We start from the raw sequence: 103,464 nt of genomic DNA, 5'->3' as shown, positions 1-103,464 counted from the left end.
TTCAGAGCCCTGCTTGTCCTCAGTGCACAGAGCCCTGCTTTTCCTCAGTGTACAAAGCCCTGATTGTCCTCACTGCACAGAACCCTGCTTGTCCTCAGTGCACAGAGCCCTGCTTGTCCTCAGTGCACAGAGCCCTGCATGTCCTCACTGCACAGAGCCCTGCTTGTTCTCAGTGTACAGAGCCCTGCATGTCCTCACTGCACACAGCCCTGCTTGTCCTCAGTGTACAGAACCCTGCTTGTCCTCAGTGCACAGAGTCCTACTTGTCCTTGCTGAACAGAGCCCTGCTTGTCCTCCGTGCAGAGCCCTGTTTGTCCTCAGTGCCCAGAGCCTTGCTTGTCCTCACTGCACAGAGCCCTGCTTGTCCTCAGTGTTAAAGAAATCAATGAATTTCTACCATCTTTCCTGAGTTTAATGTCAAGTTGACTCTTAAAAGACAATGAAACAATTACGCTTTGCTTTGTCATGAGGATTTTAGTTTTTTCTTACAAAATGTACTCCTTCTAAGTTTTGCTTATGAGTGTCTTGTGACATCATTGGCAATAAGAGTCTGAAGAGCACTCCAGTTGATTTGCGGTCAGGGGGTATTAATGAGGAACTGGAGGATGACTGTGAGGACACCAATGAGTGGTGTCATTTGGAGGATGAGGTTACTGATGAGGACATTGATGGTCCATCTGTATCCCAGTCAAGACCTCTTTACTCTCAGGTTGTGAAGGGCACACAGAGGTAATGCGAAGCATATTACACATGTCATTCACCTGAATGCAGGCTGTCACTAAACTGGATGTGGATCCTCTACCTGTGTGGCTGATGACTCGGACCGTATCGGGGAGCAGAGTCTATGGTGCTGCTGGTCTTCACCAGAGGGCGACACAAAGCAGGATGGATTTGCTGCAGCACGCGACACCCAGGTCGCTTCACCCGAAACGGCTAGACCACACAGTTAACTGGGAAAGGTGGGGTACCGGAGGATGAGGCATAGCAAACGTAGCAAAAGGTCTAGGCAGGCGGCAAAGGTTCGGAGTCAAAAAACGTAGCAGGAAGGTCAGTCCTACAGCCCCTCTTCCCACATATCCCAGGCCATATTAATTACACCAAGCATCTATTGGATATGATGCATGGTGTCACTTGGGTTGAGTCCCATTGCTGCAGATGTAACATCCTTATATTCTGTCATTCTCCATGATAGGGCCCTTGTTGCCCTAGCATGGTTTCTGAGAATTTAATCATGTTACCCCTAGGAATTACATGAATATATTATATTAGTGGTGGAATATTTACTAAGCCACAATTACTTTATGTTCAATAATTCCTTTTTCCTCCAGGTCACGGGGGGCATCGATGGGGGTGAAATTCTTCCCCTCTCTCACCAACATATACATGTGTTGGTGGGAGTGGGAGACTCTTTTCACCCCCTGTAACCCCTATAGCGAACATCTGCTATGGTATGGCCGCTACATCGATGATCTATTTATTTGGGGGTCCGATGTAGCGGCCATACAGGGGTTTATGGAGTTTCCTAACTCCAACTATCTAAATCTCAGATTTACGGGCAGTCATCACCAGTAAGAATGTGATTTTCTCAACCTACATTTGTGGGGTAACAAAGGCAGTGGCAAAGTCATATCTACCACATTTAGGAAGAAAACATCGGTGAATTCCATTCTTCATGCCACCTCATGTCACCCCACTCATGTGTTTCAGAATTTACCAGTGGGTGAGATGGTTCAGGCATGCCGCAACTGCTCCCGTGAGGTTGATTTTTCAAGGGAAGCGGTTGCCGTAGGCAACCGCTTACAGCAGCGCGGATACCCCGACTGGACTATCTTGAGGGCGACTAAAATTGCTAAAGAAAAAAATCGGAAAGATTTGATTAAGACTGACAATTCCAAACCCAAACCTGGTGAAGTAAATAAACTTATCATCTTCCCGACCCAACACAGCACGGAATTTAAATCGGTTAGAAAAATAATTGACAAACACATGCCTATTTTGTACACTGACCCAGGGGTTAGAGAAGCCCTGGATTCGGGATACATGTGTGTTTCACGCAGGGCTCCTACCCTGGGCCAGATGTTATCACCGAGTCTCTTTTCTGATCGTCCCGAGGGAAAACCGACCTGGCTGAATTACGCGGGATCCTACAAGTGTGGGGCCACCAGGTGCGTGTGCTGTAGCTACATGCATAACTCCAATAATTTCCTTTCATGTAGCAACAAAGGTGAATTTAATATCAAGCAGTATATTTACTGCAGAGTCATCTATCTATTCACATGCCGTGACTGTAACCTTCAATATGTGGGATGTACCATTAACCCCCTAAAGGTTAGGATACGTAAGCATTTATCCGACATAGGTTATTTTCAATCACGGCATGTGTCTATGGTCTCGAAACATATTGCTAAGGTTCATGGGGGTAATGCATCCTCCTTACAGCTGCAGGGCATTGAAAGGGTGAGATTGTCCTCGAGAGGGGGCAATCTCAAACAAAAAAATTTGGACCGTGAGGTCTTCTGGATTCTTAAATTGAATACCAGATTTCCTCATGGTCTTAACAGAAGACTTGATACCATTCTTCATTATTAGGCATTTTTAATATATAATTTTTCATCCTAATTTTTTTTATTTTTTATTTCTATATTCCTATTTTAGGATGCCTAGTGATGAGGAATGTTTCTTCTCTTTGCTAATGTTTTATGCACACCTTGCGGCCATATCCCTCTCCTTTGCCTCTCTTCTCCCCTTCTTTTTATCTTACTTTTATTTTAAGTTTGTAATTTTCCACCGTACCTAAATAATATAAAGAATGTGTCATGATTCTTGAATACATACCCTTTCTGATGATATGTGTATATAGTGGATAATTATGTATTTTAACCTGTGATTTTTTTTGCAACAAAGACGTTTTTCACAGTGGAGAAATCCATTGCGGTTTTTTCCTTGGGAGTTTGTGTCTGAATATGTGTCTAAATTTGGATCGTTGTATGTATAGCCATCATTGGCTCACTCACCTGTGTACTTTTCTTGTAATCATATGTGGTTCGGTTCAGGTGTCGCGGCCCCTGGGGGCGTGCCTCACCTGACGAACCTACATATAAATAGCAACCTTTGAAACAATTTCATTGTATGACTAAGGCTCAGTGACTCGAGCCGAAACGCGTCACAAGTTTTCGTGTTCCTGTTTGTTCTCCATGGCTTTCTAATAAAGTATCTGTTCCCTAAGTCAAGCGCTGGATGATCCTTTCTTCATTTGCTATTTGTCGGGGCGGAGTTCACGCCTGGTCCGCGTGCCTACTACGAGGCTGAGCTATTACGAACTTTGCTCAATATAAAGGACAATTGCATCGGGTGTCAGGAGTGACACCCGGGGCGATCTGTCTATAAGTACAGGTACTACAGCTCCCAGCATGGAACAGTCTGTTCCATGCCGGGAGTAGTAGTAGTACCTAAATAATAAATAAAATAAAGAGAATAAAAGTAAAAAAATATATTATTTTTACAATTCAATGGCCCCTTTATCCATTTATCCACCTGTACAGTGGTCCCTCAACATATGATGGTAATTCGTTCCAAATGACCCATCGTTTGTCGAATCCATCGTATGTTGAGGGATTCGTGCAATGTAAAGTATAGGAAGTTATACTCACCTATCCCCGCCGCTCCGGAACGCGTCCTCAACGCTCCAGATGCTGTCCCGCTGCTCCAGCGTCTTCTTCGGGATCCTCCGGCTTCTTCCACATCTTCTCCGTTGTCTGGGCCTCGCTTTATGGTGACGTTATGACGTTGCGGCGCCGGGACGGCGTGTGCAGCGACGTAATAACGACGCCGGAAAGCGAGGCCCGGACCCCGGAGAAGATGCAGAAAACGCCGGAGGATCGCAAAGTGGACCCGGAGCAGCGGGGATAGGTAAGTGAACCTGTCTGGGATGCTTAACCCCTTAAGGACCGGGGTTTTTTCCGTTTTTGCATTTTCGTTTTTTGCTCCTTGCCTTTAAAAAATCATAACTCTTTCAATTTTGCACCTAAAAATCCATATGATGTCTTATTTTTTGCGCCACCAATTCTACTTTGTAATGACATCAGTCATTTTGCACAAAAATCTACGGTGAAACAGAAAAAAAAATCATTGTGCGACAAAATTGAAAAAAAACGCAGTTTTGTAAATTTTGGGGGCTTCCGTTTCTACGTAGTAAATTTTTCGGTAAAAATGACACCTTATCTTTATTCTGTAGGTCCATATGATTAAAATGATACCCTACTTATATAGGTTTGATTTTGTCGGACTTCTGGAAAAAATCATAACTACATGCAGGAAAATTAATACATTTAAAATTGTCATCTTCTGACCCCTATAACTTTTTTATTTTTCCGTGTATGGGGCAGTATGAGGGCTCATTTTTTGTGCCGTGATCTGAAGTTTTTAACGATACCATTGATAGGACTTATTGATCGCTTTTTATTCATTTTTAAATGATATAAAAAGTGACCAAAAATGCACTATTTTGGACTTTGTAATTTTTTTGCGCGCACGCCATTGACCGAGCGGTTTAATTAATGATATATTTTTATAATTCGGACATTTCCGCACGCAGTAATACCATATATGTTTATTTTTATTTACACTGTTTTTTTTTATTGGAAAAGTGGGGTGATTCAAACTTTTAATAGGGGAGGGGTTAAATGATCTTTATTCACTTTTTTTTTTCCACTTTTTTTTTGCAGTGTTATAGGTCCCATAGGGACCTATAGCACTGCACACACTGATCTTCATCATTGATCACTGGTTTCTCATAAGAAACCAGTGATCAACGATTCTGCCGCATGACTGCTCATGCCTGGATCTCAGGCACTGAGCAGTCATTCGTCGATCGGACAGCGAGGAGGCAGGTAGGGGCCCTCCCGCTGTCCTGTCAGCTGTTCGGGATGTCGCGATTAGCCGCGGCTATCCCGAACAGCCCGACTGAGCTAGCCGGCAACTTTCACTTTCACTTTTAGCCGCGGCTAAAGGGTTAATAGCGCGCGGAGCCGTGATCGGCGCTGCACGTTATTAGAGGCGGGTCCTGGCTTCACTATGACGCCGGGCCCGCCGTGATACACAGTAACCCCGCGTTATATCAGGAGAGCAGGACCAAGGACGTACCGGTACGTCCTTGGTCCTTAAGGGGTTAAACTGCTATCCGACAGCAGCTTAAGCATTTTGCGCTGCCGGATAGCAGTTAATGCGATGGCCCCGACATATAAAAGCATCGTATGTCGATGCTGACATCGACATGCGATGGCCTCTGAGAGGCCATCGTATGTCGATTTGATCATATGTAGGGGCCATCGCATGTTACTGTACATTGAACATCTCCAGACACTGTTCTTTGTATGGAAGAGGCTTCTAAGCATGCTTTATGACCAGTGCAGAGGTCATTCTACAGAAAAGGCTAAGCTCTTATTGTCTCCTCTATCTACAGGTGTCACCTTTCACTGTAATGCTGTACAGATCACTTCCCATCAACCTCCTCCTTCTCATCACAGACAGGAATAGGAAGTTTCATCTTAGTTTATAACCTTGTGGCCAAACTGGAAACTGTAAGATTTCAGGATTATGCTATAATATAGTTAATAAAATGGAAAATTACAAAAAACATCTCCAAAGATACTTTAAACTTGATTTACACAATTAAGTACTTTTATGATGACATATTCCCTTGAAGCTAAGAGGTGTGTTTTTTCTTCTTCTCTTTTTTTGCTATGGGCAAATCGCTCATCCAATTTTTGTTTTGGACAGATTGATATTTTTCTAGACAATTAACCTATCAGTATGTTTTTCAATGTCAGAAGGAAACCCTAAACTGTAATATAATTCCAATGTAAGCCAGTACAGACGAGGCATTTGAAAAGTGTTCAGACCCTTTCACTTTTTTCACACTTTCTTATATTGCAGCCTTGTGGAAAAAAAAATCTATTCAACCCCCCCCCCCCCCCCATCATTTGGAAATATAATTTACATTATTTTTTTTGCTAATAAAAAAATTTAAATCTCACATGGACATAAGTATTCACGCCCTTTGCTGTGACACTTGAAATGTAGCTCTGGCTCCTCTTATTTCTCGTGATCATTTCTGAAACGTTCTACACCTTGATTAGAGTCACCTGTGGTAAATTCAGGTTATTGGACAAGATTTGGATATATGGTTTTACAGCCTAGCCGACTGCAGACTGAAATGGTAGAGGGATCTTGGCAAATCATTTTCTGGATAGAAATAAACCATGGCATACTCACTCAACTTAACTCAAGAGTCTCACACTGTATATCCCACCAAGAAGCTTCAAGGAAACTATTAAATACTGGAGGTGGGATATGACTCCCTATAAATCTTCTAAGATGTACCACTTCAATTCGGTTCAGTGTTGGTGCTGTGGTTCCAAACTTGGCACAAAAAACATATTTGGCGGGACTGTAGTCTATTTAGACATTTTTGTCATTCAGTTTAAGCTTTACTATTATTTAGGCTAGGATTTAAAATCCCCTGTAGCGCAGAGCAATTTTGCATTTATTATTGAATTACATATCCCTAGCTGATATGACTATTATTATTTACAACTGCAGAGATAAAAATTGTCTCTAGGTGAAAGAGCCATGACATCCCTTCAATAATAGAGATTATGAACCAAAGTATAGCTTTTCATTTGGTATACATATAGCAGAGGGATCTGGCACTACTTCCCTGATAACTTCAGTAGCTAGTGTTATTTGAGGTGTGCCTAGAACTACAGGAGACTGTGCACTTACCTCTTCCTGTGGATGTGCTCTGTACAAATTGAGCATTTGGACTATATGAAAAGCAATGAAAGATGGCCACTCACCGCTCCATGAAGACAGGTATTTGGTTTATTCACAGCGTGAAAACAACCTCTCGGCGGGGAGGGGAAGTTACAGATGCACAAATAGAATGTGACACCTCAACTGGAGATTTGCCACCTCTTTATTTCCCCCCCCCCCCCCTGCTTTTATTTTTCTTTCTTTTTTCTTATGTAATGTTTGTATGATATTTAATCATGTATACTTAATCATATTGGGGGAGATTTATCAAAAACTGTGCAGAGTTAGAGTGGTGCAGTTGCCCATGGGAACCAATCAGATCGCTTCTTTCAGTGTTAAAAAGACCTGTGAAAAAAAAGAAGCAATCTGATTGGTTGCTATGGGCAACTTTTCCCCTGGACAGGTTTTAATAAATCTCTACCCATTGTATCAGTATATAAAAAATATAATATAATACAATATAAAAAAAAAATCTCACAGCCGACAATGTATATCAGAGCATAAACCAAGCCATAATGGGAAAAGAACTGCCTTGTAGAGTGCAGAGTCCAGGATTGTGTAAAGCCACAGTCTACAAAATAATGTCTTCTCTTAGGAACTTTTTGTGTACAGTGACCTCCATTATTCTTAAATGGAATTAGATTGGAACAACCAGGGCTCTTAATAGACCAAGCCATTATTGAAAGAGCTTTATTGATCGTTCAGTAATTACAAGTCATATAATAAACTAGACCTGGCCGCACCACTGAATTAAGTAATATGAGGAGAAGGGCCTTGGTAAGAGAGGTGACCAAGAACCCAATGGTCCCTCTGGCTGAGCAACAAAGATCCTTGGGGAGATTTTTTTTTTTTTTTTAAACCTGTGCAGCATAAAAGTAGGGCACACTTCATTTTTACCATAAACAATGTCTAAAAAAAATTGAAGAATTAGATTTTTCCATTTCATCCCACAAATTATTTTTTGTTAAGTATGGGTGCTATTAAACATAATCTAGTGAAATGTCAACACTCTAGATTGTGGGAAAATCTCGAGTTCTTTAAAACGTACCTGTCATGATCCCAGTTCACTGCATTCATCATGATAAACTACCCCCTGCCTTTATCATTATTATAATTTTTTTTAGTTTTCTACCTTGATATTCTGCTGTAGTTTTTGCTCCACATACTGGGAAGGGGACGTTACCCAGCAGGCATGACATCAGCTACAGCCCGGCAGGGGAGAACTTCTTCACTCCCTCTGCTACACACAGCCGAGAGCAGTTCAGTGAGAAATGGGCTGTAATTGGCTGAGACCGCACCCCCCCCCCCCCCAGCTCTCTGAACTCTACTGTACACTCTATACACTGTGCTGAGGTCCCACCTGCATTTTCCGACTGTGTCTACTGTAGCAGCCTAGCAGAGACTGTAGGCAGGACGAGAAGGATGACCCCTGGTGGCCATTTTATTAAGATGTATATTAGAAAGGTAAATCAAATAGGCTTAAGGGCATTCTGGATTGTTGGTGATGGTCTGCACTCCATAAGTATCATATCTGCACCTATTGGCGGAATAGATTTTTGCCTGCATGTACAAGGAGATGTGGGTCTCTCTTTAAAATATACTTTATATCAGGGGTCTTCAAACTACGGCCCGCAGGCCACATGCGGCCCGCCAAGGAAATTTATCTGGCCCGCCGTTGCCTGGGACATCCCTGTGTCCCAAAAGATGTTTTTGGGACACAGGGATGCGCTTTAGGAGACCACGCGTTTACTTTAAAACCGCAGGGGCCGCCGGGAAAGTGGCGCACGCAGGGACATCACTGACGCCGTGCGTGCGCCCATAGCAACGGAGCGTGGAGGAGCGGGGCAGCGATGAGGATGTGCGCTGGCCAGCTAGGTAAGTGTTACCAGCGGCACGTCAGCTTCGGTGCTCCGACCACCCCGCTCCTTCGGTCCCGGGACTTACTGCTATGTCCGGACCAGAGGAGCGGTGGTTGGAGCACTGAAGTGGGGCAGAACACAGGCATACAGCCTCCAGCCATACACTAGCTGGAGGCTGTATGTCTGTGGGGGAACATACTGCACCTAATGTGGGGGAAAATACTGCAACTTATTTGGGGGATCTATACTGCACCTAATGTGGGGGAACATGCTGCACCTAATGTGGGGGATCTGTACTGCCAACCTAATGTGGGGAGAACTGTGCTGTGTACTTAAAGTGGAAGTCCACTAATAAGATATATAAGTGTGCATAGGAATTTGTTCATGTTTTGTTATCTATAGTCCGGCCCTCCAACGTTCTGAGGGACCGTGAACTGGCCCCCCTTTAAAAAGTTTGAGGACCCGTGCTTTATATAGTATCAACTTGTTAAGAACCCAGGGGTACGCCCTTGCTCCATGGTACTTAAGGACCAAGGGTGTACCTGTAAGCCCTTGGTGTCTCAGGACTGACCGACCAATGGCAGGAGGGAGCGGGGTCAAAAGTCATAATTCCCCTGCTCTGCCCACCCCTGGAAGTCCGGGCAGAGCAGGGTTACCTTGGTGATGGCTGCGGGGTGGCAGTGGCAGCAAGCGTGACCAGTGAGAGTGGCGGATATGACCGGCGGCGGGGACGGCCAGTCTGAAGACGAGGTGTGACCTTCAACTGTGGCCCCCTTGAAGTTTCAAAACTTTGGCTGTCTGGGCATGCTGGGAGTTGTAGTTTTGCAACATCTGGAGGGCTACAAACTGTGACCCACCAGATGTTGCAAAACTACAACTTCCAGTATGCCTAGACTGTCTGGGCATGATGGGAGTTGTAGTTTTGCAACATCTGAAGGGCCACAGTTTGGAGACCACTATACAGTGGTCTCCAAACTGTGGCCCTCCGGATACTGCAAAATTACAATTCTCAGCATGCCCAGACTGTCCAGGGACTGTAGTTCTGCAACATCTGGAACTTCAGATGTTGCCGAAGTAGAACTCCCAGGATGCCTGGACAGTCTGGGCATGCTGGGATTTGTAGTTTTGAAACATCTGTAGGGCCACAGTTGGAGACCACTGTATAGTGGTCTCCAAACTGTGCCCCTCCAGCTGTTGCATAACTACAACTTCCAGCATGCCCTTCAGCTGTCAGTACATGCTGGGAGTTGTAGTTTTGCAACATCTGGAGGTACATTGGTGCAGAAATTCTGAGTTAGGTAACAGACCCTAACTAGGTGTTTCTGCACCAGTGTGCCTCCAGCTGTTGAAAAACTACTGTCGGTGGATGTTTACCCCCATGTGAATGTACAGGGTACATTCACAATGGCAGGGGTTTACAGTGAGTTTCCAGCTGCAAGTTTAAGCTGTGGCAAAATTTCCTGCCGCAGCTCACACTCCCAGCGGAAAACTCGCTGTAAAACCCCATTCGTGTGAAAACACTACACTACCACCAAATAAAGAGTAAAACACTACATGTAGACACACCCTTAAACAGTTATCCCCAATCCCCCTCACCAATGAAAATGAAAAACGTCTCGTACGGCACTGTTTCCTAAATGGAGCCTCCAGATGTTTCAAAACACCTAAAAGGGTTAACAAACTTTCTGAATTTCATTTTGAATACATTGAGGGGTGCAGTTTTTATAATGGGGTCAATTATGGGGTATATCTAACATAAAGAACCCTCAAATTCACTTCAAAACTGAACTGGTCCCTGAAAAATAAAGATTTTGAAACTCATGAAAAATTTGAAAATTGCTGCTTTACTTTGAAGTCCTCTAATGTCTTCAAAAAAGGAAAAACATGTCAACTGTATGCAAACAAAGTAGACATATTGTAAATGTGAATCAATATATAATTTATTTGGCATGTCCATTTTCCTTACAAGCAGAGAGCTTCAAATTTAGAAAAATGCTAAATTTTAAAATTTTTCATGAAATTTTGGAAATTTTTCACCAAGAAATGATGCAAGTATCAACGAAAATTTACCACTAACAAAACATAGAATATGTCACGAAAAAACATAAGTAAAAGCACCCCAGAGTTATTAATGCATAAAGTGATAGTGGCCATAATGGGCTTGGTCCTTAAGGGGTTAAAGTGCTGTAAATTATATTCATGTCAGTTGGACTTTTCCTGATTTTGCACCGAGAGCGCTTTGTTTTTCCATAGGTCCCAAGATATCAAAAACGGGTTTTCCTACAGTGTGCAAATTGGCACATAATGGCACAGCTACCTTGCACATAGCTGACCAACTTTAAAGTGGTCAGTTTTCAGGGATTTAATGCATTTTGTGCCAAGCACTGCATGGAGTAGAAGGAAAAATAGAAAATTGTCTGTACTTCCCTCTCCCTGCCTGACTTACTACTGCAACACTATCTTTATAATGCATAAGTGAGTCAAGCAGGGAGAAAGTTCAGAGCGTTTCTCCCAGCTACACTGTGCTCCCTCCCCCAGGGGAGCTACCACAGCCACTAGAGTCCAGGAGCATCTCTGCTCTTCTGACACAGAGAAGAGAAGAGGGGATGGCAAATCACTTTGTGGGATGAAGATAAGTATGTATTTTTATCCACTGTAAAACTAAAACTCCCATCATGACTTTGGCTCCCCGGGGATGATGGGAGTACAAGTTTTGCAACAACCTGCAGAATACTGTGTCTCCAACCTGTGGCTCTGCAGCTGCTGCAAAACTGCAACTCCCATCATGCCCCTGGATGTCCACCAAGACTAACATTTGGCTGAGCAATAGTGGTGACAGAAATAGAGGCAGAAGAAGAAATTGAGGTTTTGTTCAACAACATTTTCCTCGAGAAGATAAACCACAGTAATCTTTAAATTCTCAACTGGATAGAAAATCCTAATGAATTAATGACGTCTTGTATGCAAATTGGCGCAAATTAGGCACATCAATAACCAACCAAATACACTTACCAAGGAGTAGTCATTAGTAGATCTGACAAAATATAAAGGTAAAACCCAACAATATTAGTAAATCTGGGCCATTTTGCCAGTCACTGGTGGAAAAAAACCATATGGTATTATAATGCTTTTGGGTAGTCACACAGAAATAAAAAAGGAAAATATTAGAGAAGGTAATTTATTCGTATTGTGTGCCTAAATGTGTATGTTACAGTATTAATATTGGGTGGAATACATTGAGCTGGTAAATGATGCATAAAATAATCTTACATTCTTCCAATACACTGGTGCCGTGATCTTTTCACTTATATCCGAGTTTATTGTAGAGTCCTTGGTTGTACATGGGGATGGGTGCATGCCATATTGTGGCAATAATCTGATTGATTTTGTGGATTAATTTTGATAATTCCATATAAAACTAGCGATAACACCCACAAACCACAAACATGGAAGGTTAAAAAAAAAAAAGTAAATAAGAAGTGCCAGGGAAATGAATAAAGCAAGATACACAAGAGGATTAAAAGGAAGAAAAATGTACATTGATGTCTGTAATTGTGTATTTACAACACATGTCTTTTCTTCTAATTACCAGATTAAGTTGGAAAAGATTTCCAAAGGCATTTTACAGTTTGCATACTTGTATATATGTCATAGCAGATACATACGTACACAATGGACACATTTTATATACAGTAACTGAAGGCTGGATTTCAGAGATATGACTCCTCTGACTTTGTTACAAAAGATCACTATAATGTGGAACATCAAAACAACATTATTTTGTCTTAATGCATCTTAGTTCACACTATGTAAAAACTCCTGATGTATTATACGTGCGTAATTTTCTTAACGATTGGCAAGTCGGGAAGTTTTATGCAGCGCGAATTTAGTCTTATGTTGGTAAAATGTAAATAATTTATTTCTGTGCTCATTAAAAACATGTACTTGACTGTACAGGGAACCTGCCACCAGTACAGGTTCCCTTTAGCTTAGCTCATCTGAACTGCTATTAAAGGGGTTACCCGGGGGACCTAAAAAAATAAATAAATAAAAAAGGACTCCACACGGTGTGGAATGTACTTACAGTCCCCCTGGCTTGTTTCTGGCACCATTCACTGCTCCCCAATGCACCTTCCTCCTCTGCCTACTGCTCCGTTTTCTCTCTGCTCCTTTCTCCTGCACACCCTAGTAAAACTACATTCCCCGCAGTCCTCACTTCTGAAACTGTTGAGAGGGGTGATTTTGTTGGACGATGTCAGAAAGGGGGCGTGGCTTGTCAGTATGACAACCGAGGATGCTGAAAGCCAGTACAAAGTGTCACATGATCTCTGTCTCTAGAGGGGGGAAGGAGACAAAGTGGACAGAGGATGGCAGGTCTATCTTCATTTATGTCTTCCCCAGTATATTCCAACAGGGAAAACAGCCCAATACAGATAGTAAGTGTATATTACAATACAGTTGCTGTGGCCATGAAAAGACAAATGATATGAATAATTTTTGCTATCCGGAGTACCCCTTTAAAGCTGAACTACTACGCAACTACAAAGTGGACAAAGTGGCAAAAATGTCAAATAAAAATCTTTTCACACAGGCATTTATAGACCAGATTTTACGGTGTGTAAAGGTCCCAGTGATCAGCCAATGAATGTGCAATTGCATGTATATCGACTGACTGCTGGAATTCTGTGGCCCTAAAAATCATCGCTAGTCAGTTGCACAACTCCCTTTAAACAGGGGATGTGCAGCCGCCAGAGATGTATGTAAAGGGCCAAACAAATTCCAGTGATTAGACATGTGGCCCTGGTCGCACAATCATCAAGCAGAGTAAAAGGCTTAGCAGTGCTGATCTGCTAGATCAGTGCTTGTGCAGGCATGGGTCTGCCCATCTTAAAAAAAAACTATCCCACCTACCCTGTTTCTTAGGAGTCTGATGTGCGGTAAAGTGAATCATATAGTGGGAAGGGTGTATGTGCCAAGCTATTACAAAGCCCTATGCTTAGCACTGTGGAAGGCTGTTTAGGAGGTACAATTGCACTTCAAATTTACACTTATAATTACTATAGCAGTAATGCAATTTAGAATGTTCCATATCAACAGCGCTCATGTGCATTTGCAGAGTGCTGCTGCAACCTTTACTTTTGTATGTCTGAGCAACATGTTAAAAGTTTTTCTTTAATGATACTAAGCATTTAATGCTTACTTCAGGAGATGTTCTTTAAATGTGAACGTCTACCTCTGTCATCAAATTTTTTTTTTTTGGACCAATCCTTTAAAGAGTTCTACATTGAAAGAGCACTCTGCCTCCAGACCACTCATTGCCCCTAATTTTCAAACAAAACGTTTTTAATAATTACCTTGTTAGAGATCTAGTGCAGATACATGTATGGTCACTGTGTACAAGCCTACTAGGTCATTTTCCCTCTTGTTAGTACACTTCTGTGGTTCAGGCCTAATTAAATCAGTGCTGAGGCTGCTGTAATCACAGACCTTTATTAGCCAACAACGTCTCCCTACAGACTCAAACAGCTTGTAAGTTCCTGTTTTGGTAAGATATTTTAGCCATACTGCTAATAACTCCTGCATATGGGCACTCTATTTCTTCCCTAAATGACATCAGCAGAAAGGAAGCAAAGGTTGCAGTTATTCAAGTCCCCTCTTACTTTGCCCCATACTGAAATTAGTATTGTGTTCAGCCTGTAAATGAAGGGATCACACGAGGTACACTTTAAGAATACCCTAATATGATTCCCCTGAATCATGAGTGTATCTTAGTCAAAGTGAATGTAAAAAATGTATTCATTAGGGGTTCTGGCCCTATTCAGCCATCTTAGAAAACACAATTAAGCAGCTTTTTCACACACTGACAGCTGACTGTCCCACAATATGGCCATCTGTTAATGTAACAGTCAAAGCCCTCACTTAACAAGTCTTCAAACACCACTAACAGAGACTCATTTAGAGAAAGACAGGACCTTCAAACTGCGATTTCCTGAACAAAGCACATCCACTATCAAAGACTATACTTGATTCTCACATAAAATAAGTGACAAATGTTCTTAAAAGAAGTTTTCCTGACCAGACACATTTTCACATGCCCATAAACCTGGATGTCTATATTCTATGGATGGTTGAAAAGTGGTTAAGAGCCTTGGAATCAATAATTAGAAATACATAAATGTGTTACCAAATCATTATACTGATGTCATATCTAAGAAACATCTCATATGTGCTGGAATTTTATCCCAGACGAAAATGCTTTTCCTAGACCTTCAGCACAATTTGGTCCAATATAAAATTATTCCTTCAACCACTCTGCTATGCACCAAGTCAATCAAATTCAATATTTATGGGTAATTTCAATAATGGTTGCCTGCAAAAGTAGTACTGTATATGAATCAGATTTGTTTTCCAATTTGAATATTACCAAGGGGACTGAAACACAGAGCAGAATCAATCATGTCAGCAATCTGAGCCTATCTACAACAAATTAAAATTGAGACAGTCCTTTTAAAATTACATTTGTTCTACAGAACACTGCATCCCACCCATAAAGAACAGAGGTGGGTGTAAGTGGAAGTAAAAAATCAAGTCATTGAATATGCCTATGGTAAATTGCACAGGTTGCATCCATGGTAATAACAGGCAACCTACAAGTATGGCATATTTTCTGTTTGCCTAGTCACTATTTACTCAGTCTCTTGTGAAATCATTTGCAGCAGATGCTAACATCGGATCTGAGCAGCATAGTCAGGCACCAAGGACATTGCAAGCTTCAGAGCAGCAGGCAAATAATCCCATAAAGGTCAGTTTGCTTCTGCTTTTGATGAACAGCAACCATGATGTTACTAAATTAAATAAGACATAACTAGCATTCCACTCAGGTCAGAGTAAACTTTTCATTCTATCATCATAATGTGTTATGTTATTGGGGAATGCTGGTTAGGCTGCTGGATGAGCCGCTCATTCCGTTTTCAGTCTTCTGCAGTGTTCTGACAGCGCTTGGAACTTGTAGTCCTGTGTATACTGTGATACCACCACACCATGCCTGTAAATAAAGAGTTACATAAAGTTAATGTCTGCTTTCCTTAGGATTCTGTTTGATTGGTGTTTTATGGACATATTCTGATCACTTATATTGCATCAATATATTTTGCAGTCCTATACAAAAATTAACACCAGTAGAGTTCACAACTGTGTTTATGTGAAGAAACCAAAGCACTGGAGGAATGCTGGCAAAACCAATGATAACATACAGTCTACATGCAGATCCGGCACCAGACCTAGAAGGGCTGCAAGGAACCAGACTAGAAGCCTGCACACCAAGAACATATAACTTCATTTATAAACAGTTAAAGGGAACCTTTTATCTTCATTATGCTGTACTTACTGTGCACAGTATAAAGTAGTGACAGACTTGCTGTTTTCAGCGGTCTGTCCCTTATACGCTAGTGTAAAGTAGTTTAGAAGAACTTCAGTTGTTGCACCACATCACACTGTCAGAGATAAGTCACATTTATAAGCTGCAGCTTCCTGCCTACCCCTCAAATGTTTGACCGATTTCTACTATTGGGCAGACATTAGTTGAAGTCTGTCATTCAGCATCACGTTAGGGGACGCTTTACTAGTAATCATCAATCCAGAGATAACTCATAGTAAATAAACAGTAGGTAGGAGGGGGAGCTTTATTACATAGTTACATAGTTAGTATGGTTGAAAAAAGACATACGTCCATCAAGTCCAACCAGGGAATTGAAGTGAAGGGTGTAAGGGGATAAGGGGAAGGGATGTAGTTTTATAATTCTGCATAAGCATTAATGTTATTTTGTTCCAGGAATGTATCTAACCCTGTTTTAAAGCTATAAATTATTCCTGCTGTGACCAGTTCCTGAGGTAGACTGTTCTATAAATTTACAGTTCTTATGGCAAAGAAGGCGTGTCGCCCCTTTAGACTAAATCGTTTCTTCTCCAGAAGGAGGGAGTGCCCCCTCGTCCTTTGGGGGGGTTTAACCTGGAACAGTTTTTCTCCATATTTTTTGTATGGGCCATTAATATACTTATATACGTTTATCATATCCCCCCTTAAACGTCTCTTTTCAAGACTAAACAATTGAAACTCCTTTAATCGCTCCTCATAGCTAAGATGTTCCATGCCCCATATTAGTTTAGTCGCGCGTCTCTGTACCCTTTCCAACTCCGCAGTGTCCCTTTTATGAACAGGCGACCAAAACTGAACAGCATATTCCAGGTGAGGCCGTACCAATGCTTTATAAAGGGGGAGTATTATGTCCCTGTCCCTTGAGTCCATGCCTCTTTTTATACATGACAATATTCTGCTGGCTTTGGAAGCAGCAGCCTGACATTGCATGCTATTCTGTAGTCTGTGATCTACTAACCATAAATCCAGGGAGAACTGGTTGTGTAAACTTTGTTTTAAAGCTATACAGTAACTGCTTTGTATCTGCGTTGTAAAATGAGAGTTGACCTGCAAAATACAAAAATCTAAAGTAAATATATGCATGTATAATGTTTCTATAGTATGATCAGTTTTGCAAACATAACAATAGAAAAGAACAAATTTTGTTTTCTTAAACTGCATTTTTACGCCTTTTTGAAAATCAGGTATAACACATGCCAGACAAAGGCAGTTATGTATTCCTTATCCATTAAATGCTTTACTATTTTTACTATTGTATATTCAAACATACAGCTGTGCTCAAAAGATTGCATATCCATGAAGAATTGCTCTAGAATGGATCACCAAGACACCTTTCCCATTGGGAAATGGGTCAACTTCCGTCTATTGTTGCCTATGTCAAAGGACTTGTACAGCTGCCCCTATAATAATGTACAAAATGAAATAAAAAATCAGTAACAGATTTAAAAAAAAAAAAAAAAAAAAAAAAAACATGTTTCAGTATCTGACTCTAATCTGGAAAAAAAAAAATCTAGGTGATACATTTTAATTTTTGCATAAGCAATTACGTTTTCAAAATCAAAGCCAAAAGTTCACCATTTCTTCCAGGGTATGTAAACTTTTGAGCACAATTTTTATTAATAAAAAAAAAATAAAAAAATAACATAATGAAGTCAGTTCAATGAAAAGACTACCTCCATCAAAGTCACAGTATACACCTATCCGATCTGGTACTGCCACTTCCAAGGCTTTAGCTTTGTTGTTATGCTTTGCAGCAAATGTTGTTTGTAGCCAGTTGTTCACATGTAAGCACCAGCTTGTGTTCGTCTTTCCTAGCTGGTCAAACTTGCCAATTGTTCTATATGAGAGACCCACACTGTATGATTTGCAGTCCTTTTGAGCTTTCACTTCCCAATAATGTTGCCCACTTTCAATTGCTGTGTCACCTGTGTGATAACGTTTAATAGTCATTAAAAGACAATTTTTCGGAATTATTTATTCATTCAATGGCCAAAATTGACACTATGCCCCTGATTTATCAAAATATATAAGAGAAAAACCTGGAGAGACTTTGCCCATTACAACCAATCACAGCTCAGCTTCTCTGGCTGTAATCATGTCCCCTTGCCGTGATTGACAACCCACATCAATGATCTGCTCCCTAAGAAGACAGAGCAGAGCGATGATGCTGGCTGTGGCCCGGCTGTCAATGAGGGGGCATAATTACAGACAGAGAAGATGGGACTAGGTGAGTATAGCTCACTTACAGGGCCAGCAGAGGAGACTTTTTAACATCATATTTTCATCATCCCTGCAGGCAGGAATGTTTTCAGAGGATGGTGAGGAATATTTTACCATATATAAAGCATTGCCATGCGTTATACAGTGTAAAATCTCATGACAGGTTCCCTTTAATTTTAAGGCTGTCTCATCAGATCTCCCTTGCTCAGGACCCAACTCTCTCTGACCCTGAGAGGAAACCCCTAACTAGTAGTGGCTCTTGCTCCATTGATTGAGGCCTGACTGGCCACTATGTAATAATACATGAAGTGATTTAGTGACGGCAACTTTCCCTAGAAGAGTCTCACTGCTACAGCTCCAATATTAGAGGTGGTTTCTGATGAGTTGTAGGTTGGGGACTTTGATTTGCTACATCAAATAAACTCCAGCTGTGGTGAAATGTTTAGAAGATTTGTCACAAAATTTACTAAACAACTAAAAGGGCATCTAACAGTTGGTTCGACCGCACTGAAGCCAATAAACAGGGTGAAAGTGCGGGTGAACCTGAACAAAATAGGTATTAGGGATTATTCACTCCAATCCGTGGTCTCGTTGTAGACTTAGAGCCTCCATTGCTAATATACAAATATGCTCATCTGCTGCAATATGTCTACCCACCTCTGAATATGAATAACCTTTCAGTAGGCATCATTAGGACGTGACCGCTCTGAAAAGGTTATGCATAGTTAGAGGTGGACGGGCATATGGCATATGACATGTTTGCTTAGCCAAGCCTCTTCGAGGGTGATGTTCCTTACTGTAAAAGGTGACAAGCTTTCTTGTTGCTGTCTTCAAGGTAACCCTCAACCAGGTTCTAAGGAACCCTGGTTGAGAAACGCTGCTTTAGTTATTGGTGGCAGACACAAATAAGCCACTGCAAGAAGAGTGACACTAAGTCTAATACCACAATAACGTTACTTTAGCAACAGATCTCTAAACATCAGCAAATGTAAGGAAATCATATTAAGGAGCGGTTATATACTGCATTTATCAGGGATATAAATGGCAGTACTTACCCAACACTGTATAAGATTCTCCTGTGAACCGATCTCTGCTGCCTCGTCCCATTGATGGCCTAGAAGTGACTGATGTTCTCTTCGGTGATGGAGTTGCACTTCTAGAATCAGAAAGAATGTCATTTATGAAGAAATATATCATAATCTGTTTTGGTCACCAGGTCTAGCTATCTATATTGGTCTCAGTGGCAGGTCATGGGATCTCAGACTGGATAATGACCCAAAACACACAGCAAAATCCTATTCTTCGTGGCCTTCTAGGAGCCCTATTGAACATCTGTGGAAGGAGTTAAAACATGCAGTCTAGAGAAGACACCTTCACCCCTGAGACAGCTGGAGCAGTATCTTATAAAAAGTGGGCCAAAATACCTGGAGACAAGTGCAGAAATCTCTTGAGTTACAGAAATCACGTCCTCAAAAGGTTGCGCAAAAAATTATAACTTTTGTCAGTTTCAAGTTATTTCAGGGTGCTTTGTGGGTTTTTCTGTCTTTATCAGAAGGGTACCGATGAAGACACATCTGTATATACCGTTTATGTTTTGGGAGAGGAAAAGAAACAATAACGCTCTCGTCCTCATATCCAGCTTTTCGCATTAAAATGTGCTTTTATGTCCTATGTCCTCTACGGTTGGTTTCACAAAGCAAAGTTGGTAAAATCAGATGTGTACCACATACATTTCTGTAGAGTAATTCTTCCTCATGGATAGGATTATGTCCTGGTTTTATCTCTGAACTGTGACCTTACTGTTACAAGCAAGGGGGGCGGTGGGAAAATGTGTGTTCTGTGGCATGGCATATGTAGTGACTAAATAAGCCAATACTTCCTGGACAGACCAGGAGATTGCAGCTGAACGGAGCATTTGTCACCACCTTAGTGGGTCGTAACCAAGGGCAACAGTTTATCAAAACAAAGCAGGCACATAGGGGAAAAGTAAGTATGTATCTCACAAATACATTTTCAGAAATACCTGTACTGTCATGGCAGTAAATGTTTGCACCCCTGAAATATTTCTAGAAAATTAAGTATTTTTTACAGAAAAGGATTGCAGTAACACATGTTTTGCTATACACATTTTTATTCCCTTTGTGTGTATTAGAACTAAACCAAAGAAGGAAGGAAAAAAAGCAAATTGTAGATAATGTCACACCAAACTCCAAAAATGGGCTGGACAAAATTATTGGCACCCTTAACTTAATATTTGGTTGCACACCCTTTGGAAAAAATAACAAATCAGTCACTTCCTATAACCATCAATAAGCTTCTTACACCTCTCAGCCGGTATGTTGGACCACTCTTCCTTTGCCAACTGCTCCAGGTCTCTCTTATTGGAAGGCGCCTTTTCCCAACAGCAATTTTAAAGGGGTTCTCCGGTGCTTACACATCTTATCCCCTATCCAAAGAATAGGGGATAAGATGCCTGATCGCGGGAGTCCTGCCGCTGGGGACCCCCGGGATCTTGCACGCGGCACCCGTTTGTAATCAGTCCCCGGAGTGTGTTCGCTCCAGGTCTGATTACGGACCACCACCGGGCCGATGGCGTGTGACGTCATGCCCCAGTGTGATGGCACGCTCCGCCCCTCAATGCAAGCCTAAGGGAGGGGGCGTGAAAGCTGTCACGCTCCCTCCCATAGACTTGCATTGAGGGGCGGAGCGTGATGTCACACGCCGCCGTCCCGGTGGTCGTCTGTAATCAGACCCGGGGCGAACACGCTCCGGGGACTGATTACAAACGGGGTGCCGCGTGCAAGATCCCGGGGGTTCCCAGCGGCGGGACTCCCGCGATCAGGCATCTTATCCCCTATCCTTTGGATAGGGGATAAGATGTGTCAGCACCGGAGAACCCCTTTAAGATCTCTCTACAGGTGTTTAATGGGATTTAGATCTGGACACATTGCTGGCCACTTCAGAACTCACCAGCGCTTTGTTGCCATCCATTTCTGGGTGCTTTTTGATGTATGTTTGGGGTCATTGTCCTGCTGGAAGACCCAAGATCTCAGACGCAAACTCAGCTTTCTGACACTGAGCTGTACAATGCGACTCAAAATCCGTTGGTAATCCTCAGATTTCATGATGCCTTGCACACATTCAAGGCCCAGAGGCAGCAAAACAAACCCAAAACGTAATTAAACCTCCAACCATATTTCACTGTAGGTACTGTGTTCTTTTATTTATAGGACTCATTCCGTTTTCAGTAAACAGTAAAATGATGTGCTTTACCAAAAAAGCTCTATCTTGGTCTCCTCTGTCCACAAGATGTTTTCCCAAAAGGATTTTGCCTTACTCAAGTTCATTTTGGGCAAAATGTAGCCTTGCTTTTTTATGTGTGTGTCAGCAGTGAGGTCCTCCTTGGTCTCCTGTCATAGCGTTTCATTTCATTTAAATGTCGACGGATAGTTCGCGCTGACACTGATGCTCCCTGAGCCTGCAGGACAGCTTGAATATCTTTGGAACTTGTTTTGGGATGCTTATCTACCATCCGGACTATCTTGCGTTGACACCTTTCATCAATTTTTCTCTTCCGTCCATACCCAGGGAGATTAGCTACAGTGCCATGGGTTGCAAACTTTTTGATAATGTTGCGCACTGTGGACAAAGGCAAATCTAGATCTCTGGAGATGGACTTTTAACCTGGAGATTGTTGATATTTTTCCACAATTTTGGTTCTCAAGTCCTCAGACAGTTTTCTTCTCCCCTTTCTGTTGTCCACGCTTAGTGTGACACACACAGAAACACAATGCAAAGACTAAGTGAACTTCTCTCCTTTTTATCTGCTTTCAGGTGCAATTTTTATATTGCCCACACCTGTTACTTGCCCCAGGTGAGTTTAAAGGTGCATCATATGCTTGAAACAATCTTATTTTTCCACAATTTTGAAAGGGTGCCAATAACTTTGTCCAGCCCATTTTTGGAGTTTGGTGCGACATTATGTCCAATTTGCTTTTTTTCCTCCCTTTTCTGGTTTAGTTCCAATACAAACAGAGGGAATAAACATGTGTATAGCAAAACATGTGTTACTGCAATCCTTTTCTGTGAGAAATACTTCATTTCCTAGAAAATTTTCAGGGGTGCCAATATTTACGGCCATGACTGTATGTTTGAAATATGTTTCATTTCACATGATGCATCATTTTAGACCAGGGGTCTCAAACTCCCGGCCCGTGGAACGAAATCTTGCAGCCCGGGTGCCGGGTAAGTGATTTCTTCAGGCTTTTAGCCCTGCTTCGGCAAGCAGCGCTAAATGCCGGAAGACTTCACACACGTCGGCACACACTACTACTGTACCTATATCTCCCTGCTGCAGCCTATAACGAGCATTCCTGGAGGGATGTGCGCAATTGGTGATCATCAGGTAGGGCTCCCCAGTAGGTAGACAGACCCCCAGATAGATATTACCCCCATCAGTGACCTGGGGCCTGTGTACCTACTTGGGAGCCCTACCAGATGGCGGTCATATCTATATATATTATATGTGAAGGGCGCATGATGGTGGCATTATATGTGAGGGGCGCATGATGGGGGCATTATATGTGTGAGGGGCGCATGATGGGGCATTATATGTGAGGGGCGCGTGATGGGGCATTATATGTGAGGGGCGCATGATGGGGCATTATATGTGAGGGGCGCGTGATGGGGCATTATATGTGAGGGGCGCATGATGGGGCATTATATGTGAGGGGCGCGTGATGGGGCATTATATGTGAGGGGCGCATGATGGGGCATTATATGTGAGGGGCGCGTGATGGGGCATTATATGTGAGGGGCGCATGATGGGGCATTATATGTGAGGGGCGCATGATGGGGCATTATATGTGAGGGGCGCATGTGGCCCAGCCTCGCCCGGCCTCTATCTCCAGTGGCCCCCAGATCATTTGAGTTTGAGGCCCCTGATTTAGACCTACTTTGCTTTGTGAGACAACCCCTTTAAGTGGCAGTTTTGATCTGATGTGTTGCTATTAGTCACTTTTTGAACATAGAACAACTTGTAATCACACGATTTAGATTATTAATGAAACCACGTTAATAGTCAGGTAATGTCCTTTCAACTTACTAAGCTGCAAATAGGTAGCCAACAGATTTCATAAGAACACAGAGCTACATTATTCTTTAAGAGGAATAAATTTAGTCTGTACTGAACATATTTCCATTTTTACCTCATTTACTACTGATATGGTATTATACAATTTTAATGTTGTATATGTTACTTATAGTCAGCAACATTCTTCAAAGGGCAAAAGCAACATTTAAAGTTCAGCAACAGGCAAATTGCAAAATAATAAAAAGCCATTCAACAAGCCAACTTAGGTTGTTACTTCCCAAATGCAAACAAAAGCTTAAAAAGCAGACTAGAACACAAAAGTTTAGGTAGGATTTACTTACCAAATGAAAAGGTTGCATACGAAAGCATGAAAAAGAAATAAAGATACAAGCCAGGCTAAGAAACTAAACTTAACACAAACGGTTTGGAATACTTTTTTATGAAGCACCCTCTTCAAGGGAGTCTTGATTCACTGGAAACACTAGAAAGTGAAGGCAAAGACTCCAGGGGATTTACCTAGTATAGGAAATTACCATTTATGGGCAATCTGTTTACTGTACATTGTTAACAATTATGACCTGAGATAGAGAAATCTTTTTCATTTTAACTTAGTATTTGCCTTTAACTAAAGTATTTGCCCATGAATGATAAATGGATAAAAGGAAAAAAAAATGTTAACTTTCCAGCAACAAAAATCCAGCAGCCTATCAAAGATAAAAGAAAGCATTTATTTCTTTAATTTGCAAAGTAAGGTGCAAGGCTTATGTACTTAATAAAAAGCTGCAAGTAAGCTTGTAAATAAGACCAGGCTTTAAGACCGTAAATATCTGCAGCCTTCTGGATTTGTCAAATGACATAATTGGAATCTAACTTTTGACATTTGTGACTTGTTTCACATGTCCCCAAAGATACAAATGTTTTAGAAATATATACAATACAAAAATGAAGACATAACATCACTCTCCCCTATAACACTTAGGACTTGCTCACACAGGGGTAATAACACTGTTCGGCTTATAGTACTGGATAGTCATAAGAAAAACATAAAAAGATGTAACAAAAACAGGTGTCCAGGAGAGATCACATCTAGTCGCAACCAGGATGGAGAATACCTGCATAGGTGCAGCTCTCTCAATTCAAGCCTATATTGCCCCTTCTATATTCAGTTTGTGTCTTCTGCTGCTGCCTTATGCCTTCTGCATTTGCTTGGATGTAGTAGTCCCAGGTCCATGTTGAGAAGGACCAAGAAATAGAGACTGTCAGAGGACATGAAAGAGCTTACGTTTGTGATGTAGAGGATGCAGAAAGCAATAAAACAGCAGCAGTGGGGGGTCAGTAAGGTGAATATGACTCATTATTTTACAACATTTTGAGCTATCTTAAAAACCTTAAAGGGGTACTCCACTGGAAAACATTTTTTTATTTTATTTTTTTAAATCAACTGGTGCCAGAAAGTTAAACAGATTTGTAAATTACTTCTATTAAAAAATCTTAATCCTTCCACTACTTATCAGCTGCTGTATGATCCACAGGAAGTTCTTTTATTTTTGAATTTCCTTTCTGCCTAACCACAGTGCTCTTTGCTGACACCTCTATCCATGTCAGGAACTGTCCAGAGTAGGAGCAAATCTCCATAGAAAACCTATTCTGCTCAGGACAGTTTCTGACATGGACAGAGGTGTCAGCAGAGAGCACTGTGGTCAGACAGAAAGGAAATTCAAAAAGAAAAAAAAAAAAGAGAGTTTACTGTTGATCACACAGCAGCTGATAAGTACTGGAAGGATTAAGATTATTTAATAGAAGTAATTTACAAATCTGTTTAACTTTCTGGCACCAGTATATTTAAAAAAAATGTTTCCCAGTGGAGTACCCCTTTAAAGGAGTTAAACGACCTTAGTTTATTGTTAGTAAATAGAAACATTTACCGTTTACACATTCAAAGGCTTAACATGTGCTGCAGCCTATACAAAATCATTATTTGGTTGATAAAACAAAGGAAAATGCTTTCTGTGATCTAAGGAAAAGCTGGCTAGATTGTTTGCATGGAGTATTAAAAAGGAAACTATTGTTAAAACAGTTTTATGCTAGAAATTCCAGGCAAGCCAGAAGAAAGTTCCTAGTGCTATTCATATCTACATTATCTTCACCTGGGATTGTTCTTCAAGGTAACATGGCCACTGTCAGACAACAGAAACAAGCACAATGGTGAGTGATTTGGTTTGCAGAGTACATAAGATTGATGACATGAATGGAAGTATGTCAGTCTGCATCACAGCAAAATTATATAGCCATGTTTTTTGTTTTTTTGGCTTTTTTTAAATTAAATGTTGCAAGAACTCTAAGTGAATTGTAATAATAAAAAAAAAATTATTTGAAGACATGAGGAAGTGAAAATGTATCTTGAAACCTTGACAGCCAACAAGTACCTTCATGACTTTTTGAGGGTGCTGTAAAGTAGTACTTTTACTATGAATATCGAGCCCTGATTGTGTTGATTATTTTATTAAAACTATCTTTATAACAGTGTTGGAGCTTTCCCTGCATAGACAGAGAGTTAAAGTGTGCATTTTTATTTCAGATGAATTTTTAGATTAAAAGGGTATTCCAGGGGAAAGAAATTGATCTGTTGAGTGATCAGTAATCAGAGGTTGGTTGGAGAAAGAGAACCTGGTAAATGAAGAAAATGTTTTTTGTTTTGATTTAATTTTTTTAAGCATACTTGTCACTGGTCATAGGTGACCTTTCAGGATAAAGCTGTCCTGTCTGTATAAAAATGAAGCAGCACTATTTCTGGCCATTATATAACTTGTATGTGGCATTTTTCAGCAGATTTCTGCTCTGCAGGCTTCATCTATCATTTGCAGTTCTCCCAGAGCTGGTGAGCGGAGTTTCCTCCTCCCCCCTCCATAGATTTGTATTGCTTGTCTTGCAGACACAAGACAAAGTTTGGTAACAGGAAAAAGGAGCATTTTTGTCTATTTTTGTCTAATAAGATATATTAGAAAGTGTATACTCACTTGCACTATTTATCAATTTAAAGTTTGTTGAAATGACTAATTACACAATTTTTTATGTTTACTTTGTGGAAATATGTTTACAATACTTGCTCTTTAATACATAAAATAAAGTGTCCCAGTAGTAAAAAAAAAAAAAAAAGTTTGACATAGAAAGACAAAAGTTTTGATTGGTCGAGGTCTCGATGCTGAGACCCCACTGATAATTAGAACTAGTGGGAAGATTCGCACAGTTATGCATATCACTCCTCTGCTCGCTGTGACCAGTTTAACTTGACAGGCTCCATAGATGTTTAATAGAGCCCATCTAGTGCAACTAGGAGGTTGCAGCAAACTCTAGAGGTGGTTGTAGGAAGCCAAAAATGGAGTTATGACCACTACAAGAATATATGTGCAAATTAATCTGCACAGAATGTTGAATCTGAAAATGACATAGTATTAAAAGGTGGATAGTTAGTCTAATGATTTGCGGGTAACTATATGTCACTGAATTATGAGTACAGATTATTTTAAAAAGAAAACTATATAGATGAATGCAACTGAAACATGAAATTATACTTAATATCAAGGCAAAATTCATTACACTAAACTTAAAACATCCACAGACATGTGACTATAAAATAAACCATACTAAGTGTGCTCATAACCTCACAGCAACATTTACACTAATAAGTATGTCTGGGCTCAGCTTTGGCCTCTCCACCAAAACACCCTTAAATAAATTAAATATATAGGTGCAACATTGTACTCTTGATTTTTTACTAGCATTCATAAAATGCCATACACGTTTAGCTTACACAGGCTTTGACTAGATATAGCATTGCAAGCACAGATGGGCAAACTGACATATTCCCCTAAACACAGAGAATGTATGTGATGACCCATCCAAACCCATTTCTGCTTACCTGCCTTTGTTTTCTTTTCCTTTCACTTTACTTTCTTGACTCTTCCCAGCCATTGGATCCCATTCTACATATGAGTCTTCCACCTTCAAGTTAAGATGAGATGATGTGTTGTCCAGGCCAAAGGTCAGTGCTGAAGTACAAGAAACGTGCACAATGTATGGATAGCTTTTGCTTCACATAGGGGTAATTTGGGCATTACAGAAACAAGAAAATAACACCATTAGCCTCTGCATTGCATTTTTTGACTGCAGGACCAGTGTTGACTGTGGTATTCATGTAAACAATACTGGCAACTTATTTTTGACTGGCAAATTATTTTTCTTCATCACATGATTGGGTACCCAAAAAAAATTTGCATAGAGAGGGTAGGCTAATACACAGCGCATGTGCAGCGTATTTTATGCTGTGAGAAATAAGTCAGGAAATTTGCTGCGCATTTTGCTATGAGCAGACACACAGGGATTCCCCACTGCAGCTGTGTGTGTGCAGTAAGGTTCGATGGCGGGCCAAGCGCACAGACATAAATGTGTTGCATAAGCCTGCCTCCAAACCTTACTGCACACACAGGGCTGTGAAAGTCCTGTGTGTCTGCTCATAGCAAAACGTGCAGCGTATTTCCTGCTGCCAACAGTATATGCTTTGTGTGACCCTACCCTCAGGGTGTATTCACACGTACAGTATCCTGCCCATATTTGATGCGCAGAACATTGAACTCTGAAGCTTCAAATCCTGTGCATTAAATAAATGTGGGGAAATTATCAAGGGTGGTGTAGGTAAACTATTTTTCTACACCTTTTATTTGTATGGGTCCTCCTCTGCGCCTTTATCTGTAAATTGTTGCCTCGTTGCGTCAAGATGTGCAACTTTTTACAAATGCTGCCCACAGCCAATATTGTAAGCCAGGTTGGGGCTGGTGTAGATTTGTAACAAATTGAGAGCTTTGCGACAAATTATGCAAGAAGTCACACGTGACAAATTCATGACCACTTCAAAAACTAAACTAGACTATGGCATAAATATACAATTTTAGTAAAAGCATAGAAAGAAAAAGTTGCAACTGCGACAAATCAACACCACAAAAATAGGGTAAAACCAATGATAAATTTCCCCCAATGTCTGAAATGGAAAAACAGAAAAACAACTCATGTCTTTTCTCTAAGACTTTCTAGCGTTCCCCAGCAGTAAATTCTAGTGAAGGCCTAGCTCCTGCTAATATGAAGTGACTTTCTGGCATGAAAACCTGAGAACAAGTTGACATGTCTACAGCTATTTCAGTTCCCTCTTTATCTAAGCCTTATTACTGTAGTTTAGAAAAAAAAATCCTCAGGGTGAATTAGTTTCTACCAGAAAAAATACAGAAGGGCTGGCTTGACTCATTTTATTAATGTTACCACTACTAGGGTTTCATTAAGAAATACATTCTATTATAAAGATGCTTTTTAACTTCCTAAATTATCCTGGAGTCATGAAAAAGAACAAAATGATTATGAAGCTTCATCACAAACTACAACATGCGGGTATCTTCTGGATAAGTCCAGTTAAAAAGACTTTCTGAGATGTCATAGATAAGCGTAAGAGGATCACATTAATGACATTTGTGAACTGGGAACATCTCTCAAACATTGTGTCACTGGGCAGGTGTTCCAAGAACTGTTATGCTAATAGCTTTGACTGCAAAACAAATACAATATACACACATAATATTTATGCTATATATATATATATATACATATATATATATAACATTAATTAATAAAAACAACTTCCCTCAATGTGATTATTAACATATTTTTAAATATACTTTTACCAAAAATCACTCACTCACTCTAAAGCCATGGCCACTAGTGGTCTTTCTTATGTGAAAACTGTTGTCTACTGGCTGTTGTCAGGGGAAGTCTGTCTCTAGTAACAGCTAGATCAAGATAAAATTACAAGAAGTGGGAGCAAGGTTTACATGTGCTATGAGCAGGAAAGGGAGTGCTTAAAAGGGTACTCTGGTGGAAAACTTTTTTTTCAATCAACTGGTGCCAGAAAGTTAAACAGATTTGTAAATTACTTCTATAAAAAAATCTTAATCCTTCCAGTACTTATTAGCTGCTGAATACTACAGAGGAGATTACTGTTTTTTTGGAACACAGAGCTCTGTGTTGACATCATGACCACAGTGCTCTCTACAGTGAGAGCACTAAAATCACCTTGTCTCTGAAGAGTTACCCTAAAACACATGCTGGTTTATAAAAATCAACAGGTACAGTTTAAAAGGTCACCCTGGGACGATCAAGCACCCCTCCAAGGATCTCAGGCTCAGAAAGCTTATTTACACACAGTAAGGTCAGTGAGAATGATGTAAGCTGGTTTAGTGGATAGTGAGCCATTGAGCAAACAATTTAGGCTGCACAATTTATTACCTTTGGTTTCCAGTGTGACTGGATCTGAGTATTCCCCTGCTACAGCTTTGTTACATGCTCGTACTCTGAAGTTCATAAATTTGGAGTCAAACTTCAAGCCTGTTAGTAAGAACAAAAAGAATGAATCACATAAGGTGCAATCTGAAATAGAAGTAGCAGTTCTATTGATGCTAGGAAATGACAAGCCTAAAGTGAAGGTGTCAGAGATATATGATTCACTCCCAACAGCTGTGCCATTTCAGGGAAAGCATGGTTGTATTTTTGACTAAAAATGGAGCTCAAATCAGTGTGGTCCACCAGCAGGTGAGATGCTGGGCCCCATACAAGAAATCACAAGGGGGTCGCAGCCGTCTGACCCCTGCGATCGGACACTTATGCCCTGGACAAGTTGACTTTCCCCAAGTACACTTTTAACTATAAGTAATGTCTAAGTATACTTCTATTATAACAAGTTCTATACAGAATAACCAAACGGACCAAATAATACCAGATAATACTTTACTTCCTAAAAGCTGATCTGATGCAACAAAATATGGGGGAGATTTATCAAAACCTGTCCAGAGGAAAAGTTGCTACCGCCACAGCAAGACCATCCCACTTTGCGGCGGGCTCTGGCGAATACCAGTAGCAACTTAGAACCGGCCCACCGGTACGGTCCACGTCTATCCCTCACTGAAACAGAGGATCCACCACCAGCCTGCCGAATCCTGACAGCTTGACTTTCTGAGGAGAGCCAGGCAGAAACAAAGAGCACACCACTCAGCTAAGAGTCACTGCTCCTTTTATTTTAGCAATTGGTGAGGTTTTCCGCACCTGGTCCTTTACCTATCAAAACTTCTGACATGAGTCAGGAGCTTGTACAAACAAAAGGTACTCTTTAAATGGCAGCTGACCTTTACCAAGAAATTTCCCAAGGTGAGGTATTTTTTAAACTTACCAGAAAGTGTGTGCTCTGTTCCCTTTATATTATCAACCATCTCCCAACACCTCTCATCTTTAACTCTTGGCAATCCATCATAATTTGTTTTCCTATATTCCAGAACATAATGGTCGATTTTGTTGTCTTCTTCAGGCATTCTCCATACTACTGTCACACAATTATCAGCTACTATACACTCTGCTTGATCTATCTCTGGTGCTTTAGGCACTGGAGAAGAAAAAAAAAAAGAAGAAAACTCATTAATTTCATAAAAAGCTACTTGTCCCCAAGTACAGTGAAATAAAAATGATCCCCAGCAATCTCTGGAACGGGACTCCAGCTCTATGAGAGAAATACATGCTGCAGACTGCATACACTCCATTCATTTCTATGGGAGCGCCGAATATGCCCAAGGGCTATACTCTCCCATAGAAATGAATTAATTATGCGCATGAGTTTCTCTCATAGAGCTGGAGTCCCATTCTGGAGATCACAAGGGATCTCATCTGTTAAACCCCCTGTGATCAGACACTAGGGATATCCCAATACAGATACCAGCCAGCGAACTCCCACCGGCAGGTATCACGGAGGTGCGGTAAGCTGTCTTTACTCTCCGCACGGATCAACTCCTAAAGGACGCAGGGCATAAATGTATGTCGTGTCCACTCCTAAGCTATGCAGCACGCTCAGCAGCCGAGCACATGTCATAGCCGGGACCCACATTAATCTTTTAGACGAGGCGATCAAAGTTGATCATGGCATCTAAAAGTCCAGAGACTAATTGCCGGTTAGCTCAGGGATGCTGATCGGGATCACCACGGTGAAATCGCGGTGTCCTGATCAGCTGAGAGGAAGGCCGGAGGTTCCTTTCCATGCTCTGTGCCCTGTGCCGTCTGATCATTGCTCCTTTACTGCAGCCATCCATGGCAGGCAGTAGTAAAGGAGTGCCGATAACACTTATCAACGCTATGCTATGGGGACTAAAACATAGTGAAAAAAATGTGTAATAAATAACAAACATGTGAATTAACCCTTTCCCTAATAAAAATTTGAAACAACCCACTTTTCAAAAGGTTTAAATAAAATACATAAATATATATATTTTTTATATATATAAAAAAAGCCCTTTCTCTAATGAAAACTAAATAAAAACACCCCTTTTTTCCCATTAAAGAAAAAAAAAACTGTCACGTGACATTGAAAAAAGTATCGGTATTTGATATCGGCGAGTACTTAAAAAAATTATCGGTACTCATACTTGGTCTTTAAAAAAAAAAAAAAAAAAAAAAAAAATGGCATCGGGACATCCCTATCAGACACTTATCTTCTATCCTGTGGATAGGGGATAAGTTGTCATTCACTGGACAACCCTTAAAAGCCACTCCACAGCAGAATGCTATTTCTAGTACAATCACAAAAATGCAGTGTAAAAATATTAAATTACAGCTACAAAGATCTGCTGAATGACTAATGCAAAATATATAACCTTGTCCCAATAACAACACTGTATTTCATCTTGGAAAGACTATGCTTTTATTAGGTTTCTGATGATTTAATCTGTGATGGACGTGAAAGGTCAGAGAGGGATGGAGCCAGTATACATGTAACAGAATTAGCATAGTTCAAAGGAAGAACAAGAGCAATGAGATCATCAGATCGGAGTAGAACAACAACATAATGAATTATTTAACAGGAGGCATGCTGCTTTAATGTATAGTAGGGAAACGCTTATTCTAATAAAGTGATGCACTAAATAACAGGTAAGACATACTAGATTTATTTTTTATCTACACCTGAAAACCGGTATGACACATTACATGGTGATATGTTGTAATTTAGACAGACAAACAAGAAAAACATGTATTTTATTTAAAAAAAATATAAAAAAGGAATTCTGAGTATACCACAGTGCACTGCAGCTAGCCTATTCACCTTAATGGCCTCAACATGTTCATGCCACTTCCCGAATGTATACTCCTATAAAGCTGGACTCAGAAAGTGGCCAGAACATAGTCACTTGCGGACATATACCTGGATGCAGAAAGTGGCCTGAACATAGTCACTTGCTGACATACATAGGACACACTGCATTAACTCATTAGCAATGAAGTTTAGAACCATTAAAGGGGTACTCCGGCGCTAAGACATCTTATCCCCTATCCAAAGGATAGGGGATAAGGTGCCTGATCGCGGTGGTCCCGCCGCTGGGGACCCCCGTGATCTTCCACGCCGCACCCCGTTAGAATCAGCCCCCAGAGCGTGTTTGCTTCGGGTCTGATTACTGGCGATCACGGGGACGGAGCATAGTGATGACATGGCTCCGCCCCGTGTCACGTCACGCTCCGCCTCCTCAATGCAAGCCTATGGGAGGGGGCGTAACAGCTGTTACGCCCCCTCCATAGGCTTGCATTGAGGGGGCGGAGCGTGACGTCACATGGGGCGAAGCCGTGATGGGGCGGAGCCGTTGATTCTAACGGGGTGCGGCGTGGAAGATCACGGGGGTCCCCAGCAGCGGGACCCCTGCTATCAGGCATCTTATCTCCTATCCTTTGGATAGGGGATAAGATGTCTTAGCGCCGGAGTACCCCTTTAACAACTATTTTAGAACCATGCTGATTTGTGGTGAAAGTCAGGGCCGGTGCTACCTTAGGGCACCGAGCCTGTAGGGGCGGAAAAAAAATTAATCCTCAACCACTCACTGGCAGGAGAATTGGATGCTTTACTTCAGGTGGGCATTGGGGGAACAAGAATGAATTAGACTATGGGGGTTGTGGACTGTTGGCAGGGCTACGCTTTATGGCTGTATTGCCAGAGTGGGTAGGGGAGAGGCAGGTGACTGCGATGGGGTCTGGTGGGGAAACCAAAATGCTTCTTTGCCTGCCCTGGTGAAAGTGTATGGTGGCACAATGTATGGCCACTTTTGGCCACTTGGAGTGTGTTATGTGTGGTCTAACCCACTGACAGGAACAGTGAATAACTCTGATTACATTGTTACAATGGTACCTGTCATGGGGTGGGATATATTAGACAGCAAGTGAAGTTGAGGTATAAAAAGCAGGAAAAGTGGGCAAACATGAGAATTCAAGCAATTTTGACCAAACTGTGATGGGTAAACAATTGTGTGAAAACATTTCTGAAAAGGTAAGTGTTGTGGATTGTTTCCAGTACTTCTTGGTTAGGATCTACCAAAAGATGTCCAAGGAAGAACAACTAGTGATCTGGTGGGGTGGTTGTGGGCACTGAAAGCTCCAATCTATGAATGAGTCTGATAGGGAGAATAAAGGTCTATTAGTATAGCTTTCTTTCATTTAAACACTACAAAGTAACATTGAGTTCTGAGTATACAATATGTTCACCTAGGGTGATATTACTAATATTGATGGTTCTCAATCTGGTCTTAAGTAAAATCCCTCTGTCATTAGATTCCCCAGATTTATTAAGAGGGGCACACAGTGCATGTCAGATTGGAATTTCAGCTAAAGCTTACACCTGTTCACAGGTGTAAATTTTTGTAAATCCAGTGGGTGCAAGAGACCATTCCATTCAGCCCTCTACTTTTTTTAAATTGACACTTAAATTTGCTATCTGCTTTAATGAATGAAAACGGGTGTGAAGGTAGGATAAATTCTCCCCTATATATTCACCTTTATTTACAAAAACTTAAACATTACATTAGTCACACAACCTTTAAAAAATAAAAAAGTGAAAGTACTCCATTCTAATTCCCATTACCTGGCAAGAATTTTAAGGACTGGAGCATTTGCCTTTCTTGGGAAAAATCCACCATCAAATGTGTCATATTGTCACTGAGCTTTGGTTTTAGTGAAAGACGGAAAGCGGCAGCCATTGTGACTCTATGGTAAATAAGCAAAGGACAAAAACGCGTTACTCTGAGAATGGTAGTTGTAGTTCAGCCATACCAAAAATTTCCCACTGTCAGAATAGCCAGTTAACTGTTATAGACCAGTAAATGGAACATAAGCCTACTGGCACTCATTGTAAGCAGTGTACTACCAACCAAATTGCCAACTGTAGTAAACTACTTATTGATGAGCTAATAAGAGAAAATGTAGATCTCAATCAACTTCAATGGCCTTTTAAAGGAGTCATCTCAAAATTTAACTGTATTAACTATCAACAGGATCACTGGGACCCCCACAGATCATGAGAATAAGGAGCCCATTGTCCCCCCAAGTGAATAAAGCAGCAGTGGCCATGCTCGGCACTGCTCCAGTCACTCCCTATGGAAGTTCCAAAGTTAGCAAAGTACAAGTCCTGGCTATCTTCAAAAGCCCTAAAGTGACTGAACAGAGCAGCGGTCTAGCATGTACACTACCACTTTATTCACTTAGAAGATAGGGGACAGCTATAAAATACAAACCCCTTTAGCACTGCTCTTACTGAAAATCATACTAGATATTACAAAAATAAGGCTACAATTGCAATATACAATACATAAACATGAAAGATTAAAAAGTAGAAAAAAAGAGGATAATGGTACAGTACCTATCTTTGATCTGTCTGGCAGCCTTGGTGCAAGAAGGAGAGAGAAAGCAAAGTTAGTGTATCCATGCGAGTGAAGGGGGGCAGCAAACTCCATGCAAGATTTTAGGGTAAAATAAAAGATCCCTCATAAGCACTTCCTGTGCACAAGTAAGTGGTCATTATGTAAGCCAGCTCTTTAGAAGGACAAGAAACAGCCATGTTAAACAAGTTGTTAGAAGGGGTTAATCATCAGGGATCAAAGAGAACATTGCATCCACATCTGTTGTGTTTGATTGTTTGGACTTGAGAAAAATAGAATTGAAGAATAAAGTTGAATGTACACACAGATGAAATCTCTGCTGATGGCAGCCCCCCTCAACATTATCTCACTGTCTTCATGTACATAATATCCCTTAGTGAATACTTTACTAAAAATGGTTTTACCAATATTATAAGTGGTGGCATATCATTACGATATGCCATCACTTTCTGATCCATGGGATGTAACTTCCAGGAGGGGTAGTGCACTCTTCAAGTCCAGCCCAATTGTCGGACGATCAGAGAGTATCATGTATAGATCCTTTTATAATTAAAGGGGCATTCCTATCTCAAAAAGTTATCCCCAACCCATAGTACAGGAAATAAGCTGATCAGAGAGCGTCTGGGATCCCCCCCCCCCCTGAATAAAAGAAGTGCACAGCACATGTATGGACAGCACTCCATTCATTCTTCATAGGGCTATTGAGTATTACAATGTTTGCAAGTCCCATAGACAGTGAATTAAGCGGTGGCTGAGCATGCACTGCAGTTCCATTCACATGGGGGACAACAGACTTCAGTTCTAGAGAACGGTGGGGGTGCCAGTGGACACCCACTAATAAGCTTGTAGATAAGGGATAACTTTTGGAGATGGGAATACCCCTTAATGTGGCTGTATACCATACTATCTGTGCGTCAGACAGCTGCTGCGGCATCTCAAAAAGGAAAGTATGCATGCACAAACACATTTTATCCAATCCATACGAACTTATAATAAGGGCAAGGGAATCTAAGCAAAATTTTCCAACTTTACAGACATTGGGGAAGAGTTATCAAAACCTGTGCAGAGGAAAAGCTAACCAGTTGCTCATAGCAGGGTAGGAGGACGGGGGTCAGGGAGGCTAGTCCTGATCTGGCACACCTCAACTTTTCCTGTATAGCAGATAGTTCAGCGTTAGCATTGCTGCAGCAAGACACTGCCTCTGACAGCCAGGGAAGTATTTACTCCAGTAAGGAAGGGAGGAGTGCAGGGCAGGCCAGACAGGTGCTGGTAGTGAGACTCAATTATCGGGGACAGACAGGGTAATTGTCACAAAGACTGGGATCGTCATTCCTGGTGCTCGAGTCTGGCACATTATGGATTGAGTTGACAGAATACTAGGAAGGGCAGGTGAAGACCCAGCAGTCATGGGACACATTGGCATCAAAGACAAAGTTAGGGGTAGGTGGAGTGCCCTTAGAAATTATTTCAGACAGTAAGCTTAAGGCAAGGACCTCTAAGGAAATATTTTCTAAAATTTTACCTGTACCACGTGCCACACTAAAGAAGCAGCGGGAGATTAAGGATCTAAACAAGTGGCTCAGAAACTGGTATATGAAGGACAAGTTTGGGTTCATGGAGAACTGGCCTAACTTTTCTGTTGGATAAAGGCTCCACGATATGGACAAACTGCACCTTAAAAGGGGTACTCTGGTTGAAGACAACTTTTTTCTAATCAACTGGTGGCAGAAAGTTATACAGATTTGTTAATTACTTCTATTTAAAAATCTTAATCCTTCCAGTTCTTATCAGCTGCTGTATGCTCCAGATGAAGTGCTTTTCTTTTTTACTTTGATACTATACAGAGGGGCGGGTAACAGTGTAGCTAGAGAGTTTGGGGATATGTAAGAAAACTGGGGGTGGTGAGACGGGAGGGGTTAGATCAGATACAACTGATAAGAGGAAGGAAAATATGAATAAAAACATCAGGTTTATGTATACTAATGCCAAAAGCATCAATAATAAGATGAAGGATTTGGAAGAAGAAGACTATGACATAGTGGGGATAAGTGAAACATGGCTAGATGTGAGCTAGGACTTGGCAGTTATTATACAGGGTTACAGTCTGTTTAGAAATGACCATATAAATAGGAAAGGGAAGGGGTTTGCTTATACATAAAATCCTGACTTAGGCCCCTTCTGTGCAAAGAGACATATTATTTGATATAAGATATGAGATTTGTTATAAGTCACCAAGTATAATGGAAGCAGCAGAAAGCCTTCTAATAAGACAAATAGATGGGCAAGCAAAGAAGGGTGAAGTCATTATCATGGGGACTTTAACTACTCAAATATAGACTGGGAAGCTAGAACCTTCAGGTCCAAACAGGTTTTTCTCAGTAATAAAGTACAGTTACCTTTCCAAACTACTGCAGGACCCAACAAAATGGGTCGCTTCTGGTCAACGGGCCAGGCATAGTACCTGAAATAGAGGTCATCTTGGTAATAGTGACCACAACATAATAGATTTTCATTTATCCTATAAGATGTCTACTAGTGGGGCTGCGAAAACATTTAGCTTCATGAAGGCCAATTTTCCCCAAATAAGAGAGGACCTTACTGACGTAGAAATCATTCAGACTACTGAAACAAGATGGTAGTGGGGAGACATTTAAAAAAATATATATAAATATAAGGAAAGTAATAAATTCTGCAAGAAACAAATAAGATTAGCAAAAATCGAAACAGAATGATTGCCATATAAAGTAAAAAGAACCCAAAAATATTCTTCACCTACATAAATAAGAAACTTCAAACCGAAAATGTATGTCCCTTAGAAAAAATATGGGTGTAATAGTGGAGGAGGATGACAAAAAGCCTTCTACTAAATGCCTTCTTTACTGTATTTACACAGGAAAATCCAATGTCAGATGACGTGAGAAGGGATAATGTAAATTCTCCAGCAAATCTCACCTGTTTAACCCAACAGGTAGTGTGGTGCTGGGCTCCGTTTGCATTTATTCCAGAATTTTGCAGGAATTAAGTACTGTGCTAAAAATCATTATTTCTTATTTTTAAAGATTCTATAAAGACAGGGATTGGTGCTTAGCAAATTGTGTGCTAATATTCAAAAATGAGTCAAAAAGGGGTCCAAAGGGGATTCTGAGAACTATAGACCTGTAACATCTGTTATGGGTAAGATTTTTGAGTGTTTTCTGAGAGATGCTATTCTGGAATATCTTAATGAAAATAACCATCTAACACAGTACTAACCAGGGCAGACTAATCTGATCAGATTTCATGAGGAGGTCAATTATATATTGGAAGGGGGTGAAGCTGTGGATGTTGTATATCTGGACTTTTCTAAAACATCTGATACCATGCCGCACAAAAGTTAGTACATAAAATGAGGATGCTGGAACTAGGGGATGCTATATGTGAATGGATTAGCAACAGGCACAGTGATAGGGTGGGTATCAATGGAACTTACTCTGGTTGGGTGACAGTTACTAGTGGGGTACCACAAGGGTCAGTACTGGGTCCACTTCTTTTCAATATGTTTATTAATGACCTTTTAGAGGGATTACAAAGTAGAATTTCTATATTTGCAGATGAAACCAAACTGGATAAGGTGACCATCACAGAGAAGGACATTATAATATTACAGAGGGATCTGAGAAGCTGGAGGCTTGGCACAGACATGGCAAATTAAATTTAATATGGATAAATGTAAGGCTATACACTTCGGACATAAAAAAAAGATAAAAAATTATTTAACAATTATGTGTTAAATAGTAAAACATTTGGTAAAACTACTATCGAAAAAGGACTTTGGGTTACTGATGGAAGTCAGTGCAACTTTAGTAACCAGTACCAGGCAGTGGCTGCCAAGGCTAAAAAAGTAATCAAGAGAGACATAGAGGCTTGTGTCAAGAACATGTTTTTCCTATGTATAAATTACTAGTCAGATCACACATGAATTATTGGGTCCAATTTTGGGCACCTTCATATAAAAGAACATGGCTGTACTGGAGCAGGTGCAGAGGAGGGCGACCAAGGTAATTAATAGTATGGGCGGATTACAGTCTGTTATGGGCTATTGGCATTAGCCTCATGCCTGTTGGGGGTTGCCTTTCTCTGGATCAACACAATAGGGTCACAATAGGGTATTATGTTGAAATTGATGGACTCCTGATTCTGGTTGCTATGGGCTACTGGTCAGTTTTTCCTCTGCACAGGTTTTAATAAATCTCCCCCATTTTAAATTAAGTTAAAACTGTCTAGATATTTTTCAAAATATCAATAAAGAATGAAGTGATGTATCGGGACATTATGACAAAACGTGTTTCTTTATATTTGCCTACTTTCAATGACTGAGTAAATGTGACAAGAACAATTCTTCTCACGTCTCTAGTGCTTGTGTTTGATCAGTGATGTCATCCGTACGCTCCAATGCTTCCCAATGCCACCTACTAAGCTATTCATTGTGCACTTAACTGTTTATCTGTAGGATTTTTAACAGCCAGCATGGTTTCAGATCAAAATTATATTGTGCCTCTAAATAAAGTTTCTAATACAAACTATGAAAAAGTGTTTTCCACTATAATACAACATATTTGTCACATGTCAACGTTTTCAATTTTTACAGAGAAAGCCAGGCGGGAAATAACCTATTGTTTAAATCAAGTTTATATGTTAAACATATTGTTTAGGAATTTTTTGTGTTTTTTTTTTCTTCTAATTTTCCATTTTTTTCATGACAAGAAAAAATATTGGTCTAGAAATGCACTTGAGAAGATGCTGAGCAAGACAAATGCTGCTTCTACAGATTGCACAGTTAATATATAAGGTACTGTAAGTTTTATCTCCTAGCACCTAGGTGCCAGGGTCTGCAGCTCTGTACCTAGATTCCCCCTTAAATTTTTATAAAAAGATGGAACAGAAAAGAAATAAAAATTTTAAAACAGCACAGTGAGCGTAAGAAAAGGCTATTCTGTCAATCTCAAAAGTTATGCGGCATATGACAATGAATGAAAAGTTTACTGGTCTAAACAATTAGGTATTTCAGAAATATTTCTACAGAGGTAGTACAGTCATGGCAGTAAATATTGGCACCCCTGAAATTTTTCTGAAGTATTTCTCACAGAAAAGGATTGCAGTAACATGTTTTGCTATACACGTTTATTACCTTAGTGTGTATTAGAACTAAACCAAAGAAGGGAGGAAAAAAAGCAAATTGGACATAATGTCACACCAAACTCCAAAAATGGGCTGGACAAAATTATTGGCACCCTTTCAAAATTGTGGAAAAATAAGATTGTTTCAAGCATGTGATGCTTCTTTAAACTCACCTGGGGCAAGTAACAGGTGTGGGCAATATAAAAATCACGTCTGAAAACATAAAAAGGATAAAAAGGAGAGAAGTTCACTTAGTCTTTGCGTTGTGTGTCTGTGTGTGCCACACTAAGTATGGACAACAAAAAGAGGAGAAGAGAACTGTCTGAGGACTTGAGAACCAGAATTGTGGAAAAATATCAACAATCTAAAGGTTACAAGTCCATCTCCGAGATCTAGATTTGCCTTTGTCCATAATGCGCAACTATCAAGAAGTTTGCAACCCATGGCAATGTAGCTAATCTCCCTGGGAGTGGATGGAAGAAAAAAATTGATGAAGGGTGTAAACGAAGGATAGTCCGGATGGTGGATAAGCAGCCCCAGACAAGTTCCAAAGATATTCAAGCTGTCCTGCAGGCTCAGGGAGGATCAGTGTCAGTGCGAACTATCCATCGACATTTAAATGAAATGAAACGCTATGACAGGAGACCCAGGAGGACCCCACTTCTGACACAGAGACATAAAAAGCAAGACTACATTTTGCCAAAATGAACTTGAGTAAGCCTAAATCCTTTAGGGAAAACCTTCTTGTGGAGAGATGAGACCAAGATAGAGGTTTTTGGTAAAGCCCATCATTCTGTTTACCAAAAATGGAATGAGGCCTACAAAGAAAAGAACACAGTGCCTACAGTGAAATATGATGGAGGTTCAATGATGTTTTAGGGTTGTTCTGCTGCCTCTGGCACTGGGTGTCGTGAATGTGTTAAAGGCATCATGAAATCTGAAGATTACCAATGGATTTTGGGTAGCACTGTACAGCCCAGTGTCAGAAAGCTGGGTTTGCATTCCGAGATCTTGGGTCTTCCAGCAGGAAGAAATGGATGAAAATAAGGCACTGAAGAGTTCTGAAGTGGCCAGGAATGAGTCCCGATCTAAATCCCATTGAACACCTGTGGAGAGTTCTTAAAATTGCTGTTTGAAAAAGGCAACGTTCCAATAAGAGAGACCTGGAGCAGTTTGCAAAGGAAGAGTGGTCCAACATTCCGGCTGAGAGGTGTAAGAAGCTTATTGATGTTTATAGGAAGTGACTGATTTCAGTTCTTTTTTCCAAAGGGTGTGCAACCAAATATTAAGTTAAGGGTGGCAATAATTTTGTCCAGCTCATTTTTGGAGTTTGGAGTGACATTATGTCTAATTTGCTTTTTTCCCTCCTTTTTTGGCTTAGTTCCTATACACACAAAGGGAATAAACATGTGTATAGCAAAACACGTGTTACTGCAATACTTTTCTGTGAGATATACTTCATTTTCTTGAAAAATTTCAGGGGTACCAATAATTACGGCCATGACTGTATATCACTGTATCAAGGTGACATTGTGCATTAGCCAAACCTAAAGGAAACCAGTTGCCAGGACATCTGCAATATGCCCTTATAGTGTTGGAAGCAAGGACACTTACTGCCAGTAGGCTGAAAAACAGCTTAACGTATAAGAGTGAATTAGCTTACACATGGAAACATCTAAATATCCACATCAGCAGTAAAGTAATTTCATTAGATATAGTGCATCTACATGAAGTACTGGTATATGAGGCTGTTCATGCTCCTCTGAGTAGCATCATCTAAGTGTATGAGTAAAGAGTGTATGAAGAAAGATGTCTTTAAGGTTTCTCTTCAAAGTCACATTTCTGTACCTTGGAAAACTCCTCAGGCTCCTTTATGTCCATACTCCGTGAAGCAAATTCTAATAGCTCTTCTGAGCTTTCCAGGGCATTTGTACATTGGGACAGCTGATTCTAGAACAGAATGGAGTTATAAGAGGGCAATGGAAGTGTGAGCTTTGAACGACATTACATGATTGAAAAGACCAGACGCTAACACTTATATCTGCTACATTACTTATTAAATGCTCAGACACTGTCTCCCTCCAATGTCTGTACAAACAGAATTTGTCTTTTTTCACATAGCATCAACATATTGCACCCTGCTGTATGATCATTCACACAAGTTCCTGTCTACATAGTGCACATATTCTAAACATCATTTCACACAAAAACCAGATCCATTTTACAGTGAAATAAAAAGTGGGGCATGCATGTTTTCAAAGGTAACTTTTAATCCAAATAGCAAAAATAATCCCCCAAATACGAAATGAAATTGCCCAGTAGAGCCAAAAAGAGACCAAGTTCCCCCAAACAGATGAGAATGAAACCAATGGACAAATCAAATTAAGACCTCTCACCTCACATCCATTGGTCATGAAGTGGTCCAGATATCCTATCAGAGAGAAGTCCAAAAGAAAAATGATCCAGCAAACTGAGAATGATGTAAGGATGAGGGAAAAATCCCCCTAATGAGCCCTATGTGAGTAGTGTAGGCTAGCCCTCCGCAAACAGGGAACCAATTGGGGGAACCCACACTAAGAATGACAACTCCTGCTGGGAAACACTCCAAACTAAGTGTGTCCATACATGTTTCTCAGGGGAAAAGATAAGAAAATGGGGTTAGAATAGTAGCAGAAAAATGTGAAACTGAATATTACAAGTAGTTGTAAATTAATAGTCAAATGACTAATAGTCAAACTAAACCTCATACATATAGCATATGGCTATTACTGCCACTGTATTTAGATCTCTCAGTTTTGCCCATTGTGACTTAAAGTGGTATTCCACAAAAACAAAAAAAAATATTTTTTAATTTTTAAACAGATTAAACAGATTTGTAAATTAGAAAAAAGTAGAAAAAGGCCAGCACGGCTGAATGAAATATTCAAAACTTTATTCACGAATCCTTGTTAAAAACCTTCATGGTGGCAGAAAGACACGGACATATACAAAAGTAGAAAAATTGCACATGGAAAAACAGTCCCAAACAAGGCTGACGCGTTTCAGGTTGCTATACCCTTACTTATAGCTATGAGTAAGGGTATAGCAACCTGAAACGCATCAGCCTTGTTTGGGACTGTTTTTCCATGTGCAATTTTTCTACTTTTGTATATGTCCGTGTCTTTCTGCCACCATGAAGGTTTTTAACGAGGATTCGTGAATAAAGTTTTGAATATTTCATTCAGCCGTGCTGGCCTTTTTCTACTTTTTTCTGCTTTGGTTGGAGGTAGCCGTGCACGCCCCAGGTGAGCTGAGACTCTTTTCCTCTTTTGTTGTTAAGATTTGTAAATTACTTCTATTTAAAAAATCGTAATCCTTCCAGTAGTTTTCAGCTGCTGAAGTTGAGTTCTTTTCTTTCTGACAACAGTGCTCTCTGCTGACACCTCAGCTTGTCTCAGGAACTGTCCGACGCATTAGAGGTTTGCTATAGGGATTTGCTCCTACTCTAGACAGTTCCTGAGACAACCAGAGCTGTCAGCAGAGAACACTGTTCTCAGACAGAAAATAACAACTCAACTTCAGCAGCTGATAATTACTGGAAGAATTAAGATTTGTTAATAGAAGTAATTTACAAATCTGTTTAACTTTCTGGAGCCAATTGATATAAAAAAATAAAAAAAAGTTTTTTCCTTCCTGGAATACCCCTTTAAATGTTCAGCATACCTGATCTCCTCCTGCCACTGCAGCATGATCTATCTTTCTATACTACTATTGCATTTATCCCTTGCAGCTTATGTTTTCTTTAATATAATAAGTGTTGGAGGTTTGGTTAGCATTTGACTATTAGTTTATTCATACATATTCAGTTTAACATTTATCTGCTACCTATTCTTACCCTATTTTTATACCGATTTCCCGATGATTCTGCCTATGCAGGGTTTGTACAAAGGATTGCCCTTCTTAGGCAGGTACCCCGCTTGTTCTCTGTGCGAGTAGGAGTAGCTTACACTACTCAAATATAGGGTTCATCAGGGTTATTTTCCCTCATTCTATCCCCATCCTCAGTTTGGTGGATCCATTTCATATTGGACTTTTCACAGCAGTTCTCTCCCAACTACCTCCTAGGACATTAGGACTGCTTTATGACCTATAGATTTGAAGCGAGAGGTCTCTTCTTTTGATGTGTGCACTGGTTTTATTCTTACCTGTTTGAAGGTTGCTTCTCTTTTGGATGTTTCACATAAAGCCCTGGCTGGGGGGACTTGTGAATCAATTAATCTTACCAGCAATCCTCTCGGTCAGTATTACTAGGAAATTGTGAATAGGACAGCGGTTACAAGAAGCATCTTGTGCTTCAGAGGACCTGTCCTGTAATACATGACTTGAATGGATGCTGTGTAATAATACTTCATTTCTCTTGTGGTGGTGCTGCTGCAGGGAAATTGAATACATACTGCTGGGTTTCCCCACAGTGAGGGTCATACAGTTGGAGTAGCTAGCCGAGTAGCAGCGGCACGCCTCCTCCCCGCCTCCTTCAGGCACGTTGCTGATACTCGACTGGCCCCTCCAACTGTTCCAGCATTATACAAAAAAAGCTGTGACTGCACCTCCATAAAAAATTTAACCATTCTGCCTATGTGTTAGCCGAAGGCTCTGATCACATTTCCTGTTATCTCAGGTATACATTGGAAGTATTTCCTGACAAACACCACTGATAAAAAAGGCTTAAAGGGAACCAATCATCAGATTTTACCCTATATAACGCTTGGCAAAGCGTTATATAGGGTAAACTCTTTATTTTCACCATTCCCGGGGGATGCTACTGCCCCCAGGGATGGTGAAGATATGAAGTTATAAACTAGTCACCGCCGCCGCCTTAAGTAGTCACCTGGGCGGGGAGCTCTTCTCACCAACTCCCGTTCTTTGGCCGGCAGCGACGCCCCCTCTGCTTGATTGATGGGCCGCGTCATCGCTCTGCTCCGTCTGTTCAGTGAGTGGAAAGATGACGCGGCCCATCAATCAAGCGGAGGGGGCGTCGCTCCTGGCCGAAGAACGGGAGTAGATGAGAAGAGCTCCCCGCCCAGGTGACTACTTACGGCGGCGGCGGTGACTAGTTTATAACTTCATATCTTCACCATCCCTGGGGGCAGGAGCGTCCCCCGGGGATGGTGAGGACAACAATTTTACCCTATATAATGCTTTGCCAAGCATTAAATAGGGTAAAATCTGATGATTGGTTCCCTTTAAACAGTATATTTTACCCTTTGGCTCCCATTGTAAAACATACTTCTTAGTATAAGTTTATTTAATGTATTCCTCTGAATCAAACAGAATAGTCTGCTATGGTACTCTATGAAGCACAAAAATTTGAACAATAATGCATACTGGCCTGGCATATGCCAAATACCTTGGTGCATGAGGCCCTATGGATATGTTCAATAAAAAAACTTTCCTAAAGCATATAAAAATGTGAACAAAATGTGAACAAAGCCGAACAGTTAGTAAATAAGCTTTCACCCAATGTGCACACTTACCTGTAACTCCTGGGTTTTGTGGGCCTGTTCTTGCTTTATACTGTTTGTCATGCTCTCCTTCATCTCATCTAGCATGGAGTAAAGGCTATCAAACTCTTCATCCAAGTCTGACAGCACTTTGGTAGAGTTAGTCTTAAAAGAAAACAAAGATCACTAATTGCTTTTTTACAAATTACTTTTACTAAGGCCTTTAAGACTAAAAAGATATAATTTGGGGTCCAGTACATATTGCACATAGCATAGCATTGTGGTAGCACACTCTCCTTTCCTATTTTAAACTATATATTATATGTGTATTAACACACACACATTTATATTGTTTTTCAATGATTATATTAACCAATTAGCCACCACCATACAAATGACTGCCGGATGCCTTTTGCCTGTTTATTTCCAATATGGCTCCTACAAATTAATGTGGGATGTACAAAAAGTAATCTGGCAGGGAAATATAAAAAAAAATTTCAATATGCAAGAGGGAGAATTTGGCACTGCTCTAGCTACTGGAACCTAGAACCTGCAAATCACCAGAAATAGGCGTAAATAGACTTCACGTTACACTGACTAGACTAAAGGAGAAAATGTCTCAAAACCTAGGCAGAGGAAAAGTGGAGAGGTTCCCCATCGCAACCAATCAGATAGCTTTTTTCATTTATTAAAAGGCCTCTGAAAAATAATTAAAAGGTAACTAAACTACTTTTATTCTGGCTGCTGTTTGCACTAGTTATAACTTGTAAAAAATAGCCACTGATATTGTTAAAGTTTGGGATGCTTTACAAGCCCTGCTCACCACTGGCTCATTCCCAGTCAGCATCTATAAATACAAGGTGATTCAACAAGGATGGTGCAGAATAAAGGACTGTAGTTAAAGGGTTACTCCAAGGAAGTATATATATATATATATATATATATATATATATATATATATATATATATATACACATACACACACTGTATGTTCTAAAGCCACCACACTACCTGGATATGTTCCCTGTAAATCATTCTGCCTGCTATGCGTGGCTCCTGTGGCCTCTCTGTTGTCTTCTCTGGCTGCTTGATATTCTTTGTCATCCTTCTCTCACCTTGCCTACATCTCCCAGCAATCATTGCAGCTCTGCTTTGTGAGCCCCCACCCTCGTGCTCAAACGGGCAGAGAGAGATTCAGTGTCTGATTAGCTGAGGCTGCACACACCTCCCAGTTCTCAGCACTAAAGAGAGCATGACTCATTAGTGCTGGGCAGAAACCACGTGGCCTGTGTCTCTCAGGAGGGTGGGGCTGCTTTCAGAGAGGGATTTAGACAGAGAGAATAGATGGCTGGATTATGTAATTCCCTCACTTCATGCACGTAAGTGACAAGCAAAGAAGGGAAACTGCTCTATATAGCTAATGAATGACAATTTATTTATTTATTTAGACAATTTATTAGGTTGATGAGAGGAAAAGGATGGGCTATGAGTTAAGATCAACAAAGTACCCCTTTAAAAAACATCAGTGGTAAATGGCTAGTGACTGAAAATCAAAGCAAAACTGGCTTAGTTGTCCATCACAGCACAGGTTTATTTTCAAGAACCAAATCTGAAATGTGCTTCCATAGAGTGACGTAAGATGGTGACATCAAACCACTGGTACATAGTAGTACCTGCAGTAAGAGACAGATCGCAGCAGGTGTCAAACCCGACACCCGTTGAAATCATCCTTTATATTCATGAAATGCAGAGCGGCTCTCTGCAGCGCTCAGCATCTCTGATCTGTACTCCGGCCAGTGATGTAAATAGAAATTCACAGCACTGATTCATATTTGCCGCTCAGAGCGGTGATTGGCTGGCACCATCTGGCCAATCACTACTCTGAGCGGCAAATATGAATCAGTGGTGTGAATTTCAATTCACATCACTGGCTGGCCCGGTGTTCATAGCTGAGATGCGGAGAGCTACAGAGTGCCGCTCCACATCTCAGGAGTGACACCCAGGGCAATCTGTCCTTAGTGCAGGTACTTCAGCTCCTAGCATGGAACAGTTTGTTCCATGCTGGGAGGAGTAGAAGCACCTAAATAGAGAGTATCTAATAGAGAGAATAAAGTAGTAAAAATAAAACAAACTTTATAACACACATTATTAAAATACATTATTAATACATTTTACAAAATAATAAAAAAAAATATATATTTTTGCAATTAAATGGCCCCTTTATCCATTTTTAATATTGTCACTTATAGTTTTATGTCCCTGCCCGCTCACATAAATTCTTTCCTGACTGAAAATGAATAAAAATTTAGTTCTAAATTTCATTCCCTACAATTTTTTTCATACCAACTGCATTATATATATTTTTTTCGTACCCCAAAAAAAAATAAATAAAAAAAATGCCTGCAGGGAAACTGCCAAAGGGGCCAAAAATACAATTTCCACACAAAAGGTAAAAACGCCTGAAAAAAAACGCCAAAATGCAGGGAAAATTTTTTTCATGCGTTTTTTCTGCCATTTTTTTTTATACCCTATAAAAAACGCAATACAAAAACCTCAGTGGAATCCTAGCCTTAAAGAGTACATATTGGACTCAAACAAAATAAATGCATTCTGTGCAATGAGCAAGTGCAAGGTCCCTTTGTTTTACCAAATACACTGTCAATAGCCACTCCTACTTGGACATGTTAAAGATCTGGTTAATGCCACAAACAGACTATGTTTGGCAGATCTTCCTCTATTAGCAAAATGGTGCACCTCTACATTTCCATTTGACTGTTTACCAATAACTAAATAAAACTCTAACAATGTTGCACTTGCTTCAATGATCACCAGATCAAACACCCTGCAACTTTTTTTTGTAGGGTTACATCTAGGATTCAGTGCCCCCAGCCATATCTGAACGTGCCCATATCTGAGTATATGCTGGCAGGCATCTAAACAGTGACTACCACCTAGACATCTGCGGTGTCACCAGTGTCAAACTTTTTAAACATTTGTAGTCTATAGATAAAACTTGGATAGATAATATGTATTTTCAGTTTAATAAATTAGTGTCATGTTCTCTCGGTTATAACTACCTAGGCTATATTTTTGCACCATCCTTTTTGAATGATCCTAGGTATCCTACAGGTAGGGCTGGGCGGTATACCGGTTCATACCGAATACCGAATTTTTTTGGCTGCACGATATGAATTTTCCCCCATACCGCAATACTGGTTTGGCCCCTCGGGAATGTATTATCAGCCCAGCGCAGCGCTGTCCCCACATCGGGGAACTAATTCTATGTTACCCGCCAGCACTGTTCTGCCCCCCCCCCCCCCCCAATTAATGATCAGCCCAGCGGGGTACTACTCACAGATGTCAAGCACTGCCCTCCTCCTCTTTGTTGGGGGCCACCGGGCGCTGGAACTCTATACTGTACGCCAGTGGTCTCCAACCTGCAGACCTCCAGATGTTGCAAAACTACAACTCCCAGCATGCTGGGAGTTTTAGTTTTGCCACAGCTGGAGGTCCTCAAGTTTGAGACCACTGCTGTACGCTGTATCCCTATGCCCGGGCTGCAAAAGATACAGAAAATAATCTGTCACTCACCTATGTCGGCCACACGATGGGGACAGGAACGTCGGACCTATCACCGACCGGAGCGATGTCCCGCCCTGGCCAGTGATAGGCTGAGCCCACTGTCATGTAAGGAGCTCTGGCTGGCTTCTTACATGACAGTGCGCTCAGCCCATCACTGGCCAGGGCGGGACATCGCTGCGGCCGGTGATAGGCTGACGGCTGTTCAACGTTCCAGTCCCAAGGAACAGCGTGTGGCCGACGTAGGTAAGTTAAAGTTTATTTCTGTATCTTTTGCAGCCCGGGCATAGTGATACAGCATACAGCAGTGGTCTCCAACCTGCAGACCTCCAGCCGTTGCAAAACTACAACTCCCAGTGTGCCCGGACAGCCATTGGGTGTCCGGGCATGCTGGGAGTTTTAGTTTTGCAACAACTGGAGGGCCGCAGGTTGGAGACCACTGGCGTACAGTGAGTTCCAGCGCCAGCGGCCCCCAACAAAGAGGAGGAGGGCAGTGCTTGAAGGTGACATCTGTGAGTAGTACCCCACAGGGCTGATCATTAATTGGGGGGAGCAGAACAGCGCTGGCAGGTAACATGATTGGGGGGGGGGGATCACCGAACACCGCGCGTGGGTCACATGAGGGGGGGGTGAAAATACCGTTATATACCGTGGAACCGCCGTAAGTTAAAAAAATACCGTGATACACATATTTGGTCATACCGCCCAGCCCTACCTACAGGGATAATAAAAAATGCCTAATGACCAAAAGAATGTTGTTCTAAATGCACCAGCCTGCTTTCCAATTCATTTAGATGGTGGACACTCTCCGCAGTATAATTAGAACACAACCACCAATGGGCATGGATTCATTCTCTCTCTTTATGTAGCATGCTCTAAACCCCATTCCAACAAACTGTAAATTGGGTGCTCTTAGTAAACATTTGGTTAACTTTTTTTCGGACTGCTTAATGTGAACCTCTCTCATGGTAGGTGTGCTTTAAAGCCACATCATGGATCTGCGTAAGTGTATATTACTGGAGTTCTTTGATTTGACACTTACCTGTACACCTTTCAGTACAAGATTCACTGTGTCAATAAAATTCTGAATTTCATCATTTTTATTAGCAAGTGTTGTGATGATCCGCTGCAAAGCTTCCTACAGAAAATCAAAAAACAAATGTGACTTAGAAGATATAAATATTCTATTATCATTTACCAATATTCCCATGCAAAATAAAAAAAAAGAGAAAGGGGCTGCAATAACTTATAGACAGCATCTATACCGATACTATGAGGGATGTAACAGTTTGGGAGTCTGCAGACAGCGTAAAATCACAGATTACAGAACAAATCTTATTATTCTGCCATATAAGCAATAATCCCTTTTAGGGCAGTTTAATCTACAAACAGTGTCGGTGCCACAAGAGCCCTTACTGAAAGGCTTCAGGTCAACTAAGGACTTTCCTGATGAACAATTTACTTAATAAAAACTATTATGTCTTGAATTATGTATCTAAAAGTACCATCACTAGTTAAAGGGAAGAAAAAGAGGACAACCGTTCCAATGCACACATGATTGTTCTATTTATTGTGCCTACCCATAAAATAAAAAGGGAATGTGCCAACAGAAAGTGATATACTGTTTAACCCCTTAGTGACCAAATCGATGTGGGTCTTATTGCCCAAACAGCAAGTGACAATGAAAAAAAAATGATGAAAACTGTTTAAGCAATAAAGCCTGCGCTGGCCTGGTCACTAATGGGTTAAACAGTAGATCACTTTCTGATGACACATTCCCTTTCTTGTGAAAACATTTGTTTTAAGGGAGGGCACCAGTTAATAAACATAACCATCATGCATGTACCAACTGTTGTCATCTTTTTCTTCCCTTTAACTAGTGATATTCTGGTAAATACAGTATTTAAATAAAATGCTTATACGGTTTGTTGACAAAATATTATTATTCCAAGACCGCGGCAATTAAAAAAAATAAAGAAGAATAAGGAGAGCTATACATTTTTATTTTTCATCTGTTTTGGGAGGTTTTTTTTTTTTGTTTTTGTGGGCGAGAGTTGTACTTTTTAGTTGCACCCTTTTGGTGTTCATATACTTTACTAATTACATCTTACAAATTATTTAGAGGGGGCATAGTTACACCATTCACAATGCAGTAAAATACCAGTATAATGTTATTTTCTGGATCAATACCAAATTTATATATTCTTTCTTTTTTGTTAGGATCTAAGAGACTGTAATTTGGAGCCATTGCTGGGACAGGGCAGCTGAGGAGATATCAACACAGTCAAGGCAGGAGGACAGGCTGCCTACAGAACAGCTATAAGAGACTGGCTGGTTTTACACAAGGGTAGTTTGTGTCCATATTACATTAGTTTTTTTTGCAAAAAGCATATGAAGCTAATGTTAAAGGGGTATTCCAGGCAAAAACTTTTTTATATATATCAACTGGCTCCGGAAAGTTAAACAGATTTGTAAATTACTTCTATTAAAAAATCTTAATCCTTTCAATAGTTATTAGCTTCTGAAGTTTTCTGTCTAACTGCTCAATGATGATGTCACGTCCCGGGAGCTGTGCATGCTGGGAGAATATCCCCATAGGAACTGCACAGCTCCTGGGACGTGAGTCATCAGAGAGCAGTTAGACAGAAAACAACAACTCAACTTCAGAAGCTAATAACTATTGCAAGGATTAAGATTTTTTAATCGAAGTAATTTACAAATCTGTTTAACTTTCCAGTGCCAGTTGATATATAAAAAAAAGTTTTGGCCTGGAATACCCCTTTAATCCATGGGACTATTCACATGGCTGCATAAAATACAGCACCTGAAGTCCATGGAGAGGGATTAAAACACAAATGCATCTGTATTTGATGCTGCATTGGTATTTTATTTGCATTTCCCTCTATCAGTATAAATGCCTATAAGACAGCACACTTACTGTATAGAAATATGGATGTAATACTGATTGAATAGTGATGTTATTTCATCTGTAACCCCACCATATTATAGATTTACATTACTGACATACTGTATAAGCTCGCGTGAAAGAGAGGGAAGGCTAATGGAAACTTGAAGAACTGTGACAAGTCCACTGAGATCTTGGAGGATTAGCCAACTGAGTAAAATGATCCCACCACCTGTGGACAATAAAATAATAAACACTGCTCTAAGCAATAGAAGATAAAGGTAGCCTGTATGAAATAAAGTGTACTACTCTGCAGTTACACAATAAATGAACAGACCTTAGAAAAAATAAGAAAAAAAAAAGCATAAAAATGATAATAAGCCAGCTGCCTGCTCACAGCTGTGGGTGGTTGGAGCAACCGATGCAAGGTAGGTATCTAGCAGGGAGAAGGATCCACAAAGACACACGTTAAGGCCCATAAAGTGACTGGTGCACCGCCATGTGAAGCAGCAATGTGGGGAAAACAGTGGCAGGGAGTAGACTCCATGGGGGACATTTATCATGGTTGTCTTTGGTAAGCAAGTTCTGTAGGCATTTTTTTTCCTTTAGTTTTGCTTATGTGCTACATATTTATCATACTAACAAAGTGGGTTGATAAATAAGCAAAAACAAAAAATTTGCACCTGAGACTTTTTTGCGACTTTTAAAATTTGCTCAGTACGGGAGTTTTGTACTCAAGGTCAGACCTGGAGCAGACTTGCGACTTTTTGTAAGGGGTTTGCATACATGTAACTTTTGCAGAGCATAAATTTGTGACCACTGCAAAGTAAAAACTGAAATTTTCTTAGGTAAGGCTGTTTGTAACTCTTTGCTTACCCACAAAAGTCGCACACAAAAGTGCTTAGGCGGACGTGCAACTATTTGTGTGCCCGGAGTAAGCAAAAAAAAAAAAAGGCTCTAAATACCTTAATAAATGTCCCCCCATAAGACCCAAAGAACTGCAGGACTGAAAAACTGACATGGCATAATTCCTGTTCCAAGTATAGGCAATTGGAGCTGTAGATATGGCAGCTATACACTATAATATAGATTTATTAAGAAATCCCATTTCCTTTTTGTGGTAAGAAAGTGTATTACGCAGCACTCCATGTTCCTCTGAATTATCTTCTAGGGATTTGGGATGATTTACCCATTTGCTTAAGGGTGCTTTCCCACCTGGCGTTCATATTTGCGGCGGCAGCGGGAAACACCCTGCGTATTCCTCGCTCACTATACACACAGGGCTTTTCGGCGGCAGCCCTATGCTTGTAGTGAGTTTTAGAGGCGAGGCCGTGTGCCGGCATGACTGTGACACGCGGCTCCGCCTCCAAAACTCACTGCACACATAGGGCTGCCGCTGGAAAGCCCTGTGTGTCTAGTGATAGAGAAATACGCAGCGTATTTCCCGCTGCTGCCGCAAATTTTGCGCACAATGAAATACACTGCGTATACGCCAGGTGTGAATGCACCCTTAAAGGGGTACTCCGCCTCTAGACATCTTATTCCCTATCCAAAGGATAGGGGATAAGATGTCAGATCGCCGGGGTCCCGCTGCTGGGGACCCCGGGGATCCCTGCTGCGGCACCACGCTATCATTACTGCGCAGAGCAAGATCGCTCTGCACGTAATGACGGGCAATACAGGGGCCGGAGCATCGTTACTTCACGGCTCCGCCCATCGTGATGTCATGGCCCGCCCCGTCAATACAAGTCTATGGGAGGGGGCGTGGCGGTCGTCACGCCCCCTGTCATAGACTTGCATTAAGGGGACGGGACGTGATGTCATGAGGGGCGGAGCCATGACGTCACGCTGCTCCGCCCCCTGTATCGCCCGTCATTACACACAGAGCGAACTCGCTCTGCGCAGTAATGATAGCGGGGTGCCGCAGCGGTGATCCCCGGGGTCCCCAGCAGCGGGACCGCGGCGATCTAACATCTTATCCCCTATCCTTTGGATAGGGGATAAGATGCCAGGGGCGGAGTACCCCTTTAATGAAGAAATGCAACCAAAGACCCTTACATGGTTTTAGACAAACTGTTGGCCAGTGATTGTCTGTCAAGTTTCTTTAGCACCAGCACGTTTCCAAGAGTACTCCTTTTAACTCTGGTGGAAAACAATTTTTTTCAAATCAACTGGTGGCAGAACGTTACACAGATTTGTAAATTACTTCTATTAAAAAATATTAATCCTTCCAGTACTTATCAGCTATTGTATGCTCTTTTCTTTTTATATTTCTTTACTGTCTTACCACAATGCTCTCTGCTGACACCTCTGTCCATGTCAGGAACTGTTCAAAAGCAGGAGAGGTTTGCTATGACACGAACAGTCACTCGTGAGCATGCAGCGACAGCACAGGAGCATGCCGACAGGTAAATATGAAAGCCGGGGATGGGGAGGGCATAGGGAACAGGCGGTGACAAGGCTGTGGCCCCGCAGAAGCCGCTGCAGTTACATGATTTAAAGCGTCCACTTTAAATCATTGAACCGCATCGGCTTCTGCGGGGCCAGAAAGAAAAAAACTTTTTACCCTAATTTCCTTAGGAAAAAAAGGATGCATGTTATAGACCAGTGCTTGTTATACCCCAATAAATACAGTATACATTTAAAAGCATGTCAATTTAAAAAAAAAAAAAAAAGTGAAAATAGCGCCAATAGGGGTCATCTATCTTTATGCAGACAGACTACTTTGTATTCTGCAGCATACTAAATACCGGCCGTAAAGCATGTTGGTATCCAGTATAGGAGATCACCACTGCACCACTGCTGCATTCAGATGTTGCTAAACTACAACTCCTATAATAACAGACATAGTGACAGTAGGGCTGGGCGGTATACCTGTTCATACCGCATACCGTTTTTTTTTTTTCTCCGACTGTATGAATTTTGCCCCATACCGCTATACCGGTGGGGCCCCTCCTTCCACCCATGAATGAATTACAGAGCCCACGGCCCCGCTCTGTCAGGGAAAAGCAGAATGAGACTCCTCATCCCCGCTCCCCCTGCAGTTTCAGGCCGGCTCCTCTCTGCAATCAGAGCCAGGGGAAAGCACAGAAACTGCATCCCCTGGCTCAGATGTTTCCCGGAGCCCCGAGCCGGCTCCCTGCTCCAGTCCACCTCTCCTTTCTCTTCGCCAGTATTCATAACAAGCGCCTGCTCCCCTTGGTCCTGCGGCGTAAGGCAGAGCCTTGCGCCGCATTTCTTCTAGTTCCGGTGCCCGCTCCTGAGGCCCCTAGTTCACGCCACAGGACCGAGGGGAGCGAGCGCTTCAGGGGTGGACAGACCGCCTGTGAGGGGGCCCACTGATCTTTGAAAGAGCAGCGGGCCCCCTCACACAACGTACGTGAGCTGCGCCGCTGCTGCTCACTGATCTAAAGTGGCCGTGGCGCTAGATGAAAATGTCAAATTCCCTCCTGGCGGAAGCGTCAGCATCCTGCGCTGAACGCTTCCGCCAGAGAGGATCCTGTGTCTGGGCGGGAAGCGCCCACGTTACTGCACTGATGACAGGGGCACTTCCCAGCAGCCGCATCAGCGCACAGGTGAGGAGGAGGGGGGGGTTAATGGAAGCAGAGTGGGTAATGGAATAAGGGGCAGGATAGGATAAATGAAAGGATCAGGGGGGTTAATGGGTGCAGGGGGGTAATGGAAGCAGGGGGGGTTAATGGAATGAGGGACAGGATGGGGTTAATGGGTGTAGGGGAGTTAATGGGTGCAGGGGGGGTGAATGGAAAGAAGGGCAGGATGGGGTGAATGGAGAGATTTTTGCTGCCCTGACTCCTCATCCCCTGTAGTGCAGAGCTGTGATAGACAGCAGCGGGGGAGGATACAGTACAATGCTGTTTCCCGAACCAGTGTGCCTCCAGCTGTTGCAAAACTATAACTCCCAGCATGCCCAGACATCCGCAGGCTGTCCAGGCATGCTGGGAGTTATAGTTTTGCTACAGCTGAAGGCACACTGGTTCGGGAAACCATGATGTTCTGACACTTTAACAAGCCCCCCTCCCCCAAATACCGTTAAATACCGTGATACCGCGATAATTAAAAAAAATACTGTGATACACATTTTTGGTCATACCGCCCAGCTCTAAGTGACAGCTATGTTGATTAGCATCCAACTTTACTAGGAATAGATAGAGAACGTATGCATAAAAACTACTGTGCAGTGATTTGCAGACTGCCAGGCTGCTCCCAGACTGACTTGCCCCCTCCACAAGGCAAGATAACAAAGCAAGTGAGCAAGATATAAATGCTATTTGTTAAGGATTTATAGGTCCAAGACATATAAAAATGATATGTACATGATCAGGATTAGGTACTGAGTAACATATCACTTTTTTTCCCCACTATGACAGGTACGCTTTAACCCCTTAAGGACCTAGCCCTTTTTCACCTTACGGACCAGAGCATTTTTTGAACATCTGACCACTGTCACTTTAAACATTAATAACTCTGGAATGCTTTTAGTTATCATTCTGATCGGTTTTTTCGTGACATATTCTACTTTAACTTAGTGGTAAATTTTATGGTAACTTGCATCCTTTCTTGGTGAAAAATCCCCAGATTTGATGAAAAAAATGAAGCTCTCTGCTTGTAAGGAAAATGGATATTCAAAATAAATTTTTTTTGGGTTCACATATACAATATGTCTACTTTATGTTTGCATCATAAAATTTATGAGTTTTTACTTTTGGAAGACACCAGAGGGCTTCAAAGTTCAGCAGCAATTTTGAAATTTTTCACAAAATTTTCAAACTCGCTATTTTTCATGGACCAGTTCAGGTTTGAAGTGGATTCGAAGGGTCTTCATATTAGAAATACCCCATAAATGATGCCATTATAAAAACTACACCCCCCAAAGTATTCAAAACGACATTCAGTAAGTGTATTAACCCTTTAGGTGTTTCACAGGAATAGCAGCAAAGTGAAGGAGAAAATTCAAAATCTTCATTTTTTACACTCGCATGTTCTTGTAGACCCAATTTTTGAATTTTTGCAAGGGGTAAAAAGGAGAAAATTTTTACTTGTATTTGAAACCCAATTTTTCTCGAGTAAGCACATACCTCATATGTCTATGTTAATTGTTCGGCGGGCGCAGTAGAGGGCTCAGAAGGGAAGGAGCGACAAATGGTTTTTGGGGGGCATGTCACCTTTAGGAAGCCCCTATGGTGCCAGGACAGCAAAAAAAAAAAAAAAAACACATGGCATACCATTTTGGAAACTAGACCCCTCAGGGAACGTAGCAAGGGGTAAAGTGAACCTTAATACCCCACAGGTGTTTCACGACTTTTGCATATGTAAAAAAAATAAAAAAATTTTACCTAAAATGCTTGGTTTCCCAAAAATTTTACATTTTTAAAAAGGGTAATAGCAGAAAATACCCCCCAAAATTTGAAACCCAATTTCTCCCGATTCAGAAAACACCCCATATGGGGGTGAAAATTGCTCTGCTGGCGCACTACAGGTCTCAGAAGAGAAGGAGTCACATTTGGCTTTTTGAAAGCAAATTTTGCTCTGGGGGCATGCCGCATTTAGGAAGCCCCTATGGTGCCAGAACAGCAAAAAAAAAACACATGGCATACCATTTTGGAAACTAGACCCCTCGGGGAACATAACAAGGGGAACCTTTATACCCCACAGGTGTTTCATGACTTTTGTATATGTAAAAAATTTTTTATTTTTTTTACCTAAAATGCTTGTTTTCCCAAAAATTTTACATTTTTAAAAAGGGTAATAGCAGAAAATACCCCCCAAAATTTGAAGCCCAATTTCTCCCGAGTACGGCGATACCCCATATGTGACCCTAAACTGTTGCCTTGAAATACGACAGGGCTCCAAAGTGAGAGCGCCATGCGCATTTGAGGCCTAAATTAGGGACTTGAATAGGGGTGGACATAGGGGTATTCTACGCCAGTGATTCCCAAACAGGGGGCCTCCAGCTGTTGTAAAACTCCCAGCATGCCTAGACAGTCAATGGCTATCTGGCAATACTGGGAGTAGTTGTTTTGCAACAGCTGGAGGCTCCGTTCTGGAAACAGTGGCGTACCAGACGTTTTTCAATTTTATTGGGGAGGGGGGCTGTGTAGGGGTATGTGTATATGTAGTGTTTTTTACTTTTTATTTTATTTTGCAGTGCATGCTGGGAGTTGTAGTTTTGCAACAGCTGGAGACACACAGGTTGTGAAACACCGAGTTTGGTAACAAACTCAGTGTTTTGCAACCAGTGTGCCTTCAGCTGTTGCAAAAGCTACAACCCCCAGCATGTATGGACAGTGGAAGGGCATGCTGGGTCTTGTAGTTATGCAACAGCCGGAGGCATACTACATTGGCTGGGGATTGTAGTTATGCAACAGCTGGAGACACACTGGTTTGCTACTTAACTCAGTGTGCCTTCAGCTGTTGCAAAACTACAACTCTCAGCAGTCACCGACAGCCAACAGGCATGCTGGGAGTTGTAGTTATGCAACCACCAGATGCACCACTACAACTTATAGTTATACAACAGCTGAAGGTACACTTTTCCATAGAAAGAATGTGCCTCCAGCTGTTGCAAAACTACAAGTCCCAGCATGCTCATAAGGGCATGCTGGGAGTTGTGGCGGTCTGCCTCCTGCTGTTGCATAACTACAGCTCCCAGCATACCCTTTTTGCATGCTGGGAGCTGTTGCTAAGCAACAGCAGGAGGCTGTCACTCACCTCCTGCTGCTGCTCCACGATGCTGCCGCACAGGTCAGTCCCTCGCCGCCGCCGTCGCTCCTGGGGCCCCGATCCCAACAGGGACGCCGGGGATCGGGGTCCCCAGCACCCGGGGTCTTCTGCCCGCACCCGCCCTCCGGAAGAGGGGCAGAGCGGGTTGCGGGAGTGATACCCGCAGCAGGCGCCCTGATTGGTCGGCCGGTAATCCGGCCGACGAATCAGGGCGATTGTGAGGTGGCACCAGTGCCACCTCACCCCTGCTGGCTCTGGCTGTTCGGGGCAGTCTCTGACGGCCCCGATCAGCCAGTAATTCCAGGTCATCGGGTCACTGGAGACCCGATTGACCCGGAATCCGCCGCAGATCGCTGGACTGAATTGTCCACCGATCTGCGGCAATCGCCGACATGGGGGGACATAATGACCCCCCTGGGCGATATGCCGGGATGCCTGCTGAACGATTTCAGCAGGCATCCGGCCCCGGCTCCCCTCCGGCTAGCGGCGGGGGCCGGAAATGCTCAGGGCGTATCCATACGCCCTCGGTCCTTAAAGGAGTACTCTAAACTAAATCTTTTTAACGCCATTAGCTCTGATTTACAAAGTTAAATAATACTCCCAATTACCTCCATTGCCTTCTGTGTACGCATCGTTGTTTTACAGCGAATCCGGAAGTGCAGCCTCCCTCACAGCATTATGACTGTCGTTCATCAGTATGTGCGCGTCAGCGGCCATGTCTGCAACGAAACGTCATCGTTTCTCCGTTCCTCCCCTCTGTCAGCCCTCCCCAGACAGTGCGTCCATGTCACGCCCCAAGTTGAATATTCAAAACGCTGTTCGCTTACTCAGCTGGCATTCGCTGGGCTGAGTAAACGCCTCTCTAACCTCCCTCCTATCATCCGGCGAGTCGCGCGCATGCGCATTTGCCAGCATACAAGGACCGGACATGTGATCTTATTCCACCAGTAATATAACAGATAGTTACGCCGCCGTAACTATCTGTTATATTCACAAAGCAACCTACGCCAATATGCAGCGCGATCTCAGCTTGATTGGAGGATGTAGGGGGGGGGGAGGAGATGGCGTAGTGGCTCTGGGTGGTGGCTAGAGACAGGGGGAGTCAAATACGAGGCAGTGAAGAATAATATTAGGGGTGGGGAGAAAGACTGAGGGAGGGATTGTGACCGAAATCATATGCGCTAGGAATGATGGGTAACGTCAATTATGACGTCAGTTTCAGACGTACAGTACCCGGAAGTATGCAAAATTACCGGGGGCTGTAGCTGGAGAACCGCTGGACCGATCCTGGAGATCACCACCTCTATTTAAAGGTATTTACGAACCCTATTCTATGGTGATATTTATTTGCTTATCATAGTACTCCTTTAAAAAAAAAAAAAAGTTTTCCACGGGAGTACCCCATTAACCCCTTAAGGACATAGGGCGTATCCATACGCCCCCGTTTCCAAGTCCTTAAAGGAGTACTATGATAAGCAAATAGGAACTGTCCAGAGCAGCATATGTTTGCTCCTGCTCCGGACAGTTCCAAAAATGGACAGCAGAGGTCAGCAGAGAGCACTGTGGTCGTGACATCAGAGAAATCCAAAAAAGAAAGGCATTTCCTCTGTAGTATATAGCCCCTAAAAAGTACTGGAAGGATTAAGATTTTTTAATAGAAGTAATTTACAAATCTGTTTAACTTTCTGGCACCAGTTGATAAAAAAAATAAATAAAAAAAAAAGTTTTCCACGGGAGTACCCCTTTAAGCCACTCTCAACAATCTCAGCCACACAGTCTCTTCTATGATCAGGCAGAGAGTTTTATCAGCATTTTGCCCAATCATTAAAAGGAGAGCTTAGGGAGTCTGTGCAGGAGCAGACCAATTACCCCAGCACTGACCCAGCAGCCCCCCTCACCACATAATTGCTTAGATACACCTGAAAAAACACATATTGTATGAAATGAACGCAGGGGTATACTACACTGTATCCATATTAGAACATACTTAGGCCATGGGGGGGTTTACTGATAGCTCTTGGAGTAGTCATGTTTTGCAGGTTCTTTTGCATCTATCTGAACGTTACCATCCACACAGATGTCAATGCTGGGATAACTGGGGCTTAATTAATAATGTAGATGAGAACAGCAGAGGAGCCTCATTGACTATAGCTATTGATTGATGGCTCATCAGCTGATATAACAATAGAGCAGACATGTTCCCTTGTGTGAGGCTGGGTGGAGAAGTTACATGATATCTAGAGATAGAATTCATGAATATATAAAACTATTTCACAGTACATAAGGAGCCATGATAGAATGAAATTGGGCAGCACTGTGTCAGTAGGTGGGTTTGGGCACTTGACCTTGCTAATACCTCTCTGCAATATGTAACACGTAGATCCCATCCATAATCCTCTTGCTCTCTAGGATAAGAAAATGCACAGAACACTGAAGGGTAGTTTCTGGTTTCTCTGCATCAGAAATAACCCACTTTGCTCAGTTGACGTTTGAGCAGGGCATCTATAAATAACCATGCAGATGAGTCCAAGAAAGTACACAGAAGCCTGGCTGTCAATGTGACATAGCTTTACTACTGTCCGGTCAGTTCTATTCCATAGGTAACACGTGTATAATAACTTCATAGTCAAGTTAATACAATGTTAATAAGAGAATGTATACTGCCTCTATTACGCCTATATTTTTATTGTTACTCTCTGTATAGTATTCTACAATATTATATAGTGGCAGTGAATATAATTACAGACATGTAAACCTCAGTTACTGCGTCTAACAACCGGTTGGTTTAGATGGCTTCTTGGCACATCGAGAGAATCTGTTGACCTCTCATTCCACCAGTTTACCCACTATATTTAACAAATCCCCTGTGATTATTATTTATTTTTCAAATAAGGCCAACTATAGGATAAAAAAAGGTTTTACCAAGCAGGCAATACAGTGGTCCCTCAAGTTACAATATTAATTGGTTCCAGGACGACCATTGTATGTTGAAACCATTGTATGTTGAGACCATAACTCTATGGAAACCTGGTAATTGGTTCTGAAGCCCCATAATGTCATCCAAAAATAGGAAAAAGTGAGGAATAAAGAAAAAGAAGTAGATAACTAATATAGATAAAGCAAATCCTTACATATAAAAGTAAGAAAGATCTGCTGGAAGATGTAAATCACTGTCTATGTCAGTGTTTCCCAACCAGGGTGCCTCCAGATGTTGCAAAACTACAACTCCCAGCATGCCCGGACAGCCGTTGGCTGTCCGGGCATGCTGGGAGTTGTAGTTTTGCAACAGCTGGAGGCAACCTGGTTGGGAAACAATGGTTTATGTAGAGGACTGGAGCTTCTTCAGGGTCCTATACAGTACACACAGTGTCCCAAATGGAGCCACCCTTACCTGGTGTCCAAAGGAGCAGCTAACCCTGGCACAGGTAAGGAGTAGTACAGAACTTGTAGTTCCACCCTGTAGTGTAGGGGGCGCTACCAGACAGCCAGTCAGTGCATGTACTTCAGTAATAGAGGCGATTTACCAGTAAAATGCCAATTCTGATTGGTCAGTTCCTCCAGTTGTGACACGTTTCACAGATCTGGACTGTCCGTAGCATTGTATGTTGAGTCTGGTTTCAAGTTACAATGGTCCAGAAGAGACCATTGTATGTTGAAACTATTGTATGTTGAGGCCATTGTAAGTTGAGTGATCACTGTATATAGTGCCACTTCCCTTGAACCAGAGTTTAGCGGTTCTGTAACCTCTTTTGTCCTTCTAAAAACTTGATATGCAGGAGAGTTTACACTATGATTTTTACATATTTATTGACGATTTATTCACACGTACAGTATCCTGTGCATATTTCAAGCTGCAAAGTAAACTAAATGATTAAAAGGGTACTCCACTGGAAAACATTTTTTAATAAACTGGTGCCAGGAAGTTAAACAGATTTGTAAATTACTTCTATAAAAAAAAAAAAATCTTAATTCTTTCAGTACTTATCAGCTGCTGTATGTTCCAGAGTTCTTTTATTTTTGAATTTCCTTTCTGTCTGACCACAGTGCTCTCTGCTGACACCTCTGTTAATTTTAGGAACTGTCCAGAGAAGGAGAGGTTTCCTATGGGGATTTGCTCCTACTCTGGACAGTTCCTAAAATGGACAGAGGTGTCAGCACTGTGGTCAGACAGAAAGGAAATTCAAAAAGAAAAAGAACTTCCTCTGGGGAATACAGCAGCTGATAAGTACAAGAAGGATTAAGATTTTTAAAGGGTAGCTCCCACCATCCTTTTTTTTTCTATCCCTGCCAATTACCCATCTATCCCTAACCCCCTCCCTGCTTTTAATTTTTTTTTTTTACTGATGCCTGCTGGAGAGGGCGCCCTTAGTTCATCTATATAGGGTGCCTCCAGCTGTTTCACCACTACAACTCCCAGCTTGCCCTGACATCTATTGGCTGTCAGGGCAAGCTGGGAGTTGTAGTGTTGAAACAGCTGGAGGCACCCTGTGCAGAAAACAACTAGTTAGGGCCATGGGCGTGGCAAGGCACTAGCATTCTATGCGTAGCTGCTTCTGAAGTTTCGGAAACCGCCGGGCTTCCGAGACGGGGACGTGATGTCACGCCACGCCCCCTCCATTCATGTCTATGGGAGGGGGCGTTGCGGCCATTACGCCCCCTCCCATAGAAATGAATGAGGGGGCGTGGCGTGACGTCACATCCCCGTCTCGAAAGCCCGGCGGTTTCCGAAACTTCAGACGCAGCTACGCATAGAATGCGGGCTGCTGCAGGGAGATCGTGGGGGGTCCCAGCGGTAGGCCCCCCCACGATCAGACATCTTATCCCCTATCCTTTCGATAGGGGATAAGATGTTTTTGCCCAGGAAAAATACCCCTTTAAAATTGAACCTGCAACAAGTTTAACATTGTCCAAACTAGGGGCAGCATAAAATTGGTGTGGTCAGTGTGTTCATGACAAACTATGAATTACCGTACTCTAATACACTTGTGTATGAGTAATAATAGTTTAAAAATGACCCTGGGACCCAGGCAACTAGTCCTCAGGATGGGTCATGCCGGCTGTTCCCCATCCAACTGGTCTGAGTGTATAGGAAGAGACACATCACTCAAGCAGGGCAGAGAGCAGCTGCCAAGACCTGCCCTGAGGCCTAGTTTCCTGGGTCGCTGCCAAAATTTTAAACGATGATTACTATTAAATGCCCGGTCATATCAGCGGAATTCATACTATGTAATTTCTGTCATTTTTTCTAACTAATCAGATGACGATACATTTATGATGGAAATCGTAAACGTTTTCCATGATTGATTTTTATCGATAATATTGATTTATTGTTGCAGCTCTAATGCATAGTGTCCCAGAATCCCACTGACTGCACCCGTTTTATACTGCCTGGGCAGCATAAAACTGGTGACAGGTTCCCTAAAAAGAGTAACCATGGTTGACCCAGCGCTCGGAGCCCCTGCCATCATCTACTTTTCCCCTATCCTGTGGGTAGGGGAGTTAATTTTAGCCAGAGATCTCCTTTAAATAACTTTGCTCCTTTACTTATCAGACTTCTTCACGCACCCTAACTCCGGCACTAATCACTCACTCACAGGTCAATGGTAAAATTCGTCTTCAGAAAAGCAGAGACATAGATGGTCAGAGATCATGTTAGGATGTTTCATGTCTGCTTAAAGGTGGATGCCAAGAAAGCTCCCAATGTAAATACTTGCATAGTCCTATTAGAATAAGGGACAAAAAAAAAAAAAAATGTCCTTTTGGCCTCCACATATGGCTTTAAAAAAAAAAAGTATGGAATAGTGTAGTAGGTTATTCTATTCCATACAATCAAGTAAAAAAATTAAAAAAAATTAAAAAAAATATATATATATATATATCACACAGGAGGAGTTCTGAGCAGGCTTAGCAGTAAACCAAGCCCTTGGGTGAAATGTAATACATAGATTTAACTTGGGAAGTTTATCATTCTCCATGCCCCTCCCTTCTCCATAGACTTGCATGCTCAGCATTTAAATTCATCCCACACCGAGCTGATAAGGGGGAAATATATCAACAGGTATAGAGCCCTTTTTGGTGAGGAAAAGTCACAGAAATGTCTCAGCTGTGCAAAATTTGTTTTGTTTATTCACTTTGCAATGGTTGCTAATTTATGTTGATTTTCTTTAAGAAGTTGCAAGTTTGTCACAAAGTCCTCAATTTGTTGCAAATCTAAACCAGCCCAGACCTGGCATACAAAATTGGCTTTCGGCTGTTTTCAAAAGTTTTATTTGCAAAGGAGTAAAAAGTTGCAGAAAAGTTGCAGAGGAGGAATCTATACAAAGTGGTGTTCTGAAGTGATTTATTCTTCTTCGTATACATGCACCAAATGTATTAACCCTGTGCAATATAATGATATTATAATAATACTATGTTGCACATAAGGAAAACAAAAGCAAAAATAAGTGACTGCAAAACACACAATAATAAGCGTCCCCTCTAGTCTGTTCGCGTGAGTGAATAAAAGTTGAGGGGGGGGGGGGTGGAGGGGGCAAAAACAAGTCTGTTAATAGGAGAAAGAAGCAATGTCAAGTTACAATGACCTCAACATACAATGGTCTTTCCTGGACCAACTTTAGACTATACTCAACATACAATGGTACAGACAGTCCAGCTTTGTGGCATGAGCAGACAGCTAGATGATTTGACCAATCAGAGAGGGAATTTTACTGGTAAACACCACTGTACATGAAGTGCATGCACTGATTGGCTGTCTAGTAGTACCTTCCTGCAGTACAGTACAGTTCTGTACTACTCTATACCCGTGCCAGAGCGAACAGCTTTTTTCAACAACAGGTTTGGGTAACTTCATTTTGGATTTCCAGGACTCTGTGTGTACTGTACAGGACCCTTATGAAGCACCTGCCCTCAGTGATTTGTAGCGCCCAGCAGCTATTTATCTATTTAATATGTATTGGAGGGAAAACAAGGTTTGCAGTGGAGGTCACTTATTTAAACAAGTTACACTATTAAAGTTTAGAGAAAAATGACCAGATAACAACATATAAAACAGGTTTTATGGGTGAGATTTATCAAAACCTGTCCAGAGGAAAAGTTGCCCATAGCAACCAATCAGATAGCTTCTTTCATTTTTAACTAGGCCTCTGCAAAATGAAATAAGCAATCTGATTGGTTGTTATGGGCAACATTTCCTCTGAACAAAAAAAAAAAAAAAAAACTACTTGTCCAAGAAACTAAAACGGAGCACAATCAACTTGTTCTGGTACACAAAATAATTTCAACCAAGACAGTATGTACAGTCATGGCCATAAATGTTGGCACCCCTAAAATTTTTCAAGAAGAAGTATTTCTCACAGAAAAGGATTGCAGTAACACATGTTTTGCTATACACATGTTTATTCCCTTTGTGTGTATTGGAACTAAACCAAAAAAAGGGAGAAAAAAAGCAAATTGGACATAATGTCACACCAAACTCCAAAATTGGTCTGGACAAAATTATTGGCACCCTTTCAAAATTGTGGAAAAATAAGATTGTTTCATGCATGTGATGCTCCTTTCAACTCACCTGGGGCAAGTAACAGGTGTGGGCAATATAAAAATCACACCTGAAAGCAGATTAAAAGGAGAGAAGTTCACTTAGTCTTTGCATTGTGTGTTTATGTGTGCCACACTAAGCATGAACAACAGAAAGAGGAGAAGAAAACTGTCTGAGGACTTGAGAACCAGAATTGTGGAAAAATATCAGCAATCTCAAGGTTACAAGTCCATCTCCAAAGATCTAGATTTGCCTTTGACCACAGTGCGCAACATTATCAAGAAGTTTGCAACCCATGGCACTGTAGCTAATCTCCCTGGGAGTGGACGGAAGAGAAAAATTGATGAATGGTGTCAACGCAGGATAGTCCGGATGGTGGATAAGCAGCCCCAAACAAGTTCCAAAGATATTCAAGCTGTCCTGCAGGCTCAGGGAACATCTTTGTCAGCACGAACTATCCGTCGACATTTAAATGAAATGAAACGCTATGGCAGGAGACCCAAGAGGACCCCACTGCTGAGACATAAAAAAGCAAGACTACATTTTGCCAAAATGAACTTGAGTAAGCCAAAGTCCTTCTGGGACAGTGTCTTGTGGACAGTTGAGACCAAGATAGAACTTTTTGGTAAAGCACATCATTCTACTGTTTACCAAATATGGAATGAGGCCTACAAAGAAAAGAACACAGAACCTACAGTGAAATATGGTGGAGGTTCAATGATGTTTTGGGGTTGTTTTGCTGCCTCTGGCACTGGGTTCCTTGAATGTGTGCAAGGCATCATGAAATCTGAGGATTACCAATGGATTTTGGGTCGCACTGTACAGCTCAGTGTCAGAAAGCTGGGTTTGCATCCGAGATCTTGGGTCTTCCAGCAGGACAATGACCCCAAACATACATCAAAAAGCACCCAGAAATGGATGGCAACACAGCACTGAAGAGTTCTGAAGTGGTCAACAATGAGTCCAGATCTAAATCCCATTGAACACCTGTGTAGATATCTTAAAGGGGTTCTGCACTAATAGGTGATTTTACTACGTAGCTGGCAGACAGTAATGGACATGCTTAGAAAGGATCTGCGCTTGTCTTGGGGCTAGATGGCTATGTTGTGAGATTACCATAATACTGTAGGGCTAGCTGTTTGTGAACTGGTATTGCCTGTTTCAGATTTCTTTTTTTGACAACAAATCCCATAATTCTCCTCCCTCCCACACATCAGCCACCGCACCCATTGAAACATAAATGAGCTGCATCCATTCAAAAGACCTGTGGTTTTCAATCAGGGTGCCTAAAGCTGTTGTATTAGTTGCAGATTGATCTCTCTCCCAGCAAGTGATTGCTCCACCCATTGAATCAGACAGGCTCCCTGTCATCAGCTGACTAGTGAGTCAGGTCTCGACCGCATTGCAACCTGGGAAAAATCTTAGACAGTCATTTTGTATGCTGTTAAAAATAAATATTGGGGTGAAAATCACATAAGAATTGTGAGAAAACCGTTACACATAGGTACAGACACTATATTATGAACTACACTAGCTTTACAACCCCTGTAGTATAGTAAAATAAAGAAAATACCTGGAATACCCTTTTAAAATTGCTGTTGGGAAAAGGGGAAAAATTTCAGGGGTGCCAACATTTACGGCCATGACTGTAAGTATGGTCTTTCTTATTAGGCAGACCTGAAAATACTTTAACCCCTCAAGGACTAGGCCAATTTTCGTTTTTGTACTCTATTTTTTTTTCTTCCTCCCCCTAAAATAGCCATAACTCCCATATTTTTCCCATCTATAGAGCCATATAAGGGCTTGTTTTTTTTGCTGGACCAATTGTACTTTGTAATGACACCTTTCATTTTAGCACATATGCTCTAAAAAAAAAAAAAAAAAATTATATATATTTGTGAGGTGAAATTGATTTAAAAAAATTGATAATTTTTTTCGCATACCGAACTATAAAATACCATTTTGGTATAGATTAGCTTATTTGATCACTTTTTACTTCATTTTTTTTTCTGTGATAGGATGTAATTTTTTTTCTGTTTATGCCACTGGCCGTACGGGATACATATTTTAATAGTTCGGACAATTATGCAGACAATTATGCACGCGGCGATACCAAATATATTTTTTTTAAGTTTACATGTTTTATATGAAAAATTAAAAAAGTGGGCGATTTGAACTTTTAATACGGAAGTGGTAAATGTGTGGTTTTTTAAAAAACTTTTATTAACTTTTTTTTTCTACACTTTAAGAAGGAATCATTAGATTTCTCATACAGCTCAATGCAGTTCTATTGAATTACATTGATCTGTGCTCGTTTGGTAGAGCTCAATCGAATGGAGATCCCTCCAGATATCTCTGCAGTGGATTGCCCCCCACTAGTACACAGCTGTCACGCCTCCTCCCATAGACATGAATGGAGGGGGCGTGGCGACTGTGATCGCCAGTCATACTGCACAGAGTGGAGTTCGCTCCGGGCACCAGATGACTTTGGTGCCACGACGGAGATCATGGGGGTCCTCAACGGATGGACCCCAGCGATCAGACATGTTATCCCCTACACTTAGGATAGGGAATAACGTATCTAGCGGCGGAGTACCCCTTTAAACCTTGTTTTCTTTTCATTAATATTTATTGCATTTCTGTAGTATATGGCATAAATGTACCATTGGAGGAAGTCCTTCTATAAACCAGAACCATACTATCCATGGACTCTTGGTCATCTTTCACCGGTTCTATAGACTTGCAATAATTTTTTGTACGTCCCAGATGCCATTACTTTCAGTGTGACTGAATGTCTGTTCGCTTTATTACAACAATCTTAATGTATAAGTAAAGCATAGCAAATACTGACTTCATATATTACTTCTCTTAAGAGCCCCCTAGCTAATGCATGCGAGATTAAAATGGATTTGTTCCTTGTGGCAGATGAGCATGTTAATTGAATTACTCCAAGCTTCTCTTACATCTCCAGTCACAATGACTAATCTGGTCAATTTGGCAAATCTAGTACACGTTCTTAAATTATATGCCAACTAGCTCCTCCGATAACATTATGCAGATATGACATTCTTGACTTAAATGGGCACATTCAAGTTATGAAGTATATTAGAATCATAGCTGATGACCAGGGGTCCCCATAACATACAGAGCATAAACCTGCCTGGCTGCATAATCTGCATAATCTTTGTCCCAGCTAAAGTACAGACTGGGACAAAGTCCATTAAGTGAGGGGGGGGAGGAGGACTAGCACTGCTCTGTGCTCTCTCCCATTATGTCTGTCAGACTCCTGTCTGGAACAAATAAGAGGGGGTTACAGAGCAGCCTGTAGGGATTGGATGACGAGACCCAGCACAGCACAGCAGATGCAGGGAGGAAGTGAATGCATGGCAAGGGAGGGTTCAGTGCTTGCCACAGAAACATGCCCCTTCTTAAGTTGTGGATGTCAGAATGAGTGAGCAGCAAAACAGAGGGATTTGGGAGCCAAAAAAGAGAGAGACACGTAATAAAGACATAAAGCATCTACACTACCTAGTAAGTAACGTATAAGCATTTTTTTCTGTGATATGACAGGTACGCTTTAAGGAAAGATCACTGAAGCTATTTCAGGGAGTCTAAAAGTAGGATTGTTCTTAGATAAAGGTTCTTTGCAAGAATGAGCACCAACCTGCTTCATGCTCAGCACGAATACACAACCTGATGCAATAGCAAAAAATCTGCTGACACTTTAAAGGGGTACTCCAGTGGAAAGTTATTTATTTATTTTCCAAATCAACTGATTCTAGAAAGTTAAATAGATTTGTAAATTACTTCTATTAGAACATATTTATCCTTCTAGTACTTATCAGCTGTTGTATACAACAGTGGAAGTTGAGTTGTTCTTTTCAGTCTGACTACAGTGCTCTCTGCTGACACCTCTGTCCATGTCAGGAACTGTCCAGAGTAGGAGCAAATCCCCATAGCAAACCTCTCCTGCTTCGGACAATTCCTGACATGGACAGAGGTGTCAGCAGAGAGAACTATGGTCAGACTGAAAAGAACATTTCAACTTCCTCTAGAGCATACAGCAGCTGATAAGTACTGAAAGGATTAACATTTTTTAATAGAAGTAATTTACAAATCTGTATACCTTTCGGGAACCAGTTGATTTGGAAAAAAAAAATCCACCGGAGTACCCCTTTAAGAGGCATTACCTAGGATAGCTAGCTGTTTTGAGGACATCTGGGATGTATTCCTACCTCAATCAATGACAGCATATCCACACAATCGTTACTATATTGGAAATAGTGGAGTACTTTCAGGCACATAGCAGATCCCTAAATCCAGATCTCAGTGAACCCTTTGGTGAATATGCTATGACTCCCATGTGGTTTGTGACAATGCTGCTTTATAAAATTGACCAAGCTGCTTAAAGGGAACCTGTCATCACTTGTCGCCTAAATGTGAAGCACCAAAAGGCTCCCTTATTACAATACAGTATGATTCACTTTGAGTCATCGGGGTGGTCCCCGGAGGCTTCTACCTGCCACACCAGCCCTGATTGATAAATATTTTCCTATGAACAAACAGGAAGAGATCTATCAAATCAAGGCTGGTGGGGTGGGGAGAAGCCACAGGGGACTTGAAGCCTGGACAGCTTTTGACTAAATGCTGTAGTCCATCTGTAAATGAACGCCAATCCCGGTGATTGGCGCTTGCTTACAGGGCCTTCAGAAGGCTTGATCAGTCACTGCAGCCCTTTTCCACAATCAGCCTGTGCTCTATTACACCGGGTCATGCGCAGCCAAAAATTCTTTGGCAGGTCAGAACAACCAGATCAGCCATTAGGGCGATGTCGTTCTGTTAGCGCCCTATTACATGGGTGACTTTCGCCCGAATATTTATCTGAAATGCTGCAATCATGCATTATTGAGATATGGGAGCCTGTCATGGAGATACTACTTTAGAGTTCACAAGCCAGTTAGTTGACTCAACAGAAAACCATCCAATCTGTAAAAGTCAGCAGAACACTCCTGGTCACATTGGCTACTTGGTTTGTGAGATCTGTACAGTCCAAGTGTTTACTATATACATCCCTACTAGAGATGAGCGAACGTACAGTAAATTCGATTCGTCACAAACTTCTCGGCTCAGCAGTTGATGACTTATCCTGCGTAAATTAGTTCAGCCTTCAGGTGCTCCGGTGGGCTGGAAAAGGTGGATACATTCCTAGGAGAGAGTCTCCTAGGACTGTATCCACCTTTTCCAGCCCACCGGAGCACCTGAAAGCTGAACTAATTTACACAGGAAAAGTCATCAACTGCCGAGCCGAGAAGTTCGTGACGAATCAAATTTACTGTAAATTCGCTCATCTCTAATCCCTACTATTAAAGGTTCCTCTATCCTTGTGCAGACTAAGAACATGTCAGAATAAACAAGTTACAGGAAATAAAAACCTACATAGTAATGTGTTTTATATATTGCACCCAATATAGCCTTAAAGGGTACTCCACTGGAAAACTTTGTTTTTTAATCAACTGGTGCCAGAAAGTTAAACAGATTTGTAAATTACTTCTATTTAAATATCTTAATCCTTCCAGTATGTATCAGCTGCTGTATGCGCCACAGGAAGTTCTTTTCTTTTTGAATATTCTTTCTGTCTGACATAAGTGCTCTATGCTGACACCTCTGTCCATTTTAGTAACTGTCCAGAGCAGGATATGTTTGCTATGGGGATTTGCTCCTACTCAGGACAGTTCCTAAAATGGACAGAGGTGTCAGCAGAGAGCACTGTGGTAAGACAGAAAGGAAATTCAAAAAGAAAATAACTTTCTGTGGAGTATACAGCAGCTGATAAGTACTGGAAGGATTAAGATTTTTAAATAGAAGTAATTTACAATCTGTTTAACTTTCTGGCAACAGTTGATTTAAAAAAAAAAAAAAAAAAAAGGTTTTCCAGTGGAGTACCCCTTTAACCACACACTGAGAAAAAGGGACAGGGCATGGAAGACTCTACCTGGGCAGATTAGATCCTTAGTTGGTTCGTAGACTGTGAGACCCAATGAAAAGAGCTGAGAGAACACCAGAAAGACTCAAATAAATGACTAAACATAAAGGGTACCACAATGGAGGTTGAAAAACTGTTTTCTGTTCACTCCCAATGTGTCTATAGGACCCCAATCACCTGATGTGCACCAAATAACACTTTTCTTTTTTTTTACATTGTAAGCCTATTGGGGATGTGTGCCACTGTATTCCCTAGAGAAAACAATGTATCTTCTAGTGATCAAGAAGATTAATAAATATGTTTCCATTATAGTTGCACATAGATAGGAGACAACTTTACCATCATTCTAGAAGGAAGGTCGAGCTGCAGCTTGTGCTACTTACTGTATCACATTAGGTAATAATGACTAAATCAATACAGAGGTTTAAAGTGAACGGGAAGCTTTAATTGCGAGTAGTGGTATCCATAATGGAGTAGTCTGGAAATACAGTGGTCTTGGGAATTCACCAGACCAAATATAATAAAGGGTCTGGTGCTGCTGTGGTGAGTATTGTACATGTTGTTAAGCAGCACAGTTTGGCTTGGTTTGTGTTTTTTGTATAAGATATACCTACTCTTTGCTACACCATTCCTTGCCTATTTTTATGATTGTTGCCAGCTTGTGCCGGATAAGTTCCTGTACATTAACATTGATTTTGATACATAGTTTATTGACTATTTATGGCCTTTTTACCTAGATGTTATAATAAAGATGTACACATTTTTTTAAATGCAATTCTGCATAGTGCATTTTTGGGGGTTCGATTAACCATACTAATGTCAATATTATTTCCCCCTTTTATCTGTGACTACTATATTCTGTGACCCCTTCCCATATTGTGGGAAGATAATTCAGCATGCGGAGCAGGTAGTTCCCTCACCGTGCCATACTTTTACATTCTGGAGATGGCACAAGCTCAAGAGTCATTCATAGGGGCTGTTAGCTGTAGAACCATTCTACAATGGCCAGGATCAGTATTAGGGTACGTTCACACTACGGAATTCTGCGGTGTGAACTTAACATTAGTGTGAATGGGTCTCCGCAAGAGCTGTTCACACTGCGGAATTTCAGCGCAATTTTGCCGCTGAAACTGTTCCACACAAAGAAAGAACATGTTAATTCTTTGCGCAGATTCCGCGAGCACTGCATAGACGTCAATGGTGACACGGGGGTTCCGACCTAACACTTATCCCCTATCCTTAGGATAAAGAATAAGTTGTACATCCCGGAGTTCTCCTTTAAAGGGGTACTCCACTGGCCAGCATTCGAAATGCTGTTTTTGCGATGCGGGTGTCGGCAACGCCTCTCGTGATGTCACAGCCACGCCCCCTCAATGCAAGGCTATGGGAGGGGGTGTGACGTGCAGAACTGCGCCACATGCAATTTTGGGTCTGCCTCTTCCCTCAACTGTATGGAGATTTCCGAACATACAGCGAGGGGAGGGGAAGGTGGAGCTGTGCAGGACACAACTCTGCACCTCCCTTAGGAGGACGTAGATTTTCACAGCCACCCTCCTGGACATAGATTTTCACAGCTGTGAAAATCTACATACAGGGGGCTTTAAAAATCTACTTGTGGTTGATTGACTTACGGAGCCATTGTGAAAATCTATGTCCAGTGAGCTGTGTGAGCTCGCTGTACGGGGGATTCTCACAGCCCCGCTCCTGCACGTAGGTTTTCATGCACCTCCCTCAGGAGAGGGATTCTCACAGCCCCGCTCCTGCACGTAGGTTTTCATGCACCTCCCTCAGGAGGAGAGGGATTCTCACAGCCCCGCTCCTGCACGTAGGTTTTCATGCACCTCCCTCAGGAGGAGAGGGATTCTCACAGCCCCGCTCCTGCACGTAGGTTTTCATGCACCTCCCTCAGGAGGAGAGGGATTCTCACAGCCCCGCTCCTGCACGTAGGTTTTCATGCACCTCCCTCAGGAGGAGAGGGATTCTCACAGCCCCGCTCCTGCACGTAGGTTTTCATGCACCTCCCTCAGGAGGAGAGGGATTCTCACAGCGCCACTTGCACAGACCCCTGGACGTAGATTTTCACAGATGTCAAAATCTATGTCCAGGAGCGGGGCTGTGAGAATCTACGTCCTCCTGAGGGAGGGGCAAAGAGGGAGCTGTGTATGAGGCTGAGGGAGGTGCAGAATGGAGTCCTGCACAGCTCCGCCTTCCCCCTCCCCTCGCTGTATGTTCGGAAATTTCCGGACAGCTGAGGGGAGGGGCCTCCACATGCATGGGGTGCAGTTCTGCACCTCACAACGGCCATCACGCCCTCTCCCATAGACTTGCATTTAGGGGGTGTGGGCGTGACGTCACGAAGGGACATGGCCGACACCCGCATCGCTAAAGAAGTGTTCAGAACATTTATTTCCAAACGCTGGCCAGTGGAGTACCCTTTTAATGCCAAGTCTGGCTATTTACCACTTAACATGCAAATGTCACTAGCTAGTGATGGCTCCCTCATAGAAGATAAATATATAAATGAAAAAATTGTAAGGTTATGGCTTACAAGAACCCTGTAATATAAAATAAATAACTGGAGTTAAAGGATTAAGAACATAGTTGCTTACATACAGTAAAATGGTCACACCTGTTTATGGGATGTGTCAGGTATTGCAGCTCAGCGCTATTGATGTGAATATACCGTAGTTGAACTGCAGGACAACATACAACTTGTACACAGTCGTGACACTGTATTTTGTAGTCATGTCCCTTTTATATAACTATATCTCTCTATCTTTTAGTTGCTTCATATCTTTGTATCTCTGCCCCATAAAAACATAGATGTTACTGCAGCTCTTCTGCATTGTCTAAAAACAGTCTAAGGGTCTATTCACACGGCAGGAAATCTTCCTCAAATGAAAGCCCAATACATTTCTATTCCTCCTCAAATGAAAGCCCTCTACACTCCCATTCACACTTCTGCAGAATTTCCGCTTGGATTCCGCACCAATTCAACACAAAATCCACACAAGTGGAAGCGGAATTGGGGCGGATGAGTGGAAATTCTGCAGTGTGAATAGACCCTAAGGGTACGTTCAGACATCGCACCAGTGTGTCTGCTCGTAGCAGCGTATTGCCGCTCCAAGCAGGCACATCTGAGGCACCCTGTAGGGTACGCTATGGATCCGCTTGTCTGGTTGTACCCCTAAGGGCTCGCTCACACAAGCAGAGTTTTGTGCGGATTTTCCACAGTAGATCTGCTGCTTTTTATTTTCTGCTGCTTATTTTCAGCTGCCTATTTTATCATTAACTCACCAGCAAAAAAAATATATATATATATATAAGCATCAGGAAAAAAAGCTGTAGAAAATAAGCAACTAAAAATAAGCAGATGAAAATCCGCAGCAAAATTTTAACTAATATACGCAGCAAAATCCGCTCGTGTGAATGAGCCTTTATGGTCCGTTCACATGGGTGTATTTGCTGCGGAAAATTCACAGCGGATTTTGCTACCATTGACTTCAATGGGTCAGCAGAAAATCCACAAAACAGGTAGATTTGCAGATTTTCCTTTGGACCCAGTGAAGTCAATGGTAGCAAAATCCGTTGCGGATTTTCCACAGCAAATATGCTGTGGAAATTCCTCAGGTAATCTGCCCGTGTACACGGACCCATAGGCTACGTTCACACAAGTGTTACAGAGCTCCGTTCAGGAGACGGACACCAATGGATTCCGAAAGGTCCCGCTAAATTTGAACGGGGTCTGCTGCATTTCTGGTGTCTGTTATTATGCAGGATTTTAGCTAGAAAAATCTGACCTGCAGAATTTTTCCTCCAGTAAAGTCATTTTAACAGAACCAGTAAATGGAGCTCCTAAAGCTGATATGAACAAGGCCTTATCCCTATTGTTCTCTCATGCCCCATGCTTTACATTGCAGATTTATTTGTTTTGGAAGTATAAACTAAGGGTCTGTTCACACATTCAGGTTTTTTATTGCAATTACTGAATACAAAGCCAGGAATAGATATAAGAAATGAGAGGTCTCAGTCTTTCCTTTATACTTGTCCTCCACTTATGTTCTGTTCCTGGATTTGTAGTCAATAACTACAATTAAAAACATAATTGTGTGAACACAGCCTAGGCCCAAGAACCAAATATAGTGCAGTTTTCCATTTTAACATAGATGCAGTTATTATTTACTGTAATTCTAAATTATCAGTAGGAAAAAACAACAACAAGGTTGTTTGCCCATTTAATGCACACTTACCATCACTAGTCATATAGGGGCATTTGTTTCATTCCAGCACAGCTGCATTTGTGCATTTAATTTCTATAACTTGGTCATGTGATCACAAGTTTCACTTACAGAAAGTCACATGGCTTAAAGGAGATCTCTGGGATTGAAAAAGGTTTCTCCTATCCTAAGTATAGGTGATAAGTGTCAGACTGCAGGGATCCGACCACTGGAACCCCCAATAATCTCCCACACCGCGCCCCCGGCTCTCCTCCTGAATGGGGCGCATCGACCACTGCATGAAGCAATGGCCGACACGCACCCTTAATGCATCTCTATGGGAGAGCCGGAGCGCTGCACTCAGAAATCTCCAACCCTCACATATAGCTGCATGGAGGGGGCGTGTCGATCATCGCTTTGTGCAGAAGGAGAGCCGGGGTGCCTTGTGGGAGATCGCAGGGGGTCCCAGCAGTCAGACCCCCCCAAATCTGTCACTTATTCCCTATCTTTAGGATAGGGGATAAGTTTTTCTATCCTGAAATATTCCCTTACTTCACTACTTCAGAGGAAGTGGTTAGTCCTGGGTCAACTGAGTTCCTGTGAACTACAGGATGACATCATCAACTTCCAGATTTCCTCCTGTTAGTTCCCAGACCCCTCCCTTCCCAGATCTGTATGCTGGTGCTGCTCTCTCTATGGGATCTGGATATATATTAGATGAACACCTCTCCTGATGTTGTGTTCAAGAGGCACTGTCATTGTGAAATATCTTTGATATATTATAGAACTAATCATAAGATGCCTTTCTACAATATAAATGTATAAAAAAAATAAAATTACTTTTCGCAGAATTTAAAACTAAAAATAGCTGCCGTTTAAAAAATAAAATTATATATAACAAACACACACTATATATATATATACATATATATATCTCTTGGCTCTTATCTTTTTTGGCTGTCTTCTAGATTCAAAGCAAATTTGGCAAGCTCAGCCCTTCGAATTCTACAACATATCCACAGCATGTGCTCTTCTCCTCCCTTTCATAGACATCAATGGAAAGACAAGAACATGTGCTTCGTTTCAAACGAGGTTTAGGAAGCCCTTAGGTATCAGATATTTTTGGCATATCCATTGCCCCAGTCTAAATGTTCATTGTATCTCAAGGCAGATCACAGATGCCAAGCTCTTTACAAGTTCAGGGTGCCATCACAGTAAAGCAAGTGAGTGTAAACTAAGGTAAGAGAGGGTGACCACTGCCCTAAATAGTTTTTCATGCTTAAAAAAATAAATAAATAAATAAATAAAAAAAAGGGCCTTATTATTTATGAACATGTTACATTCTTGCAAAATACGATAGTCCAGCATATTCCCAGACCGGATCATGCAAACAGTGATATGCAATATACTACTGTGTGGATATATATAGCCTAGCACATGAAACTCTATTCTGCTTCTGCTACCATGGGCATGTGTGACAGGAAGCATTTTCCATCACCAATGCCTAGAACAGTGTTGTCCAAACAGGTTGCCTCCAGCTGTTGCAAAACTACAACTGCCAGCATGCCCGGACAGCCGAAGGCTGTCCGGGCATGCTGGGAGTTGTAGTTCTGCAACAGCTGGAGGCAACCTGTTTGGACAACACTATTTGTGTTAGGCTGGGTTCACACTACGTTTTTGCCATACTGTTTTCAGTCCGTTTTTCTAAAGAGAACCATATGGCAAAAAAAACGGATGGAACAGTATGGGGAAAAAGTAAACCCGATACGTTTTTAAACTGTATACTGTTTTTAAAAGTGCATACAGTTCCGTCCGTTTTTATAAAAAATAAAAAAAAACATACGTTTTTGATAATTTTGCCCATTTTAAATGGGAGGGGTGTTGGGTGGGGACTTTAGGATGCAAATGCGCATGTGCAAAGTAAAAACCGTATAGGGTTTCCTGTATGGAACTGTATACATGTGCGTTTCCCATTGACATCCATGTTAAAAAAACGTATGCGGTTGCAGTAAAAACCGTGGTTGACCACGTTTTCGTCTCCGGTTTAAAAACCGTACTGCAACCATGGACGTCAATGGGAAACGCACATGTATACGGTTTCATACAGGAAACCATATACGGTTTTTACTTTGCACATGCGCATTTGAATCCTAAAGTTCCCACCCAACACCCCTCTTATTAAAAATGGACAAAATTATCAAAAACTTATGTTTTTTTAAAGAATAAAAACGGACGCAACTGTATGCACTTTTAAAAACAGCATACAGTTTAAAAACGCATACGGTTTACTTTTTCCCATCCGTTTTTTTTGCTATATGGTTTTCTTTAGAAAAACGGATTGAAAACAGTATGGCAAAAACGTAGTGTGAACCCAGCCTTAGAAAACCTGTGTACACATGCAGGCTTTAAAAATGTATCTGACAATTTCTGTATAAAAGGGGAATTTTTACAAGGTCAGATGGGTGAACAACACTATCAGGGCTGATCACATTTCCCCCTTTAAAGATGCCCCCAATTCTTCCTACCTAGAAACAGGGCACTTTCGGTTTCTATGGAGCCAGGGCTGTGAAACATTGTTATCATGTGACCTTTCTGGGCTCTGCTGAATGGCTTATAGAGCAGAAGAGAAGTTACAGAAAATATTTATTAATTCAGTGTGAGTAAAATAAAAATAAACAAATAAAAAATAAATAAACAAATACTATATATTGTCAATAGGAAACTTGAGATGCCAGCACGCACAGCCAGGGCATGTTCAGATCTTTTGTTCTATTGAAGTTGTGTACGTTTTTCTCTCTCTACAGAGGCATCATTTGTTCGGAGACTGGATCCTCTGACTGCTATTGTGTCCTACTGCAGATATGTTACATTGGATAACAACCCTTGAGAACGGACACATTGAAGACACATTATCAGCCTCATGTATCAAAGCTGTTTCATAGGAAAAAGTCACTTTGCTGCCAAGGCAATAAATGTGGTTATGAGGTCCAGAGGGTGGTCAGCCCAATTGTTACTAGGAAGATGCTGGCACCTGCACAAGGAATGGGCATCCTTCTACTACCTCCTTCCATCACACCAGGCAGTAGGTGACCCACAAGACTTTGGATCATCTGACCCAGATGCCAGACAAAATTAAAATCAGGCAGTGGTATACCCAGCTTTATAGAACAGCCAGCCTTTAGGCTAGCTCTGACCTCCGCTGCATGTGTTCTAGGTATTAAAACTCAAGTCTCTCATGCCACACCCCTGCCATGCTCATTCTTCTCATGGCACATCTGCAATACTGTATACCCTATAACAGATATATCACAACTAAGGGCAACAAAGGGCAGCCTCCTCTACCAAGCTGCACATTGTACAAGCTGCCCATAAAGCTGCAGGATGCTCTAGTTAAATTATTGAAGCGACAACTCCACCTGCTCCTGACTGCACAATGACCGGGATGAGGACCAGGCCGCAGATGCAACGCTACCATCACACCCTGACACCCACCCACACCCAACCTAGACAATAAATGCTAACTCACCCACTGATGGATGATGGGGAGGCACCTGCTTAGCTGTGCAAGGTGCATCAGTACCAGGAGGCACTGCTATTGATGCCTCCACTACAGGGGGCACTGCTATTGATGCCTCCACTGCAGGGGGCACTGCTATTGATGCCTCCACTGCAGGGGGCACTGCTACTGATTCCTCCACTGCAGGAGGCACTGCTATTGATGTCTCCACTACAGGGGGCACTGCTACTGATTCCTCCACTACAGGGGGCACTGCTATTGATGCCTCCACTGCAGGGGGCACTGCTATTGATGCCTCCACTGCAGGGGGCACTGCTATTGATGTCTCCACTACAGGGGGCACTGCTATTGATGTCTCCACTACAGGGGGCACTGCTACTGATTCCTCCACTACAGGGGGCACTGCTATTGATGCCGCCACTGCAGGGGGCACTGCTATTGATGCCGCCACTGCAGGGGGCACTGCTATTGATGCCTCCACTGCAGGGGGCACTGCTATTGATGCCTCCACTGCAGGGGGCACTGCTACTGATTCCTCCACTACAGGGGGCACTGCTATTGATGTCTCCACTACAGGGGGCACTGCTATTGATGTCTCCACTACAGGAGGCACTGCTATTGATGTCTCCACTACAGGGGGCACTGCTATTGATGACTCCACTACAGGGGGCACTGCTATTGATGTCTCCACTACAGGGGGCACTGCTATTGATGTCTCCACTACAGGGGGCACTGCTATTGATGTCTCCACTACAGGGGGCACTGCTATTGATGTCTCCACTACAGGGGTCCCTGCTATTGATGTTTCCACTACAGGGGGCACTGCTATTGATGTCTCCACTACAGGGGTCCCTGCTATTGATGTTTCCACTACAGGGGGCACTGCTACTGATGCCTCCACTACATGGGGCACTGCTATTGATGCCTCCACTACAGGGGGCACTTCTATTAATGTCTCCACTACAAGGGGCACTTCTATTGATTTCTCCACTGGAGGGGGCACTGCTCTTGATGCCTCCACTACAGGAGGCAATGCTCTTGATGCTACCACTACAGGGGGCACTGCTATTGATGTCTCCACTACAGGGGTCCCTGCTATTGATGTTTCCACTACAGGGGGCACTGCTACTGATGCCTCCACTACATGGGGCACTGCTATTGATACCTTCACTGCAGGGGGCACTGCTATTGATACCTTAACTGCAGGGGGCACTGCTCTTGATGCCTCCACTACAGGGGGCAATGCTCTTGATGCTACCACTACAGGGGGCACTGCTATTGATGCCTCCACTACAGGGACACTGCTCTTGATGCTACCACTACAGGGGGCAGTGCTATTAATGCCACCACTGCAGGGGGCAATGCTCTTGATGCCATCACTACAGGGGGCACTGCTCTTGATGCCATCACTACAGGGGCACTGCTCTTGATGCCATCACTACAGGAGGCATTGCTATTGATGCCACCACTGCAGGGGGCAGTGCTCTTGATGCTACCACTACAGGGGGCACTGCTCTTGATGCCTCCACTACAGGGGACACTGCTCTTGATGCCATCACTACAGGGACACTGCTCTTGATGCTACCACTACAGGAGGCATTGCTATTAATGCCACCACTGCAGGGGCACTGATCTTGATGCTACCACTACAGGAGGCATTGCTATTAATGCCACCACTGCAGGGGGCAGTGCTCTTGATGCTACCACTACAGGGGGCACTGCTCTTGATGCCTCCACTACAGGGGACACTGCTCTTGATGCCATCACTACAGGGACACTGCTCTTGATGCTACCACTACAGGAGGCATTGCTATTAATGCCACCACTGCAGGGGGCAGTGCTCTTGATGCTACCACTACAGGGGGCACTGCTCTTGATGCCTCCACTACAGGGGACACTGCTCTTGATGCCATCACTACAGGGACACTGCTCTTGATGCTACCACTACAGGAGGCATTGCTATTAATGCCACCACTGCAGGGGCACTGATCTTGATGCTACCACTACAGGAGGCATTGCTATTAATGCCACCACTGCAGGGGGCAGTGCTCTTGATGCTACCACTACAGGGGGCAGTGCTCTTGATGCCTCCACTACAGGGGGCACTGTGCAGATCACCAGGAGGGAGAGGCACCTGATCGGGGAGGATACAGGAGCTCAGAGCAGACATGATGCTCCAGACACCAGCGATCCACGCCCATGATGTGCCAGCATTCCATCTCTTACCCATCACCCCATCAATCTAATACAATGCAGACGATCGCATCTATTGTTCTGCAGAGCAGCACACCCCGGATCTCACACCTTTCAGCAGCAATGAATGAACAGGCTGCGGCTGCTATTTCTAGGCGCCTAGCAACAGTAACCTATGAAGTGCCGCAGCTGAGCGCCACTGTGTACAAGGACTAGGGCCCCATTATAATAAAATGTCTCTTACTTTCTGAGAGTCCATTGCCGGGCCCGGGCTCCTCCAGGCTTTGTAGGAGAAGATGCGTGAAGTGGATAAAGAAGAAACGACTGGTGTGCAGGAGCGAGCAGCCGCAGCTCCACCCACTCCTCCTCCTCACTTCACCCGCTGCAGGACCAGCTAGGAGCACCATCGAGACGGCGCGGAGGACCGACACAGAGCGTCTCCTGTGTGCACCATCGAGCACAGAGAGAAGGGTAGCAGACGTCCACTACGTGTGAACAGCTAAAGCCATTTTGTTTGAGGGCAAATTTATATTGGTTAATGTTATCTGGTAAAAAAAAAATGTAAAATGACTGTATTTTCTAACTCTCGTCTCTTTTTATGTTAACCCCTTCATGACCCAGCCCATTTTCACCTTCATGACCTGGGCATTTTTTTGAAAATCTGACCACTGTCACTTTAAACATTAATAACTTTGGAATGCTTTTAGTTATCATTCTGATTCCGAGATTGTTTTTTCGTGACATATTATACATATTATACTCACTGATATTTGTATCCTTTCTTGGTAAAAAAAATATAAAAATTTCATGAAAATTTTGAAAATTTAGCATTTTTCTAACTTTGAAAGTCTCTGCTTGAAAGGAAAATGGATATTCCAAATAAATTACATATTAATTCACATATACAATATGTCTTCTTTATGTTTGCATAAAAAAATTGACAAGTTTTTACTTTTGGAAGACACCAGAGGGCTTCAAAGTTCTGCAGCAATTTTCCAATTTTTCTCAAGATTTTCAAAATCGTAATTTTTCAGGGCCCAGTTCAGGTTGGAAGTGGATTTTAAGGGTCTTCATATTAGAAATACCCCATAAATGACCCCATTATAAAAACTGCACCCCCCAAAGTATTCAAAATGACATTCAGTCAGCGTTTTAACCCTTTAGGTGTTTCACAGGAATAGCAGCAAAGTGAAGGAGAAAATTCTAAATCTTCATTTTTTACACTCGCATTTTCTTGTAGACCCAATTTTTGAATTTTTACAAGGGGTAAAAGGAGAGAAATCACCCTAAAATTGGTAACCCAATTTCTCTTGAGTAAGGAAATACCTCATATGTGTATGTAAAGTGTTCGGCGTGCGCAGTAGAGGGCTCAGAAGGGAAGGAGCGACAATGGGATTTTGGAGAGTGAGTTTTTCTGAAAGGGTTTTTGGGGGGCATGTCCCATTTAGGAAGCCCCTTTGGTGCCAGAACAGTGGACCCCCCCCACATGTGACCCCATTTTGGAAACTATACCCCTCATGGAATTTAATAAGGGGTGCAGTGAGCATTTACACCCCACTGGCGTTTGACAGATATTTGAAACAGTGGACTGTGCAAATCAAAAATTTTATTTTTCATTTTCACAGACCACTGTTCCAAAAATCTGTCATACACCAGTGGGGTGTAAATGCTCACTGCACCCCTTATTAAATTCCGTGAGGGGTGTAGTTTCCAAAATGGGGTCACATATGGATATTTATTGTTTTGCGTTTGTCAGAACTGCTGTAACAATCAGCCACCCCTGTGCAAATCGCCTCAAATGTACATGGCGCACTCTCCCTTCTGGGCCTTGTTGTGCGCCCCCAGAGCACTTTGCGCCCACATATGGGGTATCTCCGTAGTCGGGAGAAATTGCGTTATACAAATTTTGGGGGTCTTTTTTCCCTTTTACCTCTTGTGAAAATGAAAAGTATAGGGCAACACCAGCATGTCAGTGTAAAAAATTTATTTTTTTATACTAACATGCTGGTGTAGACCCCAACTTCACCTTTTCATAAGGGGTTAAAGAAGAAAAAGCCCCCCAAAATTTTTAAGGCAATTTCTCCCGAGTACGGCGATACCCCATATGTGTCCCAAAACTGTTGCCCTGAAATACGACAGGGCTCCAAAGTGAGAGAGCGCCATGCGCATTTGAGGCCTGAATTAGGGATTTGCATAGGGGTGGACATAGGGGTATTCTACGCTAGTGATTCCCAAACAGGGTGCCTCCAGCTGTTGCAAAACTCCCAGCATGCCTGGACAGTCAATGGCTGTCCGGCAATACTGGGAGTTATTATTTTGCAACAGCTGGAGGTTTTGGAAACAGTAGCGTACCAGACGTTTTTCATTTTTTGGGGGGAGGGGGGCTGTGTAGGGGTATGTGTATATGTAGTGTTTTTTACTTTTTATTTTAGGTTAGTGTTAGTGTAGTGTAGTGTTTTTAGGGTACAGTCACATGGGCAGAGGTTCACAGCAAGTTTGCCGCTGGAAGTTTGAGCTGCAGCGCAAAATTTGCGCCTTCTCAAACTTGCAGCACTCACTGTAAACCTCCGCCCATGTGAGTGTACCCTGTACATTCACATTGGGGGGGGCGCAAACATCCAGCTGTTGCAAACTCCGAGCCTTTGGCTGTCCGTGCATGCTGGGAGTTGTAGTTTTGCAACAGCTGGAGGAACGCTGGTTTGGACACACTAAGTTAAGTAATAAACTTTCAAGTGTTTTGCAACCAAACTTAGTGTTTCCAAACCAGTGTGCCTCCAGCTGTTGCAAAACTACAACTCCCAGCATGCATGGTCTGTCAGTGCATGCTGGGAGTTATAGTTTTGCAACAATTGCAACAGCTGGAGGCACTGAGGTAGGAAACGGACAATGTTTCCCAACTAGTGTGCCTCCAGTTGTTGCAAAACTACAACTCCCAGCATGCCCAGACTGCCCAGGCATGCTGGAAGTTGTAGTTCGGCAATATCTGAAGGATCAGATGTTGCCAAACTACAACTTCCAGCATGCTTGGGCAGTCTGGGCATGCTGGGAGTTGTAGTTTTGCAACATCTGGAGGTCCACAGTTTGGAGACCACTGTATAATGGTCTCCAATCTGTGCTCTTCCAGATGTTAGAGAACTACAACTCCCAGCATGCCTGGACAGACTGAGCATGCTGAGATTTGTAGTTTTGCAACATCTGGAAGAGCACAGATTGGAGACCATTATACAGTGGTCTCCAAACTGTGGACCTCCAGATGTTGCAAAACTACAACTCCCAGCATGCCCAGAAAGCCTAAGGCTGTCTGGGCATGCTGGGAGTTGCAGTTTTGAAACTCTCAGAGGCAGCAGTGAGATCGCTTTACGGCGATCTCATTGCTGCCAATGAAGATGCCGCACTGCTGCTGCAAACTCACCTCCGGGACGCAGCGCAGCCGGGACCGCATGGAGGACGCCGGGACCGCCGGGACCGCTCGGGACACCGCTCGGACGGGTAAGTGACGCCGGGGGACGGGTCAGGGACACTTAGCAGAGCGGTGTGTGTCCCGATCCCCGTGATCGGGACACACACACCGCGCTGCTATCAGCTAGTCAGATTTGTTTGTTACCCAGAGAGTACCAGCTAACCAGTTGACCTGCAACTTGACCTATGGGCTTCTGGCTCAGCCCCCCTTTATAAGAGGGGCAGCCATTACAATCTCTCTCTTCTACCACACTCCTGTTGAGGCACAGTAAAGACCAGACATCTCAGAGCTAGTGTCCAGCACATCTGGAGGCCTCAAGCCTACCTACAGCCACATGCCTGTAAGTCAAGTCTTCTATGTCTGCTGTCACTACCTACAGTCAAGTGTATAGTCAAGTCCATTATAGTCAGCGTGGCTGTCCTAAAGTCTGTTAAAGTCACTACAAGTCACATCAAGCTGCAAGGTCCTTCTGTGTTACTGGCCACCTCTCTGGGATCCTGGCCTAGATGTAGACTATTTCCATCTGTCTACCTCAGTAAAGCTACCGTTAACCCTAACCTGGTCTTGGACTATTATTGCCGTGGTTAACTCTGGGATAGCGGTACTACCATTCGGATGGTTACCGGGAAAACCACGCCCTGGCGTCACGAACATTTAGGGGTGAATAACATCTTGCCCCTGGGCAACAACATTTCCCCCATACACCTCACCTTGACACCCCGAGGCACCACATACATTTCTATGGTAACTTCACTCACTGCTTAAATGGAACATACCTGAGAACATTATGACATCACCAGGGGCCTGATGAAACGGCGAAGGGCATGAAATGGCTGCCATCATCCGGGTGAGACTCTCCTGCAAGCGCTGCTTTACACAATATCATAGAGAGGTGTTGGAATATTTGATTTGGTTATTTCAACAATAAATTCTTGAGAAGACAGACCATTTTGGGTGAGTGCTCTCATCTTTATTCTCTATTGTATGATCCCTGTAAGGTGTGATGTCCAATGAGGAAATCTATTGACTGAGTCATATGACCATCACTGAGGTATAGAACCACTCCAAAAATGACAGGTCCTGGATTGACACCCATAGATTTGTTTGAAAAATCTCTTGAACCCCTTCCCCACTGTAGCCATTTTTGGCTAAAGCATTTTAATATTTTTTTTTACCTCAATTTACCTTATTTTTCTATAGAGCTGTATGAGGGCTTGTTTTTGTGGGTGGAGTTGTCACTATCCTTTGGGTTTCCACTTTACAGAGTTCCTCATGGGGTAAAACAGGCATCAACATACTCAAAACCCCAGAATTGTGTTTTAGTCAATGTTTTTTCCTGGGATGAACTGTTGCTTTTATTGCCACCATTTGGAGGCCCATATCACTTTTGATTACTATTTATTACATATTTTTGAGTTAATTTTGAGTTAAAAGAGGTGACCACTATTTTTTACAGTTCACCATGCAAGATAAATGATGTGGTGTTGTAATAGTTTGGACTTTTACTGATGCAGCTATGCCAATTAGGTTTTTTTTATTGCTTTTTTTATTAAATATTTTACATGGGAAAATAGTTTTCAGGATTTAGGGGGCTTTTGATATTTTTTTATAAATTTAAATTGTTTCACTCATCCCCTAGGAGACAAGAACTGTTTGGCACTTTGTGCTTACATCACATGGGAGTGCAAATGGGTCATAAAGGCCATCATCCAGGTGAGACTCTCCTGCAAGCGCTGCTTTACACAATATCATAGAGAGGTGTTGGAATATTTGATTTGGTTATTTCAACAATAAATTCTTGAGAAGACAGACCATTTTGGGTGAGTGCTCTCATCTTTATTCTCTATTGTATGATCCCTGTAAGATGTGATGTCCAATGAGGAAATCTATTGACTGAGTCATATGACCATCACTGAGGTATAGAACCACTCCAAAAATGACAGGTCCTGGATTGACACCCATAGATTTGTTTGAAAAATCTCTTGAACCCCTTCCCACTGTAGCCATTTTTGGCTAAAGCATTTTAATATTTTTTTTTACCTCAATTTACCTTATTTTTCTATAGAGCTGTATGAGGGCTTGTTTTTGTGGGCGGAGTTGTCACTATCCTTTGGGTTTCCACTTTACAGAGTTCCTCATGGGGTAAAACAGACATCAACATACTCAAAACCCCAGAATTGTGTTTTAGTCAATGTTTTTTCCTGGGATGAACTGTTGCTTTTATTGCCACCATTTGGAGGCCCATATCACTTTTGATTACTATTTATTACATATTTTTGAGTTAATTTTGAGTTAAAAGAGGTGACCACTATTTTTTACAGTTCACCATGCAAGATAAATGATGTGGTGTTGTAATAGTTTGGACTTTTACTGATGCAGCTATGCCAATTAGGTTTTTTTTATTGCTTTTTTTATTAAATATTTTACATGGGAAAATAGTTTTCAGGATTTAGGGGGCTTTTGATATTTTTTTATAAATTTAAATTGTTTCACTCATCCCCTAGGAGACAAGAACTGTTTGGCACTTTGTGCTTACATCACATGGGAGTGCAAATGGGTCATAAAGGAGCTCTTCCTCTTCTTACTGGCAAGATGCCATAGTCACAATTGACCATAGCTTGCGGGGTTATATTTTAGGGGGTATTCCAGGAAAAAACATTTTTTTTTATCTTTCAACTGGCTCCAGAAAGTTCAACAGATTTGTAAATTACTTCTATTAAAAAATCTTAATCCTTGCAATAATTATCAGCTGCTGAAGTTGAGTTGTTCTTTTCTATCTGGCAACAGTGCTCTCTTCTGACATCTCTGCTTGTCTCGGGAACTGCACAGAGTAGGAGAGGTTTGCTATGGGGATTTGCTTCTACTTAGAACAGTTTCTGAGACAGGTGTCACCAGAGAGTACTTAGACAAAAAAAGAACAACTCAACTTCAGCAGCTGATAAGTACTGAAAGGATTAAAGGGGTTATCCAGCATAAGGTGATTTTAGTACGTACCTGGCAGACAGTAATGGACATGTTTAGCAAGGATCTGCGCTTGTCTTGGGGCTAAATGGCTATGTTGTGAGATTGCCATACACTGTGGCTAGCTTTTTGTGAACTGGTATTTCCTGTTTGACTTTTCTTTTTTTGACTAAAAATCCCACAATGCCATCTTCCTCCCTCCCACACATCAGCCACCCCACCCATTGAAACATAAATGAGCTGCATCCATTCAAATCAGTGTGGTTTTCAATCAGGGTGCCTGCAGCTGTTGCATTAGTTGCAGATTGATCCCTCCACCCATTGAAGCAGACAGGCTCCCTGTTGTTACGCCGAGCGCTCCGGGTCCCTGCTCCTCCCCGGAGCGCTCGCGACGTTCCTCTCTCTGCAGCGCCCCAGTCAGACCCGCTGACCGGGAGCGTTGCACTGACACTGCCGGCGGGGATGCTCGCGAATCGCATCCCAAGTCACTCACCTGTCCCTCTCCCCGGCTGTCACGTTCTGGCGCGCGCGGCTCCGCTCCTTAGGGCACGCGCGCGCCAGCTCTCTAAGATTTAAAGGGCCAGTGCACCAATGATTGGTGCCTGGCCCAATCAGTCTAATTAGCCTCCACCTGCTCCCTGCTCATATAACCTCACTTCCCCTTCACTGCTTTGCCGGATCTTGTTGCCTTGTGCCAGAGAAAGCGTTTATAGTGTTTGCCTTACCAGTGTTCCTGACCTCTTGCTATCGCCATTGACTACGAACCTTGCCGCCTGCCCAGACCTTCTGCTACGTCTGACCTTGCCTCTGTCTAGTCCTTCTGTCCCACGCCTTCTCAGCAGTCAGCGAGGTTGAGCCGTTGCCGGTGGATACGACCTGGTTGCTACCGCCGCAGCAAGACCATCCCGCTTTGCGGCGGGCTCTGGTGGATACCAGTAGCAACCTAGAACCGGTCCACCGACACGGTCCACGCCAATCCCTCGCTGACACAGAGGATCCACATCCAGCCTGCCGAATCCTAACAGTAGATCCGGCCATGGATCCCGCTCTCGCTCCAGTGACCAATACCCAATCATCCTCCACAGCCTCAGAAATTCAGAATGTCAAGCAGGACATTGAACAATTGACTCAGGCTGTGAAGGAACTTGCCAGTCAGGTCGCTCAGGCCAAGCGGGAGATATCCCTTCCTAAGAGACCTGTATCTTCTTCTATGCCACTTCAAAGTACTCCCCGTCATAATCCACCCAATAGGTCCCCAGGGACTCAAAGGCCCTTTTGCACCTATTGTAACAAATCCGGACATTGGAAGATACAATGTTGGGATTTAAAGGGATTTCCCCTGAGGTTGAGGACCGGCCCTCAGGAGAGCAGATCTCAGGTCCAAACCCAGAACAATCTAAATCAGGACTCTCATTATACATCGCCCCCTGCCCCTATGTAACTGTCATCATAGATGGTATTCAGTTAGAAGCATTAATTTACACAGGGTCCCAAGTGTCTACCATATCTAAAAGTATTTTCTACAAGTATTGGAATGTTGACTCATTGTGTGAACCTGATGATGTTGATTTCAGTGTAATGGCAGGTAATGGGAATCCAGTCCCCAAACATGAATACTGGGAGACCACCATTAAATTGGGGAACCATGTTCTTAAAGGGCAGGGAGTAATTGTAACTGATGTGTCTGATAGGGGGTCTGCAGAATTCATACTAGAGATGAATATCATGAGACATTGCTTCACAGACATAGTAGATTCTTTGCATGCCTCTCTCCCTTACATGTCCCCTTTAGGCCAGTGGGCTGTGCAGAACCACTTAAAGGTTCTCCAAGTGGAGCAGAAGTTTGTCAATCAACAAGGAGAAGTTTGCAAAGTCAGGATACAAGATATCAGGTCGGTGACCTTACCGCCTAACACAGAGATAATACTATGGTGCCGTGCACATCCTGGAGTGAGGAACCAAGACTATCAAGCCCTATTAGAACCTATACAGTCAGAAGACCGTTCATTAGTTCGAGCTACGAGAAGCTTAGTCACAGTTGTCAACGGGAGAGTTCCAGTTCGTCCAGTCAATTTGTCCAGTTTGGCTACAGTCTTGCCAAAGTACATGCCGGTAGCTCAATTGTATCTCCTGGAACCAAGTGATGTTTTATCCAAGCGCAGAATGGCTCGGCAACGAGAAGCTCAAGTAACCTCAAGTTCTCCAGAAAGTCCCCCTGAGCCCTGGTGGACACAATTGCAGGTGGGGGACCAAACCACCCCGCAGGATCAAGTTAACGGAGTCCTTAATGTAGCAAATGTAGGCACTGTCCAGTCGTGCCAGGCATGTACCAAACTGTTAAGAAGATGTTGGTCGAAATGAAAGACGCAGACGTCATTCAAGAAAGTCATAGCCCCTGGGCAGCAACCATGGTCCTAGTCAAGAAGAAGGATGGGACCATTAGTTTCTGTGTTGACTACAGGAAAATGAATGATATTACTCATAAGGACGCTTACCCTCTTCCAAGAATCGAGGAATCACTCACTGCCCTATTTCTCCTATGGCTGTGGAAGACCAAGAGAAGACAGCCTTTGTGACCCCCCATGGGATTGTTCAAGTTCAAGAGTATGCTGTTCGGGCTATGCAATGTCCCTGCTACATTCCAACGGCTAATGGAGCAATGCTTGGGCCATTTAAACTTCCAAAGTGTCCTGCTGTACCTCAATGACATCATCGTATACTCTAAGTCCTACCAGGAGCACCTTGGTCACCTGTCAGATGTCTTCCAAGTATTGATTAAACATGGAATAAAGGTCAAGCCGTCCAAGTGCCATCTGCTTAAACCTCAGGTACACTACCTAGGTCATGTTGTCAACGCTGAGGGAGTCCAGCCAAATCCTGACAAGGTGGAAATCGTCAAGAAATGGCCTACCCCGCGCATGGTGAAGGATGTCCAGAGCTTCCTGGTATTTGCCAGCTATTACCGCCGCTTCATTCCTAACTTCACCCAGATTGCAGAACCCCTCACAGCTCTCTTACGGGGTACAGCGAAGGAGAACTACACTGGAAAGCTACCTGTGGAGTGGACCAAGGAGCAAGAAACAGCATTCCAAGCCCTGAAACACCTGTTGACAGAACCACCAATCCTGGCGTATCCAGACTACACTCAGCCATTCCGGCTATACACGGATACCAGCTTTGAAGGGTTAGGGGCGGTCCTATCCCAAGTTCAAGGAGGACAAGAGCGAGTGATTGCCACTGGCATAGGCTATCTACGAGGAGCTGAGAAGAATGATGCCAATTACAGCTCCTTCAAGTTGGAACTCCTAGCCCTCATATGGGCTATGACTGAGAAGTTTAAAGATTACTTGGCTGCCACACCGTTCACTGTCTATACAGATAATAATCCACTGGCCCACCTGAACACTGCCAAACTGGGTGCCATTGAACAGTGATGGGTCTCAAGGCTAACCAATTATGATTTCCCCATTAAGTACAGAAGTTGCAAGTCAAATGTCAATGCCAATGTGCAGTCTCGGATGACCCCCGGCGAAGAACCACCTGTCGAAGACTAGCTGGAAGACGTGGAGATGCCCCCATTCTACGAGAGATTTGTGAGTCAGAATGCTGCGACCATCCTCGAAGAGGGCAAATCTAGGTCCAAGAAGGTCCAGGAAGACATATATACCTGGAGTACTCTGCAAGACGAAAGTGGCTCAGAGCGATTACAAATTGAAGGGTCTGTGGCGACAAAGGAAACGCCTATTCGTGCGCAAAGGACTATTGTACCGAAACTCTTTAAATCCAGTGTCGGGTGAAAGACTTCATCAGATACTGGTTCCCCGAAGGGACCCGGCGATGGTGCTCAATGCCTACCATGATCAGTCGGGACACTTTGGGGTCCACAAGACCAAAGCTACTGTCAGACGATGGTCCTACTGGATTGGGATGCGGAGTGACATCGAAAAATGGTGCAGTGAGTGTGCAGCCTGCAACATCACCAAGAACAGTCGCAAGGATGCCAGAGCACGCCTCCATTCCATCCAGAGTGAAAGGCCTAACCAGTTGGTCACCCTAGACCATGCCAAGTTGTCTCCCTGGTCCGGGTATTCTTATGCTCTCACCATGGTGGATCACTACTCCAAGTGGGTTGTAGTTGTACCAGTCAAAGATCTTACAGCCAAAGCCACAGCCCAGATGTTCTACTCCCATTGGGTACAAATTCTCGGATGTGCAGAGTCTGTCTTCACCGACCGAGGAACGGCCTTTCAAGAGTTATGTCAATTTTATGCCTGCAAAAAGCTCAGAACAACTGCTTATCACCCTCAAGGGAATGGGCTCTGTGAAAGGGTCAACCAAGTCTTCATCCACATGCTGCGAGCAGCGTCTGTGTCACGAAGAATGGCCCCAGTTGTTACCAGAACTGTTGGAGATCTATAATAATACCGTACACTGTTCCACTGGGTACACTCAGTCGTGTACAGTATGTCACATGCATAGTCAAAAATGTCAAGTTGTGTATAGTTAACTATAACATGCATAGTCCAGTTATAAAATGCAAGTCCAGTTATAAATTGCATAGTAAAGGTTCTTACAAGTACAATAAATGTATATGTACAAGTTATATATAGTCATGTCTGTCCTGGTCTGTGTTCACACACAGGTATTGGATTTCTGTGTGTGATCAGTTTTATGTTCCCTGGTCAGGGAATAGTTAACAGCCTCAGCCTCTGTTGTCCAATATCCTTTAGGGTGTGTCTACTTAAGTTCAGCACTGATTAGCTTCAGGGCTGGTGATACTACATTTGCTGATGGACTTCCTGATGTCTAGCTGCCAACATGCTGGCCATGCTGCTAATGGACGCTTTGGGTTAAACACTCCTTATTTGAGTTTTTAATCACTATATCTGTTTTAGCATGCAGCTTGTATGTTCTGGTTTTAGCCATGGTTAGGTGGCATGCTCTTAGTGGATTTTAAGCTGTTTAGTTGGTTTTAGGATTAGTATATCCTTTCTGCTATGTGTCTGTTCTCACTGTGTTTTCTCTTGTATCCGTTTATATGAAATTCTGTGTTTTATATTTCTGTTCTCCTACTGGGCCAGCATCCTGACCACACGGTGGAGTGTGCCACTGGCCAGTAGTCTATTTGGATTTATTATTAATGGCTACTCCTATAGTGGAGTGGAGTGTCCAGTCTGTGTGAACAGTGTCCTATATTTATATCCTGTTTGGTTTATCTGATCTTTGTATTTGTACCTGTTTGTGAACTGTGTCCTATGTTCCTCTATCGGTTTTCCTGTTTATATTCTGCCCTGTTAGTATTTGTATTCTGTCTTTTATATCTGGTTTTATGGTAGTTTTCTGTTATGTTTCTGGTTTGTGACCAACTATTTATTAGTATGTGTTTTTACTAGGCCCCTGCACTTTAATTCAGGGAAGGACCAGTGCCCAGTTGTCGATTCACCGGTTAGGGTGGATGGGCAAGTATTATTCTTTATTGCATAATTTTATTTTAAAAAATGGGAAAAGGGGGGTGATTTAAACTTTTAATAGGGCAGGGGTTAATGAACTTTTATTCAAATTTTTTTTTACACTTTTTTTTTTTAGCCCGCTGTGGGGTCGTATCAACTCGCTCCAGAAAGTTAAACAGATTTGTAAATGATTTCTATAAAAAAAATCTTAATCCTACCAGTACTTAACAACTGCTTAAAGGGGTACTCCCATGGAAAACTTTTTTTAAAATCAACTGATGCCGGAAAGTTAAACAGATTTGTAAATTATGAAGAAAGCAGGTAGATGCCAGCGATTAAGAAACTTCACCTTTATTGGAACCACGTAAAATCATCGACATGGAGAGAATTCAATAAGACAAACATTTAAAATTCCAGGAATCAGCGCCAAGCATAAGATTTGTAAATTACTTCTATTAAAAAAATCTTAATCCTTCCAGTACTTTTTAGGGGCTATATACTACAGAAGAAATGCTTTTCTTTTTGGATTTCTCTGATGTCATGACCACAGTGCTCTCTGCTGACACCTCTGTCCATTTTTGGAACTGCCCAGAGCAGGAGAAAATCCCCATAGAAAACATATGCTGCCCTGGACAGTTTCTGGACAGCAGAGGTCAGCAGAGAGCACTGTGGTCATGACATCAGAGAAATCCAAAAAGAAAAGCATTTCCTCTGTAGTATACAGACCATAAAATGTATCAAAGAAAAAAAGTTTTCCACCGGAGTACCCCTTTAAATTGAGTTGTTCTTTTCTGTGTGACAACAGTGCTCTCTGCTGACACCTCTGTCTGTCTCAGGAACTGTCCAGAGTAGGAAAGGTTTGCTCTGGACAGTTCCTGAGACAGACAAAGGTGTCATCAGAGAGCACTGTTGTCAGACAGAAAAGAACAACTCAACCTCAGCAGCTAATAAATACTGATAGGATTAAAAAATGTTAATAGAAGTAATTTACAAATCTGTTTAACTTTCTGGAGACAGTTCATATGAGTTTTTTCTTTTAACCAGAATACCCCTTTAAGGCATGGAATTTACCACACATGCCTTAAGTTTACCACACAGGCTTCACAGGTCTTTGTACTCCTCACCAGGTAGCCACCACACACACTTGACACCATCTAAACCAAATAAATGTATCTTTTTATTATTATTGTTATTAATAATATTTAATAATAATAATAATAATAATAATTTGGTCTCATTTGACTGCAGGAAATGATTCCAGTAATCCCTGCCCTTAGTCTTCTTGTCCTCAGCAAACTGTTTGTGGGCTTTCTCTTGCACCATCTTTAGAAAAGGCTTCCTTCTAGGATGACAGCCATGCAGATCAGTTTTATGCAGTGTGCGGCGTATGGCCTTAGCACTGACAGACTGACTTCCTACCCTTTCCACCTCTGTATCAATGCTGGCAGCACTCATACGTTTATTTCTCAAAGACTTCCTCTGGATATGATGCTAAGCATGTGCACTCAAATTCTTTGGTCAACCATAGTGAGGCCTGTTCTCAGTGGAACCTGTCCTGTGAAACCACTGTATGGTCTTGCCCATTGTGCTAAAGCTCAGTTTCAGTGTGTGTGTGCAATCTTCTTATAGTCTAGGCCTTTTTCATGTAGAGCAACATTTATTTTTTTATGGATCATCAGAGAGTTCTTTGCCATGAGGTGGAATGTTGAACTTCCAGTGACCAGTATCAGAGAGTGTAAGAGTGATAACACCAAATTTAAGGCATCTGCTCTCCATTAACACCTGAGACCTTGTAACACTAACAAATCACAAGACACTGGGAAGGGGAAATGGCTAATGGACATTTCCATTTAGGGGTGTACTCACTTTTGTTGCCAAGGTTTAGACATTAATGGCTGTGTGTTAAGTTATTTTCAGGGAACACAACATTACACACTGTTTAACAGCCTGTGCACTCACTACACTGTAGCAGACTGTCATTTCTTCAGTGTTGTCACATGAAAAGATAGAATAAAATATTTGAGGGGTGTACTCACTTATGTGAACTTGTACCATCTGAGTATGTAAAATTTTAACCCCTTAAGGACCCAGCCCATTTTCACCTTAAGGACCCCGCCACTTTATGCACATCTGACCACTGTCACTTTAAGCATTAATAACTCTGGGATGCTTTTACATTTCATTCTGATTCCAAGTTTGTTTTTTCGAGACATATTGTACATGTTCATATGTTAGTGGTAAAATTTTGTCGATACTTACATCATTTCTTGGTGAAAAATTCCAAAATTTTATGAAAATTTTTAAAAGTTTGCATTTTTTTTACTTTGAAACTCTCTGCTTATAAGGAAAATGGACATCCCAAATAAATTGTATATTGATTCACATATACAATATGTCTAGTTTATGTTTGCATCACAAAGTTGACATGTTTTTACTTTTGAAAGACATGAGAGGGCTTCAAAGTTCAGCAGCAATTTTCCACAAAATTTTCCAAATCAGAATTTTTCAGGGACCAGTTCAGTTTTGAAGTGGATTTGAGGGGCCTTCATATTATTCAAAATGACATTCAGAAAGAGTTTTAACTCTTTAGGTGTTTCATAGGAATAGCAGCAAAGGGAAGGAAAAAATTCAAAATCTTCATTTTTTACACTCACATGTTCTTGTAGACCCAGTTTTTGAATTTTTACAAGGGTAAAAGGAAAGAAATCCCCCTAAAATTGTAACCCAATTTCTCCCTAGTAAGAAAATATCTCATATGTGTATGTGAAGTGCTCTGTGGGTGCACTAGAGGGCTCAGAAGGGAAGGAGCGACAATGAGATTTTGGAGAGTAAGTTTTTCTGAAATGTTTTTTTGGGGGCATGTCACATTTAGGAAGCCCCTAAGGTGCCAGAACAGCAAAAAAAAAAAAAAAAAACATGACACACTATTTTGGAAACTACACCCCTCAGGGAACGTAGCAAGGGGTCCAGTGAGCCTTAACATCCAACAGGTGTTTGAGGACTTTTAGTTAAAGTTGGATGTGTAAATGAAAAAAAAAAAACTTTCGGTAAAATGCAGTTTTTTCCCCATATTTTACATTTTTACAAGCGGTAATAGGAGAAAATGCCCCCCAAAATTTGTAACCCCATTTCTTCTGAGTATGGAAATACCCCATGTGTGGACATCAAGTGCTCTACTTGCACACTACAATGCTCAGAAGGGATGGAGCGCCATTGATCTTTTGGAGAGAGAATTTGGTTGGAATAGAAGTATTTACAAAGCCCCCCGTGGTGCCAAAACAGTGGACCCCCCACCATGTGATCCCATTTTGGAAACTACACCCCTCACAGAATTTAATAAGGGGTGCAGTGAGTATTTACACCCCACTGGTGTTTGACAGGTCTTTGGAACAGTGGGCTACATTTTTCATTTTCACAGACATTGTAGTTCGCAAACAGAGTACAGAAATACCTCATGTGGCCCTAAACGGTTTCCTTGAAATACGACAGGGTTCCGAAGTGAGAGAGCACCATACGCATTTGAGGACTAAATTAGGGATTGCATAGGGGTGGAAATAGGGGTATTCTACGCCAGTGATTCCCAAACAGGGTGCCTCCAGCTGTTGCTAAACTCCCAGCATGTCTGGGCAGTCAGTGACTGTCCAGAAATGCTGGGAGTTGTTGTTTTGTAACAGCTGGAGGCTCCATTTTGGAAACACTGCCGTACAATATGTTTTCATTTTTATTGTGTGTGGGGGGGGGGGGGGGGGACAGTGTAAGGGGGTATATATGTAGTGTTTTACCCTTTATTATGTGTTAGTGTAGTGTTTTTAGGGTACATTCACACGGGGGGGGGGTTTACGGTGAGTTTCCCGCTAGGAGTTTGCGCTGCGGTGGAAGATTAGCCGCAGCTCAAACTTGAAGCAGGAAACTCGCTGTAAACCCGCCCGTGTGAATGTACCCTGAGGGACAAACCTCCAGCTGTTGCAAAACTACAACTCCCAGCATGCACTGACAGACTGTGCATGCTGGGAGTGGTAGTTTTGCAAGATTTAGAGGGCCACGGTTTAGAAACCACCTCACAGTGATCTCCAAACTATGGCCCTCCAGATGTTGCAAAACTACAAATCACAGCATGCCCAGACAGCAAACAGCTGTCTGGGCATGCTGAGAGTTGTAGTTTTGCAACATCTGGAGGGTTACAGTTTAGAGACCACTGTATAGTGGTCTCCAAACTGTAGCCCTCCAGATGTTGCTAGGCAACTCACCGGCTTCTGTAGTCTGCAGCAGGGAGCCAGCCTTACGTCATGGCCGCCCACCAATCACTGCCACCAATCGTCGCCGCTGACGCAGTGGGAGGGCAGAGCGGGGGAACTGAATGCTACCCCCCCCCCCACGCCCGCGATCATCGCTTCTGAACGACCAATAGCAGGGATAGGAGGGGTGGCACCCCTGCCACCTCACTCCTATCCCTTCAGGGGGATCGTGGGTGTCTTGGACAACCCTGATCCCCCTTATTTTCCAGGTCACCAGAGACCCGTATGACCCGGAATTGCCGCAAATCACCGGTGTGAATTCACCGGCGATTTGCGGCGATCGCCGACATCGGGGGGTCTCGGGACCCCCCTGGGCATTTGCACGGGATGCCTGGTGATAGATATCTGCAGTCATCCCAATCCAGTCCCCGCCTGGCGTGCGGCGGGGACCGAAATTCCCGCGGAATTACAGGTACGCCCTGAGTCCTTAAGTACCAAGGATCGAAGGCATACCTGTACGCCCTGGGTCCCTAAGTGGTTAAAGGGTAGCTCCCACCATCCAATTTTTTTTTTCTGTCCCTGCCTATTGCCAATCTATCCCTAACCCCCTCCCTGCTTTTAATTTTTATTTTTACTATATTAAAAATGCTTTTTGTCTGCCTGGCAGTGTGCTCACTACCAGGCACCACGTCACTGATGCCTGCTGGGGGGGACTTCCGCCCTTAGTTCATCTACACAGGGTGCCTCCAGCTGTTTCATCACTACAACTCCCAGCTTGCCCTGACATCTATTGGCTGTCAGGGCATGCTGGGAGTCGTAGTATTGAAACAGCTGGAGGCGCCCTGTGTAGATAAACTATTAGTTACATGCAGCGCTAGCCCGTCCCCTCCGTCTCCCCCCCCTCCACCCCGCACCATACTCCGTTCCCTCCATCACAACCCCCCCCCCCCCCCCATTACACTTACTGCAGAGTCCGGCAGTGGGCATGCAGGGACAGCGGCGGCGATGAGGCGGAGGCGGCGGCGGCTATGTGCGGAAGGAGTGGCCTCCCAGCCAGTGGCCGGGGAGCCAATGCGCTCGCTCCCTGCCTGTCTGATTGACAGGCAGGGAGCGAGCGCCGGCTGAATGAAAAAGGACCGATGCCCGGCCGCATCGGTCCTTTTTCAGGCGTGACGTCACGCCAGGCTGCAGCCGGCCACTAGAAGGGAGACCCCTAGTGGCCGGTTTTCGAATGTAAATTAAACAATTTTAATAAAAAAATAAAAATAAAAGTATATTAGAGATATGTTGTAGTACATAAGTACTACAACATATCAAAAAATAAAGTTGGTGACAGTGCCCATTTAAGGATGCAGGGTTTTTCCGTTTTTGCATTTTCATTTTTTCCTCATCACCTTCCAAAAACCATAACGCTTAAAATTTTGCACCTAAAATTCCATATTTTGGCTTATTTTTTGTGCCACCAATTCTACTTTGCAGTGACATTGGTCATTTTACAAAAATATCCACGGCGAAGCGGAAAAAAATTAATTGTGCGACAAAATTGAAGAAAAAAATCCATTTTGTAAATTTTGGTGGCTTCCGTTTCTATGCAGTGCATTTTTCGGTAAAAATGACACCTTATTTTTATTCTGTAGGTCCATACGGTTAAAATGATGCCCTACTTACATAGATTTGATTTTGTATTACTTCTAAAAAAAAAAATCATAACTACATGCAGGAAAATTTATACGTTTAAAATTTTTATATTCTGACCCCTATAACTTTTTTATTTTTCCGCACAAAGGCCTGTATGAGGGCTCATTTTTTGCGCCGTGATCTGAAGTTTTTATCGGTACCATTTTTTATATTGATCGGACTTTTTGATCGCTTTTTATTTATTTTTCATGATATCAAAAGTAACCAAAATTATGCTATTATACTTTTTTTGCGCGTACGCCATTGACCGTGCGGTTTAATTAATGATACATTTTTATAGTTGGGATACCACATTATTTTTATTTACACAGGTTTTTTTTTAAGTGTGAAAAGGGGGGTGATTCTTACTTTTATTAGGGAAGGTGTTAACTGATCTTTATTAACTTTTTTTTACACTTTTTTTTGCAGTGTTATAGCCCCCCCCCCCCCACCCCCCGGGTGGCTATTTCACTGCACATACCGATCTCATACACAGATCATTGCCGTGCATTGACATGGCAAAGATCAGTGTATTCGGCGGTCGATTGCTCAAGCCTGGATCTCAGGCTTGGAGCAATGAATCGCTGATCGGAAGCGACTGAGGCAGGTGAGGGAACCTCCACTCGCATTGTAGCTGATCGGGGCATCGTGATTTCACCGTGATCAACCGTGATCAACCCGACTGAGCTTTTACTTTCATTTTAGACGTGGTGAACAAAGATTGGTGCCGCACACTATTAGCCCAGGGTCCTGGGTGTGATTAGCTGCCGGGACTGACCCAGTATGATTTTTTTTACTGGAACTGGGCGCAGGGTGTACAGGTACGTCCTGCGTCCTTAAGACGTTAATGGATTACTGCCTGCCAGTGTTACACAACAGTCAAAAGTGCCATAATTCAGACCCCTACCAATCAGGTATTGATGAACTATCCTAAGTATAAGTCATCACTTAAAATGTCTGGGAAATCCTCTTTAAAGCGGACCTGTTTGTTTTTTAGGGTATAAAGTAAAGGGATCGCTGTGTAGGGCTTTTGGCACTAAATCATACATAAATATCATTAGTTAATTCACCCCTCCAGTGCCAAGATGTCAGATAAAGATAAGCCAATCTGTTTTTTGAGTCAACTGGGCATTCCCCTTGGCTACCAATTTGGCCCTTTCACCAGTTCCCCTCCGTGCACTGGCCACCTCCTCTATCAACCAACACACAGAGGGGCGTAAGTAACTGTTGAAGGGACTGAACTGTGCTGGGTTCTAGCAACTGAGGCGAATGCCCAGAGAGCTCTAAAGCCTAATTTACATATTTTTTATCTGATATCTTCATTGGAGGGATCAATCTAAAGGGAAGTATGTACAGATTCAGGGTCTAAAGCCCTATACAGCCATGTTACTACTTCATACCCTAAAAATCCACTGACATGTCCGCATTAAAAAGGTTTTCCAGGATTCCAGGTTTTCTCAAAACTAAGACCCCCGCCACTGGCTGCAATACAACTCCAAAGCATGATTGATCCACCCCCATTCTTAACAGTTGGACAGAGGTTCTTTTCATTAAATTCTGTTCCCTTCTTCTCCAAACGTACCTTTGCTCATTTCGGCCAAAAAGTAAAATTTTAACCTCATCGGTCCACAGAACTTGTTTCCAAAATGCATCAGGCTTGTCTATATTGTTCATTTGCAAAGTTCAAACACTGATTTTTGTGGTGAGGACGTAGAAGAGGTTTTCTTCTGATGACTCTTCCATGAAGACCATATTTGTACAAGTATCTCTTTAAAGTGGAATAGTGTACCAAAACCCCAGTGTCTGCCAGATCTTTCTGGAGGGATTGTGCAGTCAAATGTGGGTTTTGAATTGTTTTTCTCACAATCCAGCGAGATGTTCTGTCTGATATTTTCTTGGCCTTCCAGATCTTGCTTTAACTTCCACTGTTCCTGATGACTGCCATTTCTTAATTACATTCCGAACAGAGGATATTGACATCTGAAAACGTTTTGCTATCTTCTTATAGCCTTCTCCAGCTTTGTGAGCGCCAACTATTTTCAGTTTCAGATTTCTAGACAACTGCTTAGAAGAACCCATGGTGCTGATTGTTGGGGCAAGGTCAGATGAGTCTGGGCATTTAAAACTTTTGAGATTGACATCACCTTGTCTTCCCAGATGATAATTGAGAACAATCCATGACACTGGCAGGTCTCAGCTTTGCAAAGGGGGCAGTGCATGCTTTAAATTCTGCAGGGTGCCCAAATTTTTGCCATTTTTTTTGTTTTGTGTTATTTTGAAAGTGTAAATGATGGAAATAAAATCTAACTTTTGTTGACATATTATAAGAATGTCTAATCTATAATTTGATGCCTTTTGGCGATTTTTCCATCTTCCTTTGGCTTCTTTATTCACATTAATACAAATTTTTACCTGGGGTGCCCAAACTTTTGATCCCCACTGTACTATGTATAAAGGCTCATACTAAAACAACTCTTTTGGCACTCACTAACATTTTCAAGGAGTTACATAGCAACATGGTTAAAGCAATGTTACATTATCATGTGCTAAAGTATCATGTAGCGGGTCATGTGGCTTTTCTCCAAGAGCATCACAGATGACCATTCTATGTATAGCTTATATTTATAGCACATTATTGAATGCTTTAACTGTGTCACGAAAGACAAAGGGAAAAATCATGGTTTTAATTATCAAGAGATTTACACTAAGGGCCCTTTATAATGTTATAATATTATACCATAAAGCAAAGTAACTGAAGAACCTCTGGGGAACCTTTCATACACTAACTGACAAAAAAAATTAAAGTTGTTGGAATTGATTGAAACTTTTTAAGTGTGGATGCAGTTTTCCTGCAGTATATCAAAGACACTATGGTGAGTTTATAACAGGGCAAAATGTGTAAAAATAAAAATAGATCTTCCTAAATTTGTGCAAAGGTTTAGTGATAAAAGGACAGTAGTTTTCTATCTGTTTCATCTGACCATGTGTGTCATCTAGCTTTCTCAGACTCCCGAATGGCAGAGAAGCTGTTCTAACAGTGTTTTACCAACACAAAAACTGCTTGCAGTATTACACATATTATGCTTAGATACCCAGCTTAGAACAGTGCCTTCTTGCTCCTTTAAAAGGACAACTGAAGCAGAAACAACTCATCCCCTATCCACCAGCAGAGCCGGGGCCCTGTG

The 103,464-nt window shown here is 42.3% G+C and overlaps 1 protein-coding gene across 4 annotated transcripts; it reads right to left on the bottom strand.

Annotated features, from left to right (window-relative positions):
- Positions 1 to 11,834: 11,834 nt before the first annotated feature.
- FSD1L (fibronectin type III and SPRY domain containing 1 like) lies at positions 11,835 to 82,996 on the bottom strand. 4 transcript variants are annotated; one of them, XM_056520262.1, is made up of 14 exons: positions 82,741 to 82,996; positions 50,449 to 50,544; positions 45,861 to 45,992; positions 42,196 to 42,297; positions 35,172 to 35,194; positions 34,398 to 34,519; positions 30,684 to 30,893; positions 29,747 to 29,845; positions 27,339 to 27,468; positions 25,567 to 25,596; positions 19,383 to 19,480; positions 17,781 to 18,032; positions 17,066 to 17,154; positions 11,835 to 15,717 (listed from the first exon to the last, which is right to left on the bottom strand). In XM_056520262.1, exons 1-14 carry the CDS (start codon positions 82,753 to 82,755, stop codon positions 15,595 to 15,597), a joined length of 1,521 nt encoding a protein of 506 aa, XP_056376237.1. In that variant the 5' UTR covers positions 82,756 to 82,996; the 3' UTR covers positions 11,835 to 15,594. The 4 variants fall into 4 exon arrangements, with proteins under 4 accessions (XP_056376237.1, XP_056376230.1, XP_056376242.1 ...); XM_056520255.1 differs by having other exon boundaries at positions 19,383 to 19,483; positions 82,741 to 82,994; XM_056520267.1 differs by lacking the exon at positions 25,567 to 25,596 and having other exon boundaries at positions 19,383 to 19,483; positions 82,741 to 82,993.
- Positions 82,997 to 103,464: the final 20,468 nt, after the last annotated feature.

Source organism: Hyla sarda, chromosome 1 (assembly GCF_029499605.1).
Source record: "Hyla sarda isolate aHylSar1 chromosome 1, aHylSar1.hap1, whole genome shotgun sequence".
Classification (NCBI taxonomy): domain Eukaryota; kingdom Metazoa; phylum Chordata; class Amphibia; order Anura; family Hylidae; genus Hyla; species Hyla sarda.
Note: the sequence above shows the minus strand (reverse complement) of the source record. Positions and strands in the feature narration are given on the sequence as shown.

Coding starts and splice junctions, on each gene's coding strand:
- FSD1L (XM_056520255.1), bottom strand. Junction 45,993..50,448: donor TTGTACTGAAAGGTGTACAG/GTAAGTGTCAAA, acceptor TTTTCTTTTAAG/ACTAACTCTACCAAAGTGCT. Junction 34,520..35,171: donor GCCAGACAGATCAAAGATAG/GTACTGTACCAT, acceptor TATTTACCATAG/AGTCACAATGGCTGCCGCTT.